A 144,179-nucleotide genomic window follows, 5' to 3' on the forward strand; every position below is an offset into this window, starting at 1 on the left:
CATAAATGTAACATACAAAATATGTGTTATCCATCTGTTTATGTTATTGGTAAGGCTTCTGGTCAACAATAAACTACTAGCATAGTTAAGTTTTCGAGGAGTCAAAAGTTATATGTGGATTTTTGACTGTGCATGGATGGGGTCAGTGCACCCTAACCCCCACTTTGTTCAAAGGGCAACTGTTGTTACTCTGAGCTAACTCTTGCAAGATCCTAATAGGTTTGGATTGATAGACATCCAAGAAGTTATTGATTATAAGGACTGATATCCTTCTAAAATTCATGTTTGTCCAGTAAGATTATCCCATATGTTTTCCTTCCTTTTCCAGTGGATTTCTAAATGTCAGGAATTCCTATCTTCATGAGCTGAGACATAATGAGTCTCCAAAGGTTCTAGTTTATGAGGCTCTCTTTCTCATACATTGTTTCAGGAAACCTTGGGGAAACCCAGGGAGACAGTCAAACCCTAAATATCATTCCTTTTCTATCAGGCAGGGACACTGAGACCAAAACACCCATTCGTCCCTGAAGGTATCAGAACGAGTAAATGAGAGAACTAGAACTTAGAACCTAGAACTCTAACATTCTCAGTATTGCTCCACCACGCTACCTTCTCCACATTACACAGTGCTGATTAAATATCACACACTTCCATAAAGTGGACTGATGAGCAGCAGTGGTCATTTGAAGCTGAGATCTCAGCTGAAGAGGGTAGGGCTGGGACAACTCTTGCCTTAGCTTGAGCTTGGCCCTAAGGATTTAAATCATGGCTGAACATCTGACTGGGGTACAAGGGGAAGGATGCCGAGGATGGAAGAAGCTAGGCCCAGCCGGACTCTGGGCAGTGTTAGTGGCACTCAGGGTTACAAAGCATTTTCAAAGTAACTCTGAAATATTTTTTAAAGTGATAAAATCTCCTCTCTCCTTCCATTTATATCTCATTGTCTAGAACCCAGTGATATGGTCACCTCTGGCTTGAAGGCAGGCTGAGAAATGTAGTATTTTAGTTAGCTATAATGTCTCTCAGCTGAAAAAAGTTGGAATATTTTTACAAGGGAAGGTAGGGATAGGTAATATTTGAAGGCAATTAAGAGTTTCTACTACAGCTTGCTTCTTGAACATATTCCCCTCATCTTATTCCCTATGCAACCTCCTCTCCTTCCCCACCCTCTTTCGCACACTGCATTTAGAAAAAGACCCTACTGCTAGAAAGCCAGAGGCCTTACAGAGCAGAAAAGATGAGTATGGTTGAATCTGAGTCAAACTAGGGATTTTGGTGCTATGATTATTTTACCTTATTATCAATGTCATTTATGTCACCAACAATAAAACTTACTGGGTACTTAGAATGTATAGCTATGGGAAAATACCAGACGTGTTAGGAAATATAATATAGGGTTCCACTTTCTAACCTTGACTTTCTCATTTAGGGGAGACACTGTTTCCGTAGCTAAATTTTTCATAGAAAGATGCTGCATCAAGAACTGTAAAGAACCTGAGATTTTCCCCTACTTGTAAGCTAACAAGCCATACTCCTATGGTGTCATGGGTGCTGCCATAAGGCTCCAGGGTCAGAGATAAAGGACTTTATTATAGCAATAATCAGAGCATCAATCTTTACTCATGCAAGTTCCCCAGGCCCCAGAGAGGAACACTGAGCTTAAGGAAGCAGAGTCTTTTATAATGGGCAGTAAGCATGCCTGCTCTTTTCTCCAGAAGGAAGCACTGCCTCTATATTCCAAAGCTATTTGCTATATAATAACATCCTATAAATACAGTCCATCCAGAACAAAGGTGGTGAGTGTCTGTGCTTGCAAGATGTTCAGAAACATGACAGACCAAGGGTAATTTTCTCTCACCAGATAATAAGGCAGAGCATGCCAAGTGCCAGCCAGATACCAGAAACACTAAATATTATTGGTGTGCCCCTTACAGGTGAGAAGCGAGCACTAGGGACTGTGAAATCTGGGAAAGCAGCTGGACTTTGAAAGGGAGGGAGAACCTGGACCAAGAGAGGAGAGAGAACTTCTACGTATGCATTCAGGTGTGGAGACAGGAATGTGACGACATGTTTACAAACCCACAAGAGACCAGCTTGCTTGAAAAGACCATGGTTCATTTAGGAAACCTGTGGGAGGTTGGAACTGATCTCTGGAGGGCCTGGAATGCCCAAGAAACTTTTCTACAGTAATGAGGAGGGACAGTAACAGTGCTAACTGGCCACATGGCATAGGATGGACCAGAGTGGAGGCGATTAGAAACAAGAAAAAGAGACTACCAGGAGCTTAGTGCAGCGGCCTAGGAATGAAATACTGAATACTTGAATGTTTGCCACCTGGCAGGAGGACACACCTGTATTATTCAATTTTGTTTCCTTTACTGTAGAGCATCAAGGCAAATTTTCTAGGTCACTTTGCATTGTAAGGATTGATTTATAGCATCATTCATAACTCGATTACTTTAAGTGGCATTTTCATAGACTTTCTCTTTCAAGAGGGTGTCATCCGAGTGTGCTTGGTGCTGGATTCTCCTGTGTATTTTGGGATCAGGCCATTCCCTGGGGTCAGGGGTCAGGTCCAAAGGAGTTCGGGGGATCCTTCCTGGCCAGCATCAGGGAGGGCTTGGTGTGCGGACAGACTGATAGAAGTGACATCTGTCGTACAGGGGTGACCAGTTACAATATCAGCTCTGTCCTCCCAAATTGGAGGGCACTAACAATGTGTTGAAGAGCAGGGTCCCCTTGATAAAATAAGTGCTTAACCTCCAAATCTTTAACCCTTGGGTTGGAAATTGAAATTCTGTGTCGTGTACTGGTTTCTTATTATTCTTAGTAATAGTCTTGGCTCCTTGAACTTGTTGCAAGCAACAGGAGCAAGTCTCACACCTGCCTCTCCACAGATGAATGAAATGCCACCTTAAATGTTCCCTGGGCTCACATCATCTTCTGGGGGCCTCCCACAATCCTGGGTCCTCAGCCGTTCCGTAGTGAGGCCAGTAGAACATCAGTGAAGGCTTTGGCAGACCACCCTGTAAGCCATCTCCTAAATATTTTTAACAGAGCCCATGGCTGACAGGAGTCAAATTTTATATATTAAGAGCATATTAAAAACACAGCATTTCCAATAATTTATTATGCACATGCTCATAAACACATTACACTTGTCACAGAACATATACTTGTTGTAGACCTTCCAGAGGGAAATAAATAACACTTACCTAATGAGAAGGCAGATGTCAAGTGCACCAAGGTTCCAACATCGAAGCAATATCATGATTGGCAATCTTTTGATAAGAAATCCCCTGACCATTGGCCACCTGGGGTGTGTGGGCCCCCAGTTGGGAACCACTGAACTTGGCAAAGGAGCAATGATCCCTATGGCCTTACTCAGGCCCATCATTAAACTGTTCCCTGAAAGTGAGCCTGGAAGTTTTCACAGCCGGTGACCAATGTAAGCCTTCAGAGTGAACTGGAGTGCATGATGTGGGCTCATGTCAAGAAAAGTAATCTGTCATAAGTGAAAAAAACCATCAAAGTGCCAAATTATTCACAGAAAATTACCAAACCCAACGCATTGTGTCTGACTGTGGATACCACACTTGGGGAGGAATATAAGCCCAAAAATGTGATAAGTCACAGAAGATACATTCAGCCAGGTTGGTGAGGGGACACAAAACCATGCCACATTAGGAATGATCAAAGAAACAGGATCTATGTGGATAGGAGAAGACTCGAGAGTACATACTAACTCAAATACTCAAATACTCCTCAAATACTTTGAAGGGTTGTCAAGAAGAAGGTTCTCCCAGGGGCACGGGAGGTAGACACCTGTGATTAAGGGGGAACACCATGAAAACGGATTTAAGTTTTAAAAAATGGGAGATAAGAGGGATGTACTTTCTGATAGAGCTCTTCAAAAATGGAGAGGATAGTTCGGGAGATGCTGAGTCCTCTGTCATTTGAGACATTCAAGCTTTGTGCAATCATATTGGATGAACATTGCTGAGAGACTCAAGTCTCTGATTGTTGAACAAAGTGACTTTAAGTTATTTTCACCCCCAGGATTCTATAATTCTATGGATAGGGAACTTGATCTGAAGTAGAGTATTCTTATGAAAACTTCACAACTTTGACTCACAATATGCACTGAATTTAAATCTATATGGTAAAGAAATTCACATGAATGAATAGGAAACATCCAAAAGTATATATTTACGTTCAGTTGTCGATAATTATGTGAACTGATTTGGTCTTGATGAATCTGAAGGTCTGATTTGGTCCCCCAAAAATTATACCACATTGTGTTTTCTCCTGGGAAGCTACCTTTTCCAGTGGCAGAGTTTCATTTGGTTGTTTGCCATCACCTAGAACACACACTTGTGTACACATAACATACAAATATTGCTCTAACATTTTGTGTTGCTTCATTATATTAAAAAACAAACGTTTGTGTTATATAATGTCCACCCATTCGTAAATTCTTACTGAAAACCACAGAGATCACAAGTGGAAGCACTGTATTTCCAGCATTGGCAACTCAACGGGTATGTATGTTGAATAGCTACCAATATGTACAAAGTTAGGTAGGAATTAGAGAAACTAATTATAAAGGTTAAGGGAAAAGTCACAAGAGTAGAAAACGTTGCACTGCTCCAAAGACAAGTGAAAGATTTTTGTTTAGGGTCCTGGAAGATCAGTTCCCTTCTTCGGGCTTCATCAGTGTGGAGGCAAGGGGCAGAGCAGGTGTCAGAGTCCCTGTCTCCCAGGGGCTCTCAGCCTCAAGGTTCTTAGCCTGGACCTTGGTCTTGCTGCTTTCTGGTCAACAGTTAACCCTGTGTCTCAGAGGAGCTGTAAAGGGGGCTCAGGGAGGCTTTTCTCCATGTCTACAACAGAGGCCAGGGAGGCAGAGAGGAGAACTAGGAACTGATGCATTCATTTCCTTCTCACCAAAACTAGTATTAAATGTGCTGAAGGTCAGGATATCCTGAGCTCTGCCATTACCTCTGTTTCTTAGAAAAGCCTCCTGCCGAGGAAGGGGTACAGGGCAGAGGGCGCTCACCACTAAGCCCAGGCCATGACCAGTAGACCAACAGAGGAATAAAGACGAGAACTCTTGTAGAAAAATGCAGCAAATTCTGAAGACACAAAGACACACAAATGCTGTTTTTTTTTTAGGATGCTGATAATGACACTTTAAAACATTTTCTTATGTTTCAGAAGACTCAGGGGAGTGAGCAAATTCCTTATGTTTCGTTGTTGTTATGAAGATATATATATATATATATATATATATATTACTTTTGAGTTGAGTTTTTCTCTGGTTTTCACAGAGAAACAAAACATTGGGTAACGTTAAAAGCATCATGATCCTTGGGGCCTGGCCTGCAGACAGTCTCCCCACCCACCTCCCAGTCAAGATGTCTGTCCTCCCAGTGGGGGCCAGCAAGCCTTGCACTCCAGACCCTGAATCGCCTTGACACCCGTTACTCGATATTCTTTCATTACTCCACTTTTAACGCGGGTTTTATCTATGAGACCTTGCTCTTTGCAGTGTTACAGGCATAAATGCGTGCTCAAAAAGTAACATCATCTTGTAGTAGCTAAGGCATGTGTGAAAGTTCTCCCTCCAATACCTGGAGTGTTTGATTCACAGGTTTTGTTCATCCTGTACTTGCATCCCATTGTCCATCCACAGAGGAATGGATGAGCAAAATATATGCACATACACTGGGATATTATTCAGTCTTAAAAAGGAACGGAATTCAGAAACGTGCTGCAGCATGGGTGAACCTTGAAAACAATCTGAATGAAATACGCCAGAGACAAAAGACAAATACTGTACAATTCCATTTATATGACGTACTTAAATAGTGAAATGCATAGAGACAAAAAGCCCAGTAGTGGTTACCAGGGGCTGGAGGGAGAAGAGAATGGGCAATTCTTGTTTAATGGGTACAGAGCTTCAGTTTGGGAAGGAGAAAATGTTCAGGAGAGGGACGGTGATGATGGCTGGACAACAATCTGGATGTTCTTAACGTCACTGAACTTCACACTCACAAACATGGAAATGGTAAATGTTATATCTTACCATCGTTTATATGTGTGTGGGGTGTGTGTGTGTGTGTGTGTGTGTGTGTGTGTGTGTGTGTATACACAATGCACACGATGTCCTGACCTTACCTTTTTATGCGTGGGGCAAATGGTCTGTTTCCCATGTGTGAAAGGAGTGTCATTTTTTTCCCGGAGCCTGCTTTTGAACAGGGAGAAAGTTAGCAATCAGGGAAACTTGTCACTAGCCAGGCCCGTTTTCCCTCGAGTTAAACAACATTTAAGGATGAAATGGCCAATCTGAAGTTAAAAAAGAGGGGGTGGGGGTGGGGGAGACAGGCTAAAAAAGAAGAGGAAGGAAAAGAAGGAGGTCAAAAATCTTGTGAAAATTCGGAGTGTGCTTATACTTGCCGTCGAATGGAACAAGTTCCTTTTCTATTTGGTACATGAACTTGTCCTAAGCAATGTACTCGAAGGGGAAATTCCCAAGCAGCAGTGCTGGGTTTGGAGTCATTTGTCAAGTTAACCATGATATATTTTCTTGACTTGAATGGCGTCAACTGGGATATGTTCCATTCCACCCTCTTGTAGGAATCCAAGTGAACAATTCCCAACCAACAATGGTTCAGTCTACAGAGAGTGAAAACCTCCAGGTCCTTTCATCAGTGTTGACCACATTTTTCCATGACCTCCCAGGTGGGGAGACACAGTCAAATAGGAAAATGAGCACTAGAACCTTATACAGAGTTTTGGAACCAACACAGTGTTGGTTGGTGTTAGAAGAGACCAGGACTCCAGTCCGAAGGCAGTGCTGGGTTTGGTACAAGACAGTCACTTAGGAAGAATGGAAAAACCAGTAATTCAGGCCTGATAAATATTTGACACAAACTTAAAGAGCCCAAATGCTTAATTCAGTCTCTTTGTCAAGTCCTTGAAACAAGTGGATGGTCTAATGATGAAGTTTTAGCATTCAGCCTTGTAATATTTGACAAAACAATGGAGTTAATACCCCAAACTGCAAAAAATGTAGTTGATTATTCAGCTAAAAATCAAGTTGAAGACTCCAATAGATTTAAAATGTAAAACTTTATACTTCTGAGATGTTACATTCATTTACTTCATTTGAAGAAAAATATGCCAATATTCCATTTGACTCAGAAAACTTGATATAGCCACCTTGCCCATGAATAGCCACAGGAAAAAAAATAAACTTGGCTGTAAATTAGTTTCCCTAGTTTCTGAATGTTCAGCTATGAGTTCTTCTCCCCCTTGTCTAAATTCAGACCTAACATTACTACAACAGGGGACGTGGTATCTATACATGAAAAGTAGGAAGCTGGGAATTCTCCAGATCATTTGGATTAACAAAATGTTTCTCTTGGAATATACAATGAATTAAAGCAAGATTTTTAAAGAAAATGTATTTTTCTTAATTATAATTTATCATGTTAATTTCCTCTATTTTCTCTTGTTGGAATGTTAGTTAATACCGGCAAAAGGTATTTTCCTGTGGTACTAAATTTTTTTTCAAAAATCTAGGTCTTGGGATGCCTGGGTGGCTCAGTCGATTAAGCGTCGGCCTTCGGGTCGAGTCATGATCCCGGGGTCCTGGGATCGAACCACACATCGTCCTCCCTGCTCAGCTGGAAGCCTGCTTCTCTCTCTGCCTGACACTCCCCCTGCTTATGCTCTCTCTCTCTCTCTGACAAATAAATAAAATCTTAAAAAAAAAAAAGCCTAGGTTTTTTTGGCATTGGTCTAGAATCTAGACATCTTCTATATTATGTAAATAGAGTCACCAGAATTTAACCTAAGTGACTACTCAATGCACTAGATTCAAAGTGAATGAACCCACCCAAGAGACAAGCAAGAAAATGCACAGAGTAGTCGATTCTTGACATGCTGTTGCCATTTGGGTTCATGTGAATGTGGGGAGAGTGGGAAAGACCTCATTTGTTGACAAAAATTGCTGGTCACCCAAGGCCAGATTTTTTGCCTTGGATTGTTTTGGGAGAATTTTGCCAACAATTTAGGAAAGATGATAAGCTGGACATTTGTCTGTGACTCATATAGCCTCCCGGCTGGGGCTGACTATCAAGATTAAAACACTCATGTTAAAATGGTCCTCTGAGGTTCAGTATCTCAAGGCTAACTTAATGTGCTCCCAATTCCATTTCACCGGAATCCTAAAAGCTACATGTGTTCTTATATTCCACGGATGTTGAGTCGCACTGCTGGGTCACCCAAACCAGCAAGCTTTGGGAGTTGGCAGAGGAAAACATTTTGAAAGAGTCTTAACAGAACATGCTTTTTAATTATAAGAGGGTGGGAAGTGAGATTTTTCCCTAAGTAATTGAACCCAAATGGAAACAAGGCTTTGCAAAAATGGAATTATTGAAAAATATCAGTTATAATGATGTCTAGGGTGTTAAGTCAAACATTGGCTTCCTACATATTTTAGTCCACATAGGTCCACAAAATCCACCCATTTATCCATCCACTGATGAAAACTTTTACTGGATGTTTACTGTGTGCCAAGGCCATGGCTGAGTATTAGACAACACGTGATGTGTACGAGAAATGAACAAAAAGCACCTCCTGGCTCTGCAAGGAGCGCCATTCTCAGAAATGGCTCCAACCAGACAGGGACGACTGTCTTATGCCATCTAGTCTCTCTACCACAGACATTTTCTCCCAATCCAGAAGGAGGAGATGGTGATTCAGACGGTCTTTTGAAGCATGTGGTTAATCTCCCGTTTTGCAATTGACAGGCATCAGGATGAAACCTTGACGATGGAGAGGCAAGCACATTAATGACACAAAGAATGGCTTGTAAGGGAACTCACCCACGTTTTGGAAACGCAGTGAGAAAATGAAACATTTTGCCTCTACAGACACAGTGCACAATGACATCACAAAGAACCTATTCCAACAAAGACCATCCGTTCAGGGACTGAGCCTGATCCAATTTTGTATTCTCAGCACTGTGTTTTGCTCAGAGGAGGTGCTCAAAAAGTCCTGTTTTATCTGAAGTGAAGGTAGTAGAAGCCTTCTGCCTGACAGCATGCATAGTTAGAGGCTAGCAAGTGCCCCCCGTGCAGTGATCCATGTAACTTAATTTTGCCACCGTGTATAAACAAAGACTGCCCTGAGGTATTTTCATTTCATTTATTTTGGAAGTCACTCAAGGCAGAGTTCAGAATTAAGAAATTGGATATTATCTTGGATACTGTTGATGGGCCATGAAAAATAAATTAGGTCCTTTAAATAGTAAGTATAACAAAACTCAGGAATTAGCCAGAGGAAAAAAAAATGGCAAAGCAAATTTTTAAATAAAATTTTCTGTAATCAGTTGAATCTTTTTAGAATTCAGACAATATAATAGACTCAGAGCTTTGTCGTAAAAATAAAATTGCCGAAATAACGATATGAAATAATGTAGAACACTTCATTTTTATGAATTTGTTTTTCAAAAGAAAATAGAGACTCTGCCAATTTAGTGCTCAGTAACCTTCCAACTGTGTAAAGCATTAAAATAATATATGCTATTTAAAAATTATTAGGGATCCATTAAATTGGCAAGATCTCAGATTTCACGTGTATTGAGGGTTTTTGCTTTGGTGGGAAGCAAATGCTATAAACTCCCTATTGGAATGAGATGTGTTTGGATGTGAGTAGCAGTTTTCTTCTCACTGGAGGGGAAAATGCTGTATAAGTAAGAGGAATAGTCCATTTTCATCTGTTGAATTCTTCTCCCAACATCAGACAGCAATGAAACAAACTGCAGGAAGCAAGAAGAAACCATCTGCCCATCATGGGTTCTCTCTTTCAGAGGATTTGGATACACCAAGGGGAAGAACTGTTCTGCAGCTCCTTCCAAGTTGATGGCTGCATCTGGGGAACCTTGTTACTGCTGGCTTTATTTAGTAAGTGCGCGAGGCCACTGATTCTGTCAGAGGCATATCGTGTCACTTACTGCTGTTCTGTTGCTACCCAGGTTCTGTGCATGAGCACAAATCTCTCCGGTCAAGGAATGATAGCCTTTCTGGGGTCTTACCCTCTGTTGGGGGGCCGAGCATCTGACCCAGCTCAGGTGGGGAACTCAGAGTCAGAAACAAGGGGTATAGTTCATCTGAGTGATCTGCCCCTCCCTGTCTCTTTTACCCCTCTTCTCTCTCTCTTTTTTCCCTTTATCGTTGGTAAGCACCCCAATATATGTCTACCGGGTGGTATAAGCTATTATAGAAACAGAAGGTAATAAGACTTTTCATTATGGTACGGAAACCTATATTGGGCCTCTCTTATAAGCATTCCACCATGCAGGTCATAAAGGACAGGCAAGATGAACAAGGCATAATCCCTCCCTCTTGGAGTTTACCATCTAAATGACTGGAGATCAGTTCACAGGTGACTTGGTGTTTCTGTCATATTGATTTGTCCAATAGTCTCTGGTTACTGAGACGTGGTCACAAAGACAAGAGGAGAGAAAATCGCCTTTCCACCAAAGCAAATTAAATAACGAAGACCCTTTGGAATCATTACCATTTTCTGGTTTAAATGAACTTCATATGAACATTTGCCTACATAGAGGAGCTTTTGTTTTATACGATAGTAAAGAAATCATATGACTTTTTTCTTTATTTCTTTTTATTTTTTCTTCTCTATTCCTTTTAATAAAGTTCAGTGAAATTATATGGGTATTCAGTGCCTTGATTTATTATTTTTTAGCATTGTGAGAACTTTCAGAAACACAGTCATTCTAACTAAAAGCAGTGAAATATAAGTTTTTTAAAATAATCTTAAAAGTTAGATATGTTCAGGGGCACCTAGCTGGCTCAGTCGTTAAGCGTCTGCCTTCGGCTCGGGTCATGATCCCAGGGTCCTGGGATCAAATCCCACATCGGGCTCCCTGCTCCACGGGAAGCCTGCTTCTCCCTCTCCCACTCCCCCTGCTTGTGTTCCCTCTCTCGCTGTGTCTCTCTCTCTGTCAAAAAAATAAATACAATCTTTAAAATAAATAAATAAATAATAAAAGTTAGTTATGTTCATAGTTTAGTACCCAAAGGCAAATAAAATGAACAAATCTTATGAAATATTAGTGGGCTCTAAGAAATAAGACATTTAAAAAAAAACCCTCTGTGAGCAATAGCCTTTACATACATTTTCCCCAAAAATCAAAGGGTAAGAATTGAGAAGAAATAAGGAAAACCTTATCATTTTTAACCTTTGAGGGTTAAGTATTTATGAAGAAATAAAAGCCGAAGATGTTATATATTTTTTGAACATTAAAAGAAGCATAGCAACTGGGTTATGTGATGAAACAATATTGGCTATGCACGAAGAGTTTTTAAAGTCCATGATTCCTGGATACTGAGCTTAGAAATGCAGTATAGACGGAGTTAGAAAAAAGAAATCGCTTGATAGGTTTATGAGAATAAATGTCAATCTATTTGAAGGCAAAGAATTGAAGTCACCCTGTATAATGGCAAACACAAAGTAGGTTCCTAATAAATACTAAGTGCATTTGGGAGAAAACAACACATTTTTGGCTTGGAGGATTAACAAAGTCTTCTAGACTCTTCGTGGCTTCTTCATCGTGGTTAAGCCTCCACAGGGCTTCACACCTGAACTGCACTCTGGTTAAGAATCTCCCCCATCTCTCAGGCAGCTCAGTATAGAAATTGGAATAGTCCCCTTCTTAAGCTTCCACCAACACTTTGCCCAACACAAACACACACACACACACACACACACACACACACACACATTTTTATACTCAAATGCATATTTAATTAAATTTAAAAAAATTAAAATTTTAAAATAACCATTTCAGAGTAAAAACCAAACCAACCAACCAGGCAAACCAGTGAATTGGCTTATCAAAATGTGAAATGGTCACTCTGGTAGCCTTTTGCAGCCCCAAACTGTGAGAGAGTGCTAACTCCTGAAGAAGGGAGGGGAGGTGGGCAATGAGTTCTGAGAGTAAGAATCACACTGACCGCTTACCACCTCTGCTTCTTCCTTTTCTTACCCTGTCGCTTCCTTAATCGTGGCACAAAGTTTTCAGCTGTCATTTGGTTATTTATCATGGAAGCCATTATTGCTCATGGGAGAATCTTTCTTTTAAAAAGGAAAACAAAGAAAAATAAAATTCAATGTCTGACACACGGCTATGGGGTACTAATAATATGCAAGATGCATTCACATATATTTTACCTTTATCGCATACAATGTCCTTCAGCAGTCACATCTCCGGTACATTAACTTTAAAAGTATTATTTTTATGGGAACCTTTGTGATACTTCATGGCTGAACTTGACAAAATCAGATTTTTTTTGGCTCTTTTATTTTATAAAAATAGATATCTTATATACATATAAAGAGATTTATTATAAAGCACTGGCTCACATGATGATGGAGGCTGAGAATTCACAAGATCTGCAGTCAGTGAGCTGAGAACTGGGACAACTGATGATGTAGTTCCAGTTGGAATCAGAAGAGCTGAGAACCAGGAAAGCCGATAGTATATAGTTCTAGACTGAAAACTGCAGGTTTGAGACCCAAGAATAGCCCATGTTTCCATCTGAGTCCAAAGGTTGGAGAAAATTGGTGTCCCATCTCAAAGGTGGTCAGGCAAGGAAGACTTCCCTCTCACTCGTGGGATCAGCCTTTTTGTTCTATTTTTCATCAACTGATTAGATGAGGCCACACACATGAGGGGGGCAATGTGCTTTACTCAGTCTACTGAATCAAAATGTGACTCACCTACAAACACCCTCATAGACACACCCAGAATAACGTTTGACCAAGTGTCTGGGCTCCTTGTGGCCCAGTCAGGTTGACACAGAAAATTAACCACCACATCAGGTGAGATTCAATTATCTGATTAAATGATGCTGATAGATTCACATGTATAGAATTATGCTTTTATCGTAAGTTCAAGTATTTGACTATAGAACATTTGGAGACTTGAGGGTGCCTGGGTGGCTCAGTCAGTTAAGCATCTGCCTTCGGCTCAGGTCATGATCCCCAGGGTCCTGGGATCCAGTCCTGGGTAGGGCGCTCTGCTCAGTGGGGAGTCTGCTTCTCCCTCTGCCTCTCCCCCTGTTTGTGCTCTCTCTCTCTCACTCACTCGCTCGCTCTCTCTCTCAAATAATAAAAATAAAGTCTTTTTTTAAAAAAAAGAACATTTGGAGACTTGAGTAGTTTTTTTTTAAAGATTTTTTTTTTACTATTTTTTTATTATTATGTTATGTTAATCACCATACATTACATCATTTGTTTTTGATGTAGTGTTCCATGATTCATTGTTTGCGCATAACACCAAATGCTCCATGCAGAATGTGCCCTCCTTAATACACATTACCAGGCTAACCCATCCCCCACCCCCCTCCCCTCTAGAACCCTCAGTTTGTTTGTCAGAGTCCATAGTCTCTCATGGTTCGTCTCCCCCTCCGATTTCCCCCCTTCATTCTTCCCCTCCTGCTAGCTTCTCCTTTTTTTTTTTTAACATATAATGTATTATTTGTTTCAGAGGTACAGGTCTGTGATTCAACAGTCTTACACAATTCACAGCGCTCACCATAGCACATACCCTCCCCAATGTTTATCACCCAGCCACCCCATCCCTCCCACCCCCCATCACTCCAGCAACCCTCAGTTTGTTTCCTGAGATTAAGAATTCCTCCTATCAGTGAGGTCATATGACACGTCTTTCTCTGATTGACTTATTTCGCTCAGCATAATACCCTTCTGTTCCATCCATGTCATTGCAAATGGCAAGATTTCATTCCTTTGATGGCTGCATAATATTCCATTGTGTATATATACCACCTCTTCTTTATCCATTCATCTGTCGATGGACATCTTGGCTCTTTCCACAGTTTGGCTATTGTGGACATTGCTGCTATAAACATTGGGGTGCATGTACCCCTTCGGATCCCTACATTTGTACCTTTGGGGTAAACAGACCTATAACCACTAAGGAAATTGAAGCTTAATTATAAGAACATATTATGAGCAACTATATGCCAGCAAATTAGATAATGTGGAAGAAATGAATGCATTCCTAGAGATGTATCAACTACCAAAACTGAACCAGGAAGAAATAGAAAACCTGAACAGACCTAAAAAAAGATTTTATTTATTTATTTGACAGAGAGAGAAAGAGAGTGAGAGCACAAGCAGAAGGGAGCATCAGGCAAGTAGACTCCCCACTGAGCACCGAGCCCGATGCGGGGCTCAATCCCAGGACCTCGGGATCATGACCTGAGCTGAGGACAGATGCTTAACTGACTGAGCCACCCAGGCGCCCCTTGAGTAGCCATTTTTATGAGAAATTAGCCTTTGCAGGATTATCTGCAAAGCTATTGTTGGAAAAAAAATCTTCTAAAACTATTACACACTATTTAATTAGTTCATTTATTCATCTGTCAATCATGCATGTGTTTGACAAACTTCCTTTGAGTATCTACTATGTGCCCATATGGTGCCTGGCAAGGCATTCAGATGCCAAAGGAGAGAAACCTGCTTCCTGTCAGCCAGGAACTAAATAAATTAGGAAACAAAGTAGGCTATTTATTTGTTTTCCAAATGGAGATATAACTGACCTATAGCATTAGGTTTCAGGTATACAACATAATGATTCGATATACATATGTATGAAATGAAGTATTAACGGTGGGATGATCACACATCCTACTGCCCAGAGCAGTCCCCCTTTACATCTGCTGTTGTGAAATACTAGTTAAAAGAGCTCCGTGTTATTTGCGAAAGTACCCTAATTTGGGCGATAAATTATGGGGCCACCCAGCTGTAGGAGATGTGATAGGAGTTTCTATGAAATAGGTGATGTCCATGAGGGAGGCTGAGCTACCACTGGAGTGAGGGGAAGGAGAGCTCTCAACAGATCCTGAGATTGGGGTGCCTAGGTGGCTCAGTCATTAAGCATCTGCCTTCTGCTGGGGTCATGGTCCTGGGGTCCTGGGATAGAATCCCATATTGGGCTCCCTGCTCAAGGGAACCTGCTTCTCCCTCTCCCACTCCCCCAGCTTGTGTTCCTGCTCTCGCTGTCTCTCTCTGTCAAATAAATAAATAAAATCTTAAAAAAGAAAAAAAAAAAAAACGGATCCTGAGATTGACCCTGACAAATGAGGACAGGTGTTTACTGGACAGAGGGAGGAAGAGAAAGCAGGCTCTGGGCAGAAGGAACAAAAGGCATGGATCAGTAGCAGGTGCAGGACCACCATAAATATTTTGACAGATCTGGGGCGGTAGGAGCCGGGGGTTGGGAGGAGGTGGTAAGGCTGCAGGAGTTCCCAGTAGCCCAACCCTGAAGGCCCCTCCGGGTTAGGCTGAGGAATCTGATGAACACATCCTCTTGCTGAGGACACTGGCAGGGTCAGGGCAGATAATGGTGTAGGTTACATTTTTGCTTTTGAAAAATAAACCTGTCTGTTAAAAGTTGACTTTCTGGGGGAAAAAAAGTTGACTGAGTATTTACCATGTTGAACCAACTTTTGAAAACTGAGGTACTCGAATTGATGGCATCATTGTCTTCACCATCACAATTTTAGGGCTTTTTTTAAATCGGAGGATTATCAAGTTCTAGGCATTAGGCTAAACAGGTGACATACACTGCCTCCATTAATCCCCACATCCTTACCTTTTGAGGTAAATGTCAGATCCCTTTCCCCCTACCTGTGCGAGGGTCGGGAAGAAATGCTCACCCTTTCAGAAGATAGAAGCAATCATTTCAGGTTAGCGCGTTTGATAATGTTTCCAGAAATGTTTTCACTTTCTCAGCGCTCATTCAGAAGCAAGAGCAGGATCCAGAGGAAGGAGAGCGAGACTTCTCTTAGTTTCACGTCGGGCCCTTCTCAGACAGCTGCCCCCTGTGTGTCGTCACCAAGGTTATGATATTCCGAGTGTGCTCCATGAATTCACGCGCTTCCTCAGGGACTATTTGCTCTTAAATTTTGGATGAAACCATGAGTAGGAAATGTCATTTAATCATTCAAGATCCTAGAGGAAAGAGAAGACGGGAAGGAAACTTTCCTGCTTCTGGTGCAGTGACTATTTGTTACCCTTTTTCTGAGAAAGCTCTAAGTCACACCTGTATAAAGAGCTCGACCTCCAGACCACACCTGTACTTCGGGCAGTTATTTACTCAGCCGCTCACCGCAGCAGGGTCTCCTCACCCTGGAAGCTGCAAGAGGTATGGACATAAGAGAGTAACAGGCATCAGACTGCAATTCTCATTGCTCTTGCTGAAGAGACCTCGGAGGGAAGAGCCAAAGGAGGCGGGGCCCCAAGCTTGCACCTTGGACCTACCATTCATTTCAGTTAACTTACCTACGTTCAGTGCTGCCATCTTCAACTTCAAATTCTGACAGATTGGACAGCCGACTTTTTCCCTCTGGGCCAGGTAAAATAAAGAATCAATAGACAAGGCATCACTCAAATATGCGAACTGAAGTCGCTGATGATGGAAATTCTCACACAAGTGAACATTTAGTGGGGAGTGCTATCAGGAAGGCCCCAAGTGACCCCAAGTGGATAACCTTTAGAGAGCTGGAAGAAACGTGAGGATGGCTTTTTTCTACCAGGCTGGAGATTCAGTGTACAAGAAATGCACCTTGGGGCACCTGGGTGGCTCAGTCGTTAAGCATCTGCCTTCGGCTCAGGTCATGATCCCAGGGTCCTGGGATCGAGCCCCACATCAGGCTCTCTGCTCAGAGGGAAGACTGCTTTTCACACTCCTATTCCCCCTGCTTGTGTTCCCTCTCTCTCTGTGTCTCTCTCTGTCAAATAAATAAATAAAATCTTAAAAAAAAAAAGAAATGTAACTTCATGGAGCGACTACAATTCTATTTCAAACCATCGTTCGGTCAGTTCAGGAACTATCTTTGTCCCTAGTGTCACCTATGAATTCTGGGGTGGTTTACACAGAGCCAAGGCATTCGGGAAGCTCATCTAGTTACTGAGTCATATGGTAATTCTGTTTAATTTTTGAGGAACGGCAATGTTGTTTCCACAGCGGCTGCATCATTTTACCTTCCTACCAGCATACACAGGGGCTTCCTTTTCTCAGTATTCTTGCCCACCAGTGAGTTTTATAACAAGGGTGCTCTTGGCACTTGGGGTCAGTCCTTCCTCCTTATGCAGGATTGTCCCACTTTTTACAGAATGGTTAGTATCCCTGGCCCCATCCACTGTTTGCACATAATGGGATAATGTTTCCCAGTTGTTGTGACAAACACCTACCCCATCCCTCACTACACTTTCAAACGTCCCCTAAGGGACCTAAAGGGTGGGAGGAAGCTGTCCCCTTGAAACCCCTGGCCTATGCCTTGAATATTTTTTCTTTTTTTTTTAATTTAAATTGAATTAGCCAACTTATAGTACATCATTAGTTTCAGATGTAGTGTTCAATAAATTGCGTATAACACCCAGTGCTCATCACATCACATGCTTTGAATGTTTTCTGACGCCTAAGGCCTTGTCTTTGGAAACTCAAAGTCCTGGAAGAGGCCCTTTTTTTCTTTGTCTTGCTGTCACATCACTTCCTTGATTCAATAAGCAAAGAAAGGCCTAGTTTAATTAAATGGAGGGGATGGGGGTGGGGGAGGCGTGAGAGAGAGAGAGACAGAAAGATTAATATTTCAGAATATGAACTCACCACAGAAGGATTTCTCATCTTGTTCACTTTCTTCTCTTGAGTAACTCTGAGTTACTCTGTCATTTTTCTTTTCAGACAAATTTAGATTTTCTAAAAAGGCCTAGACTAGCATAAAACATGTCCTTCAGAAAAGCATAAGAACTATATTAACAAAATGAATGCAGTGATGAATATCACTCCTGTCCCTAAAGGAAAAACACCCCTGCGTGTGTCTCTCCCTGACTCTCAACATTCCTCTACTCTGCCGCCTCACTGCTGACCCCTGCTGGGTGGGCTTTCCACACATCAAGCAATGCTGTGAGTCCAGCTGGGCGTCTTGCAAGTGAGCTCAATTCCGACACTCTCTACCCAGAGGCAGAATCAGATTCCACAGGTTAAGGGCTCAGTCCCACAACACTACCCCCCACCAGCCATTTCAAATGCCATCACAAGTCCAGGTTGTCGCCTGGGTTCCTGACCAACCGGCTATAAATTTGTGGTGCCCATGACCACCCCCAGCTTTGGTTTGATTAATTTGCTAGAGTGGCTCACAGAACTCAGAGAAAGTTTATTTACTAGACTACCAGATCATATATAACTCAGGGACTGCCGGATGGAAGACATGTACAAGGCAAGGTGGGGGGAAAGTTTGCGCAGCTTCTTTGCCCTCTCAGAGCCAACCATTCTCCCCACACCTCCAGGTATCCAACTCAAAAGCTCTCCAAACCCCTTCCTTTTGGTTTTTATGGAAGCTCCGCTACATAGGCATAACTGATTCAATCACTGACTGGCCACTGGTGATTGATTCAACTTCCAGCCCCTCTCCCTTCCCTGGAGGTTGAGGGCTGGGACTGAAAGTTTCCCTGGCAACCAGCCACCATCATGAGGCAGATAGAGATGAAGGGATTGAATTGTGACCAGGGACAACCTGGTTGATGGGCAACTCAGTGTCCCTGAATGGATGGATAACATGGAGAACTAGATGAGCCTCTCAAATGCCTTGGCTCTGTGTAAACCACCCTAGAATTCATAGGTGACTCTAGGGACAAAGACAGTTCCTGAGTTGACCAAACAATGGCTTGAAATAGGTTTGTAGTCGCTTCATGAAGTTACATTTCATATGCACTGAATCTCCAGCCTGGTAGAAAAAGATATCCTCACGTTTCTTCCAGCTCACTAAAGGTTATCCACTTGGGGTCACTTGGGGCCTTCCTGATAGCACTCCCCACTAAATGTTCACTTGTGTGAGAATTTCCATCATCAGCGACTTCAGTTCGCATATTTGAGTGATGCCTTGTCTATTGATTCTTTATTTTACCTGGCCCAGAGGGAAAAAGTCGGCTGTCCAATCTGTCAGAATTTGAAGTTGAAGATGGCAGCACTGAACGTAGGTAAGTTAACTGAAATGAATGGTAGGTCCAAGGTGCAAGCTTGGGGCCCCGCCTCCTTTGGCTCTTCCCTCCGAGGTCTCTTCAGCAAGAGCAATGAGAATTGCAGTCTGATGCCTGTTACTCTCTTATGTCCATACCTCTTGCAGCTTCCAGGGTGAGGAGACCCTGCTGCGGTGAGCGGCTGAGTAAATAACTGCCCGAAGTACAGGTGTGGTCTGGAGGTCGAGCTCTTTATACAGGTGTGACTTAGAGCTTTCTCAGAAAAAGGGTAACAAATAGTCACTGCACCAGAAACAGGAAGTTTCCTTCCCATCTGCTCTTCCCTCTTAGGTAAATGCTCTTATCCTGTCATTCAAAATATGTTTCACCAAGATCTTGGGGTGCGGGTTCATCAATGGAGCTCACACCTACAGACAGCTGGGACCCTCTCCCCTTCCACGCCAGCACAGCCCAGAAGCGGCCTTCCATGGGAGGTGCCTATAGTCTATTCTTCCTCTAGGGAGGAAGGGAGATGAGTTGAATGAATATGATGGAGCTTCTGGCCTGAGATATCCAGCACGTGATCTTGTTTGCATTTTTCTGTAAAGGAATGATGCTAAACCCTAGTGACTGGGTTTGACTCCCCCAAACACCTGGATTTTAGTATCTAAAAATTTAAGCTAATTAGAAAAATAGAGTTCCTACTTACTATAGCTTTCATCTGCTGATATCCTTTTAATATGATTATTCCCAGCGTTAATTTCAAGTTCTAAATATAGTCTCACATAATAGGTGGCTCACATAGCATCTCATCTCTCCTTTTTACTAATTCTACTGCAGATAAGTGTTCCCTGGGCTACTCAGGCAAATTTTGTAATCCTGGGCATGTGGTCCTTAAGTAACTAACCTCTTGTTGGAAAAAATACTACTCCTGGTCTTCATCACATTTCTATACTCTACTGAGCCCAGGTTTGGGCAATTTCCAGTTTTCTTGTGTCTAGAGACTTCAGCTGCCTGTAAGACTTCTGAATTTTCTTGTTTTTCTCCCATGTCTGCTGTGGAGCTTCGCACAGTTTTAACTCTCCCTCTGGCTCGCTCTTGCTCTCTCTTTCCCCTCTCACCCTGGGAATTGAAGGTATTTGCTCTGCAGTCTCAGTTACATTGGCTTTTAGTGAGACCACAGTGCAAAATAATAAATGAGATTTTAAACAGTGTTTGAAGTGGGTGCGAGCCATGTTGTACGTTTTAAGACTGATATTCTTGCAGAAGCCATTGTGGAAGATGACAAAAGGCAAATGAATCACAGATGAGGGTGAAATGAAACCAATGAAATAAGGAAAATGAACAGACACAGATTTTAGAAATGCTTTTTTATTCCTAATTAGGCTTGATACCACCATGTTTGGTTACTGGAATGTTTGCACTCCCGTCTTCTGACCTTCTTAAAACAGGAAACAAAGAAGTTACTCTAAGGGACCCACATTTCAGTTTCAATGTGTGGCACAGTTAGTTCACGATAAGAGTCTAGTAGCCATCATACCTTTAGTCAACGCTCAGCTTCTTGGTGCGGTGGGTGCTGCTGGGATCATATCTCATTACTCATGGCAATATGCCACTCACTTCCGTAACACTACATAGTTCCGTTTCTAACCTGGCATGTAATAATCATAAAAGAAAATGAGTGAATAAGAGAACTACAACACATAGCTCTGGTAACCCATTAATACCCAATTTACTAGGCCAGATATACATGACTATTGTAAACCAAAATGGTACCCAAAATGACAAAGATATGAATAGAGAATTTTGTAATTTTAGGTTGAAAATACCCAGCTAGATGAAAGCTCTGAAAAACTGAGTATAATTGTTTATAAAAACCAAAAGCACAATTAGTTATGGTTTTAAAAAAAAAACCCAAAAAACCTAACTTTAGGGAACTGAATTTTTCATGGAGCCAAACTACTACCCCTCTGATAGACTTGCTAACTGACAAAGAGAAAATGCTTCTTACTAGTAAGTGAAAAGAACTGTGTTTGCCATCACATTAACTCAGTGACCAAAGTCGATGTCACCAACAGTGGGACAACCAGACAACGTGCTGCTGAGGTCATGCACTCCGAAGTAGATATTCTCACTTATCAAATATTCTTCAAAATGTATAACCTGAATTGCATCAAGATAGATCTTGGGATCTAAGGGATAGGCAGAAGATGAAAGAGCAAAAGAATCAAAAGTCCAGAACTGGGGCATTCTATAAGACAATTGGCCTCGCCTTTTCCAAAAATCAACCTAGCATGTGAAAAGGGTATATGTGTGCTAGTCTAGATTTAAAAAGACCAAAGACATAACTGTCGTATGTGCTACTCAACTGGATTCTAGAATCGACTGGATTCTAAATTGGAAAAAAAAAATCCATAAAACCAAGGTTACCGTTTAAATATGGACTGGGTATTACATGATCCTAGGGAATTAATATTAATTTATTAAGTGGGATGTATTAGAATTTGGTTATGTAAAAGGATGTGCTCATTTTCTGCAGATGTATGTGTTAGTGCTTGGGGTGTTTAAAATAGTCCAACAAGAGAACATATGAAGCAAAGATGGCAAAATGACTATAACTATTGATTAAAGGTATTAGGTCATGGGTATTCATTGTACTATTTTTTTCTATTTCTCTGCATATTTAAACATTTTTTAAATATTTTATTTATTTATTTGACACAGAGAGAGAGACAGCGAGAGAAGGAACCCAAGCAGAGGGAGTGGGAGAGGGAGAAGCAGGCTTCCTGCTGAGCAGGGAGCCCGATGTGGGGCTCAATGGATGAAGCCCCACATCAGGTTCCCTGCTCAGTGAGGAGTCTGCTTCTCCCTCTGCCTCTCCCCCTGCTTGTACTCTCTCTCTGTCAAATAAATAAATAAAATCTTTTAAAAAATGTGGGACAGTGTTTAGATACTTCTTTCCTTTTCCATACTTTTTTCCTTTTTTTTTTTCATTCTCCATATTTTTTAAAGATGAAAGCCATTTCATTTGAAAATTCTGATAATATTCTGGTCTGTTATTTCCAGTGTTTGAATTTATTTAGGACAGCTAGCATTTGCTCCTAAGTGATCTTATTTTTTAATTCCTTCTTCTCAAACTTCATCCCGCCCTTTCTCATCTTAAAGAGTAAAATGGGAGTCTGCAGGTGTGGCCACCTTGTATTTTCACCATTGACATAACCTTGACCTAACACTATCACAGCCCTGCATGGATTCTACACTTTCTTGCTTTTGTTTCAAACAGCCCTCTTCATCATCTAGAATGTTAGCCTCTTTCTGGATTTAATCTTTCTGACTCTTTTCTCACATATTCCTGACAGAGTTTTTGTATCCATGCTTGTTTTTCTAGATCATCTTTCACATTTTACATATACCATTTAAAAATATATCTGCTCTCAGCAGACAGCTTCCTGCATGAAGACACTAAATCTTCTTGGCTACCTCCTTCCTTTTTCTTTTCTTCTTCTTTTTTCCCCCCTGTCTAAGACCATTTACAATAGTAGCATCCAAATTTTATTTTGAGGACTCTCCCCTGCTTTTTGGAATCTCAGATGGGGGAGGGGGGTCAAAGTCAGGCTTTTATAATTTCCTGAGGTATTTTAAAACTCCAACTAACCAAGTGTGTGTCTGGCAGTGACCACATCCCTCTGGAATTTTCTGATGGCCAGGTGGCCCTCTTCCAGGATTCTTGTCACTTCTGATTTTCCATGCAGGGCCTCCGAGTTGGCCAGAATTAGAAGCAGGGTGTTAATCCTCTTCATCACTTCCTCTCCCTTCTGAAAGATGAAATTATCATGTGGGTTAGTGATTCTCAACCTGGCTGCACATTCAAATCACTTGGAGGCACTTAAAAAAGAAGTCTACCCTGAGAGATTCTGCTTTAATTAGAAGGGTGGAGCCTGCCTATCAATATAGATATAGATATTTTTTTAATTCTGGGATTAGTCTAATGTGTAGCCAGGACTGAGAACACTAAGTGAGGCAAATCGTGGATTTATCAGATGTTCTGAGTTTAGAAATTGAGACATCTGGCAAATGCCTGGATAGTGGAAGCCCCCATCATTAAGATTCTGGATGCTTCTCTTCTCTAGTCCATTAAGTTTTAACACAGGCAATCTAGTTCTAGCGTGTCTAAACAGAATAATGACAACCAGAACCATGATATTACTTTCTGATTGTTGATATTAATCTCAACACAGCTCTAACATCTTTACACAAGATGAAGCTCGACCGCAAAAGTTCAGAAAGTTTGAAAAGTTCAGAAGACAGTTTGGGACATTAGCTTTTCTGAAATTCCAGATGAAGACAAACTACGTTGCCCTGGATGGTTTCCCGTATTAATTAAGGGAGTCATTTGACAAAGGAAGCATATTTAAAATGACAAAATGAAACACAATTTTTTTCTCCTTCTTTGGTCAGTCTTCAAGATGTCAATTCTCGGTTAGTCAAAAGGCAATTAAGATGTCAAATACATTACATTTTTGAAAAATCCCCCCTTACCACACATGACACACAGCACGCATTTGGGCTCTTTTACATCTTCAATTCTAATTGTTAATTATGATCACCGAGTACGCAAGTGCAATTTTCCATGAGGCGGACTGTTCTTTCACCATATGAAATTAGCCTTGTTTCTGGTTAGTGACGGAGCTGATTTTAAGTGTCATTCTCAGAGGTAGGCTAAATGTCAGACAAACTGGGACATTTAAGAGTGAGCAACAAATCAGCCCTGAAGCTGCATGACTTGAATGAGCATCCCCTCAAAGGCCCAGCTGAGGGCAGAGCTGCATCTTGGCAACCACGGCCGACGCGGGGAGTGGACAAGCCTGATTGTGCAACTTGGTAGGCTGTGCCGAGCACTCTGGGCATGCGCGGGAATTCGGCCTCCTAGGAATTAGAGGTGACCGTGGGAGAACATGAGGATGCGATTTTCCTGAATGCTTGCTCAAGAAATAAAAGCCATAAAGGGTCCTAAAACTCTAGCTCTAATCTGTTCTGAGTTAGCTGTGTAGAAACGGCTATCTGGGGACAGTGGAAGTCCAGAGGTATGTTCTATAGCAATCTAAAAACAGATAGACAACAGAAAGGATAAGCCACATTCTCATGTTGAAACACTGCAACTGCTTTCAATTAAGCAGGCCCTTTTGGAATCACATGCATTTTGTCAATAATTCAGTTTTGCAAATGTTTGGCAATATGGTTTCCTCTGACAAACTCTCAATAACGTATTTTTCCACTTTCTAAAGAAAGCACATGTAGAAAAGGGTGTCAAGTAACGTTAAAGAGTGTGTTCTGAAACCGTGGACACTAAGAAAACTAGTGCTGGTTCTCTCTCCAACTCTAACTCATGCCATCCTGAGCCAGGATTATAGGAGTCTAAAAACAATGCAGGAGAAGATGGTGGAATGAAACAGAACGCCTGCCAAAAGGAGACAGAGCTAACAGCCGAGTGAACACAACCAACACAGGTTTTCCTAAAATTGGTGGGTTTAACTCTGACTGAGAATTACTTTCATGTCTCTTTCCATTTTACTGAGATGGACAACACCTATACACACACCTATCACCCACACTCCAATATCGACGTGGAAAACAACGTATACTGCACAGATTGCAGATTCATGCACGAGTGTTTACAGAAGTTTAAAAAATAATCCAGTTACATTTCTGCTCCTACCAAAATTATGCAATCTTTCTACACAACTCTGTTGATTTTCCTGGAGGAAAGAGAAGATTCCCACTGCTTCAAATTAAGGTCCACATATTAGCAGAGGAATTATTGGTTATGACTGATGGAAAAAGGACTGGGTATTCTTTCAATTAGAAATAAGTACATTCATTTTATAAAGGTTTGCCACAGGAAAGCAGGCACATCAGACCTCAGGTGTACATTGCAATCACTCTTCTACTCTTTCCTTAGAAATGCAGTAAAAACCACACCTAGTACTTTGGGAATGTTTTGATTTTGCAAGCAACACAATCTCCCGATTTCATCCTAAACCAATTGACTGCTTTGATAGAGTTCAACCAGGACGGCACAAAGGACCAGGATCAAAAGAGGACAGTCTACCTCTTCATTTGAACTGAGTTGGTGTGAATTAATTTAAAACATCAAATTTCATTTCTATAAACAGGCTTGAAAAACAATATTGTTTGGTTAAGAAAGAGGTTAATGAGGAAAATGTAATCCCCACTCGAATGCCATTGGAATGCAAAGCCACATTTATTTGCATGTGTGGTATCTGTAAAAGGCCCAAGGAATTTTGTTTTTGGTGTTTTGAATTGTTTATAATGTATTCTCTATTTATTCCATCTACTAACAATTCCCAGAAATGATGGAAATCAAAAGACGGAAAAATATAAATGCATTTGGCTTCTAAGAAAATTACCAGTTGCAACATCAGCTCTAGCCACAGTTCATAAAGCAGGTGATTATGGGGACCATAAAGAACAATGTTATTAAATCAGTAAAAAAAAAAAACAAAAAAAAACCCTCAAATCTTGCCAGTTCTGTGATAGCGCCTTAAAGTCTGACACTCCAAAAGAGTCCATGCCAAAATTTGCAACAAAATTTCACTAATAAGGATGCTAATTTGCAAGCATATAGTTTGGATTTCCAGGCTGCAAGACACAAAACACACTGGATAATTTCTTTGACCTTGTAATGTTTTATTACAGCATTTACCAAAGTGTCAAATAAAACAAATCTATTATTTTAAAATCAACACTGGAAAGGTCACTGACTTTTCAATAGACCAGTTTTTCATCACACTTTCAGATGATGTTCTTGCACATTTCAGGGTCAGGATCTGCTTCATTAAGAACACTGGGTTTCAAAACAAGCCCTTTTCCCTCAGGCCCAGCAGCCGGAGCAGAGCACTGTGCTGGGAGCCACAGGCCGTCAATTAACAATGAGCCAGGCCCTTGGAGCAAGGGATGTCTTGGCAGAAAGTCGGTCATATTAACCTTTAAGCCTCCATTCTCGTTTACCTCGGAGTTGCTTTCCTATCACAGCTATGTGCTACTAAATTACCTCTATTTAATGTAACCATTAGGATTACCATTATCTACACTTATTTCAATGCCTTGATCTGTCACTTGAATGCCCCCCCACTTTCAAATATGCAAGAATACAAATGAGACAAAAATTAACATTTTTTAAATTTTATTATGTTATGTCACCATACATCGTTAGTTTTTGATGTGGTGATCCACGATCCATTGTTTTCATATAACATACTGCATGGAGCACTGGGTGTTATACGAAAAATTAACATTTCTATGGCCTCTCCTACGAAAAATTAACATTTCTATGGCCTCTCCTGATAGTTCTATTTCTGGCAAATTCTTTTAGATAAATGGAGTGATAAAATTCTACAGTAACAAAATCCCTTCAGAAACCTCCAGTTCCCTTGCCTCAAGTTTTCCGGGGGTTGGATCTCCTTCGGAGTAACCCCTCCAGCCCCTGTGAGGGAGGAGGGGCGACTTGATTAGTGCCTTGGGAAGAAAGACCTGAGCATGCCCAGTCCAGCCCTTTGGGACCAAACTCTGGCCAGGACAAGAGGTGTGATATATTAGGCTTCTAGAATGCCAGTTACCTCACAGAAGTAAGCTAACTAGTCCAAAATTAATATATAAACATAAGTGTTAGCAACATGTCCAGTCTGGATTCCGACAGCCCTGCTCCACCTTCTTCACTCTGCCGCCTGGGCCTCTGTCTGGAGCCACCTGTACACATCTGCATCATTGCTGACATGTGGTTAGAGGGACTAAGGACAAAGGACAGTCATTTCCACTCAGACATCATTGGCCAGGGCCAGTCTCACGTGACCACAGCTGCAAGCCACAGAGTAGGGCTGTGTGTGCCTCCTGCAGGGGGCGGTACCATGCGTTTGTGAACAATGACAGTTACCAGAGCGATCAGTTCCTTCTGGACAAAAATTAGTTAAGTAACATATATTCGGTCTCGTCTCTGCTCAAGAACTGATGAGTCAACGAATCAGCTCCTGAATAATATCTGCAGGGGCAGGGCCCTAAGGTGGAGTTTAGGCAACAAGGTGGGCAGAGGGGACGGCCCTACTCTGTGCTGCAGCAGAAATTTGCAACGTCGACTCAGCTCGCAGATCACACTGAGTGAAGCTGACTTGCCCAAGTAACTCATCATGCATTCTCAGGCTGGAAACTGAAAACTCATTATCTTCCCTTAAATCGGTTATAACCTCATCATGGAGTGAGTGTCCAGATCTTAGAGCACAGCACAGACAGTAACAATCAAGTATCGAAATAGGCAGAGCAGACAGTCATTGAGCCTTAGTAAAATAATGTTTGCCTGAACGCTTCAAAAATTGCTGTTTTCCCTGCTTTGCTGTGAAAATCAGAAGGGGGTACCAGCCGAAGTGAGGCTTTGTTGCGAGAGAGGCAGAACAAGATGACAGCGATTCAGCACGCTCATCTCTTCACCCTCCTGATTTCTGGATAGCAGGCAGGCTCGCTGGGATCAGGCTCAGCACTCCCCAATTGCTCCCCGCTGACGACAGTCATCTTACCACCTGCAGGGTCTCTACTACCCTCTCTGCTCACACTAATCCTGACCTCAAGTACGAAGCACCCGAACAGCCTCGTTCCCTGGATCAGTCAGGGTTTAATACAGCAAAGAGAAGACAATCTAGATCTTTCGAGCTCAGAGGGATTTAATACAAGTTCTCAAGTGGAAGGGTTGGAGGAGTAGAGTCAGGAGAAGTTGTCAGAGCCCCCATAACCAGAAGGCTGGTGACTAGACAGTGGACCATGGAATGCAGGCACTGCCCATACTCATGCCTTCCAGAGCCTTCTTGCGCACCCACAAGCTAAAGGAAGAGAGCGTGCTCCTCTTTTTTGCCTTTCAATCCTATGTGACTACATTTTAGTATCAGAACCTAAACTGCACCTTGAATTCTAGCTGCAAAGGTGACTAGGAATTGGTTTTTACACTCCTAGGCCCTGTAATATACAGTGGTGGAGAAACTTAGGAGTGGAGAGCACATAGATAGTAACTAGCAGTTCTATGGGGACTCTATAGTGAATCACTTTTCTTCGTGGTCTGTCCAAGAATAAAGTGCCCCGAACCCATACTCTCCTGTGTCCCCCTCAAGATGGAGTCTCCAAACTAACCACTAAGAGCTGATGTTGTTGCTGGAGTCACCCTCCTCCAGTTAGGATCCCCTGGCAGCCTTGAGTGTTGGCGGATTGGCTTGGGGCAGGCTGGGGAGGGCTCATGGAATTAAGATGGCATTACGGAGTGTTTTCATCTTGCCCTGCAAGCCACCTTCCTACTCCACACCCTTCTCAGAATTTCATGGAGCAGTGGTTCTCAAGGTCTGGTCCTGGGCCGGCAGCAGCAGCATCACTTGGGAACTTGTTAGAAAGGCAAATTCTTGGGGCACCTGGGTGGCTCAGTTGTTAAGCGTCTGCCTTCGGCTCAGGTCACGGTCCCAGGGTCCTGGGATCGAGCCCCGCTTTGGGCTCCCTGCTAGGTGGGAAGCCTGCTTCTCCCTCTCCCACTCCCCCTGCTTGAGTTCCCTCTCTCGCTGTCTCTCTTGCTGTCAAATAAATAAATAAAATATTAAAAAAAAAATAAAGGCAAATTCTCAAGGCCCACCCCAGACCTGGTAAATCAAAACTAGATGCAGCATACAGCAATCAGTGGTGTTAACAAGCCTCCCAGGTCACTCTGATGCATGCTAAAGTTTGAGAACAACTGCTCAGGGAATCAGACATTTCTGGAAAAACAGAAAAGGGCAAATAATGCCCACTTGATTACTGGAGGCAAAAATGGCATACATCTCAGCACAGAGCTCTAGTCAAGCTAAATGGAGCGTGTAGTAGGTCCATCACTTCTGAAGTCCAAAGCAACATCTCCCTAATCCCTGGCTGACCACACAATGCAGGAACCCAAAGCCGTGACCAGCATGTTTCCAGGTGAAGAGAGAAGAGGAAGGCCACACCCAAGCTAGGTCTTGGCTCAGCCAACTAGCTCTGTTATTTGGAGTCGGAAAGGCACGTCAACCCTTAGATGTCATCCCTTAGGGCAGGCTGTACCTAGCAGGTCCACTTACCAGGAACTAGGAGAAAGAGCCAAAGGGAGCCACTGCCTTTAAACACAACATGACCTGGCTTCTAATAAATATGGTTCAATCGGCACCCTAAAACAGTGAGTGTAGTATCTGGTCTCTTCAATACTGAGACTGGGAAGAAGTGGAGGGACAAAAGCATTCCTTACCCCTCAACATCAATCATTGAGCTCCTAACTTGCTTCTCATGGTTCATGGCTATTCTACCTGCTCCTGTTAAGATAATGGGTCCCCTTACCAAAGTATGTGACTCCAGCCATCCCTCCTCCCACCTTTTGGGAGATGGACCACCCTCCCACACCCAGTTTGAATAAGCAGCCTAATGCTTTGGTCTTTGCTCCACGGTTCCTATGGTAATCTTCCTTTCTGAGGCCTGGACTTCAGGTCTTTCCTTCTTGCTGATCTTCTCCCTGGGGCCCTAGGCCTGACACAATCTCTAATCTAGTGTAACCTTCATAATCAGGAAAAGAACCCACCATGTTGAGATTTTAAAACTGAATACCCTGGGGTTGGGGGAGGGCTGGCTCAGTCAAGTAGAGCATGTGACTCTTGATCTCTGGGTTGTGAGTTCCAGCCCCACATTGGGCTTAGAGATTATTTAAAAAATAAAATAAAATAAATTTTTAATTAAAAACCACGCTTTCAAACTCCTTTTTAAAGGTAAACCATGATGAGAAAGACATTTTACCCTGTGATCCAGGACATAGGTACACAAAAATGGGGAAAAAATGATTTGTGAAAGAATACTTATTCTTGTCTATTTCATTAAAAAAAGTACTGCTCAAATCCCACAGTGTCGATTTCATGAGTTACTAATGGTTGGCAACCTGCAGTATGAAAAACACTGATTCGGAGCACACGCTGTAATAAACACACCACCAGCACCATATAAAAAGCAGCATTAATAGCACACTGTCATCATTATTAATGCTGCTGAGTGCTCTATGTGTTTGTATGTATGTTACTGTCATTTCAATTAAAATCTTAAAATTGCTATAGGCCATAATACCAACTCTACTCTTAGTGTTCCAGTGAATTAAAAAAAACAAAACAAAAAAAAACTTACTTTTATTGAATTCATCTTAACTTCAAATTTGGTGATGATTTGCAACAGCAGCTCATGCGTACAGCTAAATTTTCATTACCAGATTAGTAGTTATTTTGTAAGTTTCAACATTTTTTATTCAGTGGCGTTTGGTTTAGATCAAGTAAATCGGTATACTCACATAATAGACTTTCTCCCTTCTTCCTGTTAAATAACAGTAGTTCATAGACTGGAAACATTTCAAGGATAAAAAAATGGCGTTTGAAAATTGAAACGTGTGCCTTCCATAATAGATTCAGACCCTCTACTGTCATATGAGGGAAACTCAAAGCCCTCCATTCACAACTGGGAGGATTTCTACCCTTTTTTTTTTTTTTTTTTTTAATAAACATGCACCTACTCTGTTACTTAGTAGTCGGTGGGCCACCACACACGACACCCAGAGACATGATCCTGCACCCACGGCTATGCGCACCCCGAGGCGCGAGCGCCCTCCCGGCCCCACGAGTCATCTGCTGTATAGACAGATACAGGATGCTGGCAGATTGGAACCGGCCTTAACCTCTCCTAGCTCTCCTTCCGCAAATCAAAAACCCACCGTAAACACCGCGAAGAGCCAGAAAACCTCATGGCTTTAATTATTTCCGTTCCCCAAGCTCCACGTGGCACACAGGACACCTCGTTTCCCTTTGGGCTTGCCGTCATGCTGCGAGGGGCGCGAAGAGAAAAGTACATGTCCCTTTGCGCAGAGCGAAAGAGCCAGCCTGAGGCTGTGCTCTTCCTCCATCTCTCCTCCTCACCCGGCGCGGGCAGGAGGATCCGCCGGCTCTCGCAGGGGTTGAGAGTTGGCGCCACCTGGCTTTTTAAGGAAGAACGGGATCGGGAGGTGGATGAGGTCGAAGAAGAGCCCGCGCGCTCCTGTGCACCGCGCGCCAGGGCGGCGTTTAGAAAGCCCTGGTGCGCCCCCCACTTCAAAGCCCCCAGGGCAGCCGGGCAGCCGGGCAGCTGGCAACTGTGCGCTACGGAAGGAGAGGCAATTACCCTGCCGGGTATTGAAAAGAACCGGGAACTGATGTGAGAATAGCGGATTCCACATTTAAGGCAGGTCCAAAGTGCAGAAACAACTGTGGCAACGCAAAGCATTATACATAAGCACGGGTCAGTTTACACCTTGGTCAGCTCCGGCTCGTTTGTAGCAATCACTTATTCTGTACAAACTTCCCACTCCGACCCGTGGAAAAAGAAAGAAGACAGGAGAAAGGGCATCCGAGGGTTCTGATCTCCACTCGGTTGCAACATTGGAAAGAAGGCATGTTGTTAAACGAATCTTCGGTGTCTCCGTTTGTTCACGTGCAAGATGAGCAAAACAATGCCATCCATCACTGGTCCAAGTGACCCATGTAAAAACAAAATGAAAACCTGCCGGGAATATGCTTCAATATTACTGTTTGAGTAGGAAGGTACAATAACAGTCATAGTAAAAATAGTAATGGGCTGTAATTACCCGTTCAGTGCTCTATAAATTTGCACTATTTGTATATGTGTCTTTGGATATAACGATTCCACAGAATGGTTGCTAATTGGAGGACACTGCTACAAACTGCTTTATCTAGAACCTGGACTAGTTACCAAAGGTATTTATCCACCTATTCAGCAAGCCTTTTGAAGGGTGGAATCTAGAGAAAGGTGTGTTTGGAAACTGCTTTTCCATGTAACCATGAAGGTGCACAAACACAGACATATGGATGCATACAATAGGTGTGCTTCAAGTGCACATGTGCAAATGTATACATGCATGAGAAATGTGGGTCTGTACTTATTATAACAATGACTGAGGTACAGCACTACACAGTTTACAGAAGACTTGCATTCACTTTTCATTTAATCCTCAGCATATCAGGGGGTATTGTTAGTCCCCATCTTACAGATGAGAAGACTGAGGCTCAGAAAAATAACTTCCCCCAAATTTTGATGATATGAACCAGTCATATGGAACCAGTCATTAATTCTAATTTTGGGTCATTCTCATATTCAGCAAACATGTGTATAAACCCTTACTGTGGGCCAGGCATGAAAGCCTTGTGGCCACAAAGATTAAAGATTTATTCCACTGCCCTCAAGGAACTCACACCTAGTGGAGAAGAAAAAGCAATTACAATCCTATAAAACTGTAAAACTCAGGAGAAAAACTCTGTAATCAGCCTGGGGCTTGGTGAAGGCTTCCAAGAAGAGCACACAGGCTGAATCTTGAAGGACAAGCAGCAGGGTCTGATGAAGGAGGGAGCTGGGTACCAGGCAGAAAAACAACATGTGCAAAGACATAAAGGCAAAAACAAATAAACAAACAAACAAAAAACCCAAACAAACAAACAAAATCTCAATGCAGTCAATAGCAGGCATGAAGGGAAAGTGGTGAGAAAGGAGACTATAAAGAGCATTATACACTCAGCATTTGGGTTTTCCTAGTGTCTATGGGGAATGCATAAAAGATTTAAAGTAGGGGAAAAAAAGATTTAAAGTAGGGCAATGACATGATCAAATTGCATTACATAAAGATCACTCCAGCTGCTGTGAGGACAGACTGGAGGGTATAATGTAGGAGAAATGATGGAATGATACAGGCAAAACTATTTGTCATTACTAAGGCAGGAGGTTGTGGGTGGAGGATTTGAGCTATTTAGGAGGAACTGGTGACAGTTGCCAGGTAGCTGGCCTGAGCTCCTGATTGGTGCTGGTGTGGTTCACAGAGACTAGTAGAACAGGCTCTGAGTGTGCAACAGGGACAAGAAATCCAATCTGCTTTGAGCATAGTGGGTCTTACAAATCTAAGTCCGTCTACATGTAAATGACCTCCAGTAGGCGGTTGGATATTCAGGTCTAGTATTCTGAGGAAAGGTCTGAATTGTAGACAAATACGTCATTAACACCAAATGAAATCATAGAATGGTTAATAATAATTGCTAACATGCATTGAGTACTTGCTATATATCTGGCACTTTGGAAAGCACTTTTAGTAGATTTTCTCTCTTAATCCCCATAATGACCTCAGGAAGTCAGTATTATGATTATTGCTCAGGGAGAGGCTTTCATATAAGAAAAGGTCCAAAACAGGATCCTGAGGATCATGTTTAAGAGGAATGGCAGGAGACCTCTTTCTACAATATTGCGTAGCTATAGCCACAAAGAACAATTTCCATTATCAGACAGATTTATTTATTTTAAAAATATTTATTTGTCAGAGAGACAGAGGGGGGCACAAGCAGGGGGAGCGGCAGGCAGAGGGAGAAGCAGGCTCCCTGCTGAGCAAGGAGCCCGATGCGGGACTCCATCCCAGGACCCGGGAACCACGACCCCAGTCAAAGGCAGACACTTCACCAATGAGCCACCCAGGTATCGCTATCAGCCAGATTTAAACACAAGAGGCGACATGTTGACCTCCAGTTGGCTGAATTTTCAGCTCCATCCTTTTTCTGCATGCCTAGGACAACATCCTAGAGCGGCTTTCTGGACCGGGCAGCCCAATCCCATGCACCTAAGTCCCTGCTGAGGGAGATTCCCTCAAACCTGGTACTATGTGGGGTTTTTTTTAGCCCCCAGGTCATCAAGGTTCCCAGCAGGAAGGTGAGAGGAAAAGACGGTTTCAGTGCAGAGAAACTTCCTATTGCACTCCATACCTGGGGAAAACACATCACAACTGCTCCTTGAAACACTCTGGATTCCAACCAGGCAGCATCAGGCTAGTGAAGGTCAACTAGGCCAGGCATGCAGGAGGGAGAACGTGCCCTAGACTTGATTCTCAATGTGGTAGAGAGTTCCCCAAGTAATTTTATCATATCAAGAAGGTGCTCCCCCAAAGCAAGCAAGAACAGCTTTATTGTCTTATTCTTAATGGTGGATAATGTTAGCTCCTCCCTCAACTCACCCCCAACATTGGTAATTCGGGAGTTTGTTGTGTGAGGGGAAAGGATGAGTTGAATAAAATTTTGAGCATGGCCTTATTCTATTATTTTGCCTCATTACTAAATTTGACTAGGGCTTATGTTAGATTCGAGACTCTAAAAACAAGTTAAGACTAGCTGCTATACTCATTAGAGGAACCCTAACCTTTGTCCCAATGGGTCTTCAGGGCTCAAAGTCTCATGCAACACAGCTGATAAGCTTAAAGAACCACTTCCCAAGTAAAATGGTACTGACTTCCAGTTCTGCTTTAAATTCACCCTCCTGAACCCAAGACTATTATATTCTGGCTAAGTTAGTCCTGGTTTGAATGAGAAAGTGGGGCGGTGAATGTGGATGAATGGGTAGTAGAAGGAAGCATCCTAAAGAATTGATCCATGCTGGAGGAGGTGGGGGGAGGGGGGGCAGCAGAGCTGGCTAGCTTAGTCAGGAGAGTAAGCAACTCTAGATCTCAGGGTTGTGAGTTCGAGCCCCACGCTGGGTGTAGAGATTGCTTAAAAATGAAAAAAAAAATCTTAAAAAAGTTTTTTTAAAAACCTAATTGATCCATACTCATCTGAACCTGTCGCAGAGACTGGTGGACCCCCATATTTGCAGTAACTCTCTTCAGGGAGTAGGAACTCTCTTCCTGAGCAGGAAGCTAACTAGGGTTCTCCAGCTGTGCAATGTGGGCATAGGGAAATCAGCTCTCTGGGCTCCAGGATGAAGGGGTAGAAGCATCTCTAAAGCACTTTGCAAGTTTAATATTCACTCAGTACTAATACAAGAATAAGAAGGGTTCTAGGGTCGACTCTTTTCCATCTGGTATGGGTAAGGGGTTCACTGTACATTGATACAACAGAGAATATAAGAACAGAAATTGGATTTATGAACAGATCACCTAGATTAAAAATTAATATATATGTGTATATATTACTGACACATACACACGTGTGTGTGTGTATATATATATGTATATATATATGTACATATATATATATATAAAAGAGAGAGAAATAGATCCAGCAAAATTGACTGTTCAAGATATGCAGCAGGTCGATGGCAAAGCCAGGTCTAAAGTCCAGATTTTTGAACTACTTGTCAGATAATTTGCCCACTGGTCTCTGTGTATAAGTCGCATAAGGCATGAGAACACTGGAAGATGTGATAAGATTCATGTTTAATCAGCTCCATGTGTGATGTATTTCCTTCCCCCACCATCAATATTGCATTAGAAAAAGCTGCAAGTTCTGGCGACAGCATGCTGCTTCTTTTAAATGGGAGCCCCAAGAATTTACCCCTGCTTTTAATACTAACCCTCCATGTAAATTTGCAGAAGGAGAGTATCATTTTTCAGAGGTGATGATAGGAATCCATTTAATGGGAGAAGCTAAAAGAGAGGAAATTATCCAACTTGTCCTTCCCTTGAGGGTAATGTGAGGTAGTGAGCCTTGAGGGCACTAGGCATGGGAAAGAGGGCTCTTCCCCAGCTCCACCCCAGCTGTGAGCCCTGAACAAGTAACTACCTTTCTGGGTCTCAGTTCAACTTCAGAGAAATTCAGAAGTTGAACTATATCACATTAATGACCCCTGACATTCTGAGATTTCTTCTTGAGAAATTCCTGAAGCAAACTGCCCGAGCTTTTAGCCAGCTAGCTGTTCCCTGCCTCTCTCTGCTAAAAAATTTTAAAAAACTGGGATAGTGGTCTACATAGTAATAGTAGTAATAATAATAGCAGTTAAGAAGATGAACTTTGCAACTAACTCTTGTTTAGACTTTAGTAAAAAGGTAGTGTGCAGGCTATTGCTTTCACTTAGTACGTTCAACATTCATTCAATAAATATTTAAGTGCCCCCTATTGGAGCACTGTACTAAGAGCCTGGGGATTCAGCCAGTGTAACTTGACCACATTAAGGAAGCACTAACAAGGAAACGTGCTTTTTCAGATATAATGCCAAAAGCGACCTACAGCCTCTGAATCTGATAATGCTTCACTCTGCCCCCGCCGGCTCTGGGTCTTGGGCGAGCCAGGGCCTCCCCAGCCAGGCTTCTGCAGCCAGCCGGCCCATTTTCAAGGTTCCCGTCTTGGGCTACATTCAGTTCCTGAAAGGCCTCACTGATCGCCTCAGCACAGCCGCCAACTGCTTCCAGTGAACGCTCCACGTCCTAGGTAACCCGAGCTCGCGGCTCCCTCCCATTTGGGGAGAAAAAAAAAAAAAAAAAAAGATGGGGGTGGTGGGATCGAAAAAGGAAAGGAGAAAAATACTGAGAAACATGTTTTGGCAGGCAAGGCCTTCGGAGACTACCATATGTGCTCCATATTGAGCAGCCCCTGGTCTTTGATGTTTTTTCTGAAAGTAAAGACATTACTCTTTCTCAAACTGTGCCTAAGTACTACAAACATTAAAAAACAATGAGGCCAGAACGAGCGGACCGGGCTCTAAGTGTTTAATTCGCCCTTCACCCAAGTGCTCGCCACCGGTTCGCTCGCGGCGTGCACCCTGGCAGCTGGTACGGCTGCCACCCCGTCCCGGCCCCATCCCCCCCGTTCAGGCCCGCGTTTGTCTGGATCCTAGCACACCTTCGCGCCAAGTTCGGAAGTAAGTACTTTCCCAAACGCCCGGCGCAAATTCCCCAGATGTTTCCTGCGTCACGGAAACGAACCCAGGTTGGATCTGAAGCATTCTTACGACGGCGGGTCACGGGGCCCGCCCGGGGCCCGCGAGCCCGGCTCCCTCACGAGCTGCGGGGTGCGCCCGGGGGCCTCCCGCACTCCCCCGCGCTCGCGCCCACTGCTGCTCGCCGGGGAGAGGCCAACAAAGCGGGAAATTGGAGGGGTGAACATTTTATTACTCGCAGAACTGTGAATCACAACTGAAGAGCCCTAGTAAATTTACACTCTGATCTTTCGGGAGTTTATTAGTCACTCACGCGCCCATTGTAAATTCCTCCTTCTCTGTGACTCCTTCTACCCACGGCCAGACGCCACGACGACCTTAAACGAGGGACCTAAACCCACTCGGGGTCCCTGCGGGGATTGGGGAAGCCCCGGCGTGCCGCCAGCGAGAGCCCCCGAGGCAGGAAACTCCCCAGCGCAGGGCAGGAGGGTGGCGCGAACCCGGAACCCGCTCTCGCGCGACGCGAGGCTTCGCCAACTGGGGTACCTCAAAGGTGGGCGGGACGAGGAGGGTTCACACGCGGGAAGAGCCGCGTCCGAGTTCCCGCTGCTTCCGGGTCTCAGCAAGCGCTTCCGGGGTGCGTGCCACGCGGCTGCTCTCTGGGCTTACGGATAATTACCAAAGGCCAAGGGGCCGCTTAACGCCGAAGGAGAACAGCAACGACTGTGGCCGATGATAACGCCGGGGTGGGTGACACCAGGGCCCCCCCTAAATAGTCGTAGTCAGGCCCCAGTGCTCGAGCACGTCCACATCTGCTCTCCGCCAACCAGAGAAGGGGATTTCCTGTAGGGGCTCGGAATGTCCCAGGATTGCGTGAAGCGGGGGGGACCAGAGCGCCCGCCTCAGCATCGCGGTCCCACCCGTGGTCGCAGGGACTCGGACACGGCCCGGGGCGCCTCTACGCAGAGAAATTCGCTGGGTGCACGAGGAATGGCCCTTCTGTGCTCTGGCTTCCAGGAGGGTCTCTGCTCCTGGTCATCTGGATTGAGTATGACGTAGTCGGGTGGGCTCAGCTGACCTCGACCCTCGAGAATGAGGAAAGGAGCACTGCCAGGAAGAGGTCACAGTGATGCCGTGTCTGCAAATGGGACAGCTGGAGGGGACTCCCTCGATGCCAAAATGAGGGTTAACCAGGAGGAATCGCTTGTGTTGGGGCGCTGGGTTGAGATGTGAGAGCAGATCCTCTAGGTAATCTTGTATGTGAGCTTGAAATTAATTGAAAAGGCACCAGATACACACGTGCGTGCGCTTTAACTTACACTTGCTCTCAAATAATTGCCCCCTTTCATTCGAAGCATTCGTTTTGTCAACCAGGATCAATTGTCTGAGCTCCTACTGTGTGTTCAGTATCTTTACCAGACCGTTTGGGAGATACAAGGCCACAGAAGACTAGGTTCTTGCTCTCATGAACCTGGCTCAGGACTGGGAATTGGTGAAAGAAAGGGCGTCGCCCATTAAAATTACTTATTGTGCTGCACTTTTTTTTTTTCTGGAATGATTCAAAGGCACCCGGAGGAGAATATAATAATGTATGCTTGGACTTCAGGCTCAGTTTCCTTTTTCTGACCTTTCTTAATCTGGCTTTCCCTCCTCAAGAGATTTGGAATTCTCCTTAAGGAGGGTGTGTGGAGAAACTGCCAGCCCAGGTAAGTATGGGAGCCACATGGTCTCCTGAATGGAAAAAAGGAAATCATCTCCAAATGTAACCAGGCAGGTGGGGGTAGATCGAATCTGAAAGGGAATGGGAAATCTGAACAACCCCCAAGGCAGCAGACTCTGTACCCAATGGTGAGGTGTGAGAAACAGTCAACATTTGGAGCCGTGGAGTCAGAAGAGTTTTGGCAGCTGTTAGATAACTTCCTGATCTACAATAAAGTTCATGTGACCGAGAGGATGTTTTCTGCAATTCCGTTGCCTGGCTACCTTCCTCTTTCTCCAAGTCTGCAAGTTTAAGAGATTTTTCTGGGTCCCAGTTGAATGGTGGTGCTGGCTGAATGTGTGCCCTGGAAGGGGTCCTGGCAGATGGCAACTGCTCAGGTTGGGCAGGTGCAGTCTAAGTCTCACTGATTTGTTGCCTCCCCAGCTCTCACCTGCAAGGTGACATAGAGGCCCCCGTTTTGGAATGGGGAACCCAGGTGCTCCCACCCCCCCCACTGTTCCAGCCACCATCTGTTTGTTGGACCCTACCCAGATGGTGCAAACTAAACAATTTTTTTTTTCTGTGTAAAGTCCCAAGCGCCTTACTCGGCCCCAAGGTCCACAGGCCAGAACAGCCAAGTTTCTGCAAGGCCATCTTCCATAATTAGTGCCTGACCACTATGGAAATACACACAAGACATTTACTTTCTTTAGTGCAAAAAAAAAAAAAATGTAAAGGGAGCTCAGGAGCTCTTCAAGACTCCCTGGGAAGCATTGTTCATTGAGAGGAGCCCAGACACACCAACCTTGAACCTTCCTCTGCCTGGGCAAAGGCTGGGAGAAGGGATGGTATAGCCCAGGCCTGAGAGGCTTTCCACAGCCCAAATTCCTGGGTTCATCCTAGCAAAGGATCCTGCATGGCCAGTGCAGGCGTCGCTGCCCCTCGGTCTCTGTGGCCAGCTAGTCCTCACATACTTCCCACTCCTGGAACACTTAGTCAAGCACATGCGGACTAGCCCCCCAGGCAGGTGGGTAGCTGTGCTCCCCTGGCATCACAGGTCTGAATTTTTGCACAGGTTCTGGCCTGCTTTGAGGGACCATCCTTTGGGTCTGTCAAATATGGGCTTCCTGGAAGTGTAGCTGAAGGTTATTAGAACTAACTAAGGAGCAATAGCAAGACTATAAAAGTCAAACCTTGCCACCAGAGTTGGAGAATGTAAATAGGGGCAAGACTGAGAATGCGCTGGTGAGATTCAGAGGGAAGGATTTGAAATTTGAAGAGTCGCCTAGTAGCTGGTGGGGGAGGAGGAGGGAGTTGATCAACCTAGCAAGCCATACCTCCTGTGGGAAAGAGCTCTAAGTTTTGTCACATTTCTGGAGTTTCTATAGAGAAAATGCGTCCCCCCCCCCCCCCCAGGACAAATAAACAAATGCACAACGATGAGGATGATCAGGGCTAAGAATGGCACTTTCAAACCCCTTATTGGGCAAATGTCCTGGTTTTCAAAGGCAGAAACAAACCGTGAGGCTAAGATGCTAGCTTGAGATCACAAAACCAGTAAGTCCAGAAGCCAGGACCCAACCCAGGTGTACCTGGCCAAGAAATGCACAAAGCACTTGCCTCTGACAAGGGAGGTCAAGTGGGATCTTAGAGACCTAATTCTCCAGGAGTCCAGGATCTGTCCAAACTCCTGATGGATGTTAGGGGGTGGGGTTGGTCATCCTTAGCAAAGGAGAAACTTACCTTAAACCTACTGCTGGGGAGGAAGTAGGGGCGGTCTTAAGTAGGCCAGGAGTGCCTCCCCTTTTCTGCCAACCATAAGCACTAATAGTCTAGTTGTTTCCTATAACTGCCTTCCAGCCCCATACAACTACAAACCCTGGAGCTCAGAGCCCACCTGCATGTACTTCTTCACCTGGCACAGAGTGGATACTGAAGAAGCAGCTATGGACTTGGTCAGTGGTGCAATCCCCTGGCTCCTGGCTGTCATGCTGAATCCAAGCTGTCCTAGTTTCCTCATTTGGATCCATTTCTTTTTGGTCTTGGCTTAAAAAATCAGTCTGGTCATTAATAACTGTAATAAGAGCACTCTGGCTCAAGTCACCTGGGGTGGCCTGGAGCCCAGAGGCTCCCCTGGGGTGCTGGGTGGTGGGCGCTGGTGCCCCTCTGTATGGATGGGGGAGGGCCTCGACCTGACATACCTACACCTCCCAGGGCTTTTCTCATCTCACTCCCTGCCGCCACCTCCAGCTGTCCCTACCCACCGCCAGTGGGTAGAGCCCTGCCGGCCACCAAACCCACTTGAATGTGCCTTTCCCAGGCAAAACCCCCCAGATTCTGAAGAAGGGACTTGGGTTCGAGAAACCAGTGGAGAAACTCGGTGGAGACAAACACGCTTTAGCTTCGGTTGTTGGAAATTCAGGCAGAATTCCAAACACCCTTCCAATTTTGTGTACAAGTATTTTCCTTTTTCTTTCCCTCTCTTCCTACAGTTTCCTGTTCTTTTAATATCTCTCTTCAATTTATTAATTTTTTTTTTTTTTTTTTTTTTTTTTTTTTTTTTTTTTTTTTTTTAGAGTTTCCAGACTGCCAGTGTCTCTGAGAGGAGAGGAGATTTTATACCTGAGTCATGGCATTCTGGTCAGAGGAGGGAAAACCAAGTTCAGTTCAAATTGGCAACCTAATCCTAGTCTCATGGTCAGGCTCTTCCAGTTGGTGTTCCTAAAGTCCAGTGTGGTGCCACTAGCCATGAGCCGCAGCAGAAACTATGGCAGATGATGCTAGAGGAGAAATACATGAATGCAGTACAACTTTCTTGACTTGAGTTCTACTTGTCTGCCATCTGCCTTGTTTGTCACCAATGAGCTAGATAATCAATAGTTGTAAAATAAAACCAGGCCGAGGAGGCAGAGAGACTTAACTAGTTAGCACTTAGGAAATCACCACAGTCTCTCCCTCTCCCACCACAATGACTATAAAGTGAATTAATATACCCTGATTGTTTGTTTGTTTGTTTTTTTAATCCTATTCAATGACCACTCATTTAGCTGCCTCCAGGTTTGGAAGAGTGCTCCAGGGGCAATTAAGGTCCAGAGGTCTTAGATTAACTGAAATTCAGGAAATGTACCTGATACCCCAAAAATTACCTTCCATGCCCAAAGTGAACAGATAGCTCAACAGGAATGAATATAGCTTTAGGGACTCTTTAAAACAATTTGTCCTGAATACCCACCTGGAATCTGTGTCCCATGCAGCAACTGACCAAAAGAGAAAAACATGGTCATGTGGCTCCCTCATTCTCCTTGGTCAGGCCCAACATCAGGAGAGTAAAGAAGAAGGAAAATGGGGAAGTAAGTAGACATGGAGAGGATCTAGGCTAGGACTGTGTCTGTGTAGGAGAGGAAACAGAAAAAGTTTCCCTAAGCAACTCCCAAACCACAGGCCTGTGCACTCTCCTTCCTTGCTTTCTGCCTTTGCCTGTTCTGTCTCACCCCTCCTACCTTCTGCAAAAGCCTCAAATCCAAAATCTAAGGCATTTTCTCAAGAGTGTGAGCAAGCAGTCACCAGAAGCCTCTCTGTAGATGAAAAGTCCATGATACCAAGAAGCAAATGCTGAACCAGTGCTGAGAGGTGGGTTCAACAATAAGAATGTTTGGGTGGTGGAGCCCCTAGGGTTTCACTGCCAAAAGTTGAACCGTGGGTTTCCAGAGCCCACACTCAGTCCTCCCCCAGCTTAGGGGTAGGCAGTCTCTTTTGCTCCCTGGACAAACTCTGGTCCTGACAAGTGGAGAAAGGTCTGAGGTGTCACTTAGAAGTTAGGAACCAAGGTAATTCCTTTCTTGGTCTCCCTGGGCTTCAAAGCCCAGACTGAAGGGGAGTGCTTTGGGCTCAGTTTAGATGTTATTGGCAAGAACAGAAACTCAGGTCCAGTGAATCTGAGTTTAAGTCTTCTCAACCCTGGTGTGATGGGGCAAGAAAAGTGACTGCGAGGGACATATGTGTGACACTCTGGACTCCTCTGGTTGAGTAAGAGATTCCTGCTAACTTGGACTTTATCATGAACATTTTGGAGGAATAGGTATAAAGGTGCTACAGCTTAAAATGGTGTTCAAAGCTTTAATTCTTTAGAACTGGATTTTCCATCACTTAAATCACTCCCTGGGAATGTATATTAAAGGCTCATGGAAGACAGCTCATCTCCCTCTTCAAGGTCAACAAGAGACCTAGCCCAGGCTGCAGGACCTCTCATCGTGTCATCAACTCTCAGGACATTGCTAGAAGCAAGAGTCTGGTAGTAAGGAAGCCTGGAGTTTGTTTGGACACACACATCTATGGCTCTGGCCAGGTCCCCCCCCCCCCCCCCCGCACCTGTTTCCTTGGAGGCACACACGGTTTGGAAATACTCCTCTTACGGTTTGTGAAGATTAAACATTATACAGCCTATAAAATGCTTGACACTTAATAGGCTCTCATTTTAAAAGTAGTGCTTTCTCCCATGTTGTGGAGGAAGTAGGGGCAGGCAGATTTTATTACTTCTCTTTATTTAAAAAAACATTTTTTTTTAAATTAAGTAAGTTCTATACCCAAGGTGGGGCTTGAACTCACTACCCCAAGATCGGGAGTCACATACTGTATGGACTGAGCCAGCCAGTCGCCCCTACCCCTCTTTTCTTGATGGAACAACTGAGGAGAGAGGTCCTGGAAGAGTAGCAGAGGACCAGCCTTAACTTCCCTGACTTCTCAGATTAAGCCCCATGGCCATGGGCCTCAGTCCTGCTGTGTGGTGGACTCTCAGTCCCTCCCCACCCTCCCACAGTGTCTTCCAGGAGCCCAGGCCCAAGCCTAGGTGAGCGCCAGGACGGCGGTGCCTAGTGCACCAAATGGAGCCCAGTCTGCTCTAACTGGACTCTGAAAATCTCTTGTGGTTGTAGGTCCCAGCGCAAGAGACTAAGTTCATTTGACAACCAAAGGGCAAGCAACTCTTGGTGCAAAGAGTGGTGGCTTTCCCAGGCCAGCCTTGCTACTTTGTCCTCTCCTCCTGAGCGTTCATTACACCGACTGGGAACAGGAGTCTAATTTAATTTCCCCCACCCCCACCCCAAGCCCAGATTTATGGAGCAACCCCGGATTCTCAGAGCTGCTGCAAGGCTGCCGGAGGGGGTGGGGGGGCACTATGGTTTGGGGTCTCAGAATCCCTTAATGCCCAAATGCTACCCATTGGGCCTGGAGCTCCAGAACCGAGGGCCAGGAGGTGGTGCTTATTATGCAGGACAGGCCTTACTCCTTGCTTAAGGTCAAAGGACAGGCCTTGTTCTTTAAAAAAATCGCCAATCTAGCTTCACACAATTACCAAAAGCCAGAACAGACCCCAAATCTCCAGCCACCCCCAAAACCGCCCCCACCACACCTGAGGGCCTCTAACCAGTGGCCACCCCCAGCACCACCTTACTAGGGTTTAGAAGTAGATCCCAGAGAGATGAGAAGAAGCCAACTACCCCACAGGATGAGAGTAATATTCATTCACATCACCGGGAGAAGGTGGATGATCTGGAGCAGTGGCGGGAGAGCTGGCTTGCTGCATGGAAGTATTTAGCAGGTTCAGTGCTATTACCTCCTAACAGGGTGTGAAAAGTAATATGAATGTGAAATAGTGTGGGAAAATGGAGAGGTTCCAAAGCAGGCAGCGAGGCCCCTTCGCTGTCTGGCCTGAAGACTCCCGAGTCCCTGCTGCGTCATGCGCGGCGCCAGGAGGCGCTGCTACTGGGCTGGGACCACTGAGGGAACTTGTGGGGCAGGAATTAAGGACCGAACGAGGGGGGCGGGGCGCATAGAGACTACTACGGAAGGGGTGGGGGTGTTGGGGACCAAGCTGGCAGCATAGAGGAGAAACCCCAGTAAGTAAAGCCTTGAGGGCTCTCCGTTCCTCGCCGCCGAGGTCGACACTAGGCAGCTTCTTGGAACTTCACCACCTCTCTCCTAAATGTACGGAGAAAGACTGACTTTTTACTGGTTACTAATTTTATGAAACAATCTATCAATCGGCTGAGTAAAGCTGACAAGAGGTATGTGAGGGCTTTCTGCAGGAGGTGGGAACGGAGGTGAAATGGCAAGGTCCTAGTTGATGGAAATTTCTCCAATCGATTCAGAACGCACAAACCCGACAAGCATTGCCACACTGGTCTTGAAGACAAGGACTCCTCCTCGTGGTCCGAAAATAATCCCCCTACCCTGGCACACGGAGGGGTTCAGACTTTTCTACCTCCCAGGCCTCAACCCTCCCTAATTGCAGGACGCCCAAACCACAGACCGGCAAAAGGGGGAGACAGACCACAGGCCCCGTCCCCGCGCTAGGTTGGTGCCCAAGCGACTTGTCCTGGGGCGATGGCAGCGCGCTCCAGGAAGGCACTAGAGAAGACAAGGCCTGGGACCAGGGTGTCCCCTGTACAGCATCGAACTACCTCTCAACCCCCACTCCAACCCCACTCCCACCCCCCACCCCCGAGCCGGGCTCTGGACCGTCGCCAGGTGTCTGTCCTCCAGACGCGAATCCTCTCTGTTACCACCAAGCAATGACTCTGCACGCGGGGCCCGGCTGGCTAGAGTAGCATTCGCGGCCCAGGAGGCCGAGGTGTGAATGCCTCCCTTTGGGATAGGTGCCACTGCACTTGTTGGGCGCACTGTCAGTTTGGAAACGCGTGTGGCTGCAGTCTCACATTTTCTGCGTTCAGGGCCTTGGTGCGGGAGAGATAGCCGGCCACCCTCTTGAGAACTTTTCCCCAGACCAGACCGTTTCGGAGCACTTGGGTGACAGTGTAGTTGGCTGCAGATGGTACCAGATTTGGAACAGACCCCTGGGATAGTCTAATTCACCAGTACTAAGGCGTGTTCAAGAACTGGTGGCCGCGGTCACCCTGGTTTTCTCATGCAAATCAATAGACGTTCTAATAAATCGAAGTTCCAGGGCCTGATTTTGAGAGGGGTGCTAATGAAAGAGGAGTGTAGGTAGGGGGGTGTGTGTGTGTGTGTGTGTGTGAGCGCGCAGGGACAGACAGAAGCAAACGCTCACGCGGCGGGAGGGTGGGGAAAGCGGGGGCCTTGTCCGCCCGCTAAAGCCTTCGCAAGTCTCCAACTCAGGCTTCTATCTTCAAGGCCTGAAGCTCACGACTCGGGCCCCGCATCCCTCCTCCCGGGAGCAGAAAGGAAAGAATGCACGGCTCGAGGTGGAGTCGTCGCCTGCGGCTCCAGCACTTCGGCCCCCGGCCTCCTCCGAGGGCTCAGGCAGTGGGACCTGAGCTCGCAGCTCCTCCCCCGGGCTCCGCGCGCCCCAGCCCTGCACTTCGGGCCTGGCGGCGGCCGGCTAAATCGCCTTTCTTTCCTCCCTTCCCCCGTGAGCTCACTTCCTCCCCGCGCCGCTCCCTTGCGTCAGCAGGAACGGGCTCCTGGGCCGGCCGCAGCCGCAGGGCGCACGGGACTCGGGCCGCGGCGCCTTCTCCGCGCCCCTGGACTTTTCTTGGGGCGACGTCCGTGGGCTGAGAGAAATCCTACTAGCAGGAAAGGAGAGGTCGAAACCTCTGCGAAGACAGGAAATGGCTTCATTCGTGGCCAAACTTAAGAGCGCGGGCAGGAGCGCAGAGAGGGCCAGGCCCAGCCGGGGAGATCCATTGTGATACCCCCCCTTGACTCGGGCCCAGCAGCCTGTGTCTCGCTGCTTTCTTTTTTTTCCTCCCCCGCCCCTTGTCCCCTTGTTTCTCCTTTAGTTTTCACATGTGTTAAAAAATTCATATGCAGGCACGTTTAAAAAGCAATTTCGCATTTTAAAGTCGGCAGCAGCAGAGGGAGAATTACAAATAGGATTGGATTTAATTAGCTGGTAATTCTCCTCTCATGCCCCCATAATTAAACAGAGATTCTAGAGCTGCTTCAGGGCTCACAAGTGATTATTACAAGCATATTTTACATTTACATTAAAGTCCTGTCCCCGGGGTGTAATCCAAGATCTGGCTCCATTTATTCGGATTTCGAACCTGAGCGCTGAAGCCAGAACATTGCTCCCCAGCTATATTGTGGGACGGCTTGTGGGGGCTGTTGTTTAGTTTCCTTGGCTGATTTTTTAATTTTGTTCAGTTCTCTTTCCGGGACGTAAGGAAAGATAGCCGAAGGCTGGGAAAGCCTCCAACCTCAGGTCCCACTGAGAACTCACGCCAAAAGAATTAAACAAAACAAAACAAAACAAAAAAACCCACCCCTTTTAAAAGCGTGAAATTGTGCAAAACTCAGAGCCACCTTGGTGGTTCCCCACCACACACAGAGGGGGCACATCCAGCCCAAGTACGATCTTCAGCCCCGACAGCGGACCGGATCCGGTCACCCTACAGGTGGACTCTGTTTCCCTATAGAGATCCGGAAGCCCCGTTTCATGACTATTCAACCTTTCTACTCCCGCGATCTCTTCACCCCCATTTCATCTTTTTCTGTCGCGGTGATTGTACCAACCTTCCTCCCTCAACGATTCCCTGTGAATTGTCGCTAGTTCCCTAGCTGAGCCACAGCCTCTGTCCAGGGACGCAGCCCACTCCGAACTCCAGAAAGGCACTGAACAAGGCCTGGAACAGCGTTCTCCCCTGTACAGCGTAGAACTACACCCCCCCTCCCAACCCCAACCCAACCCTTGCGCGCTCACCTTGGGACTCCGCGCCCCGCCGCCACCGCCTGACAGTTTCCAGGCTCCAAGCGAAGCGCGTGTCCGTGTTGTCACCAGATCCACGAAGGCTTTTGATAAGAGCTGCTTCCCGTTTGAAAACACCATTCCCTTTCCCCAAGAGAGAAGAATCTATTTTTCTGGACTGGTTTAAATACACACATACGAAAAGTATATGTGTTGTGAAAACATCAGCCTTCAATAATTGTCTTGGAGTCGAGTAAAGACTTTCAGGAAATGATGGAGATAGGCCTGCTCAAGTAACCCATCCCCCAGATTGTCATTTCTCCGGCTACCTCTTCTCTTGCCTGGCCCTCTACATCATTTTTCTTTCCTTAAAAACTGTTCTTACGGCGACCTCCTTCTTATTTATGTTTTTATCTTAAACAAGAGATCCCTGGAAATAACTACCTAACCAGAGGAAAAGAACTCACCACTCCCAGTGTCACTAATTAGTGGCACATGCTGGCTAGGTACCAGGAGCATCTTTGAGCCTAAGTCTTCTCATCTGGAAAAAAAGTGGTTAGAACAGGTAAACTCTAAAGGCTTATTTCCAGTCTTAAATTCAATACTTTTAAGAAAAAAAAACTTTTCTTCTTACTTCTGAATGATGTGTGTGTGTGTGTGTGTGTGTGTGTGTGTGTGTGTTTCCAGTAAATGTTCTGTCCAAGATGCAGATGAAGAGGACATTTTAGACTTCTAACAGTGCCCTCTTTGGCTGGTTCCTCCCAACCCAGCCTTTCTCTCTGGGCATGGAAAGAGAACACCAGGTATAGGTCTCCAGAACCCAGCCACCATCCAAGTCCACTTATGGTCACATGATTCATTAGGAACCTTAATCCTCATCTGACCTGGCCAATTCAAGCACCGCCAGGGAAACCCCATAAAACCAGCCAAGAGGCTGGCCAACATATGCACACACTAATTAGAGTTATTGTGGGCCTTTGGCTTCCAGTCTAATGAAAAGCTCCAGGGCTTCAGGGGGCAGAGGGTTTGGGGTCCTTTTCACCAACCAATGCCCTTTGGTCCTACAAGCGCATCAATTGAACACAGTGGGTGATCTGAAAGCTAACCCCTTGCAAGCTAACCACAGCCACTAAGATTGAAAGCTGGCAGTGGGTCCCTAAGAGGGACAGGCAAGAATCTGTTCAAAGGAGATAAAAGGAATTAGCAGTGAGCTTTTCTTGTTATCACTGCACCTAGTTTTATTATGAGAGAGAGGAAGGAGAAGCCCAAAGTGAAAGAAGAGAAATTTTTAGCATTTATACACTTAGCAACCCTCTCCCTGAACACACACACACACACACACACACACACACACACACACACACACAGTAATGACTACAATGTATTAAAAAAAAAAAGCTGAAGATACTTCCAACCCCATTTACAAGGATAAGGCGTGGTGAGGAGAAGCATGTGGACTTGAGCCAATTTAGCAACCACAATTCTGGCCAGGTACCAGGAAGTCACAGAACACCCTAGATAGAACTGGCTCCATCCCGGGCAAGGGGCCCTGTGCCTGGTACTTTTCCTACAAGAGGTGTTCTCTTCTCCATCCACATCTGACTCCTCCATAGCGGATGGTCAAGGTCAGTCACTGCCAGCCAGCAAGACCTTTGAGCCTCTCTGAGAACCATACTGATATAACTGAAGGTGCCCCCTGCTCTGTATAGGGAGCAATCAACTATGGCTTTATCTTCATCTCTCACTGAATTATGAAGGACAAAATATCTAAGGTTCTCTCAAGTCTACATATGCTTACTTATTACACTGCCAAACTTATCTACTGTTTTATAATACATATGCATGTCCCAATCCCTTTCCCCATTATTTATAACCCATTCAAGATATCTGCAGGCTAGAACATGGCAAAACCTCCCTTATAGTAGGAGGAAATTTGTTACTTATTTGATGCTAACAGTGTAGTCCTTTCTAAGTTGTGTTCCAATGTGTTTGCCTCAAAAAATGAGGAGCCACATCCCCACAACTCTAGAATGGTATAACCTCACTCTTTCTGCTTGCTATTCTCCCTTCCCTTCTTCCCTGTTTCTTTATTCTTTGGACTCAGCCACAGAGAAAAAACAACCCAGTTTGGAGCTTTAGAAATGATTTGTTCTGCATGTGCCCCATCTTCTTTTTCCCAGGTACTTTTAATTACAATCAGGAGGCATCTTACACCCTGGCCAGATTGTATTTGGTGAGATCCTCTTCTAAAATTCTTCAAAGCTTCCAGGGATCTCTCCCCCCACCGCCAAGCCCTCCAGATCCGCAAAATGGATACAAATGGAATAACTTGCATCATTCTAGATCCATAGAGATTATATTCCTATTTACTTTTCTATGCATTAGGAAGCTCAAGAAGGATGTTCAAGAAATGAACAATGGGAGAAGCACCTGGACAGATACTGAAAGAGACTATTCACATGTACATTTTGTAGATTTTTGAACCATGAGAATTACTGCCTATTTAATCAGATCAGGATATATATGAGAGATGCTAGATGCTAACTATATTTAGAGATAACATCACACATTAGGGAGGAGGATCTAAAGGAGATCTAGAAAAAAAACCAATAAACTTTCTGTTTTGCTTAATTGGTCATAAGCTAGAACTATGACTAGAAAATAATATTTTATGCAGATTTATGCAGAAGTATAAACCTTTAGGTGAGACAAAATGCACACTACTCCTCTCTTCAAATATTTCTATCCTATTCCCAGATGTGAATATATGTCAGTTTAAAGCTATTTGCTACTCTAGTTAAGTCAGGTTTTACTGGGAACACAGACTTGCAGGACTGGCTGAGCCCTCAGTCCTAAGCACAAAGGTTAAGCGAGAACACAACTGTAAAAGGACTGATGTTTCCTAATAGACACTTGAAAATGGACAATTTTCCTCCCTTGTATGAGGAGGACAAGATCCTTCCCTAGAAATGGCTGCCCCTTGGTGGCTCCCCCTCCAAGCATATCCTTTCACTCCTCTGAGGGTGGGCTAACCACTTTGCCCTAGGATGTCTGCCCTTTCCCTAAGCTTTAACCAGGTGCAAAAGTTTTTATTAGGCAAATTCTACTCAGGAAACAATGTTTTAAGTCTAAATCAAAAAAAAGGAGGGTATAAATTCCTTTAGTGATGTTAACACACCCCTCCCCCCGCTAAGGTCATTAGATGGCCCTTGAATGCTAAAAAGACTTGGAAGTTCAAACTGCTGTGCCCTTTAAAAAATAAGCAAACAACTCCACCCTACTAGGGGATGCAGCTCATCAGCTAACACTAGTGTTTACATCTCCTGCAGTTTTTCCTGTTGCATAGTTCCTGCTAGTAAACAACCTAAACCGATCTCATGGCAAAGGTCAAATTGCAAGATTACAGGGACTTTTAAAAAACTCTTATTTGGGGGCACCTGGGTGGTTCAGTTGCTTGAGTGTCTGCCTTCGGCTCAGGTCATGATCCCAGAGTCCTGGGATCAAGCCCCGCATCGGGCTCCCTGCTCGGTGGGAAGGCTGCTTCACCCTCTCTCTCCCCACCCACCTCCGGCCTGGTTGTGCTCTCTCTTACTTTCAATCTCCCTCTCAAATAAATAAAATATTTAAAAAAACCCTCCTATTTAAAGGTATGCTCTAGGGGCACCTGGGTGTCTCAGTCGTTAAGTGTCTGCCTTCCGCTCAGGTCATGATCCTGGGGTCCTGGAATAGAGCCCCGTGTCAGGCTCCCTGCTCCGCAGGAAGCCTGCTTCTCCCTCTCCCACTCCCCTGCTTGCATTCCCTCTCTTGCTGTCTCTCTGTCAAATAAATAAATAAATAAAATCTTTAAAGAAAAATAAAGGTATGGTATATAGAAAACCACATGGGGAATAATCTCAGTTCTACCCACTTGTGTTAATAAATCTTCCCCAAACACAAAATCAGATCACCTTTTCCCACGAAAACAGGTGGTTAACTATGTGATTTCCAAAGACGTACTCGTATATTGGAAATTAGGAGAGATTTCAGAAGATGGATCAGGATAGAGAACTGATCAATGCTTGTGAAAATCCCAAAAGGTGGCATTTGGGGAAAAGGGGTGGCAGGAAGGAAAAGAAAGGGAGTTGAAAAGAGCCCTTGGTTTCCCCAGCTGTTTGCAGAAGTTGAAACATATGGTGCCAGGGTTTTCCAAAGATGACAAGGGATAGAAAATAAAATTATTTTTTTCTCTAAGGCATGCCTTTCCCCCCAAATATACATCTTCAGGCTGGAGGCATTTTTTTCCTTCCAGAGGGAATGAGCAGAGGTCACTTAGAACCAATTCTCATCATTTAGTGAAAATAACAGAGTGATTATGGAAGCAACAGAAGAAGTCAAGGTGTTCCTGCTAAAAAACTTCAAGATCAGGCCTGGCCGGGAGTGGGGATATCCAAACCGGTTCTTCATATTTCACGTTTTATAGACAGAATTTTCCCTAAAGGATATACTTTCATTAGGTCATAAATGCACCAACAGAGGAGAAAAAAAGAGGGGCGTGTGTGTGTGTGGGTGTGTGGGTGTGGGTGTGTGTGCGCGCGCGCGCACCTGGCACGGGGGCGCGGGCGTGCGAGTCCGGTCACGATGAGAGCTAGGGGCGGAGGTGTGTGACACCCCGAGGACAGAGTTCAGGGACGGTGACTTGAGACCAGACTCGGAGAGGCTTCCTAGGGCTTGTGCTTAGCCTTTTTAGTTCTTACATTTCCTTTGGGTTCCACCGAAGCGTCTAATTGCCCCAAGTCCAAGTACTTACTTGCCTAAAGGCCACAAGAAGAGGGATGGGGGAGAGAAACGTGTTTTTTCAAAAGTTTGTTAAAGATTTAACTCGGGGAAAACTTTTAGTTGGGGCCTCAGTACCTGAGCCTAGACGGCAGGGAAAGGGGTTGTCTGAAGACTTTCGCTTCCCGCTGGACCCGATTCCTGGACTGGAGAAGTTTACCTCTCTCAACACCCAAGGGATGCGACTTAGTGCTCTCAAAGGCGAATGCTAACCACGTCTGGGCTCCCTGTTGCCGAGAGAGAAGGCTGCAGACAGAGAATCGCCCTGTCTCAGCTAGATAAGCCACGCTGGCTTCTTTCAGAGCATTTCTTAAAAGTGAGTCGGAGTTATGCAACCAGCATAATTAGCCTCTATCGAGTCCCGAAGAATATTTAAATCCACAGCACTGTTTTCACACCTAGAAGTCAGTGGCAGTTTTGAAATTATTGTAAAACACCGCCCGGATGATATATTGTCTGTCGAGGCCAGATTAGCAAGACACGCGCGCATACTCTACGTTTACATCACACCCTGAAAATGCGGAGATGTTTGGATAGGGATTTACACGTGACAGAGAAAAACTGGAACGATTCATTATCTCTCTTTTTTGATTACCTGTTTCTAAAGAAAGCACTGGCATCAAGGACGAGTTAGGTAATGTGAACCAAAAGGCACGCAGGTCTCCCAATCCCAATTCGTAGTTCAAGGAAAACTGCCTTTAACTGACACTGTGTATATTCCTCTGCTCCTCGCGAGCTGCCCCCAAGAGTATTTATTCCTAGGTAGGGCTGGAAACAAAACAACTAACCCGGTCTGCGGCGTAAGAGCGCGCTCCAAGATGGACTGCCGGAGAAAGGCATTTTGACCCCGATGGAAATTAGTCATATTGACAGACGCCCGGGGAAGGTAAATTACCCAGCGCGCTGACGTTACGCAGAAGCGCGCCCTGTTGCGACTCCGCCGCGGCGCCCAGGGGCCAGAGGCTCCCAGTTGGTTTCCCCAGATTCCGACAAAGCCCCGCTTTGCTTCTCTGGGCCTGGGATTTCAGCGTGAAGGCACGGAGAGAGCGGTGAAAAGGTGCTAGGGAGGAACAGGGCAAGAGAAAAACCAAAAAAAGTAGTGGGAAAGAGAAGTGCTGCGCCAAAGCGCAGGGGAGCTGTGGAACCCAGAAGAAAACGAGTAAAATCCGCAGGGGAAGGAGTGAAGGAGGAGGCGGGGGGGGGAGCGGGGGGTGGAGGGGGGGGGAAGAGGACCGCGCAGCTAAGGGCTCCCAGGTCCGCCACTTGGGAGGTCCCGGCCCCAATGCTGGCCGGGCCAAACGTCCCCCCGGGAGGCTCGCCGCTCGGGCGGGGTCACAATTACACCTCGGCTCCAGGCGAGGACTTAAAAACCAAGTGGCGGGGGCTGCAGTCTGGAAGCAAGGCCCTGCGGTCATCAGAGGGGGGCCGGGCCAGTGCGCAGGAACTTTTTACAAGGCGTATGAATACAAGGGGGAAAAAAAATCAAAATAAACCACTTTCATCCAGCGTGGGCCGTGAAAATAGAAGCTGCCTTATAAAGGGGGCGATCGGGAGTTTTGAAATTTAGTGTGTGTTTTGCTTTTATATAAAGGGTTTTGTGGTTTTACCTGATAACCTAGGGGGAACTGTGGGGGAAATAACTGCTAAATTTTTTTTTTCGGAAGAGGGCTGTAATAGAAATTCACAGGTTTCTCCCAAATCAGCTTGTGTCCCAGGACTGCAAACAACTGCATACATCCATACAGATCATTACAAACTTGGGACAAAAATAGTTGCGTGACCGGATTATTGTTGACGTAAAGTGGGATCCAGTGGTCCCACTTTCTTTTTAAAAAAGTGAGTCTTGAAAACTGAGTCTGCAGAGGAGGCGGAATGGAAAGCGTCAAATAGTGTAACATCTCATTTTACCAGAGACTGGACTGGAAGGCTTCTCAAGAGTAACCAGCTCAGGGCGCAAAGACTAGGCGAAATTCGCCCGGCCGCTGCAGTGAGGGCGTCCAGCCAAGCCCGGGCTCTGTCCCTTGGCTCAAAGAAAGGGACCCGACAGCCGGCCCCCTCCAGGGCAGGGCAGGGCTGGGTCGGGGGGAGGCGGCTACCTCCTCCTGGACTTGGGCCTCACGTCTGCGGTATTTTTAGCTTTTCTCTCTGTTCCCTAGAGGCTCTTTTGTAAGCCAAATGGAGGCTCTCCAAACTGCCCTCACTGGGAGCGGGTGTGGGAGTAGGTGGAGGCGACTGCACGGGGATTTTGAAAGAAAAAAATTACTTACGTTTAAATTAAACCAAAACTCTCTAGGTTTTTGTCCTCACTGCCTTTTCTCTCTTTCGCTCCCCCCGCACCCCCGCCCCGGCCCAAGTCTGTGGGAACACAAGTTCCATAATTAAGTGGACCATGGGGGTAAGGATGGGTGGGATCTAGATGTTCGAGCAGAATCATAGTGTCGTGCGCCTTCCTTTCTGCCTTTCAATCCCGCTCTCCCGGCCACTACGGCTCCCCCGGAGCCGGCCTAGGAACCTTCCGGAAAGGGAAGGGAGGAGGGGAGGAATCTCCGTTGCCTTCGAGGAAGCAGGGACACGCGGCATTTATTTTTTAAATAAAGGTTTAAAGTAAGTGCAAATGTTTTTGCAACGGAGTTTCGCACCCATTGTGTGCCCAGGGATGCGAAACTCAGGTCCCAGACTCACAAATGGACGGATGTTTATTGCATAGAAAGCCGGGTCTCGCTGCGCCCCCTCTCACCTTGGAGATGCCCTAGCCTCGCTTCCCGGCCGAGGCCGCAACCGGGACTTTCCCTATCCCGCTTCTCCCCATCCAGGACCAGGCTGGACCCCTGCTGGCTCCCGTGGCTCGCCTTCAACCCACTTCCCGATCCCCGCAGACAGCCCCCGCCCACGCCCACCCCACCCCCTTCTCAGGCTCGGCGCTGCCCCTCGAAATTGCCCAGGCAGGCGTGATGGCGCTCCGCTCTGGAAAACTAGGGAGGCAAGCGGGAGCCAAGCGCCGGTGCTCTCTGCTTCCGCCTTAGGTTCAATTAACCGCCCCCCCCCCACACACACAACCCCGCCCCACCGGGAGTGTTGGGCCTTGTGGTCCACCCCCACTGTCTGGGGTGCTCCACGATGCCCCCACGTCCCGGACGCCGTGCCTCTACCCACCGGATTGCCTTCGGGGCCCCTCGGTGCTGTGTCGACGCCGCGGCGCTGTGGGTCGCGCGAGCAGGAACCGCCAGGCAGCGGGGTAGCCCAGCGTGTCGAAGATGCTCAGAGGAGGAAGTGCAGAGAAAAAAGAAGGGGAAGGAAAGGGGGGTGGGGGACCTGACATACACACAAGCACGCAAAACCAACTTTGGTGATGGACTTTTTCAGTTTCACACGGAGCGACCTGTAGTATCTGGAGAAGGTTTTTGAAGACGTTTAGGAGGGAGGGTGAGTTTTCTGCTGAGAAACTCAATCTGCCATACAGTAGCGGCCCCATCTGGGATCTGTCACTGCTGACAGCACCACAGGGCACAGACGTGATCTTCTGCACAGCCTGCACTCCCCGAAATACCCTCCTTAATCAAAGGATGTCTGCGCGCCGAAGCTCAGCTGACCGCGCCGGGAGCGGAACGGCCAGCGAATTCCACCCACCCCCCCGCGCGCCCCCTCCCCACGGACACAGCCGTGGCCCCTCTCCTCTAACCAGCACATTAATTAAAAGCGGAAAAGAGACAGAGGCTGATGTCATTGCTCTCAGAAGATCATAAACGTAAAAGAGTCATCCTGTGAGAATCCCTGAAAATGACTTTAATGAATAATTTCAGAGACAGTTATGGCTTTGGGTAATTACTGAGCGAGAATATGAAAACCAGATTTGCAAAGCGACGCGATGGTCAGGCGGCCTGGCGGCCACTTTCTCCCATTAAAACCGCACCGGCTTTTCTTCACCGCCAAATTCTAGTTACAGACTTCGGATGCATTTTCTTCCTTAAAAAATAAAAGCAACAAACACACATTTTTCTTTTCCTGCGTTTCTGCCTTATCCTAAAGACAAAACTGTCAGCTCAAAGAAACAACAGCCCATTTTAAATAGAAGTCAATCATGCACTGGCTTCAGTGGCCATTGGCTTCCATCTTTTCAGGAAGGAGGTATTAACGGCTGCTTTGATTTAGAATGATGTCTCTTTTGGCCTTTTCTTGAGGCAATGTACTTAATAAAGGTTGAAAACTCTTTCTGCCCCCTAAGTAAGAAACTTTTTAAATCCTTTCAGCTGGTGAAGCAGCAAACAAGTGAACAGCGAATGACCCCACTTCTTACAGAAAAATCTGCAGGTCTCCCTGACTCTAGTTCTTGTTCCCCATGATAATTTGGTTCTACAATAAGGAAAGATATTTTGAAATACTCCATCTGGTCACAGGGAAGCATCAGGTGGGGTCTGGCTGTTCGTAATTAGTTGTTCATTAAATATACTATTTGAGAAAACTGGCTTATTGGGGAAGAGATTGCTGAGTACCCAATCTTTTATATGAACTGCTTAGCTGCTTGCAAGCCTGTCTCCTTTGCTTGGAAATACAAACTGGGATTCTCTGGGAGTGTGGCCCAGGTGGATTCATTACATCTGATTCGAGTAAAAATTCATTTATGTTATATGCACAAAAGTATTGATAAAAGGTAATGTTTGCCTACATTGTTTTGAGCAATGCAGGTTTTTGTTGTTGTTACTTTTGAGTCTGTATCATTCGGAAAATTTCCTAGTTGCCTGAGTAGACTCCATCATTAAGGAAGATCATGGAGAAGCCACTTACCAGCACTGTGGGAAACTACATTGTGCAGCTATTACCTGCCCCCCCCAAAGTACAGTTAGGCCCCTCCTACTCCAGTCATCAGATTCAGCTGTCTAAAGCCTTCTCTAGGGGCGCCTGGGTGGCTCAGTCGTTAAGCGTCTGCCTTCGGCTCAGGTCATGATCTCAGGGTCCTGGGATCGAGTCCCACATCGGGCTCCCTGCTCGGCAGGAAGCCTGCTTCTCCCTCTCCCACTCCCCCTGCTTGTGTTCCTGCTCTCGCTATCTCTCTCTCTCTCTGTCAAATAAATAAATAAAATCTTAAAAAAAAAAATAAAGCCTTCTCTATTCCTAGCCCCCAAGCCCTCTCCACCACCCCAGCTCAATCCTTCCTTACCCTTCTGCTGGGGTAAGGGTGGGTAAAAGAGGGAGTCCAGCTCTCTCAAATGTAACATTTTCACTGACTTAGGAGGAAATGGTCCTCATCCGTTCTAGATTACGTGAAGACACTGTGGAATTTGGAGTTTCGAGTTGCCTCAAAGAATCAAAGAGGGGTGAACATTTGGAAAATTTTCTCCACTGGATTTCCTGTTTATTTTTGATATCCTGGGCCCCCCAAATAGACCTTCTTGTCACTACATTCAAATCATGGGCCATGAATTCTTTGCCCTCTACCTAAGTTCACTGTAAACACTGGCTTGGGCTTTGCAACCTGTGTGGAAGTAAATAGCTTTTTCCGGGTTTGTTTTGAGTCCTTGCATTGCCCAATTAAATTGAGGTGTAGGACTGATTCATGGGATGGCCAGTTCTCTCCCTGTGGAGACTTTAAATAATGCAGGTCTTGCCCTACCTCTCCCCCATCCTTGATGAAGCCACCCTCACCCCTAGGGTCCAGTGTTTCACAGTGGTGGTTGACAGAGTGCCAAGAATGTGGAATCAGCTGCAGTGGGTGTGTGTGGCCTCAGGCAGTGGTTCCTAAATCCTGGGGTGGGGGAGGGGAGAGCTTTTGGAAATTGAAGATTTCTTTTCTCCTACCTGACCTGCTGAATCAGGATTTCTCCTAAAGGTGGGGTGAAATGAGGTCTGAATTTATAATTTTATCAAGTTCTTCAGAGATTTTGGATAACCAGTGTGGTAAGCTCCAACCTAAAGTGTTCTGGAGTTGGATTCATCCCAGAGATCAGGACAGTGCCCCAGGACGCCAAAGTTGGAGGTCTGGAGTGTTCTCCTCCGGTCCAGGAATTATACAAATATACCTAGCCTCTGTTCTGCGCATTGAGATATAGTAGGGGACAAGTGGATGCCAGTCATTCTTGTTTCAACCAAGGAGCACTCCCGCTGGGGAAAGGGGGAGAGTAGGCAGAAGAAGGTCTAGCGCCTACGTTCCTTAGATCCATTGGGCTTTAATAACAGGTGCAAAGACAGAGGCTCGGAGAGAGGCCTGTTCTGTAATAAGCGTCTGCCCGGCCACCTCATTAGGCAGAAACTCCCACTGTTGAGGCCCGAGGGCTGTGGGGGCCGAGCGGGGGCCAGTGCGGGAAGAGCAGCACTAAGAGCCGCCTCCCTTGCCTCTCGCCTGCACGGGCACCGCGGCAAGGGCCGCAGCTGTTGGTGTAGGAGAGCAGCACCCTGGTGCTGGGCTAGAGGAGTTCCCGCAGGTCAGTCAGGGCCGGCTGTGGGAGGCTTTTCCAGGCTGAACGCACCAGGCGCAGCGAATTGGAAAATTTAAAGTGAGGAGGGGGCCAATAGAAACTTTAACCGGCCCCGCCTTACCTCAAACAAGAAAAACAAAAACGTCTTCTGGGCTAAAAATACATATTTAGAAAGTCCCTGTGCGCAAGCAGGCGGCGCGTTCCAGCTGCCGGCCTGGCCCGGGGAGGACTTGGCCGCGCGGCCGCCGATTACACCCAGCTCGGCTGGGATGGCTCCGAGCCGTCTGCCCTGACGTCAGCGAGGCTCCGGGCCCCGCCGCGGCGAGATAGGCAGCGCGGCCGGGCGCGGGCGCGGCGCTAATCACTCCCAGATGTCCCTAATAGCGGAGATAAAGACGGACGGAGCGGCCGGGAATAAATTTGTAATCAGGGCTCTACCATCTGATCATCAAAGCGGCCCAAATGCCAGGAGAATTTGAAGGGAATGTGTGTGTAGGGGGGTCACGTTTAGGGGAGAGGCGGGGGACACGATCCTCGAAGGAAACTGACTTGGGCAGGGTGGAGCGAGAACAGGGAGAGAAGTGTAACTTCTGTGCGCGTGTAAGTCAGATACGCAGAGCACTTTAACTTCCACCAGCCTGACTGGTCGAAGCCGCTGAGCTGTTAGAGGCCAGTTAGAGCCCGGCAGACAGTTGCGGTGCGGAGAGCACTCGCCGGGCAGAAGCTGGGTAGCAAAGCTGCGTGCCCAGAGCTGCCCGGCCCCCGGAAACGTGCGACTGTTTCCTCTCCTGGAGTTACCCCCTCCTCTCCCCCCCCTTTCTAAACAGTTAAAAAATACTTCGTTCTCCCACATCCCCATCCCCTCCCCGCCACCCCGTAGACGTGAACCCTACAGCAAGGCTGAGCTTCCTCAGGAACGGGGGTCCTGGGGCCCCGAGCAGGGGTCCTGGGCCCCAGTCTGAGGGCGGCTCCAAGGTCTTTCTCTTCGAGGGATCCGCGGGCTGCGACAGGCCAGGAGTCCAGTGCGTCGCGGAGACTTGTTAGTGCCACCTCCTCAAGCAGGGGTCTGGACCGTAGGAGTAGGGCTGGGTGGAGGGAAGGAGTTCCCTCAGGTCAACAGATCCAGGAAAGACATGCAGAGCCCAGGGTTCAGGTTGGGCCCTTTACGACGCGTACGCCACAAGCCTCCTTTGCAGATCATCTCGGCTTGGCACCTACCACCAGTTCCTTTTCCAAGTCCAGGCGCGTGGGTGGGACTCGCGCGCAGAGAGAACGCAAGGCGGCTGTGGAAGAGAAAATTGGGAGCCGCACACGCAGCGTTAGACACAGCATTTCTTTAAAGCTACAGGAATAGCCGAGAGGTTTCCCGCGCTTTTCAGACTCGCAGTGCAAATGCAGTTCCGGCTATTGTGGCATCCTCGGACCAGTTTATTGTCCCCTGCACGCACACCTCAAGCGCTTGCAACTGGCCGGGTTCTCTCTGCAAGCTAAAGTCTCGGAAGTAGCTCACAAACCTGTCTCCTTCCGCTCCCTGTGGCTTTGATTTTGAGCTCACTCTCACCCTAGGCACGCCTTCCAGTGAAATTGGCGTGCACACAACTCACCCTCCTGCTTCCTTAACAATCCGTGGGATACCAGCTCTGTGATCCTCACAGAGTAGAGGCATAGGCAAGGGGGAAGGGATCGAGCCACCCTCCACCCGCGACTCAGGCACACTTGCTACCCTTCCTGGCGCCACCGCTGCCCCCACCTCATCGCGGGGACGACCAGGCCACCTGGTCCTGAGAAGGGCAGCCTAGGCCGGGAGGCCCACCCTTCCTAGGTGCCCGGACCTAGTGGCTCGCCCACTCGGATGCTGGAGCTTCCCACCAAGCCTCCAGAGGGTGGGGCGGGATTTAGAAGGCAGGAAGAACCCCAAGTGATCTTGCTGTCTTCTTCTCATAGTTTCGACCTGAAAAAAACTCTTAAAGCTGCCGTTATGTCCCAGCTGGGGGCCGAAAATCCTGGAAAATTGTGACTGGGAGCAAGGAGTATGCTCAGGTCCTGCTCTGTTGAGCTTTCTAGGTTACTTCCCAAGAAGCTGAGAATGGGTCTGTAGGAACGAACACACACACACACACACACACACACACACACACACACACACACACACACACACACACACACACACACACACACACACACACACACACACACACACACACACACACACACACACACACACACACACACACACACACACACACACACACACACACACGCCGGCCGAGCCCTCTCCCCGCCGGTGCTCCAGGGTTATCAGGCGCTCGGCCTGCGCGGCGGTCTGGGGCCGGGCCCTGACAGCCAGATCTACCATCAATTTACCTTCCGCCGCCCCAGCTTCCCATTTAGCTTTTAACGTCAAATCCTGCATTTTTGTCGGCTCCGGCCTGTCTAGAGAGCTTGTGATTTCGCTGCAGGAGTGATTGCTTTTAACAAAATGGCAGCAACCACATTATCCGAGCAATTAAAACAGAGGCCTTTTAGCCGTCCCGCAAGGCAAGAGGTTGGAAACTTTCTTTCTTTTTTTTTTTAAGCACAGAAGAAAGGGAGTTAAAAGAGAAATAAATGTGTAGAAGAGAAAAGCATGGAAGCTCAGAAGAAATGCCGGCCCAGCACACCACTCACTTCCCGGGACTTGACAAGGTGGGGCAGGGATGTTGGGTGGCTGGGAAGGTTGGGATGTCCCCGGTGACTGCAGAGACAGATAATCTCGGGGAGTCTTGCCACTTAGGGTGTGCATCCAGTTAGGGGCCCGGCCCCTTGGGGTGTCGGGTCTGCTGGATGTCTGGCCAGTTGGGATTTCACACAGGTTGGAATGTCGAGATGGTTGAGGTGTCGGGGCTGGTGCTGCTGGGCCAGAGGAAGCGGCTCGGCAGGCAGGAGAGAAGGCGGGCAGCGCCTGGCCCGGGCCAGACAAAGAGGACGAATTTCTGCAGCGCGGGTTTTAAAGCATGTGTAGCAGCAAGTTGCCCCATAGTGATGCTGCTGCCAGGCTCTTCTGGATCTCCTCTGCTGGTGTTTAACAAACCAGAGAAAAGGTTAGACCAGCCAAAGTGCACTAAGGCCCAGATGGTAAAGAAGACCAGCTACCCAAGGCCCACATGCATGATGAAGATAACTCCTCTTCAGTTCCTGGTTTAAAAACCTCACCACCTCCACCACCACTCTCTCCACTATTTCAATAAACTCTTTTCTTCTACCCCTGGGATATGAAGTCTTTCTCCCGATCAGATTAAAGTCAAGACGCAAAAGGCCGTTGGAGGCAGGAAAGGGAGAGAGCCACTCGGTCAAACCGACAGGAATCCCGAGAGTAATAGAAAATCAGGGCGCGCCTCCCTACGCCCCCCCAGTGCTATAAACAAAGGCAAGTGTCTGTAAACACAGCCCGCGCCCACCACGTCGGCCCAGCGCCGCCTGACCCGAGGGGAGAAAGTTCAGATCGCTTTGGCCGAGTTGTTCTAACCCCTCGCCCTCGCGTTGTCAGCTGCCCGCAGAAGAAACCCGCAGAGCCACTCGCTCGTCTCTCCCCCAGCGCTTGCGAATTTGCCCGTTGCAGGCGGCAGGCTCAGAGTGGGCACCCGTGAGCCGTGGGAACCCCTGGGATATCAGGGGAGGGTCTGTGCCTGGAGCCGAGGTGCGAACATCACCCTGAGGATGGGTTCCAAGATGGAAACCCTCTGGCAAGCCTCCCTAACACCAGATTTATATACGTGGCGTTTCATGAAACAAACCGCTTTTTAATACGTTTCACCTTTCTTCCCCCACCCCCCACTCCCACTCTCCCCCCCCTCCCCGGCCTGCCGAGTCCTTTATGGCACTTCAGTTTCTCTGGTTCCTAGAGCCAGAATCCCTGCTCTAGCCAAGACTACGGGCAAAGGAGGCCTTAGGGACTTCCTTTCGGGATGTGCTGGGACTCCAGAAGACCAAACCTCAGACGGGGTGACGTCCCCGGCGGCTGGTAGCCAGGGGAGGGAGCCGCTTGTTCGGCTGGCCTGGGGCCGGGAAGACTTCAGACACCGCACAGTTAATATTGAGTTCCCTGTAGCTCCTTGTAAATCTAGCCCCCCCCACCCCCCTTTAAACCTTCGGTCGTGTTCGCGATTTCTTACTTGACGTAAAATTCCTTGTTACCTAATCATGGACTTTTTTCCCCCAAAAGCTCTCCCCCCGCCCCAAGGCCCACTTAGATGAGACTCACCCTGATGGAGACTACAAGCAAAAAACTCCTCTTTTCCTCTTTTTTCTTTTCTCGGATGAAAACCCTACATTTTGAATTAAAAACTATGGACTATTTCCTGCCGCTGCAGTAACTCCTGGGATCCTCCTCCAATCTCCTCCACCTAAAACACGCTCCCCAAACAAAAACCAGTCCCCCACAGAATGGCATCTGGTTGATTTCGGGAAAACAGGAACACCTTTCCACCTTTCCAGCAAACTGCCAAGGCCTTTCTCTGGCCCCAGCTCCTACTAATACTGACCACTCGGCCTACTCCGGGGGTGGGATAGGGAGGGCAGCGGGAAGGAGACAGGTCTCTGATAGAGCCCAGGTCCTTTAGCAGGATTTTCACCAAGGACACCTCCCTGCGAGGGCTGGAGCTCACGGTGAGGATTGATCGGAACTACTGATTCTTTCAAATAAAGTTAGAGGCAATCATGATAATTTAGTTTACTTCTGAATATTTTAAATATTATGAAAACAAGTATAACAGTTTTGTTTTCAAAACTCTTTTGAGGTATCAACCATTAAAAGATTGGGGGGGTTGTAAAAAAAACACACAGTGGTTTATTGAATACTTACAACGTTTACACCTTCAATATTAATTAAATTCCACTTAGTTTTAGAGGACGGAAGTGCACAAAACAAGTAGCTGTTGGAAACATCTTCGAATAGGGAATGACCACAGATGATAAGACAGCACTAGATACCGACCCCAACGGAAATGTTAGCGGCCCCGTTTTCTGCTTTGAAATAAAACTTTATAATCCCCAGGAATATTTATATCCAAAGGCCAGGTATTAAAGATACACTTTACATACACACAATTGTCTGCTGTCTTTATCTGGAAGGGGTTGGGTAAGTGGGGAGGGGGCCACGCTGGTGCCTACACAGCCATGAGGGAACATTCACACACAGAGAATCTACGAGACGCCGGGATCCCTTACCACGCAGGAGTGTCCTCTTCATATTAAAATATGGAATGCTTTTCTTCAAATATCCACTTTTTTTTTTGGAGGGGGGAGGTGGGGAGCGGATGCCTCAAAGGGGGGGCAAAGAGAGGGGAGGCAAATTGCACATAAATAAACCGGATGATTCCAACTGCAAGAAGTCCTCAGAGCAGAGCGTGGAGAGCTTGCCCGGAGTCCTGGGTCGGCTTCCGGCTCCTGGGCCCTGGCTCACTCGCGCTCTCCTCCTCCTCCTCCTCCTCACTGCTTGAGCTCCAGGGCCCAGACGTGCTGCGGCCAGCCCGTCCGGCCTTTGGTTTTCTTGTCGTTGCTGCTCACTGTGCTTTTCAAGATTTCGTTCTGGGCAGAGGACAGGTGAAGGGGAGAAAAGTGGAAAGAGAAATTCAGAAAGGAGACCTGGTTCCACGCTACCCCCGCACTTTTCACGGGGGGAGGGCAAGAGACAGTGAGAGAACGAGCAAGGGATGAGAGGGTTTCAAGTCTTCGCCTCTGTAGAAAAGCTAAAAAGATTGGCGCAGCCCTAGCTACTGCCCAGGCCTCCATGCCCCTGCAACGCTCCACTACCGGATAGGCAAATTTATAAACAACCAGCCGTTTCCAAGTCCTTTACGGAGGAGCCGGGGGCCTTTTCTCTGACTCCTGATGTAGGGGCGCCAGCGGGGGTCGGCGCTAAATCTGGTTTCCCTGTTTTCAGGTTTGCACTCTAGGGAAGATGGGGATAAGTTCCCTGTGCCCTGGCTTGGGCTGGTGGGCAAGGGGCTCTCGGGACCCCAACACGGCAGTGCCTCTCCTCCGAGGCCTCTGAAATCCCTAGTTATTCGGGAGGTCACTCGATTATGCACAGACTAAAGCACCACAGGCCCCAAAGAAGAAAAATGAGACAAATGGGATTATTTTCCAGGCCCTTCATGGCAACAGTCCTGCTCCGACCACCACCAACCTATTGGCACTTGGTAGGAACTTAAGAAAACTAATTTTCAGTTATAGTTCCATGTTACTGTTAACAACAATAACAATGACCATATTAGTATTTACTGTTTGTCTTAAAATGCTCACGCAAATAAAACAAGAAATACCCATGAAGTACACTAATCTGGGAAGTTTAACCTCATAGCCAAAGAGAAACTGGAGGTGCATTTTGAAGTTAAAAGTACTTATTTTATGTTTACCTTTGTGTCTTCTGAGAATTGTAATAATAACCACAAAACTCTCTTAAAATCAGTGGTGGCCTGGTTCTCCAGAGGGGGATAGGGATCAATAGTTAAATAATTGCTATCTAGCGCTTCTGGGCGATTTATTTTAGAAATACCTGAAAGCAAGATAGGACTGGAGGCCAAATGAAGGCTCTAAGAGACAGAATGATTGCGACAGTGCAAATGGAAGATCAATGGAGACCCTGAGTCCGAAAAGAACGCCCGAAGTGCCGGTGGGAACAGCCATAACCCGGAGGGAAGATCACCAGCGGGAAGCATCTCTCTTAACCTCCTCCTCCTCCTTCTGCTGCTGACACCTCCCCCCCAATCTCCTCAGCTTCTTGGGGAAACCATTCTCTCCATAACCTGGTTTAAACAACCATGGCTTCGGATGCAGCCAAAAAACTAGGGATGTCATTGCTCAGCCCAGTTGGAGAGAGTCCGGTAGCACCGGTCCCCCGAACCCCACACCCGCTCTGCCCCCTGCCCTCTGGTACTGACCAGCTCCTTCTTCCTCTTCTCTTCTTTCACATCTGTCTTCTTGATCTCCGCCTTGAAGGCCTCCGCCTCGCCATTCTGGTCGTCCTTGGCCAGCAGGTCCATGAGGTAGGCGATGTAGCTGGTGGCCAGGCGCAGCGTCTTGATCTTGGAGAGTTTGGTGTCCGCGGGCACGTTGGGGATACACTCGCGCAGTTCGGCGAAGGCGCTGTTGATGCTCTGAGTCCTACGCCGCTCCTTGCGGTTAGCGGTGCCCCGGCGCTTCACCGGGCGCGGCCCCCCTAGGCCCGGGGGCCCGGCGCCCGGCGGCACCCCCCCGTAATGGGAGTGGTCCAGGCCGGCGGCGCCGCTGGCGTACTCGGGGCTATAGGACAGGGCCATGCTATAGTCGGGGGGCGACATCTCGGGGTGGCCGATGAGCCAGCCATGGAAATAGGGGTTCTCCTCGTGGCTGCAGCGGCTGGCGGCAGCAGCAGCGGCGGCGGCGGCGGCGGCGGCGAACGGATAGCCCTCATGGTGCACCACCGGGTGGTGGGGGAAGCCCCCCACCAGACTCATATCGCCCTCCGCGCCCCTCCACGCGCCCCAGCGTGCGCGTAGCCCCGCCGCGCCCTCGGCCGGGGCTCCTGCTTCGGCGCTGGGCGGCCTCCCCCACCCCCCACCCCCCAGCCCTCGGGCGCCCGGGCCGGCCCGGCAGCCGCAGAGGGGGCTGCTGCAGCCCGGGCCCCGGTCCCCCGCCTGGCCCGCCCGGCCCGCCTCAGCAGCCCTGCGGCCGCCGGCTCCCCATAAGGCGCGGCGAGCTGGTCCCGGCACCGTGCGCCCCTGGCCGCCGCCGCCGCCGCCGCCGGCGGCTCCCGCCTTGCTCCCCGGCCCGCGCGCCGGCTCCTGCTTCCCGGGCAGCTGCGGGCAGGCAGAATCCTCTCGTGCTCATGCAAAGGTGCCGGGGCTCCCGCGGGGCTGCTTTGCGGAGGCGCCGGGCTCCACCGCGGCCGCGATCCTGACACCGAAGCTAACTCGGAGTCCCAGGACGAGTCCGAGCCACGGTTGGAAGAGCCGGCTCGGCTCTGCAGGGAGGCGGCGGGGTCGACTGCTCACTGTGAAGCTACCTCCATGCGACCCTCCCCTTCCCGCCCCTTCCCCTCCCCCACCAGCCCGATCTGGGTTCTTGGGCGCTTATTGTTTTAATGAAATTTTTGGTTGTTGTTGTTTTGGTTCTTGACTGTGATTTTAGCAGCGAATAACGTGTCCTCACTCCTCTCGGGCTCCCTCGGAGGGTTTTCAGAGAGGTCTCAGTGCATCCATTTTCTCAGATCCTCTCCTTTCAGGGGAAGGATCTGGGGCCCTGCAGGCGCCTCGGAGCGCGAAGGCGGCGGCTCGGGTTCTCGGAGCGGTCTACGCGGTGGTCGAGGGAGCTCCCGGGTGGTGGCGGCGGCGGCGGCGGCGGCGGCGGCGGTAGTTCTCCTGGGCTGGACGCCGTGAGGGGAGGAAGCGGATTTTCCCAGCAAGATCTCCATGTACAGCTACATCTTTAGGGCTGCTCGGGTTAATATATGTCGTCAGAGGCTCCTCACGCCAATCCCGGGGCGGCAGGGGCGGTGCCTCTCGCTCTCCGCAATAAAACTTTTTGATGTTCTCGTCGCTAATTGTCGAAGTCCTCTTCCAGGATTGGCTGCCCCTTCATAACCATGAGATAATTAAAACGGGGGGGGGCAGGGTTAAAAAAAACTTTTTTTTATCAGCCAGAGGTTGATGCAAGTGTTTAGCAGATGCTTTACTATTAAATTATTCCCCCCCCCCAGTCTCAAATCTTGAAGAATCTCAAACCAGGTATAGTATCACTCTGTTTTCTTTTCTGGTTAAAAAAAAAAAAAAGGTGGAGGGGACGCAGATATCTCTTTTCGAAGTGTTTTTGTAGGTAACCGAGGCAAGAAAATAAGCAGGCAGCCTCGTGCCATTTTTGTGCGGGTGAGGGAGTGGGGGGCGAGAGCCAAGGCAGCGGGCGGCGGCCCCCAACCCCCCCCTCCCCCGGCAAAGGGGCGGCTGGGAGCCGGTCTTGTCTCCTCGCCGAGGCGGCCAGCGGGCGCGGCGGGGGTAAGGCGGCCACTTTGACCCGGGCACAAGCTGGATATGCCCCTCTCGATGTCTCTTTACTTACCCGGCACGTTACCCTGGCGGGGGCTGTCTCAAGTGGCTCCTGTTATCGTGGCTGCTTTTGAAGATCGTGGTTGAGACCCCCGGACGAACGGTCAAGCCGATTGTAAATACTTTTATTTCCATATTCTTCAGGGACACCAGCCCCGGAGACGACCTTGGGCGATTTCAAAGCGCAGGCACCTCGATTCCTCGAATTTGTGGTGTGGCCGGTATCGGTGTTCCCCTGGTTTAACTAGCCTGTTTGGTAAGTAACTGAATATTTTTTACAGCGTGTTCAGAGCTTATTTTCCAGTTTTTATGAACAAACATATAAATATATCTCTGCATTCCTGCCTCTCCCATAAAAGCGGGCATCTGTGGAAAGCAGGTTTAGTTATCGGAGGGGAACCATTAAACAGCAGTTTAAGAGGCAGACCGGGAGGACGGCTCGTGGATGTTTAGACTGCTGGCCTTAGTGATCTTGAACGCATTATAACGGAAAATGGATCTCTCTTTGTAAGTCACCGGGCCTGCGGCCACAGCGTCCGCGTGGCGTGAGCATTTTGAGAAAGCGGGAAGAGAGGCTGGGGCAGGGGATGGACAGTGGCGGGGAGCTGGAATCTCCCGGGGGCTTGGTTGGGAGTCGCGAAGGGAGACTGAGGTGTAGATGAGGATTCGGTCTGATGGAGTTTGGTGTGGAAAAGGGTGTCAGCCAGGACCCCAGGGGCTGTAAATTAGAGGAAGCCCAGGGCGGAGTGTACAGGAGACAGCGCGGGACGGTGGCGGCCTGGGACTCGTCTCTGGGCCTGGCTAGGGTCACCCAGAGGAGACCCTTGCCTCCACCTTGGGTATTGTCCTTTGGAAGCAGGCAGAGTCAGGCCCCAGGCCTCAAAGGGAGCCCCACCCCAAGGACTTGGTGAGGACAGTCTTTTTTTTTCTCAACCCAATGGGCGCTTTCTGCGGGCTATGTGGTTGGGGTCGGAAGGCAAGGTCAGTGCAAACGGAGGGAGGGGTGGTGGGGGCTCTCAGGGCCTCTGCTGCAGGGGATTCAGGGCCGGCTCCACTGGCCACTACAGCCCTGGGCAGTAGCACTGAGAAATATTTTTTAGGTTTGCGGTGGCTGGGCAATAGGAGAGGGGAAAGAACTCAGAGAGGGGCATAGGCTCACAGATCCAATGAGGGAGTACATTCAGGGCCCATTCTGTCCCCTGGGCAAGGGGTCATTTTCCTTGGATGTCCCCAGCATAGCATCTTAAGGCAGAGAACAGGGTGTGAGGAGAAGCTGAAATCGGATTTGTTGGTAAAGTGCCACTTGGGCATGGAACAAAATAGCGACCTAGAGCTTTCAACCCCCAACTTGGATGGATCTGCGATTTTAGCAGGAGTGGGACGTTTTAAAGCCCTCGCTCTTCAAGGAAAGAATATAGGTAGTGTGGTGGGGCTCTGTTTACATTTTCACCAGGGAGGCAAACCTTGAATGTGTAAATACTGGTAGTTCAATCCTCTGACATTTGATACTTAAAAAAAAAAGTTTGTTTATAAGAACACATCTAGGCCTTGGAAGCAGGTAGACAAAGTTAAAATGGTTGCACCCCGGCTGGGAACAGATAACAATCCAGGGGAAGTAGTTGGTAGGCTGCTTTCAGACCCAGAGGGAGTTTTGAGAATTGAAAGGAAGAAGAGGCCAGGCAGAAGGCTGAGTTGGGGATTGGGATGCTGTGTCCACCAGAGGCGAGTGGCCTCAGTGTCAAAGCCATCAGTATTTGCCACTTTCAGCCTCTCTCATGCTCTTTTAATTGAAACCAAAAATGGGCAAATCTCTTCATGGTTCCAGATATCATGGCAAGTGATAAAAGAGATGGAGAACACGGGACAGAAAAAAAACTCATAAAAGATGCTAATCTGAACATCAGTCCTCACTGACAGTGTCATTATCAGTTAATTAAGGCTCTGCAAGGTCTAGGGCTTCATGTAGCTCAGAAAGCCAAGCCCCGAGACTACAGCCTTAGAAAGGTAGCTTAGAGGCAGGGGACAAATGGATGAACTCTAGTGTCCTTAGCTGTAGTTCTTGACTTGCAGAGACCAGACTGGCTGAGTGCCACTCTGAATGCACAACTAAAGGAGTCCCCTTTTTTCTGTCAGTGTCCCCTTCTGTACATTTTGCTGCAGGTCCAGTGAGATGCTGGGCTAGTCTCTGTTTTGGAAGGCTGTGAGGCAGATGCCATCTCCGGTTTGCCCCCAGTTTAGACGGCTTGTACCTTCTGGGGGGGTGGGGTGGGGTGGATAGTGATGGAAGGGAAATGCGGGCATGAATTTACCAGCTTTGATGTAGCCCAGGGACTGTGCTAGCATGGACTCCGGTGCGCTGCCCCCTTAAGGGCACGTGTTCTGAGTACTTCAAGGGCCCAAACATCTGAGATGCTGCAGGCTGTAGGCCACCCTGGGTACCCGAAGGAGGAATCCTGGTGAGGGTATACTAACTTGCTTCTCCTTTTCCGAAGCCATGGGCAACCAATCTTACCCAGGTGGGCAGCCCCGCACTGGAGAAATGCTGTGGTTCTATGTCCGGTCTTCACTGTAGTTGATGGTAATATACCCACTGTACAGCACATGACCTCTGCCTCCAACTAAACAGACCGAACTGGGTTCAACAATTTATTTTGCACCCATGTCTCTTGGCTCTTTCCCTTCACTCCCATTCCTTACCCTGGAAAACACTCAAAAGAGCATGGGAGAGGCTAAGCACTCCCTTACAAACATTTTGGTCTTGTGAGATATTCCTTTTAAAATCAATCTGGTTTAAACTAAATATTTTTTTTAAAAACTTCAGTCTGTTTTTAGGGAAAATACAGATCTTTTTGAGGTATTTATTATTACAAAGGCAAGGGCAGTTTGTATCTCGTGTTTTGCTCATGAGAACTCAAAATAAACTGGACCTGAAAAGAACCAGGCCGGAGGGCCATAAACACACATTTTATGTTTACGGGAATTATGGCTCAATTCCCTTCATCGTTTTTCAAGTCTCGTTTTACCTTATTTTCCTAAGCAACATAGTAGAAGTGACTGAGCATTCCCTTACATATCTATAATGTTCTTACATAAGGTGAACCCCAGAATGTTTGCTAAGAACTCCTGAAAGAACATCAAACCCAGAAAGTGGCAGAAAAAGCAATGTGTTCCTGAAGATGTAACCGCAGCCCCACCTGTTCCAAGGATGGTGCTTCTTAGGACGCCTTGATGGCTTTGCATTTTGTCTGGTCTGTGGTGGGATTGCATCATTTTATATGCTAGCCACTTGGTCCCAGAACCTTTAGGACATAAGAACAAGGCACATTGAGTGGTGGCGAGTATCTCCTTTCAACTCGGGTTCTGTAATCCCTCCCTTTCTGGTTTGCCTTTTGGGAAACAGTTGTCTACAGACAAGACAAGTGACAGTGTTTCCAGAAATGTGATGGTGCTCAAAGTACACACACTTCTACAAAGCAGACTCCAGTTTGATTGAACTCTTATGTCTGTTTCAAAAATGAAGGACAGGAAAAGTTGTCTTTGGCTCTTCCGAGGTTTTATTTGTTCTGAGCATTTTCCGTTTGCATTTTGGGGTAGGGGTGGGGTATTTGGTGAGTGATCCCTCTTCCCTCCTCTTTCCCATCCAGAGCAGATCTGTGGAGATGGGGGCGGGGAGGGGCTGATTGCTTGTGACTCCGTCAGTCCAGTTTTTTTTTTTTTTTTCAGTCCAGTTTTGATTAGGAAACATTTAAGTCTGGGGAGAAAATTGGGACTTGCTTGATGTCTCCCTCCCCACCCCATTTAGCCTTTCTCTCCTTGCCCTTACTTCTTTCCCTCTCTCCCTCCCTCCCTCCCTTCTAATTTGCCTTTGAGCAATGCTTGGATTTCTGAGGTTTCTGATGTCACTGAACCTGAAACTGGTGAAGAATCAGATACTGGTTTATCTTTTAGTCCTTTAAGAAAAATATATTTTTAAAAAATTGAGATATAATTGACATCACATTGTGCAAGTTTAAGATGTACACTGTGTAAGAAAAATCTTAATATCCAGTACTACAAGCAGTGGGAATTTGCATTTTCTTCAAATAATCAATAAGTGGATCTTCATATTAGCTGGAAGATGTGCCGCTGCTCTGGAGGGTTTTCATTGATAAGGGAGGACTAGATACTTTGCCAGGTATCCAAGCCAGTCTGTAAAGCTAAAACACTTATTCAGACTAAAGGGAACAAAAGATAATGTAGTGAAAGGGCCACCCTAGAGGCAGCAGGATATGTACATGGGAGGTGGTTGTTATACTGGTCCTTAGAAGTAAGGTAGATCTGATCATTGCTACTTTCTAATAAAATATAGATAGAGCTTAGAGCAAAAGTGGCATGAAAAAATACATCCACAGGATTTCTTTAACTACTTTGTTTCAAGCAAATTACATACACACTGGCAACATTTTCTTCCAAGCCAGAAAGAAAGCATTTAGAATTCAGGTGAGGAAATAATTGTAATTTTGCATACAGGGTCCATGGAAAAATAAGTAGTAGTTAACTTTGACTAGTCTGTAATACAGTCTGGGGTCCAGAATAAAATACAAAAGCAAATGGCAACTTAAAATGTGAAACTTTGGACAAGCTATTCAAGTGACTGAAGGTTTTGTTTGTGACTTGAGGCCCGGGTGAATTCCCAGTTCTAACTGCCGGGTTGCTCACATTCCTAGGAAGTCCTGTTCTGAAGCCTCCTTTGCAAATTCGTGTAGATTTTCTTTTTCTTTTTTAAGCCCTGGCAGTTTCTTCCAAACCTTTTCTACTTTATTCTAGGGCCTTTGCTTCTAGACAAGGGACTTGAGACAGGATGGTTAGGTTTCAGGTTAACAAAAAGAAACCCTTTTATTGTCAATATTAATGGCAAACCTCGATTTTTACAAGGCTTAGGTTTAGCAGCCTGAGCAGATCAAAAGCAGCTTGGTTTGATTTCTCAATATTCTCTGGAGCTTAGACAATTAACTGCAATTTTGCTTCTAACGAAACAACACAAAAATGTTAGTTACAGAAATGTTAAAGTTAGTCTTTCAGTAAGAGTTTTACCTGTGTACAGCATGTCAGAATCTAATAAATTTGTCCACTGAACCCGAGTTGAGTTTTGGAGGAAACCTCCTTAAGAAAATGCATGAGCAGAATGGCTTCATTTGCAATGCCAGGAGCCTGTTTCAGTGTGTGCATTCCACCCTTGCCTTTCTGGCTGGGTAAGGATCCGGCAGACTGAGGTCCCCCCTGGTAATTTGGGTACACCGAGTCTCCAGTTAATGATAGATAATCAGCCTTTGGGTCATTCGGTCATTCTCTTATTACAAACCCGTCCTGCTCTCTCTGATCTCCTTTCAAACTAAATTTCACACAAACAAATAAAGCAAGACAGGGACAAGTTCTTTAAAAAAAAAGAGGGAGAAATATTAGAAACTCCTGATACAGAACTCTAAACAAGGAAAGGCAAGCTAAAAGAGGATAGGAAAGAACATCTTATCAAAATGAACATGTTGTGTACAAAACATTAGAAGAAAAGGCTCTGGTTTCTGTTAAAGTGACAGAAAATTAAAATAAAAATAATTGCAGGCAGAGAAGTTATAATATAAACAGAGAAGGCAGGATGCTTGCTGGAAATGCGCAGCACTAGGAGGCTAATTTGTTGTTACAGATTATATATCTGCACCATGATAGGAGAGGCGCTACTTTGTTCTATTTTCCAGGAAAGAATGGCTTTCTTTTTAGTACTTGTATGAGTGCCCACTTAAGTTAATACAGGCCAAAACCTCTAGGAACAAAAAATGGAATCGCATTCTGCTTGAGAAGCATCCAACTTCAAAAGAAGGAATTGGTTGCATACAAAAAAAAAAAAAAAAAAAAAAAGGCAGAATTCCATTCAGAACACATTTAGAGGGTTCACTAAATCGGTATGACTGATGCTTTTTTGCTTTGCTGACAGAAGGTGCAGATCATTCTCGGGGAAGTACAACTGAAACCAGTCCTCCCCTGCCCTCTGGGGGTCTTCGTTTTCCCAGCCTACATCTGCTCCTGACTCCAGAAAGACAGACTTCAGATTGGCCAAGGTACATCTCTGACCAGATCCCTCTAAGAAAAACTCAGGAATTATTCAGAACTCTGTTAAGAGCATCCCCAGTGCCATTTTCCTGCACTGTCTTTGACAATCTCTTTTGGCCCAAGTCCAGGGCTCCGGAGGGGTCAAGGTCTAGCTGCTGGTGTCATCCCAAGCCCTGGGTTTCCAATCCAAAGATTGGAACTTTGGCTCAGGGCTTGATCAACTCACAGTTCTCCAAGTTAGAGGGGCAGCCGGGAGATGGCAGCAGGTGGTGAAAGTGTGACTCCCAGATTGTCCCCAACCGTCTGTCTGGCATGCCTTGATTTGCCAGCATAGCTGGCAAACAATCCATCTCTCTCTTTTTAAAGAATCCACACTTCTTTGTTTCTTCTAGGCCCAGTTTAAATGCCGCCTCCTCCAGGAAGCCTTTCCAGGTATTGCTTTCCTTCTCTCTGCTTCCCCAAATCAAGTCCCCTTTTTGGCACACCCCCTCATATTCTCTCCGATAGACCGCTCTCTCTGATAGACCATTGGGAACATACCTTTAACCTCTGGTGACTCTGGGTTCCTTGAGCCCCCAATCAACATACCCAGTGGGGGATTAAACAGTTTGTGTAAAAGGGTGGCTTAGAGAAAACGGGTGAATTCCGCATACCCCAATTGCAACTGGATTGGTTTTATTTTGAAAGCGACTAGAGCTTGTAGAGGAGGTGGACGGCTCATTAGGGAACCGACCTTCATCTCCAAGCCCTCGGGAGAACCAGGAAACGCCTCCTCGGGATGGATCCCGCTGGCAATGGGTCTCTGTCAACCGGCCTTGGCTCAGAGAGTGGAAAACTCAGCCCGGGCCTGGCCTCCCCAGGTGGCCTCTCTCGACAACCTGAGCTCCGGAGTCAGAGCTGGGCAGGCGGGACTCTCGGGCACCCAAATACTGGCTGCCTGATCTCGGACAAGATCATCCATCTCCCTAAGCCTTAGTTTCTTCATCTGAACAATGGGTTAATGACACCGACCTCGAGGTGTGTAGGGGAGATTAAATGAGATCAAGATGCACGCGAGAGCAAGACGCCTGACACGCAGCCTGCGCTCAATAAATATGTATTTTCTCTTCCTGCCTCTTCGGTTTCTTCCCCTCCCTTACAGCCTCCTGAAGACCCAGCCCGACGGCGATGGGCCGGGTGGCGGCGGAGGGCACCACTTGCCTCAGTGCCCTGAGCCAAGCGCAACCGCGGCTCCGCGGGGATCGCAAGGACCTCAGGCCTCGCAGGACCTTGGGCGTGGGAGAGTGAGATGTGGGCCTGCGGCGGCTGCCCACGAACGTTGGGAGGCAAGGGGCGCGGCCAGAGCCGGGGCCTCCGGCCACTACGTTGGCTGCTGGGCCGCCCCCTCCACCCTCGTTAAGTTATTCTTTTGATCCCCATTCCCCCCTCTCGGTGCCCGCCACCAAGGAGGCCGGTTTCCCGCAGCTCAGGCTCGGGGAAGTCACCGCTCCGGGGCGGGATGGGCCCCCAGCATCCCCGGCTGGTCTCCGACGGCTTTTCGCCCGAGGCGGGCAGGAAGGGGTTAACCGCGCCCTTTCCCGCCCCCCACACTCCTCCGCCCCCAATCCCGAGTCCTCGGCAGCGGGCGAAGGCCGCCGCTTCCCTCCAGAGGTCTCATTAGGGAAACCCTCACCGCTATTTTCAACATTTCCTCAATCAAGTGCCTTTAAATAGAGCAGCACAAACAAATTGGCGGCAAAAGCGTAGATCTTGTCACGATTGAGACCAATCCAATATTTCAGCCTTGTTTGCTTTGCAATTACGGGTTGGCTTGCGGCTGCGGTGCCACCGGGGCAAATCTGCAGCCGCCCGCTTTCTCCTCTGCACCCTCGGCGGGTGGAGGAAGCGACCCGCAGAGCCACTGGAGGGAGGAAGAGGGGTGGCGCTGGAGGAGGTGACGCGAGGGAGAGGCGGGCGGCGGAGCCCTTCCTAAACCCGCGTGCAAAGGGCGCGAGCAATGGTAAAAGGAGAGGGATTTCTCAGGTTCCCGGCCGAGCCACTGAGATATGTCCAGTAATAATAAAATGTGCAGTGCACATGCCGACAACGATGTTGTGTCCTTATCCAGCTCCTTTTCTCCTCCCTTCCCTTTCCCCCCACTTCTATCTCCATTACATTTTTCTTCGGTATTTGTTAGCGGGTACTGGTTTCCCCTTCTTTCTCGCTGTTAAACTGCTGGCATGATTTGTTGTTTTCCATAGGTGCTGCTTCTTGTTTGACTTTTTGTACAAAGTCGCTTTAAATCAGCCGCAGGAAGACTAAAGCTCCAAGCCCTTTGGACGGGCTCCTGCAGGCGTGTGCAGGGCCCCCTGCCCTCCCTGCCTTCTTGCGGGATGACTCTTCTGTGTACGTCGGCCGCTGAGTGCGTTCGGTCACCGCGAAGGCCAGCCTAGTTTGTATCAGCGGAATAGTAGTTAACTCAGATCAGGTCCTAAGCCTTGTATTTCACAGACAATTAAATCTCGGCTGCTGTTTAACAAAATTGTAATATTTACTCTGCTCTGTACTGCGGAGCACTTTTAAAGTCAAAAACAAATACATTTCAAAAAGAAAATATGATAATAAATCTCTTTTTATGGATTTTCTCTGCATAAGTGGAAACAACGTGATTTAAATCCCCACGCCCTGCCCCCCCCCCCCCCCCAGGCACAGCTGAGGTTATACAGATACTGTCTTTTAACACACATTCTTCACCTTCTGGGGGAAGGCACCTGCATTTGTTACATTCAGTTTAGTTTCTAAGATTGCACACAACCCGCATTGGCAAAAGCAGCAAGGATTTTGGAATAATTAAATCTGGGATGTGAATGCTATTTTCACGATGATGCAAGAAAGGTGGACATGACTTGGGTCATTATTTTATGATTTCATATTACCTTATAAATGACTACCCATTTTCCTCTTGTGTTGACTTCTGAAGGAGGTGGGAAAGTTGAGGCAGAGAAATATTTATGAGACTCTGGGGATACATATTAAAATATACTTCTTCATTATTTAAAAATGCATAAGGTGTGGATGGACTTACATTTGTTTGCTGGTGGTCATAAAATAAATTCATAGGTGTTCTAGTCAATTAGCAATCTCTTTTAAGCTTTACATTATTTTTTGGTTTATAATCCCACCTGGATTGTAGCTTCATTCTTCTGGATTGCACTTCTATTGTAAAATTTTGGTTTTCAATTTTATTTAAAGCACACCTCAGGAATAATGGTTTCATAAAATTGTGCAGTGTCAAAGCCACAGAATAATATTTCAAGTTCATATGTCATGCACACTCATGTATATCTCTCAAGAAATAGGAAGCAGTAGCAAGAAAGGGTACCATTTCATGAGAATTCTCTCTTCACCAAAAAAATTGGCCTGGCATATTATTCAATGCACAAATTATAATATTACTTTCATGTGTGTTAATCTGTTTAGTATTAAAACTGCTAGTGTCTTAATCATTAACATGTTTTACCACACTGTTTTCAAATGGGTGATCTCAGATAATTATGAAGATTTTGATGTTAATCCCATGTTAAGTGAACAACTATGAAAATAACCTTAAAGCATTATTATTCTTCTATAAACGCCAACAAACACAATTGTAGAGGGAACATGATTACTTTTTATCTGGCATTATCCTATAAGGATATGGCTACATTCATTTCTCTTAAAATCAGAGCAGTTTTCAATTACTTTTTAACAGAATTTTTTTTCAACACAGCATTTTGCAGTATTTAAAAACCACAACAACTTTGTACTCACAGATGCATATTTTTTCAACATTGTTATTCATGAGCTTCTTTGCAAACTCACTAAAATAGAATATACAAAATATCAAAATATAGGGAACAATTATTAGGTTCTACATATTTATTTAGGTAAGCCAATGTTATTAAAATTAAAAACATGTGCCTGGCATAGAAATGTTTCTTTAAGGAATTCTTTTTTGGATGCACAGTTATTATTTTTTAAACCAACTCAGATTTTCAAGTACTGATTTTTCACTCTAAACAGGCATTGCATTGTTTTAAACAGTAGCTCCTGGAACAATACCACTCTTAGTATTTTAGCCTTCCAAACAACAGTTGGAATTGGATAAATGCTTTCAGCTGGGAGCACTTTCTTAATACCTTTGTAGGTAATAGGATTCCCTATTTGTACGGGGTGACAAATAGACAGTGCAGTGGACAGACTGCTTACCCTTTACAGAATCTACCAGAAAATGGAGTTTTTCCATGAGATTGTGGTCCATCTAAAAGAAATTCTGTTCAAATGTGAAATCAGGGAAAATGAGCAAACGCTTTTTCTAACTACGGTTATGAAGTGATGACTGGAAGAGGGGGATGAAAAATATAAGACAGAAGGAGTGCAGAAACATAAAATCTGAAAAAGACAATTTCCTTAGGCAGGATCTGGCTCTTTGTCTATAAACAGGAAAGTGATGAATTGGATCCATATAATCAGAGATTGTTTTTGTTTTCTTTAATTCAGTGATTTTTAAACATAGATTTTTCACTGGATGAAGAAGCCCAGATAAAAAATATATGTAAATTCTTGTATATGCGAAAATGCTAGCTTCCATGATTTTTAAATATTGGTTTAAAATATAAGAACCTTTAATCCATTATACATTGTTCTTTCTACATGAATATATGTCAAAAAAGAACCTTGTGATAAATGAATACATGGCAAAAAGCAACGAATTTTTTCAAACTGGTGAAATATATCCATGAGATAATTTGCATAATCTCCAACTTGCTGAGAAAAAATTTAAAAAACAACTTTTTTTCGGGATAAACCAGGGAACTTTGTTATTATTCTGGGATAAATAAAGCAAGAAACTGCCTTCTTACATTCCTAGTAATTCTTTTGGTTTTTCCCAACATTGTTAAGCTCCATGCATCTTTTGTTTTCGAGTAAAGATGATGTCAGCAATAAAATTACAGAATCTAATCAAGTGACTATTTTTGCTTTATTGCAAATATAGATTATATATGGGCTGTTGAAGTGCTTACCTGTTTGAATGATGAATTTTTCTTTTTTCAGATAGACTGATATTTAATGAAGTGTTTATGAAGATAAATCTGATGGCTCATCAAAGGTAAAACGGCCATGGTAACCAAGCAGTATGTGAGGTGAGGTGTGGGCTGCATTTTGTAAGTTATAGTGCTTTTCAGTCATGACCTAGATATTTGCAATGAGGATATCTGGGAAGAGAACCTCAAGGGTCCTTAACATACACAAGCAAGAGCACACAATCCTGTAGAGGAGCTTGCCCTCAGAAGGATATTGCCATTCCTACCCCACAACGCCAGCCCCCACCCCTGCCATATTTCTACTTGCTATATTTTACTAAAAGTCACAGAGGGGTACCTGGGTGGCTCAGTCGGTTAAGCATCTGCCTTTGGCTCAGGTCATGATCCCAGGGTCCTGAGATCCAGCCCCTCCTCAAGCTCCCTGCTCAGAGGGGAGTCTCTTTCCCCCTCTCCCTTTCTCCCTCTCCACTGCTCATGCTCTCTGGCTTGCTCATGCTCTCTCTCTCAAATAAATAAATAAAATCTTAAAAAAATAAGTCACGGAATTAAGAGCACCTGCAACCCAATGGGCTTTTCTCTCCTTAAATACTTTACTATCAAATGGTATTAATATAGCTACGTTAATGATTGAAAGGTTCACTCAACTCTTCCTGTGTTTTGTTCTCATTGTTAGCTATCTGAGTATGAGGAAACAACTGGATCATGCACTGAATTTTTCTCATTGCCTTGAATGCTAGTTTTAGCTTACAGTCTCAGATACATTTGAGTAAATCGTAAGCCATGTACATTTTATTGTGTTATTGTTTATGCCCTGCTTCATGTCAGAAAGATCCTAAAGCTGTTTTTTTCCATAATTGGTAAGATACATTTTTAAAAACCTATCAAAATAATCCCTGTAAATCTAATTGTAATTGATTTTGATGCTTATTGCTAGATCAGTGATGTCTTCTGACAAATATTTGATCCCAAGATGAAGCAAAGTCACATTTGAAATGAGACAAATTTTTAAAAATTAATTTTGAGAATGTTATATTATTAAGAAATCATGGTCATAATACATGGAAATAAAGCTATGAATACTATGCGTGTAAAGTAGCATAACCTTGTGACTGAGAGCAAGTCTCTGGACTGAGAGGCACAGTTCTGAATCCTAACTACAACACATAGCAGCATGTGATCTTGGGAAAATGGCTCTTCTCTGCTTCAGTGACCACAGCCACAGAAGGTGGATAATAAGTGTAGACTCTTACAGTGTTGTGATGAGCATTTTTTGAGATGATTCCCATAAGGCTCTTGGTTGAGGGCCTGGCATAGAGTAAATGCTTACTAAACAGTAGCTCTTCTCTTCGGCACAGTTCCACAGCATTAAAAAGTGGCATGCCACAGTTACCTTCCTGAGAACCACTAAGTGTGGAGATGTTGACAGCACACAGATTTCATGGAGATTCGTGTGAGAAGCCTACACTGGCTTCCAGACCTCAGTGTTGACAGGGTAAAGGCAATGGCTTCTGTCTGTCTTTAGAGGCTCCAGAAAGGAATGGGGAGATGGACCTAGTGATAGCAACCTGCCAGATTGGCAGCGGAAATCTAGTTTCATGCCATCTAGCCCATGTGTAGTGTGGTCTGTTGGTGCCTGACACAATGGTCTAAACGGAGGGAAACTATGCGTTAAAGAAATGAAATATGCTAGGGCAATGGTCCCTCCCATTGTTTTAATTGTGCACTCTAACAGTAAGACATTTTAGGTATAGATCTATTTGCAAATTATAAATCTGTACTACTTTACCGATATATACATTATAAGCCCATGTAAAAAATGAACTAAAAGAGGGCAAGCTTTAAGAAGACTTAAACAATAGGTGTAAATATTTTCAGGTGAGATAAATTCAGTTATCAGCAGTGGATGCAAATCCACCTTTTAAATGGTCTTGGTCATTTAAAAATGCTTTTTCGGGACACCTTGGGTGGCTCAGTTGTTAAGCATCTGGCTTCGGCTCAGGTCATGATCCCAGGGTCCTGGTTATCAAGCCCCGCATCGGCTCCCTGCTCGGCGGGAAGCCTGCTTCTCCCTTTCCCACTCCTCCTGCTTGTGTTCCCTCTCTTGCTGTGTCTCTCTGTTAAATCAATAAATAAAATCTTAAAAATAAATAAATAAAAATGCTTTTTCATCAGCTTACTGTCTGATCTGTCTTCTCAACGTTTCTGCCTTGTTGTGTGGCTGACTAAAGCTCTTCAGTAGGAGGGAGAGTGTCAGTTCTGCCATTTTCTTGATGGTTTATGCCTGTATTTGAATGATCTTTAATCTAAGGTTTGTTGTAGGGCTTTTTATAAAGCCCCCTGTCCATTTGGTGAAGGTTAGTTAGCTAAAACTGGATTACATCATCTGTTTCTACCTACCTGAGCCAGATAAACCATCACACATCTCAGTCCATGTGAGTTCAAGCGGGGGCCACTGTCAACCCCTCTGCAGCTGAGATCTTCTCCTTCCCTAAGGATACCATGTGTGTTGACTAGGACCAAGCCAGGGTGTTGGTGAACTCATTTCTGATTATTTACATAAAAACAAATATAAAGAGAATTTCTGGGGCACCTGGGTGGCTCAGTTGGTTAAGCGTCTGCCTGGGCTGGGGTCTTGGTCTTGGGATCCTGGGATCGAACCCCTGCTCAGCGGGGAGCCTGCTTCTCCCTCTCCCTCTGCCCCTCCCCCCTGCTCATGCTCTCTCTTTCTCTAGCTCTATCTCAAATAAATAAATACTTAAAAAAAAGAGAATTTCTAATGTGGTCTTCTTGCACCCCATTCTTTGGGGTACCACTGTCTCTGACTCGGACATAATTATGGTTCCTGGCATTTCTCTTCCTTAAGGTTCTACAGCAGAATGAATGAGACCCTTAGGTGCACTAGACTTTGTTTTTTATAATTTGCCTTACTCTGTTTGTGTAGCTCTTCACTGTTTGCGAATCACTTGCACATATTTCTTCACTTGAATTTAACATCTCTTTAGGGGTGGTAAAGCAGGTGTGCTTCTGTCCATTCTAAAGATGGAAGAAATGAACCATCGGTGGCATTGACTGGAGAGGTGAAATAATTGCCCAAGTTCACACAGTTGGTAGGAGGCAGAGCTGAGTTTGAACTTGTTTTCTGACAGCAATATCACACTGTTTCTTGTACATCATTTTTTAAAAAAAAGATTTTATTCATTTATTTGAGAAAGAGAGTGAGAGAGAGCATGAGCAGGGGGAGGAACAAAGGGAGAAGGAGAAGCAGACTCCCTGCTCAACAGGGAGCCTGACGCGGGACTCGATCCTAGGACACTGAGATGGTGACCTGAGCTAAAGGCAGACACTTAACGGACTAAGCCACCCAGGTGCCCATTGTTCCATCATCTTAACTGACTTTAGACTGTATTCATATTTGTCTGAACTGAGGGGAGAGGGAGCTCTACAACTCAACAGAAGCAATGGTTCTGGGTGGTGCTGGGAAAGGATTAAGAGGAAGCATGCCTATTGGGACACACAAGGATCAAATGGAATAATGTGGAGGAAAGGAATTAGCATTTATTGAACACTTATTTTACCCTGTGCTCTTTACACACACTATTCCTTTAATATACTTCTTAAAAGGGGTAGGTTTTTACATATAAGGAAATCGAAGTTCAGAGGTGTTAAAGTATTTTGTCTCAAGTGCACAGCTTTTAAGTTGTGGGGTTGAAACCAAAGAGAGCTGACATTAAACATATATACATTTTCAGTATCCAGGTAATGTTAAAAGAACAAAATATGTTAAATTTGAAGTCTTGTGAGCACTTTTTCTCCCAAATTGGATCTGTGGCTGTGGGTAAAAATCAACCACAACAACGCCAAATGCTAGCAAGGATGCAGAGAAACTGGATCATTAAGACACTGCTGGAGGAAAAAAAAAAAAGACACTGCTGGTGGGAATGTAAAATGGTACAGCCTGTCTGGGAGACAGTTCGGCAGTTTCTTACAAGGTAAACGTGTAATTACCATGTGATTCAGCAATTGCACCCCTGAGCATTTATCTCAGATAAATGATGACCTAGGTTTGCATGGAAACCTGTACATGAATGCTTATAGCAGCTTATTCATGTTAGCCGTAAACCGAAAACAACTCACAGATCCTTCAGTGGATAGACAAACTGTTAAACATTCTGTTGACAAGTAAGCATGTATTGCTGATCATAGTATATCCATACCATGGAATATATTCAGCAATAAAAGAAGGAATAAATTATCAATAAGCTCAAGAATCTGAATGAATCTCCAGAGAGTTACACCAGGGGAAAAATACTAACCAGGACAAGTTATAGACTGTATGTTTCCATTTATGTAACATTCTTGAAAGGACAAAATTATAGAAGTGGAGAAGAGATTAGTAGTTACTAGAAGTTAAGGAGCAGTGGAAGGGAAGTGAGTGCAGCCATAGAGGGACAGCAAAAGGGATCCTTGTGGTTATGGAAATGTTCTGTATCTTAACTGTATTAATGTCCATATCCTGGTTGGGATGTTTTGCTATAATTTTGCAGGATGTTACTACAGGAAGAAACTGGGTAAAGGGTGCAAGGGATCTCTATAATTTGTTACAACTGCATGAGAATCTATAATTACCTCAAAATAAGAAGCTTAATAAAAAAGTCGATTGACCTTTAGTGACTTCAAAAACTGACCTGAAAATAGAGGAATGTTGGGAATGAGAGTAGAAGTTGTCAACTTTATAAGAATTATTTTCAGTGCACCATGGAAACTGGGTCTGAATTTTTTCCTTCTGATTTTTAATATGGATTATAATGCATTCTTACTGCTATTCTGGGGAAGAAAAAAAAATGCCACCTCTTCATCATAGGACTTTTATTTTGCAAACTATAGTGATTTTTTAGTTCATTAAGTGACTGATTCACACATTAGAAGATGAAACTAGACTGGTGCCTGGCTGGCTCAGTTGGAAGAGTATGTGACACTTGACCTTGGGGTTGTGAGTTCGAGCCACATGTTGGGTGTAGAGATTACTAAAATAAATAAACAAAAAAAAAGAAGATGAAACTAGATTGCATTGGATCTGATTGTCATATCTATCTTTTTTTAAGATTTTATTTTTAAGTAATCTGTATATCCGACATGAGGCTCAAAATCACAACCCGGAGATCAAGAGTTGCATGCTCTACCAACTGAGTCAACCAGGTACCCCTATCACATTTATTCTTAAAGTCAGAGAAGAGGTTTTTTCTTTCTTTAAGATTTATTTATTTAGGGTGCTGGGTGGCTCAGTCGGTTGAGTATCTACCTTTGGCTCAGGTCATGATCCTGGAGTCCTAGGATGGAGCCCCCCTTTGGGCTCTCTGCTCCGTGGGGAGGCTGCTTCTTCCTCTGCCCCTTACCCTGATCCTGTTCTCTCTCTCTCTCTTTCACTCTCTGTCAAATAAATAAATAAAATTATTTGAGAGAGAGGGCACGTGCACAAGTGCGCGCCCATGTGGGGGGCAGGCAGAGGGAGAGACTCTTCAAGAGACTCCCCGCTGAGCGCAGAGTCCTTCGTGGGGCTCCATCTCAGGATCCAAGAGATCATGACCTGAGCCGCAACCAAGAGTAGGTTGCTCAACCGACTGAGCCACTCAGGCTCCCAGAGAGAAGAGTTTTCATTATCCTTCCTTTCTCTTTGTCCTTTAAACTTGTTTTTCTTCTTTTCTCCGTTATCCTACTCGGACTCATATTTTGCTATACTGTACGATTTAATCTAAAAACCAATAAGTGTACCTATTGTAGATGGAATTAGGAATATCATTCTTAAAATGCAGAATATAACAATATATTGATTATACACACCATACTGTATGCGTGCAGTATGCTTGGATGTTCTTATTTTTGGAGAGGTCTAGTGGAGATTCTAAGTGTAATTAAAAAAATCTAGTGATGGTTTGCTGAGAAGATAAAGTGGCAGCAGGATTCCCGAGGGTTGGTCTTGCACTTCCTGGCCACCGGCACCGTGCCGGGGCCCCTGCAAGCACCTGACAATGCCAGAGAGTGATTGAGTCATTGCCGAGGACTGCCGTCATGACAAATAGAGGTTAAATTGTGAGAATTTCAGGACATATTTTGGGGAAGGCTTAAATAAATCAGTGGACTTGCTGACAGCAAATAGTATCTTTGAGTGGCTGATTTGAAACACAGCATCAGAGAATTGAGATGAATCCCAGGTGGTCTTTGGGAGCTGGAAAAAGTCCCAATGAGTTGGCTGACTTCCGCCTCGGCTTCATTTCAGCATCATTAAACAGTCTCTAAGTGATGGCTTCTCAATTATCACCTTAAGAAAAGATTATGCTAAATACAATGGTGGAATTAAGGTACATTAATCCAGCAAACATTATTTATAGTTCATTTAAATTAGTTCCCTCATTGCAGGGTTAGAAGGCCCTTGAACTGCTTCTTTATAATATTTTCAATTCTATCACGGTGTTCCTACAACATACCTTTTTCAAGGAATTTAAAGTGCATTAAATGCTTTCCTAACTGTCAGACAGAAGAAGAATTTTTCATTCTAACAGCTCATGTAAGCTCTTACTCACTTATAATAGCGAATGATAAACTCTATTCAAGGATGCCATAGCTGGATGTTAAAATGAAGTCTTCCAACTCAGCTAGCTCCCAGTTGGAATGAGAGATGTCAAAAAGGGTGATTGCTACCACATAACCTGAAAAAAAAAAAAAAAGAATTGTGCCCCACCCCCCGGGCATTTCCAGTTGCTTTCTGGGAGGAAGTACCATGGGGGACAAAAACAATGAGACAGGTGAACGCCAGGCAACAGAAAGTCCTCACTGCATGTCTATATGAGGGAATTTAGCATGGCTGGCCCACCTCGATTTAGTGTTTTGTCAGACCAAATAGACAAAGAAAATATAAACAACAGAAACGATGAAAATCCCGAAACCCACAATAACACAACAATAACTTTGATATGAACCTAAACAAAAATTGGGCTTTTATGAGGTTGACTCGAGGTCAGGAAAAGAATGGTAAACTTTTGAGAGGAAGAAAGAAATCATCAAAGCTGGGGGAAGCTTGGAGTGGGGTTTAATAGCAGCTATCATATTGCTCCCAAGCCTTGGCCATTTCTGATGCAGCTGTTTTGTTTTAAGATGGTCCCATTCCTGTTCCACTAACAGAGTCTTCCACAGTGACCCTAGTGCACACACCCAGGCACTCGGGCCATTCTAGATAACCGTAAACCCCTCAGAGAATTACTGCAGGGGCTGTGTAAATGGAAATGATGAAATCCAATATAGCATTTAGCTGAATCATTGTCAGAGGTTAAACCCAGTGAACAGTTAGCAATATTGGGAGTCTCCTTATACCTGTCAAAATTGCACTGATGGAATTTTGTGCAAATTATGCACATGAGGGGAAGTGATTTTTTTTATGTTTAATATCAGTAGACTTTGGGTAGTAACTTGGATACAACTTTTTTTTTTAATTATTAAGGACATGAGTGGTGATAGACTTCTCCCTGGAGAATATTTTTAAACATTGCAAGACGTTAGGGCTTTAGGAGAAGTCATTTTATTGAGTGGTGAACTTTGTCTTCTCATTTGCAAAAGGAGGATGATTTATTACATGGGTGAACATTCTCATGGGGCAATGAGCACCTCTAGGATAGTGTACAGTTCAGGAAGTTGGTCAAGGCCTTGTTCCACTCAACATCAAGAATTAGAGCTTGGGGGTGCCTGCGGCTGGCTCAGTCGGTAGAACATGCAACTCTTGATGTCAGGGTTGTGAGTTTGAGCCCCATGTTGGCTGTAGAGATTACTTAAAAAAATAGAAATAGAAGTTGGAATAGTACTAGTAATAGTGATAATAATAATAATAATGGCACTTACTGTATGTCAGTCCCTTTTCTAAGTACATTTCCCATATTATCTCATTTATTTTTCACAGTTACTAAGGTACAGTTATCCCTATTTGACAGATGAAAAACTGAGGCACACAGAAGTTACCAGGGTCATATAACTACTGAGTAACAGGAAGGAATGAAACCCCTGCGGACTGGCTCTTGATTGTATTCTTCTATCCACTCTCATTCATTCGTTTGCCACGTAATAATTGAGCATCTCTTATACTACAGGCATTGGGCTTTATGCAGCCAATCCTTTAGCGAATCCAGATGGATGCTTATCTTCTTTGAGCTTACAGTCTATTGGACATGAAGCTAGTGACTTACTGTGTAAAGTACTTGATGTTATGAGAAAGTATTAGTCAATATTTGTACTGCACATTGATTTTGATATAAGCTCCTTAATAAAAATAGGTAGCCCAACTCCTCCCCTGACAACCTTGGTTGTCTTCTTCCTTCTCCTCCCCATCTGAGTGGATAGGAGGGTCAGCCCACTTAAATGTGAACCCTCAAAAGCAGGCACCTTCGCTTGCAGGCATACTCTGGTGTGTGTCTCAGGTCACAGGCTAGGTGGGCGGGTTCCCCACTAGGATACAGCTGTGCCAGTAATAGTGGCAGTAGTGGTGGGATTTGGGGGCGGGGTGATCTTAGAATGTATTGCTGTTAAGTAGGCTCCACGCCCAGCATGGAGCCCAACGTGGGGCTTGAACTCATGACCCTGAGATCAAGACCTGAGCTGAAATCAAGAGTCAGACACTTAACTGACTGAACCACCCAGGCACCTTGAATGCATTGGTGTTAACCCATTTTTGGTTTGTTTTGATGGATAGCCATACAACTCTGGAATATGATTCTGGGTTCACCAATTTTGGGATGGCCTCCAGAGGGGATTTAGGAGAAAACTCTGAGGGTTCTCTTTCATACAAAGGAAGGTCCAAGCTAGTTCTTCTAAAGATATAGTCACATCTATTATCTTTGAGTTCTGACTGACTAATTTTAACTGCATCTTTTGGAAACCTTAAAACTATTTCTTCCTGGGATTCAAACTCAGAATTATGTGGAATAAATTACATGAAGTGGATCTGAGCCTCATTTTTTAGACTTTTATCTTGAATTCCATCTGGGGTCTCTTCTAGGGTGCACCCTTTTGTGACTCTTGGGTCACAAAGTTCACATGATTGGGAGTCATTAATTCATTCTTCCATAAGTGTTGATTGAATGCCTACTGTATGCAAGACCTAAAATAAATCCAACATGAGATCCTAGAGTTCATTGATTTTCTTAAAAATTCTAAAGACAAAAATGCTAACTTTAGACCTACATGAGGATTTAGGATTAAAAGGAAATAAGTAAGTCATATATTGTTCAGGAAACAATGATTTATTTTGTTCAGGAAGGGAATATTCAATTCTAAAACATACTGATATGTATAAACACATTTGGTAATAAAACAATGTAGTTTTTACGAGAACATATCTAATCATGAACACTGAGATCCAGCCTCTTCCAAATGTGTAAAATAAGTTAGAGTTTTATTCATACTAATGATAATGGGAGTGACATATGTGCATACAGTGAGTTCATGGTTGAAGGCCCTGCTGATTAGGATCTGTGTTCTGTGGTTTTTGTCACTTGTGTGTGTTTAAACCCTGTAGAATAGAATCTATCCCCATGTATTTGGTTTATGAAGAAAACCGGAAACATGATATTGAATTAATGATCCAGTTTCTCAAAAGGGGAGACTATTGGCCTAACACCTTCCTAAATTGTAGCTGTCAACGTGTTTAGTTTGGTTCTAATGGGAGCTGGGCTGGAGAAAGGAAAAGTTTTATAGGAAAGGTTATGTGATATTAATAAGAACCACATTCTGTTTGATGTTCTCTCAAATTGTATGTCTTTATCTTATTAAAAATTGAACCATCCAAAAATGATAAATCTTCCTTTTCTGTGGCCCACAAGCGATCAACATTTTGGATGATCAAAAAATTTTTGTCCTAAAGATACCCCCCTTCTAGCTCAGCTTTATTTTCTGGGGCTGATTTATAGCTAAGAGCACCACCTCATATTTTTTCAAGCATCAGAGTCATAATGTATTTTACAAATACTCAAAAGTGCTTAAAAATCCGTGAACCTCTGTATTCCTATTTTTTTTTTAATTCTTTTATATGTATTCAAATTGGCTAAACAGATGGCTTCCTATTTTTGGAAAAAAAAACTGCTAAGAATATTCACCTTAAGATGGAGAACTCATAGGTTAAATTTCATTCTGGAGTGCACTTTTACAACCAAGTAATTAACCTTTGGAAATGAGAGTATTTGAGAAAAACAAGGGAAATCTTAACAAGATGATCTCCCAAACACTGGTTTGGTAGACATCTCAGAAGCAGAGATGCTCCGGAAGGTTAATAATGAAAGATGTGAAAATGTTTTACAAACATAGCTATTTCAATTTTCCAAACTTTCTTGTTGTCTCTCTTTATTACAATAGCCTTAAGAAATAACTACTTCAAGGAGTGTGTTTCATCATAACTATAAGAATTGGCACAAAAATTCTTGGTGGGAGGATGGAGGTCTTGCCATTAGTCACTTTTAGTCAGTCCTGTTTGTTGGGTGCTTACCACACCCTGAGGTCTCGTCCATGCTTGTGGAGGGATACAGCAAATTATAACATGTAGAATCTGCCCTTTGAGCTCACAGTTTAGCTAGGCTGAAAAGGGCTGGATTCATGAAAAGTGAAAAGGAGAACTAGAATAAGATAGGAGATGGGGTGTTGAAGGAGTCTGTGACTGTTATCTGAGACTCTGTGTTAGTAACACGAAGTTAAACCCACAAAAGGTCATTAGGGGTGGAGTGAACAGGTACGAATTCCTCTCCTTGCAGCTTTCACTAAACCTTGAGAGAGAGAGACCAATTTTGGAAGGGCAGAATTTGGGTACGTGAAGGCAGAAGAATACCCTAGATGGGAGAGGAGTTTCTTTTTGGAGACAGACAGGGTTCAAATCTGGGTTCAAATCTTAGTTACATTGTTTTGTAGATGTGTAATCTTGGGAAGTTACTCAGCTTTTTAAAGCATTTTGTTGAAAAATGGATATATTTTTAGGATTAAATGAGATAAAATATATAAAATGATACATAATAAGCTCTCAATAAATGTTAATGCCCTTAGAGAGAACATCCTCAACAAGAAGAAGAAGGAGAGGGCCAGCTATGTTCGTGGAGCAATACGAACACTAGTGTGAGTCTTGGAGGAAAGGATTAAGTAAGAGAAGTGAAGTGAGATAATGTGGAAAGACAAATCAGGATCAGATTTAGTCATTCACTTGTTTCCTCATTCAATAATTTATTGAACTCATTTTATATGGGAAGTCCTCTGCTAGGCATGGGGATGCAAAGACAAAAAAAACTTAGCCTTGAATTTCTGCTGGATGTCAGGGTAAAGAATTGGCGCTTTATGCTGTGGGGAATTATATCTTTCAAAAGGGAGGGAGCTGAACAATGGCATTTTTGGATGGCATTCTTGGCATATACTTCTTGTGACCCAAGATATGACTTCGGTTGTTGTCTCTTAGGGGTTGGGGGTTAATGCTGTGCCTGTGGTCTTGTTGACCAGGATCCTGATGGAAGAGTCCATTCAAATGATTGAGGAGGAAGAATCCTTTTTTAAATTTATTATTATTTTTTATTAACATATAATGTATTATTTGTTTCAAGGGTACAGGTCTGTGATTCATCAGTCTTGCACAATTCACAGAACTCACCATAGCACATACCCTCCCCAGTATCCATCACCCAGCCACCCCATCCGTCCCACCCCACTCCACTCCCAGCAACCCCCAGTGTGTTTCTTAAGATTAAGAGTCTCTTATGGTTTGTCTCCCTCTCTGTTTTTGTCTTGTTTCATTTTTCCCTCCCTTCCTCTATGATCCTCCATCTTGTTTCTCAAATTCCACATATCAGTGAGATCATATGATAATTGTCTTTCTCTGATTGACTTATTTTGCTTAGCATAATACCCTCCACTTCCATCCACGTTGCTACAAAGGGCAAGATTTCATTTTTGATGGCTGCATGATATTCCATTGTGTGTGTGTGTGTGTGTGTGTGTGTGTGTGTGTGTGTGTGTATACACATACCACATCTTCTTTATCCATTCATCTGTTGATGGACATCTAGGCTCTTTCCATAGTTTGGCTACTGTGGACATTGCTGCTATAAACACTGGGGTGCACGTGCCCCTTAGGATCACTACATTTGTATCTTTGGGGTAATTCCCCAATAGTGCAATTGCTGGGTCATAGGGTAGCTCTATTTTCAACTCTGAGGAACCTCCATACTGTTTTCCAGAGTGGCTGCACCAGGTTGCATTCCCACCCCCAGTATAGGAGGGTTCCCCTTTCTCCGCATCCCTGCCAACATCTGTCATTTCCTGACTTGTTAATTTTAGGCATTCTGACTGGTGTGAGGTGGTATCTCATTGAGGTTTTGATTTGTATTTCCCTGATGCTGAGCAATGTTGAGCACTTTTTCATGTGTCTGTTGGCCATTTGGATGTTTTCTTTGCAGAAATGTCTGTTCATGTGAGGAGGAAGAACTTCTGAGTGGAACTTGATTTCATCCCTTGACGTAAAACCTTGGCAATGAAACTGTCCCTGTTGTACTTGTGGTTAAATTTCTCACTAATCTGGGATTTTCCACACTCACTGAGTATTGCATTGGGTCTACAGTCATGGTGACCCTTAGAACTTGGCACCAGAGTAACAGTCTATTCAGGGCTAAGGAGAAACTGGATAATCTAGACTTAGTGACTTTCTCCATGATTGTATGTCCTATGAGTGGAAGTCCCCTCCCAGTTAGTAGATCTCTGTAACCAGAAGTCCTGTGACACACAAAACTTGTGGACACTCAACCACAAGTTGTAGATTGGCTGAGTACAGATGTTTTCTTCCCAAAGCTTTGGTTGGATACATAGCTTCTGTGTCTTCTAATCACAGATTATTGGCTCATATTCTCACCTCTACCCCTGCCAACTATTCTTATCTCTTTTTCCCTTTTTGGCCCAAGGCTCAGTGGAACACAAATCAGATGAGATGTGGAATCTCTTGCTTTCTGGGATCTCCTAGCACATTCTGGGTAACTACTATTTCAATGGCCAATTTCTTTATTCAGGGTTGGTACCATATTGAACTGTGGTACAGAACTGATATAAAATTCCTTTTAAGGTGATTATATTTTGGTTCTCAGCTTGGAAAATGCCACTGGGGCATGGGATCCAAGATATATAACTTATAAGAGGACATAATACCCCCTTTAATACCTAAGCACCAGCTTTATGTCCATTATTGTATGTTATTTTATACCTGGCTTTGACACTCCCACACAGACATCTATCTACACAGTGTTCAAACTTCACTTTGTGTGTGTGTGTGTGTGGCTGTTTAGCTCAGGTGGTTAGGGCATTGAGCTAATGAGAACAAGGTCACAGGTTCAATCTTTGTGTGGGCCAGCAAGGTTTGCTTTGTTCAGTGACCACAGGCCTGGTCCAGCCAGCTGTCTAGCATATGTCTGCCCCAGGTCATAAGAGGACATGGCAGGAGTGTGTGGATGGACAAGAGCAAATCCATCACCACCACTAGAGAAAGCCAAACCAAGCACGTGTCCTACTAATGGGGGTCAATAATGTCTCATTTAAACGAGGTTGACATTTTAATACCTCTTGCCAAGAGGGCCTTTTGAACACCAAATTTAAGCATTGTTGCTTTTTTGGTGTGAATTCATTTTTAATAAATGGAAGGCTGTTACATCAGATGATTACAGATTTCCAAATATAGATTAATGACTCGAATATCTAAATAGCTGGTTTAGTATTAAAAATAATTCAGTTTGGCTATTCAGTTACCTTCCTTTTTCCTTAAAACCTGTTTAAGCTAGTGAAATAAATAATTAGTTTTTTAGCGAGTGGTTGATAATCATTATCTTGTTTAAGAATGAAAACATTTATATTTGACTTTCTGATAATCAGACCATTAAAATGTTAGCAAGAAGCCACTACAATTCTGTATTATTCAACATTTTGGCCATTACCCAGACCACACATCCCATCTTTCATTTCTAGGCAAACATGTTCTCCAAATTACTTCATTATTTAGCATCATGTTTTGGATCAAAATCTACTCCATTCCAAAGTGCTCTATCTCAGCTGTTTCCCCCAGCCAGGTCTTTATGAGCACTGAAAAGCCATTTGATATGGAAGAGGGGAGGGCAGAGTACAGATGGAAATTTGGCAAAAGAAGGATGGAGAATAATATATTGATGATTTTCTGAAAATCCATTTATTATTGGACAAACACTAGAAGAATGATAATAGAAATATACATTTACAATTTTTTGGAACATGTAATACAATTAACAAGGTTAAAAATAAAAAATATAAAATGGGATGCTGTGAGAAGTTTTGCTACCTCCTCTGTCCCTCATGTACCCAATTCTATCTCCTTTAGATAGCCATTTTTACTAGTTTCTAGTGTACTTTTCTGGAGGTTTTTTTATGCAACTATATCTTAAACTCTCCCTTCTTTTGATGCAAAGGTTAACACAGTATAAACATTGTTCTTAATCTTGCTTTTTTCACTTAGTATATCATGGAGACCATTCTATAGATGAAGAATAGCCTCATTTTCTTCACTATATAATAGTGAACAATAGTATATAAATACTATTCTACTGAATGGATGTATTATAACTTATTTGTCTAGTTACCTGTTGATGGACTTCGATGTAGTTTCCGATATTTTCTATTACGGATACCAATGGAATAAGTTATTTGGGAATGCATTACATAGAAAGCATTTTTATTCTTTTTTTAACATTTGCATATTATCCATTGAATGGATATATCATAATTTATTTATCTAGTCCCCTATTGGTGGACATTGAGTTTCCAATCTTTTATTTTTTATAGACAGTATTGTAATGAATAACTTTACATGTGTATTATCTAATATATGTGCAAGTACCTCTGTAGAATTAATCTGTAGAAGTTGGATTTTAAAGTAAAAATGGAAATTTTAGTGAAGTCAAAGTTGTAAAAAACTTATCATATTATACATTTCACTATTTTCATTTTCCAAGTTACCTATATGCCTAAGTCATTTTTTCCTGGTTGTAGAATATAAGTTATTTTGCTTTTACACTTGACATTATAATATAGACATTTAAAGAATATGGATTCTAGAGCTGTAGCAAGAGTTAAAGAATTGAGGGAACTCCAGCAGAGAAGAAACTTTAGTGGATTGGGGGTTATGGTTGTCTTTTAGGCAGTATCAGAGCCATACAACAAATTTAAATTTAGAAAAGTCTCTGTATGATGGACTCTGAAAAACAAACTGAGGGTTCTAGAGGGGAGGGGGGTGGGGGGATGGGTTAGCCTGGTGATGGGTATTAAAGAGGGCACATTCTGCATGGGGCACTGGGTGTTATGCACAAACAATGAATCATGGAACAGTACATCAAAAAATAATGATGTAATGTATGGTGATTAACATAACAATAAAAAAATTTAAAGAAAAAAAAGAAAAGTCTCTGTAGCCTACTTAAGATTATGTACATAAGAAGTATGAGCCCATGATAATTGCATGAGTGAAATGTTTGGTTGTGAAAAATACTTTTCATTTATGGATAATTTTTAGATACTCTTAGCTTTGGGGATGGTGGGGAAAAACCCTTCTGTCACTGAGTTAGAAATCTTGTGAGAAAACATGTTAGTGTTAATAATGATTAATATTGTCATATACCATTTCAAGAATGTACTATATCCAGGTAATTCTATTTGATATCCAAATAAGTATGAAATGAAGAATTCTTTTTTTTAAAGATTTATTTATTTGAGGGAGAGAGAGAGAGGGGGTGAGAGACAGCTCAAATTGGGTGAAGGGCAGAAGGAGAAGCAGACTCCCCGCTGAGCAAGGAGCCTGATGTGGGAATAGATGCCAGAACTCTGGGATCGTGACCTGAGCTGAAGGCAGACGCTTAACTGACTGAGCCATGCAGGCGCCCCTCAAATGAAGAATTCTAACATTTATTTTAAATGACAAAATAAGAAGAAAAGAAGGTAAAATTCAGGGAATGTGGCCAAAGAACATTTTCCTGAGTACTTCTCAAACTGCTCTGTACATGAACAATGTATCACTGTAGTTAACATTGTTGTTGGGCATTTCTTGTTATGTGTGACCTTTAAAGAGAGGGAATTTAAGAAAGTCATTGTGTTAAGGTAGGGCAGTGTATTTTTGGGCGATAGCAATAGGGTTCGCTATAGGGTTTTCATTTATTCAGAAATCCATTTATTCAATACATTTATTCATCTATACCCTCTCATATTCCATACTTATTTGTGTATAATCATCGTACTAAAACTCTGGAAAATACCTTACAGTCTTGTAAGAGAATTAAGAAATGGACAGGGTAGATTGAAAGCATTTAAGTACTTTAAGAATTACATAAAATGCTATGGCAGTTCCAAAGAGGAAGACATTACTTTCTTTCTTTCTTTCTTTTTTTAAAGATTTATTTATTTATTTTGAGAGAGAGAGAGAAAGAGAGAGACAGAGAGAGTGGGGGGGAGGGGCAGAGGGGAAGGGGCAGAGGGAGTCTTTCAAGCTGCACCCCCCCCACCCCGAGGGAGAAACCTGTCCCAGTCTCAGCAGATTCACCATGAAACTAGCATATTTGGTAGAGTTGAGGCAAGGAGCACAGTCCCAGGCTGCCTAAGCACTTTCCCGATGCAGCTTCTTTGAACTATCCAATCCTGGCCCCTCTTGCTACAAGCTGTTATGGCTGCATCTGAAATAGTTCTTTTGAGCTTTGCCAAAAATAACTCTGAAAAGGGCCTTGATGAATTTGGACCTAGGAAGGGGCTTGGGAAGAAAGAGAAAACATTCTCAGTGGAAGAAACACGACAAGCAAAGGTATGCACACAGGAAATTGCCAAGTGTGAGGGGTGGGGAAACGGTTCAGCCTAGCTGAACTAGGGAATTTAAATGGGAATGGTGGATCTTAGGCTCCGGTTTTTCAGCTTACTGCTCTAAGGGTGACATTTGTTGCTATGTTTTTTTCAAGAGAAAGAAACATTAGTGATTGTCATTTAAAAAAGGTACACGTTGCATCTGTAATGTATGAATTGCTTTTCAGGATTAAAGCCGGCAATGAGATGAGAGTAATATACTTAAAGTTAATTGGATTCGTTGGTAACCACTGGAAGGACAACTCTGATATTATCACTCTAGATCTGATTTGTTCAATTAAACTTTTGGCAATGATGGAAATGTTCCATATCGATGCCAATACAATAGTCACTAGTCACATATGGCTATTGAACACTTGAATGGGGCTAATGCAGATGAGCAACTGAATTATTTGTGTTTGATTTTAGTTCATTTAAATTTAAATGGTCACATTTGAAACTAGTGGCAGTTGTACTGGACAGTGGAGCACTAAATAGTTCTTGGGTATTCTGAACACGTAGAATCACAGCATTTTTTTTTAAAGATTTATTTATTTATTTGTTTGAGAGAGAGAGAGAGGGAGTGAGCATGTGGCAGGGGAGGGGTCGAGGGAGAGGGAGAGAGAGAATCCCAACCGGACCCCCCACTGAGAGGGAAGCCTGATGCGGGGCTTGATTCCACAAAATGGGGATCATGACCTGAGTGGAAATCAAGAGTTGGGTCTCAACCGACTGTGCCACCCAGTCGCCTCAGAATCATAGCATTTAAGAGCTGGCATAAACCTTATCATTTATCTAGTCTGGCACTTTCATTTTATAGATGAGGAAACTAAAGCCCAGAAAGTGAAACATCTTGTCCAAGGGCACATGGGTAGTGATGAGCAGTTGGAACCTGACCTGATTCCTTGTCTCCCAGTTTATTGGACTTCTGACCCCACCATTCTGCCTTCCCATTTATGACAGTAGGACTGCAACTGCACATAGCTAAAGATGGTTGATTGGTAAACGAGAAAGTGAAGTCAAGCGTAGTCCTTCAAATCAAGCAACCAAAAAATATGTGCTGAATATGGTGTCAGGCACTGAGGTCAGGAAGGAGATTGTTGGGGTAGGGAGCTAAAAAATGGCATAAGGAACCTACAATTAATTTGAGAAAACAGGAAGTGTGTGTGTGTGTGTGTGTGTGTGTGTGTGTGTGTGTGTGTGTATCTGTCATTGTACAAGGTAGCCTACATGAGCTAGGTGAGCAAAACCCCAGACAGGACTATGAACATTTAGGGAGTCCACCTTGGGTGGGTAGAGTTTCAGGGACAAGACTTGCTCTATATTAAAGTCTCTAACACAGGGGGTAAAAGATGACATTGATGTCTTTCAAACGGAACAGTGGTTGACATGAAACAAATTTCTGATTCATAGTTGTTTTTGTCTTCTTGTATTCTGTATTAATTATACATGTTCATTTGTGACCACAACCAGAATGAATAGCTTAAGATTGTTCCTGGAGGTTTAAAATGTAAAAGGAAAGTGGTTTGTTTCAAGATTATTTTCCTATAGAATGATACTTATATATAAGTGTTTAGTGTTAAGGCTGTGTTGTTAGATCACAGAAAGGCAAATAATCATAAAAGACTGTATACTGAATCGGGAGAAAAGTTTTGGCCGTTATTATCTTGTAGGCATAACTGGGAGATCAAATCCTCACTTGGCTTAATGTAGTACTGCACGACAACATTTCTAAATTTTTTTTCCTTTGGTAGGCAAAACAAATGAGACCCGAGTGCTCATAGAACATTCCAAAGAGTCAACAAAGAGAAATGGAAAGTATTAGAAACATTATTGTGTTTGGAAGGCAGGCATAAACGTACGTAAAATGGAGAATGAAAAATCATCTATTATCTGAAGTTGAAGTCCACATTATGGATGTTTCTTAACATTTTCTGTTTGTCTGATTTTATGAAGGTTACATGTGCTTCTTGTATTTAGCTAGGAAAATAAAGAGAAGACGAAAATGCAAATAAAAATCACCTTTAATTTCACTCAGAGATGGTTATTGTTATTCCCTGTTTTCCTACTTTGCAAACATCTAGTTCTAAATGTTGAGATAGTTACTATTGTAGAAAGCTGTGGATCCTAACTTTTCACTTCCCCTTAATTGAGTTTTGGTTGGAGAATTTTTTTGAGTGAAGAGCTTTTACTAGGGAAGCCTCTGCAGCATTTCTGCCCTGCAGGTCTTTAAGGATGTTAATAAATTATGTCTTGTAATCAGTTGTTAATGACTTCCAAAAGTTTTCTTTGTTGGCATGCTTTGGTAAGTGGGTTAAATAATCTGGCTTGGTATCTCACTCATTGACCAGTGGTTGATATGAACCATCCATCAATCTGCACAAAGTGTTTCTTGAATCACCAGAGGCTGACAATTTAGAAAACATTAAATGTCTTCAATTGGCAGGGCCCTGAAATGTCCGCACCGCCCCCCCCCCCCCCGCCCCCGCTGGTCTCCTTGGCTTATAGAGATCTGATCTGGTCTGTGGGGTTTCTGGAGTGGACTTCAAGAGCCATCTCTTTCCAATGAAACAAATTTATGTAATTATGTTGTATTTATTACATGGACATTTTCCATTTCCATGTAAGTGGCTGAAAATAATTTCACCTGCTGTTTTGTTCAGTCCCCAGAAAGGATCCTTGATTTGGCAATTTGGCAATTTTTTAGTGCTTTTTTTTTTTTCCTTGCTGCAAATGATCTATTAGAAATATTGCTAAAAATGTTTTATCCAACTTGGGTAATCTAAAATGATACTCAGTACTTACTAATCTTGAACTTTATAAATTAGTTTCTCATCCTCAGAGGAATTTTTTTAAGATGCTGTTTCCTGCGCAATTATTGCCTCCTTTGATCTCACACTACATTTGGTCTTTCAGATAAGAGAGACCAATAATTCCTCAGCTATAACTTCAGCAACACAGATAACTATCATGCACTGTGTGACATGCAATTCATTATTCGGTTGTGGATAACCACCATGGTTCTATATTAAATGTTTTACAGCTCATCTCCTCATGGCTCCCTGAGTTAATATAACACTTATGACTATTTTAAGGTCCAGGAGCAATAAAACAACTCTTTATAAAATGGCATATAATATTTAAATTAAAACATTTTAAGACCTCTTAGAGGAAGAAAATAGCATTGTGAAGTAAATCTCCATATGTAGCTTAGTTATTTTATTTTATTTTATCCAATAAAGGGGCCTCCTTTCTTTGATGTGTCTAGTAATTCTCATTACTGCCTTCTGGATAAGCTAGATAAGTGTGTCGAAGCAAGTTTCAGCCTTCAGAAATCTTATGATCAGCCTTTACTGATGTTCCATCAGCCTTCTTTATCCATTTAATAATGTATTGTTGAGTTATTTGGCCCGCATAAAGACCTCTTTGGAATGTAACAGAAAACAAAAGATTGGTTCAAGATCTGATCACATATTTACGGACAATCTTCCTACAGTTTTCCGTTCGCCAAATCACGAATTGGCAGTCTGGAGATGGCTGGAAGGGCAGTTTCCTAATTTTGAGTCTTTGGCAAGCTGGAGTTCCACCTGCTAAAATCAAACAGTGTAGAGATTGTTATCCAGTGGGGACATTTGCAACATTCTCTTTGGGGCTCCATAAAGCAGACTGCATTACTGTGCTGGAAAAATGTAACTTGCTGTTCATTTGAGTATTAATCTATCAAAATATTTCCTGGACTTCTTTTACAGACTAACAAAAGAGCTATTATACATTTACCATCAGAAAGTTCTTAGTTCATATTGATATTTTTAATTCCTTAATTGAATGGTTTTACTTCCTAGCTTAATGTAGACATTATTTTCAGATTATTAGTGAACTAAGAAAAAGTTAATTTGTAAGTTGAATTGGATTTTTGTTGCAAACTGAAAAGCCTTTTTGTAGCCCAAGAGCATTTTTTTCCTGGACTCTGATTCTCCCCACCACCACTTTGCCAGAACTCCTCTGCTCTCAAACGAGGGTCTCCCATTTCTTCATTTCTACTCCTCTTCAGGAAAGTGGCTACCTGTCAAATAGGATGTGCTCACTCCTTAAGATGCATTGCTTTCTAAACATTCTAGGAGGGGTGGAGATGTTCAGAAGTGATGAGAACTGAAGTTTCTTACTAAAGTAAAGTTTTCTGGCATATCAGGATAGAAGTCTGGTCACTGGACCACATAAATTTAAACCCACTCAAAAAGACTTTTATATTATTTTTTTCTGAAAAAAATCATGTGAGATGACAATATACAGTAAATCATCTTATAATTTAGTATACAATTCCAGAACAAGAGCTTAATTTTATTCCCCCAGTGATTCTGGGGCTGTATTTTTTTCTTCTTTTTGTGTAAAATTTTAACAGAGGAGATTCAAAGTTTGTTTAAATTTAAAAACAAATTTTTCAAGAAAGGTGGACTTAAAAAAACTAGTCGGGACTAATTCCTACTTTAAGAACACAAAATAGGAATTGTTTTGAATTTTGCTGTTCTTCCTTCCTCTTACTCAAATCTAATTTGTCAGTGTGTGTTTGTGTGTGGGGGGTCTATGGGTATGCATGAACTATTAAAAACAAGAAACTTTAATGGAAGGAATGAAATAGTGAATAAGACATGTCTACACAAACAAAATTAAGGGTCATTAATAATTATTAGGTGAATTTGGACTATATAGAACAACATGATGGTTGATTGATCTTGGTACCAAATTCCAATTCCTTCAATAATAATTTTTAAATTATGAAGATAAATCTTTACTTTATCTATATGAATCCCACTTAAAGTATCTAGACACTGGGCACTACCAATATGAACAAACTGAGCTGACCTAGGAAGGTTTTGTCAGAATAAAATTCTCTACTTGGTAATGACCTTTTCACAAACCCTTTCTTTGCTCCTGCCCCCGTGGACTCTTGGCCTTGATGAGCTCTCAGCTGAAATGGAAATGGCAAGAATTTTAGAATCAAAAGACCCCAGTTCAGAGTCTTATAGCTTTGGGACTTTGCTGAAGTCATGCAGTTTCCCTGAGACACATTGTTTCTTACATAAAAAGAGTTAGGGGCGCCTGTGTGGCTCCATTGGTTGAACATCTGACTTTGGCTCAGGTCATGATCTCTGGGTCCAGGAATCGAACTCCGCATCCAGCCCTGTGTTGGGCTCCACACTTGGTAGGGAGTCTGCTTGTCCCTCTCTTTCTGCCGCTCTCCCCTGCTCGTGCTCTCTTTCTTTCTCTCTCAAATAAATAAATATAATCTATTACAGAAAGGAGTTGGGGCACCAGGGTGGCTTACTTGGTTAAACATCTGCCTTCAGCTCAGGTCATGATCCCAGGGTCCTGGGATCAAGCACCGGGTTGGGCTCCCTGCTCAGCGGGGAGTCTGCTTGTCTCTCCTCCCCCCGCTCATGCTCTCTCTCTCTCTCTCAAATAAATACAATTAAAAAAAAATAAAAATAAAAATGGAGTTAATAACATCACCTACCTCACAGGTAGGTAAAAAAATGGTGAGTAAAAAAATTGAATATATGAAAATGCCTAATAATTCCTGACACATGGTAAGTACTGTACATTTCATGTTCACAGAATATAAAGGATTAGTTATTACTGATTAAATACTGAGCTATTTTTTGCAACATGGCATCAATCTTGTGTCTTGAGGTTATCTCATTAGTCGTCAATGTAGCCCCAAAACAGGTATCTAGGTTATTGTTTATGTGTGTCATCTGATTGTACTTGAATGAAAAAAGGAATAGATGGTACACCACTTTTCAAACTTAGTGGAGAGGAGCTTGGCTGCCCTCAGCACTTTCTTTCTGGAGATCTTGATATATGTCTAATTCCTTGCCTTGCAGTGGCTATTTGAATATTTTTTTGTGGACCCTCGGGGGCCTCATGCAGCCTTCCCACACCACCACACATCCATAATCCTCAGCACAACCAGAAATTCATTTCTCTTCCAAAATTACAGTAAATCTTAAAGGCCTGGGAGATGGAAAGAGCTGGAGTAGAGAAATGGCTGCTTCCTTTTGTTTGCCTGGCCAGCCAGTGTTTGCCATTCCCCTCTGAGAGCTTTAAGAGGCCCCCAATAGGGTCCTCATGACCTCTGACATCCCCTTGGTCCTCTTTATGGTAGGAAAGGCTCTACCTTCTTTTTGAAAACCACTCCTGTGGTACCTCCAAAGCTCTAAAGAGGAAATGGCTATATCAAGGGCAGACACTGTTCTCGTTTGGAGGTTGTTTGATATCTCGAATGGCATGCCCATCAGGCGTCCTAGGGGAGACTGAGAATCCCACGCTCCAGCCACTTGAGCTATATAACCCCATGTCTGTGGTGGGCAATTCTTTAAGGGATAAAGCTCTGCGACCTTGAGATCTTTTGCCTTTTCCATCTTTGCTGGCCACTCCATTTATGTAATTGTTAAGGGGGGGCCTGGAATCAAGTAACCTTTGCCATGTTGTATGACCTCTAGTTTTACTTTCATTATTTAAGCAGGCATAATAGTAATAACTACCTCACAGAGCTCTGTGAACATTCAGGGAGATGAGAGGCTGTGGCGCTGGGCACATGGTAGGTGCTCAAATGCCTGTACTTTACTACTACTACTAACAAAGGTAAGTTCTAACAAAGATGATGAGGGCTTCAGAATCGTGTGCCTTCTCGTGGTTGAGCAAAGACAAATGATGTGATGGAGACAAAGGATGAACTTCCTCATCCTGGTTCTGCTAGTCTCTGCCTTTGGCATGGTGGGCCCTACACTTGTTCCAGGGGTTGAAACCACTAGAGGTTCAGACATTTGCAGGGAGCCCCAGCTGGGGGGAGGTGGTCGAGAGTGGCAGGATTTTCTTCATTGGTTTCTCAATGAGCCATAACTCTTTCAGATTCACTGCTCACATATGGCCTCCAAGCAGATCTGGCAGTTTCCATCCATGATGCTGGCTGGGAGAGGGAGGGTCTGGAAAACTCATAAAAGCAGACTGAGTGGTAAAGGAAAATCAATCTTCTCCTGCTTTGGACCAAGTTGATGAGAATCATTCTCCTTGATTCTCCATAAATTGGAACAAGGCTTAGGACACTAATCCTACTGTAATACTGTTTGAAGACGAACACTGACATTTGTGACATTTAAATAACCGTTCAGGTCTGCTATTAAACTGGGGCCTCCGACTGTTTAACCTTTGCCCTTGTGTACTATTACCTTCGTCTAGTGCATGCAAATGCATTTATTAATGCATTTCAGCTTTCTGATGACACATGCTTATTTAGTGCTGCTGGATACATTGCATAATGTGAACTACACTGCACCAAATACCAAATTTATCTTAAAACTTTTAAATATGATATATTCCAAAGCTCTCTCTCAGATTGCTTTTATACAGTTAAAGCTAAATTAAAAGTTGAGGCAATTATCCAGAAATTTTCCTGTGGGTGGAGGAAAGTGGATTTCTTGAACTGAAATTATCTAGGGAAATCTGAAGTCATTCATTCATTCAACAAAGTGCCTTAAGTATATTTTATGCGTCACATACAGTGTTAGATCCAGAATAAGAAAGATGTGCCTCCTGCCGTTAAAGAACTGTATCTATGTGAGTTTATGGACCTGCTCACATAATTCTACACCTTAATTTATATGTCTCTTACCTTAGTCTTTGCTTAATTGCACAGACGAAATCTTTACTGGTTTCAAAAGAGTAGTTTCTCGGGTGCCTGGGTGGCTCAGTTGGTTAAGCGTTGGACTCCTGATTTCAGCTCAGGTCATGATCTCAAGGTGGTGAGGTCGAGCCCTGTGTCAGGCTCTGTGCTCAGTGCAGAGTTTGCTTGAGATTCTCTCTCTCCATTTCCCTCTGCCCCTCCTCCTCCTACTCTCTCAAATAAGTAAATCTAAAAAAAAAAAAAAGCAGTTTCTCATTTAGTTTGAGTGAATTAGAGACTGGAGGGTATAGATATTTCCCACTCAGATATGATATTTTTATAAAGATAGTGTTGATATTAAAGTCGGGAATAACCTTTTCAGCTCTTGGCTGTTTTCCTAAACAAGAGAGAACATTTCCTGTTGTATTCTTTATCACCACATACCATTTTCTGAGTATCAGCAGATTGGCTCCGTATCTGACAGAAACGTGAATTGGGTTACTTTACTATTAAGGTCATTTTGATGTCTGAGATTCTAGTTTGGCTTAATATTAACTTAGTCCCAACCAGATTGGCACCTGACAGACCCGTGCTGGATGATGGGTTCTGCCAGTTTCGAGATGGTGTGAAATTCGGCAAGACGCTTAACTTCACAAGCCTCAGTTTCCTCATCCATAAAATGGGCTAATAATACTCACCTTGCTGAGTTGTTGGGAAGATCTGAGAAAATAATTCTGGGAAGATAGCCAACATTGAGCGTGGCACCCCGCAGCCCTTGTTCTGGTCTCTGTGCTTTAGAGCGCCCCCTACCTCATCCCAGCCCTTCTCCAGCCCTGCCACTTGTCACAGCACAAGCCTTTCCTTTCTAGGTCAGTGGTTCTAAACTGGGAGCGATTTTGTCCCTAAGGAGATATTTGGCCATGTCAGGGGATTGTTTTGGTTGTTAGAACTTGGGGGCAGGGGTTGCCTTGCATTTAGTAGGTAGAGGCCAGAGATGCTGCTAAACATCCTATAATGCCCAGGCAAACCTCCTCCTTACCTTCCACAACAAAGACTTATCCAGGGCTAAGTGTCGATAGTCCCAAGCTTGAGAAATTTTGCTCTAGATTCCTAGGACCCTGAAATTCTCTCCCTAAACAGTCCATTTCCAGGTCTGTGCTTCTCATCAGCTGGGTAAAAGGGGTGGCTATTTGCAAGGGATGTGGGCTAAATGTGGATGTGCGGGATGGGGCATCCACACCGGCTTGTCCACGCTACCATGTTTCAGTGTGGAAGTCCGAGGAGTCTGAGCATTCTAAACTGGAACCTGACCTTCTAAGTTGTTATGAAGTTATTATTTGTCAAGGTCAGAGAATAAAATATATTGTATTTAACAGTTTGTGAGCTTGATCTACAACTTTAAATATTTACACATATAATCCATGGGCCTTTGTTTGCGCTCTTGCTCTGGGCCCCACAAATGTTGGGATGGGCATGCCCGTGAGACTTCCAAAATGGCAGTATCCCTTCTCGGTGGCTGGGCTCATCCGGGATCCATCCTTCAGGCTCAGTTTTAAGGATTCACTTTCATGAAGGCAGATGCTGCCTGGATGGCTCTCCTGCCACATGCATCATGTGCTGAGGCTCAGCACATTTCTTCCAATTGCGGGTTTGTTCCAGAGTTTGTGATCCTTTTTTGTAGCTGAGATATTTATGGTGACCATCCTCCCAGTGACCTCTATTCCTGAGAACTTCACTTCAGCGTAGGCACGGGCCTCTGGCAGATGTGTTAGGATCATCTGATCCAAGCAAAGGCCTTCCGGATTCTTTCCAGGGAATCAGTTTCTGCAAATGGCTGTAAACATGAGAGCCGCAGCTGGACAGCCGTCTCCCACCACGAAGAGAGGCAGTAGGTAGAGAAAGGAAGAGATTGAGAGACACAGAGGTCTCCCTGGGTCCTGGATGCTTTTCCAGCCTTGGAAAGATGTCTGGGTTCCATCGGATACCTCAGTTTCTTTCAAGAAATTATCTAGTTTGCTTAAACTGGATTGAGTTGGTTTCTGTTATGTGTAACCATGAAGGCCTCGACTAAGACCCCATCTTTCAAGTTCATCTTTTGGTAACGTGCCCCAAATTTCAGCGCCTTGCTTGCACAAATCTGGCCTTGTTCTTGCCAGTCTACTGACTGGCAACATGGAGGGTGGAGCCCACTGCTGAATGTCAAATTTTGCCTGTCCCTTATCATTTACAGATGGGAATTGACTCCCAGGAGCTGTCCAACATCAGTGGATACGTTCGGTTCTGGAGTCTCTCTCCTACCTGCAACAGACAAGTCTATTAGGCCAGGTCCTTCGGTGTGATGCCCCCTATCCTCTAGAAATTTGCAGCATAAAGCCATATCCATATGCTTCCAAAAATCCAGGTCAAACTCCCTGAGCAAATGGATAATGCCTTTGCAAAGTTTATGAACAATAGGTAAGGAAACAAGTTTCCCCCTGGACACGTGCAGTTTATTGGATGTAATCTTGGATCCATACCATTGTGGAAGAGCTGGTAGGAGAACATGCAAGTGTATTAAGATGCCAGTACAGGGGCCTAGCTCAGAGGACAGGGGTAGAGTTGTGGTTGGAGTATGCGTACTTGTGACTGAGTGTGTCAAACACTCTGAGGTCTTTATGTATGTTTTTTCACTTCATCTTCATTATAACTACATGTCATAGGTATTTAATTACCTCCATTTATACAGATAAGAAAACTGAAGTTCCTGAAGTTCCTGTTAATGATGAAGGTGAAGTTTGAATTCAGGTCTTTCTGATTCCACAGGTACGAGTGTAGTAGTAAGGAACCCAAGTCGGGAGGTACAGAAACCAATGGTTTTCTTGTAGAAGAGAAATGTTGGGAATGACTATTTTTTAAACTGTTTGTGTTATACAAAAAATAGATTCTAAGAAATCACGTAGGAATTCTGTTATGTTACCTAACAATTTGGGACACTTCTTATTTCTTTCTGTTTACCTGATGATTTAGGTCAGCTTCCATGAGAAGCTGTTGGTTCATCAGTTCAGCCAAGTATTGGTTAAGGGCCAAAATGTCAGAATGGCTTTTAGATGTAGTGTCGTTAAGACAATTAAGTGACAGGATTGCTCACTCTTCCTTCTGCTCTTTTTTTTTTTTTTAAGGTTTTATTTATTTATTTGAGAAGGGGAGAGAGAGAGAGAGCTACTGAGAGCATAAGAGCAGGGGGAGAGAGAAGCAGACTCCTCACTGAGCAGGGAGCCCAGGACACTGGAATCACGATCTGAGCCAAAGGCAGACACTTAACCAGCTGAGCCGTCCAGGTGCCCCTTTCCCTTCTCTTCTTGCTGATCTTCTTTTAGTTTCCTCCCTGGAGTTTGCCGTCTTTTTCTTCTTATTTTTATCCATGCCACTCAATCAATTTCTGCCAGATTATTTGGATGGATTTGTCTGAAGTTTTCTTTTGTATAGACTCAGGATGGTTGTCTGGCTTATCTGATCATCTATGCTAATATTCTTAAGATGACTAACAACAACAACAACAACAACAAATTTCACAAATCAATTCCTTGACCTCCTAAACATTCTATTTATATGTTTCCAGGCTTAGCCTGGCCATAATTTTAAATTCAAGAACTAGCCCCAATTATAGACCTGCATATAAAAAAGATGTTTAGAATAAGTTTATCTTGATCCAGAGAATTTGATGCCAACAGTTTTCTGACTTAATTTTATTTATTCGTAAAATTCCCAGTCAACTGGACATATCCAGGATTTGTTCAAACAGGAAAGTCTTACTATAATTGTTGAGTAGTTAGATTTTTTTTTTCAAAATTATTTCACCATGTATTTTAATCAATAACCAGCAAAATCTAAAGCCCTGCAAATTCTACCGGTTATGGGAAAAAAGTAAAGGACTAATTAAAGACCCATGTCCACAGTGGAAAAAAAATGATGAATCTTTTCATCACTCAGCAGTCTGGGATGCTCCAAATACATTGTTTTTTTTCCCCTCTTGGAGTTATTTATTGGCCAGAGGGGAGGGTGGACAGAACTTCTTTGAAGTTAAACATCTTTCTTGGATGAGCAGATATGTTGCATCAAATCAAAGTAATAAAAAGACAAAATGCTTTATTAAATCTTCTTTATCACTATATTGTGCTCCAATAGGATGATCTAATTAAAGGCACAGTTAAAGCCTCTTTTCATCTGAAGAGGAGTTCAGAAGCTTTCATTATTAAAAGGTTTGCACAGAAACAAATACATTGTTGTATTGCTTCCAAGTTTCTCAGTGGTGCCTCCTTCCTGTTTTGCTCTAATTGTTATGGATGTCTTGGCTGCCACTTCATGGTTTGATGCTAATTAGTCCTTTTCATCTTCAAAGTACCTGTATGACATTAACATGACTAACATTCATAATACCACTCTGAGGTAGGCACTGCACTGGAAGTGCTATGTTCTTTTTGGAGATATAGAAACAAAAGAAAATAATTTAAAGTGGTATTTATTTGGATGCTGATGATGAGCACTTTGCTTTCTGGTTCTGAGCTCCCAAATGCCTAAGCTGGCTCTTTCCTTACCTTTGTGCCTGTCCCTGCACAGCTCTGTCAGATGCTGCCAATTCATTCTGCATAACGTGAGATTTTTTTCAAGTAATCTATCTAACCACCATCATCACCATGAGAAAAATGTATACAAATCAGGGAGAACGCAATTAGTGATTGCCCCTCAGCTGGATTCTCTCTAGGTCTGCTTGATTTAACAAGCATTCACAAGATACAGGTTCATGTTTTAATTTAATCCCTCTATAGTGTATAATATCATTCTTGCATAAAACTTCATTCAGGTTGGACTAAATGGAATCCAAAACCAGCAGCTGATATAGGTCTTAATTGGCCAGTCAAATTGTTTCATAATTTTCATTTTTGAATTTGCAAATTTTGGGGGTGAAGTTCGCGCTTCCTAGATCATCATAGAGCCCACTGCCCTCTATTGATTTCCCCAGGGTTGAATCTGTGTGATTTATATTACTTGCCTAACTGGTGAAGGTCTTTGAGTTTACTGACTAAACAGGGAAGGGGAGGATTGTCTTATTTCCCCCACATCAAGGCAAATTTTGTAGGCTGGCAAAATTGGTAAATTGCTGAATTTCTTGGATATCACATCACCCCTGCCCAAAGATGATCTCTCTCTTTTCCCTGTCGAATTCTTATTTGTTTATTTCATTTAGCCTTCTCAGGGGAAAATAATCTAATAAAGGAATCCACACTGAATTGTAAATGACTGGCACCAGCTTGATGTTTTACCCCTCTAGAGCTACTAAGAGTTTAAAAGAGGATGGTAACCACCTCCGTCTCTGGTATTTGCCAAGCCAACAGATTTTTTTTTTTTTAATAACGGCATGATTGGAATCTCTCAAGTCACATTATATACTTATGATTATTGACTTTTACACTGTGAGTATATTAAGCAAGTTCTACCCAAAAGCCTGTGGGTTGTTTTTTTATATTCAGATTTCTATGTCAGAATCTAAAACATTGGAAGAAATCAACAAGGAAATGTTGAAAAGTAAATCTAAAACATTACTTATTTATTTAGGCTTCTCTCTGTAGTAAAGCGAGAACAGGAAGAGAATGTTCTGGAGTAGAAGTTGCAGTGGAAGCCAGGCAGACTCTCTTACATTTTTATTTCCACTCTGAATTTGATGCTGACTTGCCTGGCCCTGAAAGTTTCAGACACAGATAGTAGAGATTTCTAGCCATGATGAATGATCTTGGACAGAGGAGCCGGGCGGGTAACAGCCACTATTAGTGAGAAATAGGAAACATTCCAGTTGGGACCTATCCCAGAATGGACCTGCAGGCCTGGGAGGTGAAACCTTGAGCACAGCCTGACTGTGTCACTCTCCTGTGCCTTCTATAGCTTCACTTTCCACTCTAACTTGACCTTAGTTGAATTAACTCAACCTATGTCCTAGAAGGACCAGGCCGTGCAAAAGCAAGTCACTTTCTGAGACGTGTGCATATCAGTTCATTCCTTTGGTCTTCCTTTTTTAATTTTTACAGGTTCTCAGCTTTTGCTTAACAATAATTTGTGATCAAGGTTAAATTAAAGTTTATTTGATTTTTGGTGACATTTCCGCCACCAATTTGAATGTAGGTCTCTTTTGGGAGAAATATTTACAAAGAAATAAAATCAAATTGCATGGTGTAAACGCCACACCATTCAACTATGTAAATAGCAGCTGAGATGTTTAATTGAAAATAAAACACTGATAAAATGTAAACATCATTCTTATTTCAGTTGCTTCAATGGCACAAATGAATTCACTAAGTGACGGTGAAAGTTAGAATTTGTAACAGGGTCCAACAACTCCAGTGTGTCTGGAAATCTTTGTAGCAACTGCTGTATTTTTCAGTGATGCTCAGTCCACCTCTCAAAACACATTCATTTGTTGTCATAAATATTGGCTGTCTGAGACCTACTGCCTTGACATTTTAATGTGCAATTCAATGTACCATTGTGGGTTTGATTTTTTTCCTCTCATTTAGCTCTTCTGTGGCCGTAAACTAGCTCTCTCTCCAGACTGCCTCATTGTCTCAAGCCACTAGAAGTATACCGGACACTCCAAAGCATCAGATGATTAGTGTTTTGAATTTGCTTGTTTATTTATGTAGCTGTAACTCTGTACTGTATGGAACACCCCAAGCAAAACCCTCACAGGTCATATCCTGACAAGCATATTATTGGAGGAAACATACATGCTTGGTTATGGGATAAGGAATGTACCTTGGAGAGAGTTGTCTGAGTATCACTACTTTTTGGAGATGGTCCTTTATTCCAGATTTATGGAATTTAATATATGAAGATGAAATTGTAACACCTTTTGATCCAAAATTTGATGGAGGATCATTTCAATGATCCCAACCAATTGCATATTTCATCTTTAAATTAGATTAGTGGGACTACACTAAAATAAAAACTTTTGCACAGTGGAGTAAACCATCAACAAAACAAAAAGGCAACCTACTGAATGAGAGAAAATATTTGCAAATAATATATCCAATAAAGGGTTAATGTTCAAAATATATAAAAAATATAACTCAACACCAATAAGACAAATAATCTGATTAAAATGGACAGAGAACCTGAATAGATGACTTTTTTTAAAAGAAGACATACAAATGGCCAACAGACATGTAATAAGATGCTCAACATCACTAATTATCAGGGAAATGAAAACTCAAAACCACAATGAGCTTTCACTTCATGCCTGTTAGAATGGCTATTATCAGAAAAGACAAGAAATATGAAGAATTGGCAAGGATGTAGAACAAAGAGAACCCTTGTGCACTGTTGATGGGAATGTATATTGGTGCAACCAGTATGGAAAACAGTATGGAGGGTCCTCAAAAAAAAATAAAAAACAAAAATACCGTATGATCCAGTAATTCCACTAAAAAAACAAATTAATTCAAAAAGAGATGTGCAACCATATGTTTATTGCAGTATTATTTACAATAGCCAAGATATGGAAGCAACCCAAGTGTCCATTGGTAGGTGAATGGGTAAAGAAGATGTGATATATATATATATATATATATATATATATATATATATATATATAATGAAATATTACTCAGCCATGAAAAAGAATGAAATCTTGCCAATTATAGCAACATGGATGGACCTAGAGGGTATTATGCTAAGTGAAATAAATCAGACAGAGAAAGAGAAATACATATGATTTCACTTATATGTGGAATCTGAAAAGCAAATGAACAAAGGAACAAAAAATAGAAAGAGGCTTGTAAATACAGAGAACAAAATGGTGGTGGTGAGAGGGGAGGGGTTTGAGGGTTGGACAAAGTAGGTGAAGGGGATTAAGAAGTAGAAACTTCTAGTTATAAAATAAACAACTCACAGGGATGAAAAATACAGTCTAGGGAATACAGTAAATAATACTGTAATAATATTGTATCATGGTAGATGGTGACTACATTTGTTGTGGTGAGCATTGTGTAATGTACAAAATTGTTGAATCACTAATATAACTGAAACCAATATAACATTGTATGTCAACTATACTTCAATAATAAAAAAAAATAAATTACGTTAATGGAAGAACTTCCATTACCTTTCTCAAATAATTGTATCCAGAGAGAAATTATAACTTAACTATTAGGAACATAGAATCTAGAACCAAACCTACTGGATTAGTTGTGAGACCTTGTGCAAGTTACTTAACTGTTCTATCCCTCAGTTTTCTTATCTGTAAAATGGGTCTAAAAATAACACCTGGTTCATCAGGCTGTTGTAAGGATTAAATGAAGTAACATATGTAACGTAATTAGAACAGGGCCTGGAACAGTCAGTGCTATATGAATGTGGTTATTATTCATTTAATTAGTAAACATTTATTAAGAGTTTTTATTATTTAGCATCTATTAATACACATCAACTTTCTATATTATTATTATCTTTTATGGAAAACAATTTTTCTATTTTACTGATTTATTTTATTTTATTATTTTTCCCAGCTTTACTGAGGTGTGATTGACAAATACAAATTCTATATATTTAGGCTGTACACTGTGATTTTTTTAAAAAGGTGTACAATGTGATGATTTAATATGCATATATATTGTGAAATGATTACCATAGTTGAGTTAATTAACATATTCATTATCTCACACATTTACTATTTTTTTGTGTGTACAGTGGGAAAATTTAGGATCTACTCTTTTAGCAGATTTCAAGTCTACAATACAGTATCGTTAACTATAATCACCATGCTGTGCATTAGAGCCCCAGAAATTATCCATTTTACAACTGAAAATTTGTATCCTTTACCAACATCTCCCCATTTCCCCTGCCTCCCAGGGATATAATTCTTTAAGGAAGTAAATCTGATTACAAATCCTCACTACTTTATGCCCCACAGTGAAGGTCAGGCTTTGAAGAGTTAAAACCTAATGAAAATGTGTTCGTATCCAGTAAAATTCTTGGTAAGAACACTTTTTTCATTTAAAGGGCAGCATCCAGACTTTAGTAAGCAAATACGCAATAAAATATTCTTTTGACCTTTTAAAAAGTTGATCTTTATTTTATTCAAATGGTAAAAATATTCCAAAGAATGAAGTTCCACAGTCGGATGGCATTTTGCCATTATTTAGTGAAATGTTTATGTGCAAATAATTCTTTTACATTTCATATTTTGTACAAAGAAAATTAAAGCATAAGCTGACAGAATCACCTAAAGTAAAAAATTAGAGATCTGACATAGGCTCACCAAACATGGGAATCCGATTTAAAAATTTTTTAGTGGAGAAATGGCTGAATTTTGTTTGCTAGCATGCGGGTCAAAGATCTTAGGATAGATTGTTTGGCTCTCTGTTATAGCCACATCTCTCTCTCCCTGACCGGTGTCAGGCAAAACCCAGGGATCATTTTATAGCCTCACTCACTGCAGCAAAGACCTTGGTGAGGTACATCTATGTTGTTTCCCATCTGAGGCATCTAATTTCTAAAGCTCAAAGTGGACTTTGTCAGAAATAGAAAATTATTTCCTGAATGCAAAGGCTTTTAAAAAAACAAATCAAACTAGGGCATTTATAATAAACCTCTGTCGTGTGTGTGTGTGTGTGTGTGTGTGTGTGTGTCTGTGTGTCTGTGTGTGTCCAACTTCCTTTTTATTAGTCTCTAGTTGTTTTTTGGTGAAGCCTAACAGTATGGAGTCCTTGGGAGCCACACAACAGGGGAAAGTGGCCAGACCCTCCCTCTTCTTCCTCTCCGGAGGTAGACATGCGACTTAGATTTGGGCAATTGGACATTGTCTTCTGGGTCTTTGAATCTTGAGCAGGTGAGTAGGCAGGCAAGGACAGTGGAAGGCACATTCTGGGAGGGGCAACGGGATTGGAGCAGCCTGCTCTGCCTCCCTGTTCCTCGGGTTCTGGCTCCCCAGCTCTGTCGGACCACTGGGTTTCTTTTTTTTTTTTTTAAAGATTTTATTTATTTGTCAGAGAGAGAGAGAGGCAGAGAGTGCCCATAAGCAGGGGGAGTGGCAGGCAGAGGCAGAGGGAGAAGCAGGCTTCCCGCTGAGCAGGGAGCCCAACGCGGGACTTGATTCCAGGACCCTGGGATCATGACCTGAGCCAAAGGCAGACGCTTAACTGACTGAGCCACTCAGGTGTCCCCAGACCCTTGGGTTTCTGACCCTTTTCCCAGCCTGGTCCTCCAGCCTCCTCTCAACTTTGCAAACCTCCATATACTTCCATTCAATCTCCTCCACAGTTTTTTTTTCCTTATGATAATCAGAGGAGGTTTCTATTTCATGCAAACAAGAACTTTCATTGATGCAACAATCTTTTCAAAGCCTAGGTGGAAATAAATGCCAATCTTTTATACTGAATTATCGGTCTAACCAACGGTAACCAGCCTGAAGGCGACTTACTTTCAAAGAATGTTTTGTGGAATCTATTAGCTATTGTAAAACTGTATCAATGATATGCTTCTATATGACTGCACAAATACTATTTTGCCCAAATGTATTTTGGTTTGGCAGTCGTCCCTAATCAGCCAGCGATGGCTGATCTTATTTCAGCTGCTATTTTGGAACTGGAATTTTGAAGTTATTAGCATATGAGCTATGCTACTGTCTTGGGGAGATGCATTAAGGTTAATCAACAGATGTGTAATTGGTTTCAATACTGTGCTTTCCAAAAGTGAAATGTCTGCAGCGGTGTTATTAGCTGAGATACTGTAGATAGTTTTACATGTCAGGAACAATTAACACGTGTCCTGTGGGTCTGATTACTAGCGTTAAGGAAGTTCTGCTCTGAATAAACCCCAAAGCAAAGCCTCCAGGAAAGTTAAAGGTCCCTGTTCCACCATTAAAATGGGAAGTAGTGTGCCTTTTTTGATTGACTATAAACTTTGACTCATGGGACTTTGTTCTTAAAGGTAAAACAAACATGAGTAGGAGGCAAGTTGTTTTCCTTAAAAATTCTTAAAACTTTAGTTGAAGCCCTTTTTCAGAAAATTTCTCAAAATAAAACTAAATCAATATTACCTTATGATTATCACAGGGGGGAAAAAAAAACAAGCTAAAGAGCCAAAGTGGACATTTTCCTTAAAATACTGCACAAAAGAAATTTTATATGTTTAGGCCATTGCCCAGAAGAGTGATAAATTTGATATTTGATATGTGAAACCGTTGTAGGAATAGCACGAGGAGTTATATTTATAAAAGATTTTAAGAGTAATTAAATGATAGAAAGTGAATTTATGAGACATCCTGATTATTACATATGGTACATCTTTGAAATATAAAAGTAATTAGGTGAGATTCACAAGCAAACAGTAAATTAAAGGTATTACTAGTAATGTCCAATAATATGCATATTCTCAATTACATGTGAGTAGAGAGATGGCCGAGTCAAGACATAAATCATGCCTTCTGCTCCCAGCTTCTTCACTAACCAAGTGACTAACATGAGGCCAAGTTGGCTCAAATGTAAAGTGAAGAACGTGGACAGTAGGAGTTCAAGCTACCTATCAGCTCTGAGATTTCATGATACTAAAATTATGTTTAATTCCTTTTTTTTTTTTTAGTCATTAGATTATGTTTCTCTTCTCTCTGGATGAAGGAGTAAAGAAGTAGAAAGAAATGTGATGTCAAAGTAGGCCGTATAATCCCAAATGCCTGGCCCTGGAATGAATTTGGCAATGAAGAAACCCCTAGTTCATATGCTCCCAGTCCAAGAAAGAGAGTTGGGGCAGGTGTTCTACTAGTGACCATCAGCCAAGACAAAGAATTAAGTCTTCCTGCCCCAGGGAAATCCGGGTGTCAAGTGCTGGACTGAAGAAGTGGTTTCTGCTTCTGTCACAAACAATCCCATGGCTTTGGACAAATGCTGCAGCCTTTGCCCATGCCTTATCTTCAAAAGAGGAGCTAGGAATAGATGGTCAACATTTTTTCCAGCTCTCCTAGTCTTCGATTCAAAGAAAGCCATGTTTTGGGTATCAAGTAATGATCTGCTTTTTCTACTAATTTGAGGTTCGAAATGTTCTTTATTTTGCCTAAAATACTATCACTCCGAGCTGCAAGGTAGAGATAGCTCCAAAACTGAGACTAATTTCTTTCCATTTTAAATTAGAGCAGGAGCATTTGGGGCTTTTCCTTGAATGAAGGAAATAAAAGAACAAGGCACATGGTCAGGAAAACTGTAAAGCTGTGGGAAGATAGAGAGATTAGACATTTTTCTATCAAAGGCAAGAAAGCTGTAAGAGGAAAGTGGGGGGGGGGGAAGAGTAAGAGCGAGAGAGCAAGCACAGGGGATGAAGTGGGGGAGGAAGGAGGAAATAGAAGGAGCGCAGGCCCTCCCAGGGCCAGCCGGGCTTTGAAGTAAGGCCAGAACTGCAGCAAAGGATTGTGGGATAGGAGGTCAAGAGAAAAAGTAGATGGGGACCCTTTGTTCAGAGGTTAATAGTTATGTGTCAGAAGTGCTTTATCAGAGTAAAAGGCCCTGCGCATTTTTAGATACTTTTTTTTAGAGGAGAAACCCAATTCCGTGGAAGTTTCCCAAGGTCCTTAAGAAAGAAGTGTTCCATTGGTTTCTAACCTAAAAAAAAAGATGTTCTGCAATCAGAGGCTCTGTTTTAATTAGAAATAGCCGATTGTGGAAAAGGCCTGGTGTTTCATATTTAAAATTATCCCCAAACAAAATGATTTTGTTTTTATCTGGGGGCCCATGAGCAGCTGAGAGGGAGCCAGAGAGCCTTTTAATTGCTGCACCGGCATCTGCACGGTTTCTGCAAGTTCAGTGCCATGTAGCACTGTAGATTATGAATGAGCGAGAGACCCCCAGCTCTTGGGCATCCTGATTCCGAGGCGATTCCAGCCAAAGGTCCAAACGGAGGTAAATTCAAGTTTGCTTTGGCAGGACCTACCTTCTTATTCAGATAGCAGAGCTCAAGATTGTGGAAAATCAGCAAAGGCTACCAGGGGAGCATTAAGAAAGTTTGTTGAAAGTGTCGGAGACAGTAGCACAGTGGCATTTCCTCGAGTGAGTTATCTGAAGTGCTTTAAATCAGTAGTTCCAGGGAGTTACATAGATATATATTTGCTAAACAAGAAGGCCACACAGTCTCCTTCAGGTCTGGCAGGTTTCTTTGTGTGCAAGTGACGTGGTCAAGCTTTTATTTGCATAGCTCTCCTCAAACGTGCGGTCACGCAGCCCTCTCGGATGATTAAGAGCGCTCACAGGAAACCTCCACCTCTGACTGTTTAACTTACCAGGACTTTTAAAAGCAAGGCTGATAAAGTTCATAAATTTATCACGTCTCTAGCAGTTGATGACACTCACCAAGTCCGTATCTGATACTCTTCAGTTCTGTGCATTTGTGAAGCCGGGTCACTGATGACAAAACTAATGCAGAGCGATCAAGTCATAACTAACCTTTAAGTGTTTCCTTGAAGGTTAAGACCAGAGGATCTGAATAAAAAGTAGCAGGATCCTTGCTCTGATCTTTTTCTGACATTTCCCAAATCCGCAAGGCAGAGGGCATGGTGCAGGTTGGAGCATAAACTGTTCCATACTCTGAACCCTCACTGAGGAGGACAGCAGACTTGGTTTTTGCAGCAGGGAAAGGAATAAACACACACACACACACACACACACACACACATTATATGACTAATATTTGATTTGACTCTAGATTTATTTTTAATAACCTTGTTAAACACACTTATCTGCAAAGAAGACTTAAGTGCACAGATGTAATTGATTAGAATATAATCACAGAATGCTGAGGTGCAAATTTCTTCTGTTTGATGTTGGGTTTTTGTTGTTGTTCTCTCATTTTCTAGGCCCTTGCAGTACAGTTGTTATAAAACAACTGATTTAATACATCTCAGCATTATAAAAATGTTTAATCTATGGAAAAGGATAGCATTTCCTCCTCTTTTAATTATTGGTCGAAATTTCAAATAGAATGCAATGTTTTATATATATATGATGACCGGTGAACTGCGTATTTCTTATAGGATGGATGGTTAGTTGTCCTTGTATAACCAACATCATTCTCTGAAAAAGCAGGTCAAGTAATGCTAGACTCAGTAATAGCTGTGGGTACCTTGAGCACGTCTCAAATCAATAATGACAGAGGTAGCCTGATAGCAATTTATGAACCACAGTCCTCTTGGGAAACATATTTCAAACCATAACTTCATCTAAACTGTTTATCGGCTAAGCTTGCTCAAATGGATGAAGTGTCAAAAAGTTTCTTTGACATTAGGCTTGTTATTGTCCTTTGATTTATGTACCCAAGCAAAATGTAGTAAATAAAAAGATTGTTTGGTGGTTTGGTATTTGAAGGAAATGATTAGAAACATTCGCCAATGCTATTCATTTTATATGTTTTTTTCTTTCCAAATAAAAAAAAAAGTATTTCCGTCCGGTGAGTGACTTCACAGTAATGGAACCTTGAATGATCATTAAAGTAAGCAGAAAAGCCAGTGGAGTTGCCATGAAATATTCAGAAAACTCTTAACTAAATGTGTGATGTTCATATAAAGCATCTGTCCCTCTCCTTGAATTGTGCATGTCCAACCGTTCACAAAATGTCCAGTTTGAGGTACACTTGTGGTAAATCTGACTTATTAAAAACTTGGTCATCATATCTTAGTTAGTTTTTGTGGAAACTTCCACATGGAAAATTCAGAGGACTATTCTTTTGAAAAGTATCCTTCAAGAAAATTCTTGGGTATACACAAAGCATTTTTATTTGCTTAGGAATGGAAATACTGACTTCTTAGGATTTTTTGATGATGGAATATTATAGACGTATAAAAAGCATCAAAAGGCAAACTATAAGACAAATTCTTTGAACAGTATTTCATTTAAATGTTTTAGTCCAGGGTTTTGCATTTTATTTCAGTTTGAGGCTTTCCATTCTTATAATTCCTTAAGCAGATTTTCATATTAGGCAACTCTATGGGTGGAATGTATAAAAAAAAACCAAAACATAAAAGTTGGCCAGGGATTCCAAAGGACTGCATTATGGGTTTTTTTTTAAAGATCTTATTTATTTATTTGACAGAGAGAGACAGCAAGAGAGGGAACACAAGCAGGGGTAGTGGGAGAGGGAGAAGCAGGCTTCCCGCGGAGCGGGGAGCCAGATGCGGGGCTCGATCCCAGGACCCCGGGATCATGACCTGAGCCGAAGGCAGACACTTAACAACTGAGCCACCCAGGAGCCCCAGCATTATGGGTTTTAAAAAGATGAACTTTTGGGGCGCCTAGGTGGCTCAGTCGTTGAGCATCTGCCTTCGGCTCAGGTCATGATCCCGGGGTCCTGGGATCGAGCCCCGCATCTGGCTCCCCGCTCCGCGGGAAGCCTGCTTCTCCCTCTCCCACTCCCCCTGCTTGTGTTCCCTCTCTTGCTGTCTCTCTCTGTCAAATAAATAAATAAGATCTTTAAAAAAAAGCCCATAATGCAGTCCTTTGGAATCCCTGGCCAACTTTTATGTTTTGGTTTTTTTTTATACATTCCACCCATAGAGTTGCCTAATATGAAAATCTGCTTAAGGAATTATAAGAATGGAAAGCCTCAAACTGAAATAAAATGCAAAACCCTGGACTAAAACATTTAAATGAAATACTGTTTCATTTAATATTCATGAAATATTCATGAAATACCACCTAGGCGCCCCAAAGTTCATCTTTTTAAAACCCATAATGCTGGGGCTCCTGGGTGGCTCAGTTGTTAAGTGTCTGCCTTCGGCTCAGGTCATGATCCCGGGGTCCTGGGATCGAGCCCCGCATCTGGCTCCCCGCTTCGCGGGAAGCCTGCTTCTCCTTCTCCCACTCCCCCTGCTTGTGTTCCCTCTCTCGCTGTCTCTCTCTCTGTCAAATAAATAAAAATTAAAAAAAAGGATGAACTTTTAAACAGTTTTTACATTGATATGAATGGAATTCACTCACACCTTAAAGGGAAACAAGAAACCTATGGGAGATGGATGCATTTTAAAATGCAAAGATTGCTTAAATGAGGACTATTTCTGTTTCTAATGTCTCTTTCTTTGAGCGGTTAACACTAAGTTGATGGGCACCGTAAAATAAAGTCACAGACACAGGACAATTGAGGACACAGATATCTATACCAGCATGGTTAACTTGTTAGCGAATCTGTTTCCTTGAAAACAGGATACAGTGAATCTGGGTATATTTAATGGAAAGTGGCCACATTTACTGGAGAATTAGGAGAAAACACTTCCCAATGGAGTCAGAAGTTCTGATCTGCTATCCTTCAAAGAAAGACTGTTTCCTAGGCTGGCCAATATTCCTATGGAGCAACCTATGCCTATTGATAAGTTATCGGATTCCTCTCCGGAATCAGCTGGTCAGGAAGGATACAGAAGGGAGGGAGAGGAAGGGAGAAGGGATTGTGATAGGGGCTTTGTCTGATCGCCAATGTAGGAAGGGGGTGGAGGACTGAGCAAGGAAGAATAAGAGAGGAGAGAGATAGGAAAGAGACCAGGAAAAGAAGGGAAAGAAATCGAACAGAAACAAAAGTAAACAAAGCAGGAAGATGATAGCTAGATAGGAAAAAAACAAAACAAAACAAAACAAAACAAAACAAACATTTTGCAAATGGAATCTCCTTTCTGACCTCCAGGCTCTTTAGAACAGGGATTCCTAACCTGGATCTCACAGACTTCCCCAGGCCTGCGAACCCACTGTGAAATTTTATGCGTGTTTTGTGAGGATGGGTATGTGCGTTTTTTTTTCTGGAGAAAGTGTTCTTTTCTCTTATCTGCTTCTGCAAGGGATCCCTAGATTTAATAAAACCCAAGAGCTGCTACTTTAGTGGGATCTTGTGCACCCTGTAAAGATATTTGTCTTTTAAGGAGTCTGAATGCTTGGGATGGACTGTAGATTGTCAAAGAATGTTATTTTCTAGTATTAAAAGTTGCGTAGTCTAAGGTTATTCACTTTTTCAAGACCGTTAGCAGGCTAGCTATTCAGTCAAATACCATTGATTGACTATTTGCATGAAGTTGTCCATGTTCTTCAAATTGTGTGTCCTGGGAGAGTGGACAAACAGTGCTGCCCAGAGCAAAGGGTATTAATTTGGAGGCAAATATTTCTGGGACACAGATAGTGTATTGAATGCTAGCTAACAGTATGAAACTGGACGGGTAACGTCTGCTCCTTAATTACCTTCCTCTATAAATGAAGATGATGATGATGATGATGATGATGATGATGATGACTTTAATAGGGCTGTTATAGAGGGGAACAGAAATGTAATACTGGCTGACATTTATTGGGTGCTTACTACTTCCATGCGCTGTGACAAACATCTCTATGCTTTATACAACTTAATCTTTCTGACAATTTTTATGAGATTGCTGTTATGTTTTCATTTTATAGATGGGGAAATTGAGGCAGGTAAGTCAAAAATTTGCCCAAGATCATGAAAGTAATAAACGGTGGAGCCAAATTTTAACAACACAGGAGCCAGTAGGTGTTGGTGAGGATGCAGAGAAAGGGGAACCCTCTTGCACTGTTGGTGGGAATGCACACTGGTGCAGCCACTCTGGAAAACAGTATGGGGGTTCCTCAAAAAGCTAAAAATAGAACTACCCTGTGATCCAGCCATTGTACTACTAGGTATTTACCGAAAGGAGACAAAAATACACATTTGAAGGAGTACATGCACCCTGATGTTTATAGCAGCATTATCAACAATAGCCAAACTATGGAGAGAACCCAAATGCCCACTGACTGATGAATGAATAAAGAAGAGGTGGTATACACACACACACACACACCACTAAGCCATCAGAAAGAATACTACTCAGCCATCAGAAAGAATGAAATCTTGCCATTTGCAATGAAGTGGATGGAACTAGAGTGTATTATGCTGAGTGAAATAAGTCAACCAGAGAAAGACAAATACCATATGATTTTACTCATGTGGAATTTAAGAAACAAAATGGATGAACATATGGGAGAGGGAAAAAGAGAGAGAAAGGGAAACAAATCAGGAAAACGATAGAGAACAAACTGAGGGTTGATGGAGGGAGGTGGGTGAGGGATGGGCTCGATGGGGGATGGGTATTGAGGAGGGCACTTGTGATGATGAGCACTGGGTATTATATGTAAATGATGAAACACTGAACTCTACTCTTGAAACCAATATTGAACTGTCTCAACTAACTAGAACTTAAATTTAAAAAAAAATTAAAAAAATAAATGGTGGAGCCAGTAGGTGAACGCAGTATGGGCCATGCAAGTCTGTAGCCCATGCTCTTGGGCCATTAGATCAAAGCAGTGCGCCTGTGGGGCGTTGCTGAGCCCCTGCTGCTGCGGCTGATGGGAGAGGAGCCTGTTCCTTCTGTGGAGTGGTTCCCATGGCACTGCTTGCACGGAAGCTGCTCCTACATCAGAAATACATATTGTTACCTTATTTCCTTCCATGTGGAACATTATCTTCTTCTGTTATGACTTCTTCTCTTCTCCCCTTCCAGATGACTTCCTGGGTTCTTGTGGTTCTATAATCTAGGGGAGAAAGGATGACAACAATTTGATGTGAATTTCAGAAGAAAACTAATTTTCCATCACCTATCCAAAGTTGTTTCCCAGAAGCTCTGGGAGAAGTTGCATCTCCCCAGATACCTGGTTTTCTATCGGAATGAAATCGAATGCTTCTAAAGTATCATCTCAGCATGGTAGACTCCACCTACCATATGCACCATAAAAACGAAAAAACAAAAACGAAAAAACCCTTGGAGATGTAACACCTTTCTTTTTTTTAGCTAGCCAACTTCTTGTAAACAATTACATGATGTTAAGTTGGCATTATATTATTTGGTATTTTACATTTAAAGAAAGTTCAGTATTTTTCCTCTTTCGGAATGTTTTCCATTTTCCCTGCAGAATCTGGGTATTCATTGATGTGTTTTGTGTATTTAAATCCTAGGAAAGCATACATGTAAAATGTAGGTTTCTTTTTCTTATAATCAAATTTCCTTTCTTTTTTGGTCTTTCTTAGTGCTATTCATCAACAAAATGGTCAACATTGGTCTTAAAAGAATCTTATTAACCAGATTTTTGGAAGATTTGGGAAGATATGTCCTGTTGACAGAGAGCCTTTTTTTTCCCCCTCTTCTAGGAGGAAGGACACATATGGAAGGCCTTAGCTTATCTTTAGTGCCTCATACACCGTTCTGGACTCCACCGAAAGGCCACTGAATGGCATTAGGCCCTAGAGATAGCATGTCAATCAGCAAGAGGGGTGAGCTAGAGCATCCTTTAATTTTTTCTTTTGGGTCACATGTGAAAAACAATTTACCAGCATTGATGAGTGTTATTAACAATGAGATAGGATATAGTCTCCCCCACCCCCATGGGTGTGCTTAAAAATAGAATAGCTATCTTTTCTCTTGAATGATTTAAATGCAGCTCTGGGGAGGTGGCTTGGCAGATATCTTAAAAGAATTTTCTCTTTCTATGCTCTAGTGTAAGGTTTAAGTCCTGAACTCCCTATATTTCCCGACTTTAATCAAAGATCTGAGTACTTTTATTTTTTCCTAAAGCTCAGACTGATTTTTTAAAAAATCAAATAAATCTTTATTTTACACTGAACGGTTAAGTAGATGCATTCTTTGGCTTTCTACCCTGACAGCCTATGGTAGCTGATAGGCATCCCGGGGATTTTTATTTTTATTTTTTTAAGTATTTTATTTATTTATTTGAGAGAGAGAGAGCACAAGCTGTGGGGGGGACAGCCAGCAGAGGGAGGAGGCAGGCTCCCTGCTGAGCAAGGAGCCCGATGTGGGGCCCGATCCCAGGACCTTAGGATCATGACTTGAGCTGAAGGCAGACGCAGAACTGACTGAGCCACCCAGATGCCCCATCCCTGGGATTTTTAAAATAAAGCACCCTTTGCATATTTCTTATTCTAAATGAAAATTTATTCATTTCCAAACATCACCTTTTAAAATCCAAGGAAATAATGGTGCCTCACTACCTTGCAAAGCTTTTTGGCCTTCATGTCAAAAATAAGCAATTTTGGGGCGCCTGGTGGCTCAGTCATTCAGTGTCTGCCTTCGGCTCAGGTCATGAGCCCAGGGTCCTGGGATCGAGCCCTGCATCGGGCTCCCTGCTCGGCGGGAGGCCTGCATCTCCCTCTCCTGCTCCCCCTGCTTGTGTTCCCTCTCTTGCTGTGTCTCTCTCTGTCAAATAAATAGATAAAATCTTAAAAAAAAATAAGCAGTTTTTAGGAAGGGAGTTTACAAATGAGCTCTTGATTCGTCAGGAGCAGTTTTTCATTGTAAGTACACCAGGTCTTCCCAGTTTGAGACCGGGCACGAATAATTCTTCTTCAGGCTCTGGCAAGGCCCGGAGTGAGGTTGCCTGACCTGTTATTCCTTTGACATCATCTCTCCCTCACCTCCCTCCTTCCCAGAAGCAGTGGGCAGCAATGGGCTACAAAACTGGTTTTCAGTGGTGCCTGGTGGAACCTTAATTCCTTCCTGTCAGCACATCCCTAGGCCTTTCTCCTGGTTAGGATAAGGACCGGATAAGCAGTTGAACTTCTGAGTTGTTTTCCAAATGAAATTCAACCTCTAGACCTTTTGGGGCTTACCCAGTCTTCCTCACTAGCCTAAGATGAGTTTGGAATGAATTTTTACTTAATGGATTCTATTTGTGGGTGGGAGAGGTAATGATTTCTTTGCTCAGAGTCATGAGCCTAACTTCAAATCAGGGAAAAGAGCCAAGCAGGCGTGTGAGAGTAGATGTGAACCCGAGGAAGGTGTGCCTGAGGAGGTGCTGGGAAGATTCTGATCGGCTGTTGAAGGGAGACACTGAATGTCACGTGACAGAGGTCACCTCTTAATGTCAGGGTTATGTTTGAGTGGTGATTTAAAAAATGATGTAGCCGACGAAGAAATATGAAAAGCACAGCTTTGCAATATCATGAAATGGACATGCAACACTCAGGATAAATGACTGAGTATTGATTAGCCAGGTGAGAGGCTATAAGACATTAAAAATGAAATTTGTTGTAGTAGTACCCTGAGGAAGTGGGACTGTGCCTCCTGCTGGTTTGCTGCAAGGAATTTTCTTTTGGGAAAATCCTATTGAATTCCATGACTTGTGAATCTGGTTCTAGGGACTAAAAGTCTTATAAGAAAAGAGAACTATTTTATTTTTTATTTTTTTAAAGATTTTATTTATTTATGTGTGTGAGAGAGAGAGAGAGAAGCAGGGGGATGGGCAGAGGGAGAGGGAGAAGGAGACTCCTTGCTGAGCAGGGAGCTTGATGAGGGGTTCAATCCTGGAACCCTGAGATCATGACCTGAGCCAAAGACAGACGCTTAACCAACTGAGCCACCCAGGTGCCCCAGAAAAGAGAACTATTTTACCAAGATACCAAGATATATTTAAAAATTCATTTTTAGCACAGCTACCTTTTGTTAAAAGAAATCATTACGGTTCTATTTGTCCAAGTTACTGTTTTCAAACTGGGGCTAAAATGAGGGTGAAGCCGGTGTGGCACCTGTCGTGGCCCTATTTTACACCACACGCTTTGTTTAAATGCTTAGGCCTCAGATATGTGTGCAGACGGGCTGTGCGTCCACATATTGATCTTAGCAATGTTCTAAATAATGGAGAGAATACATTAAAATTTGGCAATAATACTCCTTTGAACTAAATCAGTTCTTCTTTGAAGACGAAACTTGTTTCTCACGACAGAAAAATGTTATCACTAAGAACTCCTTCAACAACAAACAATTATACAGGAACATACCTTCTACAATCGGTGAAATTATCAAGAGGTATAAGATTTCGTCTTATCCTCCTAAAGGTTATGGTCTAGTCAGGCACACAAGACAGACAGATGGAATATGATGACTTGTTATATGTGGTAGCATAAGCTCAGTGCCAAGTGTACCATACTGATAAGCAGCACTCCAGGAAGACCAAGGGCTCTTTAGATTAAACAGGTGGATAAACATGGGACTTGAACCAAGGCTTAAACTGATGGGGGACCTGTTTGCAGAGGAGGGAAGTAGTTGATTCAGGTAGTTGGGGTAGACTTTTTTTTTCTTTTTTTTGCAATTATTAACTTCTCTTCTTTCCTGTAATAGGATTATACACTCTTGTTTATTGCCGTGTGATTTGTAATGTCCACTCAAAGGGGAAGTATATGTTCTTGGTCTATTAATATTGGGCTTGCCAATGTGACTTGCTTTGACCATGAAATATGAGTAAATCCGGACATATGCCACATCAGAGCAGAAGCTTTAAATGTGACTGCCTGTTTTGTTTCTGTTTTCTGCCATGACCACAGTCTGTCCCAGAGAGTGGCTTCTTCTTGGGTGTGGGTTCCAGAATGAAGCGACACATAGAGCAGAGCTGGAACCTAGAGCAGAGCTGGAACCTGGAGCAGAACTGAAGCCCAGGGAAAGCCCACCTGTAATATGAATGAGAAATAAATATTTGTTGTTGTAATCGAGATTGGGGGGGTTGTTTGTTACTACAGTGCAGCTGACCAATACAGGGAGGGATCACAACTCGAGCAAATGAATGGAGACAGAAAGCTACATGGATGTGGGGCAGTAAAAGAAAATCTACTTTGGTCTAGTCAAGGGATTTGTGTAGGAGAGAAATTAAAAAAAAAAAAAAAAGAGGTTGGGCCATGTTAAGGAAGCCTTGAATAACAGATTAAGAGGTCAACAAGAACAAGGTCAGTGTTCTGACCTTGTTCTAAAGGCAGTGAGAAAGCACTAAAGATTTTGAGTGCAGGCACGAAGGAACAAAGGGAGAGTTTGGGGAATATTTGTCCAACAGCAGTGTTAAGATAAAGTGGAAAGTGGGAAAGAAACATATACTTAGGGCGCCTGGGTGGCTCAGTCATTAGGTGTCTGCCTTCGGCTCAGGTCATGATCCCAGGGTCCTGGGATCGAGCCCCACATCGGGCTCCCTGCTCAGCAGGGTGTCTGCTTCTCCCTCTCCCACTCCCCCTGCTTGTGTTCCTTCTCTCGCTGTCTCTCTGTCAAATAAATAAATAAAAAAAATCTTAAAAAAAAAAAAAGAAACAAGTTCTTAAGCACGTGCTTTAAAAATGTTTCTGAATAGGGGTGGCTGGCTGGCTCAGTCAGTAGAACATGTGACTCTTGGTCTCAGGGTCGCTGGTTCAAGTACCACATTGGGTGTAGAGCCTACTTAAAAAAACATTTCTGAAGAAAAATGATTATTTTGTTAGAAGAGGGTGGAGTTCATATTTCTACATATAAAAGTGCAAGGAGGGGAGCCTGGGTGGCTCAGTCGGTTAGGCATCTGCCTTCAGCTCAGGTCGTGATTCCAGGGTCCTGGGATAGAACCCTGAGTTGGGCTCCCTGCTCCATGTGGAGTCTGCTTCTCCCTCTCTCTCTCTGTCTTTCCTCCAGCTTGTGCTCTCTTTCTCTCTCCCTTGGTCTTGCTCTCTCTTTCATATAAATAAATAAAATCTTAAAAAAAAAAAAGCACAAGGAAAACAAATCAAATGGGCAAAGCAACTTTAAGGTAGAAAAGAATTGATACGCCCAAGATAGCCCAAATGTTTTCTTAGGCCAGGAAAGCAGGACAATCTGCTCTGATTTGCTGACATCTTTGTCACGCTGTTGCTTCATGTAACTACATTAACTGCGTGCGGCCGGAGCCTTCTTCATAATTCAAGTTTGTCCCTTCTCTTTGTCCAAAAATACCAACTGGCCTGCAATCGTTTTCTTTGTCTGCAGATCTGTTATTAATGTTCTGCTCACTCTGGTATATATATCCTGTGAAATCATGAAGTGGAAGAGAAGTATTTAAGGCATAGAAAACCTGTAGGCTTGCTGGTCTGTAATTGGTACACGCAGAAACTATAAAACTTCAGCACGAGTGATCTTTACCACACATATGAACTAGGATGAAAGTTGACATGAAGGGTGGCTATCTGGTATTCCACAATAACATGAAGTTTACCTGCTTTTTATTTTGCACAACACTTCACCTGCTGTGGGTCCACTCAGGAGTATCTTTCATATCTAAGCAGGACACTTTTTTACATGGATTGGATGAACTATCTTGCATTTTCCCAGGTGATGTGTCATTTGATGAATTGGTTTATTGAGAGCATAATAACAGACTCATGGCACACAACAACACAGAATGAAGAAGGTCATCTAAACCTTGCAATCCTCACCTGTGCCCAGATGTGAGTTTCTCCCATTTTGAATTCCTCAATAGAGTTTTCTCTCTGGGTTGCCCTGAGACATTTTTACTCACCCTGATCACACTGTTTGCCTCAAATCTCATAAAGTCTGGCGTGTTACTGCTGTTCTGCAAGTCTCCTGCTTCGCGAATGACAAGGTTTAATGAATTGGGAATATCCACGCACATTGCATTCACCTAAAAATGGAAAAATCCTTTTAAACAGCTATAGCCACAGAAATTCAATTTCGTTTATTTAGGAGGAAGTGAGAAACCTGAATTGTAAGAGTGGAGTCTTACAGTCTCTCAGACTGATAAAAACATGGTTTGGGGGATGGTTGGAACGGCAAGGAATTGCTTCAGCCGAAATTATTTTCGTGAGCACATTTCTAAACTTACGATCATGTTTTGATAAGAAAAATCCCCTTTCTCCACAAGTGCTCAGGTCCCACTCACTGGCCCCCCACCCTCAATTCTGGAATCTATGTCAGGCTGTTATGTGGCTCAGTTCTTGGTGATATGTTTTCAATTTGAGTCAACTTGATGAGAGAAAAATTACTAAAAAGTGGGAATGAGCTGTGAGGTGAATAGGGTTTTCCTATCAAAGTGGAGGTATTTTTAAAAGCATTTATTATTTCAAACTAAAACATTTATAGAAAGCCATGAGTGTGAAGTGTATGGTTACCAGTTGCGGCTTGCCGCACTGAAAACTTCAAGTTCATAGGAAATATTTACCGAGGCTCTGGCTAGCAAGTAGTTTGTTCATGGGAATAATTTGGTCCAGAAGGCATGTCAGTTTAAAACAATAGTTTACTAACATAGTAGTAACAGGCAGTTAGGATTCATAAATGTTGCCATGATTGAGATGTAATTTGGGGGTCTTAGATGGAAGCAATTCTGTTTTTAACAGAACAGAACTTAAAGGCTGTATGGCTAGGTCTTACACATGACATGAATGTCAGAAGTGAGAAAATAAGCCCTCCATTTTCAGTATTTTATGGGCTCTGATGTAATATGGTTATTTTCTTCTGTGTTGAAAATGATGAATATCGTTTTTGGCACATTTGTTCCATAGTAAAGAAGTATTTAGCTTACAAGTGAAAAAGTCTGGCTTTGACTGTGGATTAAAGAGATGTTGTAGAGCTAAGTTTACTTTCGCAGGAAAGGTCAGTTTTGCGTGGCATTCTCTGGAAATTTGGTTTTGGAACGTATAAAATTCTCTTGTCATGCGAATTCTGGAGATCTGAGGGAAATACGTTTAATCAGATTTGGTGAGAACATTCCTTTTTGTGTGAGTTCTTAATAAGCTCACAGCATTTTTTCTTACTCAATTTTATGTCACGGGGTTCATTCTACAACAGCGCATATTGTGTATTGTCGAATAAAGAGCAGGTTGCAGGGGAACCCGTGTGGTGCAGCTGGTTAAGCGTCTGAATCTTGGTTTCAGCTCAGGTTGTGATCTCAGGGTCATGAGATCGAGCCCTGGGTTTGGCTCCTTGCTCGGTGCAGAGCCTGCTTGGATTTCTCTCCCTCTCCCTCTGCCCCTCCTGCTCGTGCTCTCTCCATCTCTCTCTCTAAAATAAATAAATAAATCTTAAAAAAAAAGAGCAGGATGCAAACAGTATTGATGGCATATTACCTTATATACACGTAAAATTGTGTGTGTATGTGTGCATGTGTATAAAAAGAAAGGTATCTGGAAGGTTGTTAATATTCTAACTCTGGGTGGTGGGTTTTAGGTGATTATTATTTTTTTGTATAGTTTTTTAAGAGTGCTTGGTTTTCTTTTGTTATTATGAAATATGCCATAAATTTGAAAGAGGACATATGTACAGTTTAAAGAAGAATAATATAATGAATACCTACAGTCCAGCTAAAAAATAGGACGTAACTTTATCTTGGCCTTCCTTCTGCCCCTGCCTCTTTCATGGAGGCAATGACTTGCCTGAATTTTGCATTTGAACTAATCATTTCTTTGCTTTTCTGTATGGGTTCGCCACCTGTAAATGTATCCATAAGCCATATATATAGTTTATTTTCATTGCTTTGAACTTTAAATACATGGAGCCACACTGGATATATTCCTCTGTAACTTCTTCTTTTTCTTTTTTAGACTTATTATGTTTTTGAGATTTATCCGTGTTGATGTGTGCCATTCATTTTTTTTCTTTGAGAGGGGATAATATCAACACAAAAAATCAATTCAGTTAGAGTCATTTTGAAAAGAAAAATCTCGTATTGATCTTTTAGAAATCTATGTGGCTGAAGGAGTGCTGAATTATCATGCTCCTGTGAACTGAAAATTGTTTTTTTTACCGTTCTTCTATGTCTATCTGTAGATGGTGTGATTTCAGGGATCCCCGGCTGTACATCACAACAGAGAAATACCTCCCAAATTGTGTCATTTACCATCTGACATGAATGAGTATAGCCAGTAATCGCCTTTAGGACCTGGGAAGTAATGAGCAGGTGTTGAGGGGCAGAGGAAAGGAACAGTTCTAGACCTTGAGATGTTTGGATGATGGGCTTCAGTGGGACATTTAAATGAGGCCCCCTGGCATCGCACCGGCAACTGAGAACACAGTGAGGGACAATACTAGGTGTGTGAGCTACAGAGAAGGGAGGTGGAAAGGCAAACTTTTACCTCGTTATAACGTTGCCCATGTGTAGTGACAAGCACTTTTTGAGTATCTAGTGTGTAAGGCTCCGTGCCAGGCATTTTCAATTCAAAATATAGGTAAGACCCAGTCTGTGCTTTTTTTTTTTTTCCATTTTTTTAATTTAAATTCAATTAGCCAACATAGAGTAGTGTTTCAGACGTAGTGTTCAATAATGTAGCATTCAATAATTCACCAGTTGCATACAACACCCAGTGCTCATCACATCACATGCCCTCCTTAATGCCCCTCACCCAGTTACCCCAATCCCCACCCACTTCCCTCCAGCAACTGCTCAGTTTGTTTCCTAGAGTTAAGAGTTTCTCATGGTTTTTCTTCCTCTCTGATGACCCCAATTCAGTTGTCCCTCCCTTCCTCTATGATCCCCTGCACTTTCTTATATTCCACATATGAGTGAAACCATATGATAATTGTCTTTCTCCTGACTGACTGATTTTCTCAGCATAATACCCTCTGGTTCCATCCACGTGGATGTAAATTGTAGGTATGCATCCTTTCTGATGGCTGAGTATTTAAAGAATTGTCTTTAAAACAGCAACAATCTTTGTGCCATGTCCCAGAGAGCACAAAAGAATTGACTGACTGCCTCGGGGGCATCAATGAGGAGGCCATGCTGTGCTGAGACTCAAAGGAAGACAAGTCTGGTGGGCAAGGAAGGAGAGTCATTCCTAACTGAGGAAGGGCATTTACAGAGGATAGGGATATGGGGACGCCGACTCCAGGAAACTGCTAGTACATATGGCTGGAGTATAGGGTCCATCCTCCACCACTAATGTGATGGTTCTAGAATCTGGCCGTGTCACCCACCTGACTGAAACCACTCTCTGCTTCTCTAACACTAAGCCTTGCACGGCACATGATATTTGCCCCTGGGCTCAGTCCTCCTCTCCCACCTTTTCCGTTTCTGCATCACAGGTTCCTCATCTACAAAAACAGAGAAGTACATCAGGTTACCTAAACTCAGCTCTGCTTCTTTCCACAGAAAGCCTGACAGCAACCACCACTTGCTAACTGGAGAATGAGTATTTCGTCTAAGAAAGAGAAGATTTCTCTTCATTGCTGCAGTTGAATAATAGAATTCCAGAAACACCCAGGTTCCAGTGAATGTAGATGATCTGCCCATGAAAGTCCAAGTCCAGGGGGATTGAGAACACCAAGTAATCGCTTACCAAATATTTGAGTACCTACTCTGAGCGAGACACTATATGGCCATTTTTCCATGTGCTCTACTGAAGAATCACAGAAAGGAGAAATTCCCATCCCTCTCCCACCGCCAGCTTCCCAAATCAACCTTCCTATAATTTGTCTCTGCTGCATAGGAAATCCATACAAAGCTCATCAGCCCTGTAACTAACCAGAGCAGGTGGTGACGAAGTAAAGTAATCATGAGCACAGGTGGGTTGAACTATAGATGTTGGAGTCTTCACTTTCCTCCAGAAACCAATAGTTTCTTTTTCCTCTCCAGTTTTTCCTTTTATGGCCAGGTTTATTGTTATCAACCTAGAATTTCTGATACTCCAGAGAAAACCCTATGAGATGTTGCATGTGACTCTCAGACCCCGTTCTCTTGAACACCCCCAAAGCCTCTCTTGGATCCCTCACAAAGGGAAGGCTACTGAATTGCAGCAAGCTTTGTGTTTTAAGCTATCTATCTTCCTGTTTGTTTCCAGGTCTCCTCTAGGACGGATACATTCAGGGGAATAAATAGGAACGTCTCTATTGTTACCATCTTGGTCCGAGCCATCGTACATCTCACCTAGTTACTGTAGTATTTTTCTAACTGGTTTGCCCACTTCTATCCTTGACTCTCCTTCAGTCCACTCTCCACACAGCAGGTGGAATGATCTATTAAAACGTCATTATATATGTGACATCCCAGCTTCCTTTCTGTTTCTCCAACACAGCTGTTTCTCCAGGCACCCTCTCACCTCAGGGCATTTGCACTTGCCATCCTTGCCCTCTGCCTGGTCCACTCTTCCCCCGTAGCTGGCTCACTCCCTCACTGCCACCAGGTCCATACTCGAATATTACATTCTTGATGAGGGTTTCCCTGGCTGGCTGCTTTATATGAAATTATAATTCCCAGGCCCTCTGTTTCCTACTTTCCTTCCTCTCTTTATTTTTCTTTATAATACTGCTTGTCATCTAATACATTATGTATTTTACATTTTTCCTTTGCCTATTCTGTGTCTCTCTCCACTAGAATATAAGCTCTGCAAACTTTTTGTCTGTTTTCACATTACTGTATTCCTTGTCACATAGTATGTTGTGTGTGTGTGTGTGTGTGTGTGTGTGTGTAATAAATGAATGAGTGTGTAAAAATAAAGGATTACGGCTACTTCTATTACTTTTCTTAGACTACTTTAGCTCCTCTCTAGAATTTAGTTAGAACCACACTGGGTTTCACTTGAGAGAAAACAGTTACACATGGTCTTTTCTTTTTATGTCCCACAACATTCACTATTTGAATTTTGTCTTTTCCCAGCTGAAGAGTGTAATATATTGAGGGCAAGGTTAGTCATTTCTGACTGTTCTCACATTTTCGAAAAGAGTCATTTGTGTTAGAAAGTGAAAAATTTTTAAGTTTTCAAGAAATATTTTTTCTTTTTTTTTTTTTAAGAATTGATTAATTTGAGAGAGAGAGCTTCAGCCCAAGAGGGGGGAGGGGCAGAGGGAGAGGGAGAAGCAGGCTTCCCCCTGAGCAGGGAGCCCGACATGGGGTTCAATTCCAGGACCCCGAGATCATGACCTGAGCCGAAGGCAGACGTTTAACCTATTGAGCCACCCAGGTGCCTCAAGAAATATTCTCTTTGAGGAAATGGCTCAGAAATAGCATTTGTTTGTTTGTTTGTTTGTTTAAAATAGCTTTTAAGTATAGCTTTGTGTGATCTACACATTCAATGAAAAGACACCTTTCTTTGAGCAGCAAGACTTATTGTTAGGTTAAGGCAACTTTTGCAGTTGAGGTGGGCGATCACATTTCTATCCCAATTCTTCATCTTGAACTTCAGATATTTGAGAGAACATTTGGGTCGGGTGGTCAACAAGTGCATAGATTCCCTTTTTCTTCTTTAACTTAAGTCAGGGGGTAAGAAGAGAGTTTTCTTTGCAGAAAGAAGATGAAGGGGGGTGTCAACAGATCTGTCCTGCCACTTGTTTTTTTACAAAGTTGTACTGGGACACAGCCACACCCACTTTCCTACGTGTTGTCTCTGGGTATCCTCTCTGCTGTCTGGCCCTGGACAGAACAGCCACAGATCCTTTGTGGATCCCTGATGTTAGAGCATAACCTATTCAAGCTGCGGAGGCCAGCCAAAAGGCAGGGAGCCATACAGAGGAGGATAAGACAAAAGTGTTAGACAAGCCACAGAATGCTACTTCGTTCTTAATTAATAGGTAATCACACATTTTCTCAGTTTGTGCAATTGCTCAGTCCTGTTACATTATTTATAAATATAAATTTTCTGAGTAAAACCACATTATCCTCATTGATATATTGAAATCCAGAACTGCTTTCTATTTTTATTTTTTTAAAGATTTTATTTATTTGTCAGAGAGAGAGAGAGTGAGAGAGCGAGAGCGCACAAACAGGGAAGGGGAAGGCAGAGCAGGCAGACAAAGCAGGCTCCCCGCTGAGCATGGAGCCCAGTGCAGGACTCGATCCCAGGACTCTGGGATCATGACCTGAGCCAAAGGTGGACGTTTAGCCGACTGAGCCACCCAGGCGTCCCCAGAACAGCTTTTTAAAATTTTGGATTGTTTTTCAAGTAATAGGACTCTAAGGGCGCCTGAGTGACTCAATGGGTTAGGCATCTGCCTTCACTTCAGCTCAGGTCATGATCTCAGGGTCCTGGGATCAAGCCCCGGCGTCCAGGCCCGTGTCCAGCTCTCTGCTCAGTAGGGAGTCTGCTTCTCCCTCTACCTCTGTGCTCCCGTGCCCTCTCTCTCTCTCTCAGATAAATAAAATCTTTAAGAAAAAGTAATAGTGACTCTTGCCCCTAATTTGCAATTCTTTTACAGCTTTTTTTTTAGATCAAATGTTATTCTGTAAGCAACATAGCTTTTTATAACACAAATTGCACTCTATCTGTTTTATATGTGTTTCTCAACATATGATTGAAATTTGTTGTATGTAAGTTAACCCTATTGCAGTGATTAGTCTTAATGAAATTATCTCTTTAAACATTAACTACTTCACAATGGAATATTAGGTAGCATTAATGCTGTAGTTGATTTGGTCACTCAGGTTATATAAAAAAAAGACTTAGTTTTTGGATTTTCTTGATCTGCATTTAATATTGTATTTTATTTCTGATACATCAAGATAGATTGTATTGAAATGCCACTGAGACGTGTGATAAATCTCAAAATTAAGAACTGCGTTTAACATTCGAGAAGCTTTCAGAATGTGTATTTGCATTTGGGAATCTTCAGGAAGGCTCTACTTGGAAGATCTAATCATCTGTTTAAATGAATGAGGTTGGTATAATAGAGACTAGGTGTCAAATCAAGCCTTCCAATATTTGTTGGGAAATAAGACATGTGACATTTTTAGCACTAAATACAACTCTAGTGGTCTGAAAACGCTAGGTGTCTCTGCAAACATATTATAATCAGATTAACTTAGGCACTGTGGCAAAGAGTAGACTTCTGTCTTAAATATACAGCAATTAAATCAGAAATAGTTCATCTGGCATTGCATAGTTGCCATAAATTCTATCTTTCAGTCCAAAAGCAATAATAAAAACAAATCTATTTATGGAGATTTCTGTGTGCCAGGCACTGTTCTATTGCCTCCCAGGAATTATATCACTTGTTTTTCACAGCAACCTTCTTCTGTCTGCTTTGCTGATGAAGAAACTGAGGTTTAAGTAACTTCTCAAGAACACAGAGAGGATGTGAGGATGCTTGACCGACCCAGGTAATCTGTCCAATCCTGAAGTCTGGCTCTTAACGTCTGCAATGTAGCACTGCTCTAGGGAGATGTAATCTAGATTATAGATTATGGAGAAAGACTTAAATAGATCCTCTTTTCTTATGTTTTATGTCCTGTGACTTGGTTAAAAATACTGTTCTTTCCGGGGCGCCTGGTGGCTCAGTCAGCTAGGCGTCTTGACTTCGGCTCAGGTCCTGATCTCAGGGTCCTGGGACTGAGCCCCTCCGGTCAAGCCCCGCCTGGAGCCCCGAACTCAGTGCGGAGCCTGCTTGTCCCTCTCCCTCTGCCCACTCCCCTCTCTCTCAAATAAATAAAATCTTAAAAAAAACACTGTTCTTTCCTATCCTCTGTTATTTCCTGCACCCTTCAACCCTGTGTCCCTTACATTTACATACTTTATCGCCTTTTAGAGGAGAGTCTTATAAGTGAAATTAAAAATCATGTCCTCAAAACATTATGGTTGTCTTTGCCTTATTTATCCTTTCCCTGGTTTCTTAAATATGATGCTGTAAATCCTACCTATCATCCTTGCCTCAAAAGGTGCTTTCGCATTAAAAAAAGAAAAACAGAGCCGTTCCAGGGTTGTTCCAGACAGCTGTATTATGTTGAGATGACTTAGGTCTGGAAGGTGTTCATTCTCCTGGACATTTCTGGAAACAAATATTTTAGCTTGATTTATGGTGCTGAAATAATTATTGTTATTTTACGGATTCCACATACTTGCATTGGAAGAACATTTGGAAAGCATCTTCCAATTGTCTAGGCACCATTCCCTGCCCCGAATTATTTCAATTTAATTAAACCATGTGGTATTTTGTGTCCATAAATAATGCTTGTAAACAGACTTGAAGGTGAAAAGTACAATTTAGCAGGACATGTTACTGATATGAGGCCATCAGCCCGGATATGTCAAGTAATCTACAAGCACATTCTTTGTACACTTTTATGTAGAGCCAATTATTATGGTATCTAGACACCATCTGGATCACACCCTCTCTCTTCATGATCATGTGAAATTTTAGGACTTTTGGGGAGGAACATATGTTGTCTCATGCTGACTTTTTTTTTAAGATTTTTTTTTATTTATTTATTCATGAGAGAGAGAGAGAGAGAGAGCGAGAGAGGCAGAGGGAGAAGCAGGCTCCCAAGGAGCAGGGAGCCTGATGCGGGACTCGATCCCAGGACCCCGGGATCATGACCTGAGCCAAAGGCAGACGCTTAACCATCTGAGCCACCCAGGCGCCCGTGCTGACTTTTTTTTTTTTAAGATTTATTTATTTATCTGAGAGAGGGAGCTCACGCACACAGAGGGAGAGGGAGAGGGAAAGGGAGGGGGAGGGGGAAAGGGAGAGGGAGAGGGAGTGGGAGAGGGAGAAGCAGGCTCCCAACGAGCGGGGAGCCTGATGCGGGGCTTGATTCCAGCGCCCTGGCATCGTGACCTGAGCCAAGGAGATGCTTAGCTAACAGAGCCACTCAGGTGCCCCTCATGCTGACTTCTTTCTCCCTCTCCCAGCTTCTAGATTTTGTCTGCTGAATGAGCAGACAATTATTATGTAGCATCTAGAAGTTGAAGAGTGTAGTCTCATTGCCTGTTCAATGTACATCCGACTAAAATTTCCACTTCTGCCTTTGGAAGGATAAGGTGGAAAGGAGGAGAAGTTTTGGGCAAGCAGTTAATAGATTCAGCAAATCTTGCTTAATTACTTCAATAATCAATGAATTATTATTGACTAATAGTCTACCTTGTTCCAGAGAAGACTTGAGGATATACATGCATATATAAAATAAGATTAAACATATGCATGAATAGAAAGTCAAGACCAGAGGAAATATAATGTGAAGGTCAGAGCTTGGGAGAATTAGAATAGAACCATTCACACCCATGTGAGTAAAGCCAAGTTCAATTTGGCTCTGAACTTCCTGTGACTATATGGAAAGGGAAACATAATTGATAAAGTCTAAATTTAAATCACTGAAAAGAAACTATGCCAATATTGCAGTGCTTTTTTCTCCATTATTTTGAACATCAAAGTCACGTGAGACAGAACTTTGATCAGTCCCGTCTTGCTGTGTTGGTCATTGTTAGGGAAGTGGATTGATTCTTTCCTGCTACAGATCATAACTAAATGTATTATTGCATTACCTCAAATGTCACCTAGAAGAAACAAATTTCTCTCACAATGCTTTTTTTATTTATTATTATTATTTTTTACAATGTAGTGAATTTAAAGCCGGGGCTATAATTAACTCACTTGGCAGAATCTGGCTTATTCATTCTTAGTTCCAGTTGCCGTGTAGAACTACCTAGAAATATTCATATCTTTCTCTGTGTTTCCCCCTGTGTATTCTTGTTTCTGGGCCTCTATTCAGTCTGGGGTCTCTGCCTCAAATATGCCTGTTAGAAATTGCAAAGGGTATGATATTTTACCCTGCTTGCAAGCTAGCAAGTTAACTGCCATAGTTTCACGACTCAGCAAATAGCAGTAGCCAGGGCATGAGCTTGGTGGGTTGCATTACAGGACAGGAACCCTGACCTTAAGGAACCTGAATATTTTAATCTTTATGGGCAATAAGAATGCCTGCTCCTTTGCCCTGGAGGAAGACATTCTCTCTATCTTCCAAGGTGGTTAGCTAGAGACTCTTAATCTCAGGAAACAAACTGAGGCTTGCTGGAGTGGTGGAAGGTGGGAGGGATGGGGTGGCTGGGTGATGGACATTGGGGAGGGTATGTACTATGGTGAGCACTGTGAATTGTGTAAGACTGATGAATCACAGACCTGTACCCCTGTAACAAATAATACATTATATGTTAATAAAAAATTAAAAAAAAATACAAACATCCTTGAAAAGATAGTTTGGAACAATGACAGTGCATCTACTTGCAAGAAATGCAGAAATGTGATGGACCCGTGAAGAATGGTTTCTCAACACTACTTCACTCTTTTATATCTTCTTAAATACCATCCATCCCGGAAAAATCATTTTAAGGGCTATGTTATTTCAGCCTTCTTGGTTCCTACATCTTAGTGAAATGTTACCTCTCAGAACTCTCTGGGAACTTCCATTATAATTATGATACCTACCAGGATTTTAAAATTAATTTTCTAACATGTACTTCCTTGTTTCTAGTGGTTTCATGTAAATCAACAGTTTTTTTCTTTCCTTAGGGAGGTTCTAAGGCCCTTGAGGGCAGGAACTACTTTTTGAAGCTTATTTGGTACCCACTATAGTACTCAATATTAGAGATGGTATTAGAGAATGTGTAGGAGGAATATGAGAAAAGGCCACAGTTAGAAAGGTCCATAGTAATAAGATGATAAATAATTGTCCATAATCTGCCATCTGTCATGCTTTAGTGACCAAAGAAACAGAATTCCTAACTAAGAATCTGAAAGTTTTTATGATTTCATAGCCATAGCATGTCAGGATTCTACAGCCAACTCTTGGCTTGATTTTACTGGAGTATTAATCTTGGTGTGTTACTGAATTGTGTTGATTTATCTCTAATTCAACATAAGGAATGGCAGGGACACTCAAGAGACAAGTCTGGCTCTGTTTTTATCCAAAAGCTTCTTGGGTAAACAGGGCCATACAGTGTGCAGAAGACAGGTGGTGGGAGGTAGAAGGGAAAATTCTGACATGGCATAATCCATGTAGATACTAATTAATAAGGAGTAAGTCCATATTTATGGAAAACTAACTAGATATCTGCACTGAGCTTGGCAGCCTCGCTTCTGGCACAGAAATAGAGAATGAGACAGCATGTATATTTGAAATAATTTGTCAACCTAAGTAAATATTTTTCTTTTTTTTTCCTGCATAACTCTCTCTTTCAAAAAAAAAAAGCCAAAAAAACACCCAACAAAATATGTTTTAAAATGGAAATAAAAGGCTCCTTGACAGAGCATGATTTTGTAGATGTGTGAGAAGCCTTATAGTCCAGTGCAAAGCATAGACTTTGAGCCTGGGTTAAAATAAGGACCGTACTACTTATTCACCAAGTGAGTCGGGTTATATTACAAGTGTTTGCTGAGTTATCTTATCACTGGCACATACATTTGGACCCTGGAATGATCCTTTTCATGATTACTAAATAATTGACACATAACAATGATTCAAGGCTGGAAAAGTGGGGAGATGATTAAAGAAGAATTAAGAATTAATTAATTAATTAATTAAGAATTAAGGCCAGGGTTAGGCAGGCGGGGTGGTGGGGATGAATGAGTACAACACAGCGTATCTTTAGGGCAATGAAATATTCTGCTTGGTAAATTTTGGTGGATACATGAAATTACACATTTATTCAAACCCATGTATACCGCCAAGAGTAAATCCTAATGTAAACTATGGACTCTACGGGTGTGAATCCTAATGTAAACTCTGGGTGATTATGATGTGTCAATGTGGGCTCATCAGTTGTAGCAAATGAAGCACTGTGGGGGGGATGTTGATAATGGGGCCCTGCATGTATGTGTGTGGGGGAGGGTAGATGGGAGATCTCTGTACCTTCTGTTGGGTTTGGCCAGAACCTAAAACTGCTCTAAAAATAGTCTATTGAAAAAAAGATCTCTTAGAGTCATCCCTAAGCAGCAAATAACCAAAGGGACCTGGGAAGGTTTTAACTATGAGTGAGGGTACCCACCAGGTCTCAGGACAGGAGGGAACAAAGATGACTGCTCTTTGGTGGGCTGTCCTGATTAGTGATGGGTTAAATTGAGAATTTCAATCTCCAGAGCCATTGAAAAAATTTTTAAATTTTGGAACCTTATCAATCTTTGTAAATTTCCCATGCTAAAATAGACAACTTACAAAATTACTTGTGATGTACTTTAGAGGCTTTGTCTGAGTTTCATCTTGGCTTTCCACATTTTTTGCTTGCTCTTTAGACATTCTCATTATAAGGTATAAAATAGAAATTATAATGTAGGGAGCAATAGTTTCTTTGTCAAATTGAAATAAGGTAATTGGTAGCTTTCCAAGATAGTCTGAAGGGGGTAAGTTACATTTATGTGATCTAAATCCATTGGTTAAATGCACCGGGATTAACATCTGTTAAAAGAATTGTGCTTGGCATGCAGGTGTTTCAATATTTGCATTTCGTATGTGTTTCAGAAACAGCCTCTGAGAAAAACATTTATGTAACAATCTGGTGGTTTTATTGTTTAAATCTGTCAGGACAGTCATTTTGTTACTCGGACTTTGTGACCCTCTTGCAAGCTGTAAACTATTTAACGAAGTGAATATATTGAGAAAGATGACAGAGTTTCAGACTTTTGGGGGAAAGAGTATTATATGAGAAGAATCGGCTTCCCCCCTGGAGACTGTGCCTAATATGTGAACAGCAAAAACAATTACATTGGTGATTTCAGGAAGTCCAATAAATTCCATTGCACAGTCCTACTTTTGAAATATTACATCACTCCGCAAAAGCTTAGGCTCATATATTAGCTGAAATGAACTAATCATGAATTAATTACCATGGGTTCAGTTTTGTGAATGGAGTGCCGAGGTAAAGCTCTGGTTTCCCTGCGGCCAGTGCCTCGGGGTTTAATGATGCCCACACTTCAGTCTCCCTGTGCCCGGGTGTGTGTGGGGGGGCACTCGGCAGCTACTCATTTCAGCAGTCCTGCCGATCACCTCTCATTGCGGTGATGGACTTAATCATTCTGTAATCCACATGGTTAAAATAAGTTGTGCTCTGGTCGTTTGTTTTGTAGGCGAAGTGGGGGAAATAAATGCAGCGTTTCTCTAGAGATTTGTGGGTTAAACTCAGAGAAATAGAAATAGAGGAATCAATTGGTTTCACACACTGCCAGATTATACCTCAAGCACATTAAAACTGGGTAAAAGTTGAATTGCAAGTGATTTCAGCTTTATAAACTCCACACATGGCTATGATAGCACACGATGGCTCACTTCGGCTTAACTACTTTTTAAGCGCTTTCAATGTCTTTAGGGTACATGAGTATCCAGTGGGACACAGTGTTTTGTGTATAAATAGCCACTAGTTTTTTTTTATTTTTTTATTTTTATTTGCCACTAGTTTTGAATGTTAATATCTGCCCCCTGGCTTGTTCTTACACAATTTCTTTGCTTTTTACCTTCTAGATCCTAGTTCAGGGTTGTTTCAGGCCAGTTTGGAAATTCACCAAGGAAGTTTCAATTGGTGTAGATTTCAGATACATTATTGCTTCAGGTAATTGTCTCCAAGAGCCACTGGATAAGGGTGTATGTATCTTTAGAATTTTGTTTCATAGCTTCTGGAAGAGTCAGCACTTCGCCAGGGCTAGAACAGCCATCTACTGTATTATCTTCACTTAATAACAATACTTCTCCCACTTGCTGTGGCCAGTCCCATAAATTCTACCTTATTCATATCTCTCCTTTGATAGTTTCCGGATTTGGGATTGTACGGACCAGCAAAATCTCCAGAAAGTTCTGGGGGGAACCTGTGTTGATGGTCAAGGTTTGATTTTGTCAATTATGGACAAGAAACAAATACTTTTATCATTTAATAAATGAGAGTACATTTTAACACCAAAAGTTAAGAAAGGTCTACTGTATGAATGAAGAAGAGTGCTTTAAATTTCGTCAATTTAATTTATGCAGAAGTCAATTCATTATCTTATTTTTTTCATTTGGGTGACAACTTTGTCATGGACTGACATCCAGCAGAAGAATGTAGAGAATTATTGAAAAATTTTCCCAAATTGCTTTGGGTTGCCTGTGGCTCAGTTGGAAGAGCATGCAACTCTTGATTTGGGGGTCATGAGTTTGAGCCTCTGTTGGGTGTAGAGATTACTTAAATAAATGAGTAAATAAAAACTTTTTAAAAAGTTAAAAAAATAAAATAAAAATGGCTTTGGCTTAGAATCAGGAGACCTGGGTTAGGGGTGAGACACAATTCCGTTTTAGCTATTGGATTCTCTCTGAGTTTCTCCAGTGGGACAAGGGGATGATAACCCTAGTCTGGCTTTTCTCACAGGTTATTATGAAATTCATGTGGAATAATGTGTGCAAAAGTGTGTTTGAGCCATAAAGCACAATGAAAATAAGGTGGTTTTAATGTAAATTTATGCAAGATTATGATGAGGTTCTAGAATCCTTCAATTGGGCTTAGCCTCAGGAATCATCTGAACAATCACTTCACAGCCTTTCCATTTTCAGTGGCAACACAAGCCATTTCTGGTCTCTCACATGGGTAAAGTATATAATTTTTTAATTGAACTGGTTTAGATACTGTCCTGTAGTGTCTGCTTACTGGTACATGTTTCTTGAAGAAAGAAATGCTGTTCTTTCTCCTCTGTGATGGCACTTGAGAAAAGTAAAGGGATTTAATTCCTGAGATTTTATTATTTTTTCCCAGGCCAAATATCTCTAATTTCTTTCATCATTTCTTGTATGGAAAGATCCCAAGTCTCGTTGTCATCCCGTCTTGCTTCTCCCGTCTCTCAGTGGAACTAAAGATGGACCATTGTATTGCATGTGCACTGTAGTGAGCAGAGAGAGAGGTAAGGTATCAAACTCCCTATTTAACACATTGCACGGCTAGCAATGAAGCTGAAGGTTGTGAGCAAGATTGCCCCTGGGTCATCGTCCTCGAACTTCTCTGGATGTTGTCTTCTCTGCTTCCCTTAGACTCTGCATGTTCCTCCCTTCACTGTTAGTACGTTCTATTTAATTATATGTTGTTTGTTTGTTTATCTTGAGAATGGCATTTATTATTTTATTTACTTTATTTAAAATCAATTGATTGACATATAGTGTATTATCCGTTTCAGAGGTAGAATTTAATGATTCATCCAGTTGCATATAACACCCAGTGCTCATGACATCACGTGCCCTCCTTAATGCCCATTACCCAGTTACCCCATCTCCCCACCTTCTCTTCAGCAACCCTGTTTGTTTCTTATAGTTGAGTCTCTTAAAGTTTGTCTCCCTCTCTGATTTCGTCTTATTTTATTCTTCCGTCTCTTCCCCATGTTCATCTGTTATGTTTCTTAAATTCCACATATGAGTGAAATCATGTATTTGTTTTTCTCTGACTTACTTTGCTTAGCATAATACCCTTTAGTTCCATCCAGGTTGTTGTAAATGGTAAGATGAATGGATAAAGAAGATGTGGTATATATATAAAATGGAATATTATTTAGCCATTAATTACATGTTAACATGCCTCTATCCTCTAGTATCCTTTAGTATCTCCTTCAGAACAGGGTCGTTATCTTTTTCATTTTTGTGCTCTCATTACACAGTAGATTCTTATTTTTTTTAAAGATTTTATTTATTTATTTGACAGAGAGAGAGAGACAGTGAGAGAGGGAACACAAGCAGGGGGAGTGGGAGAGGGAGAAGCAGACTTCCTGCCAAGCAGGGAGCCTGATGCGGGGCTCGATCCCAGGACCCTGGGATCATGACCTGAGCTGAAGGAGGTCACTTAACAACTGAGCCACCCATGCACCCTACACGGTAGATACTTAATAAATGTTTTACTCCACTGAATGTGGGTCTTTTTCTTGGCAGCCACATGATTCTGTTTATAAATATTAAGCTGACAGCCCAAATCTTCACATCTTTTTTTATTGGGGTCACTGATAAGTCATATATTTCCTATTTTTTTAGTTGTTTACTTTCTCTGGTGTCAAGAGGAAAACCTTCTAAAAAGTTAATTTTATCTTGTTAATTTAGCCTGGTACTCAGTGGGTCTAGTAATTGAGTGCAAGTCTGATTTTTAATTTCTCAAATGATTTTAAATCCAGGTAGTACATGTATAAGGAATTCAGTTTAAAGGGCACGAAATGTGTGTGCTGTATAAAGGAAGTCTCTTTTCTGTTTGTCACAGAGCGAGCCAGTCATTTCTCTTCTCTGGAAGAAATTGTTACCTGTTTTCTTGTGCATTCCTTAGAAATAGTTTGCACACACACACACACACACACACAAATACACACACAAATACACATTTAAAAATATATTTACATTATTCTACATGGTGCTTTTATTTTTTTTGTCCAGTTTTATTGAGAAGTTATTCACAAATTAAATTGTATATATTTAAGGTGTATAATGTGATGATTTGATATACATATACATTGTGAAATAATTACCAACATCAAGATAATTAACATATACACTGTCTCCCATAATTAACTC

The 144,179-nt window shown here is 43.3% G+C and overlaps 2 protein-coding genes and 1 long non-coding RNA gene across 6 annotated transcripts; 1 reads left to right on the forward strand and 2 right to left on the reverse strand.

Moving 5' to 3' along the window:
* Positions 1–20,446: 20,446 nt before the first annotated feature.
* Positions 20,447–55,353, reverse strand: LOC113924983. 4 transcript variants are annotated; one of them, XR_003520877.1, is made up of 3 exons: positions 55,152–55,353; positions 22,730–22,889; positions 20,447–20,725 (listed from the first exon to the last, which is right to left on the reverse strand). It is a non-coding gene; the product is annotated as an uncharacterized LOC113924983 (long non-coding RNA). The 4 variants fall into 4 exon arrangements; XR_003520878.1 differs by lacking the exon at positions 55,152–55,353 and adding an exon at positions 37,369–37,490; XR_003520875.1 differs by lacking the exon at positions 55,152–55,353 and adding an exon at positions 37,136–37,358.
* A 7,754-nt stretch (positions 55,354–63,107) lies between these two features.
* HAND2 (heart and neural crest derivatives expressed 2) lies at positions 63,108–65,960 on the reverse strand. The gene is made up of 2 exons (XM_027599504.1): positions 65,329–65,960; positions 63,108–63,973 (listed from the first exon to the last, which is right to left on the reverse strand). Exons 1-2 carry the CDS (start codon positions 65,881–65,883, stop codon positions 63,875–63,877), a joined length of 654 nt encoding a protein of 217 aa, XP_027455305.1. The 5' UTR covers positions 65,884–65,960; the 3' UTR covers positions 63,108–63,874.
* An 877-nt stretch (positions 65,961–66,837) lies between these two features.
* Positions 66,838–74,660, forward strand: LOC113925434. Its single transcript, XM_027600077.1, has 6 exons — positions 66,838–66,880; positions 67,241–67,416; positions 67,612–67,723; positions 73,436–73,559; positions 73,944–73,983; positions 74,239–74,660. Exons 1-6 carry the CDS (start codon positions 66,838–66,840, stop codon positions 74,431–74,433), a joined length of 690 nt encoding a protein of 229 aa, XP_027455878.1. The 3' UTR covers positions 74,434–74,660.
* The last annotated feature ends 69,519 nt before the right edge of the window (positions 74,661–144,179 follow it).

The sequence above is a fragment of the Zalophus californianus genome, chromosome 2, assembly GCF_009762305.2.
Source record: "Zalophus californianus isolate mZalCal1 chromosome 2, mZalCal1.pri.v2, whole genome shotgun sequence".
NCBI classification, from domain to species: domain Eukaryota; kingdom Metazoa; phylum Chordata; class Mammalia; order Carnivora; family Otariidae; genus Zalophus; species Zalophus californianus.

Bases quoted from the DNA above. Each gene is read 5' to 3' on its own strand.
- HAND2 (XM_027599504.1), bottom strand. From the start codon at position 65,883: ATGAGTCTGGTGGGGGGCTTCCCCCACCACCCGGTGGTGCACCATGAG. The intron at 63,974-65,328 runs GTCAGTACCAGA...TCCTCTGCCCAG, and splicing joins AGAAGAGGAAGAAGGAGCTG to AACGAAATCTTGAAAAGCAC.
- LOC113925434 (XM_027600077.1), top strand. From the start codon at position 66,838: ATGTACAGCTACATCTTTAGGGCTGCTCGGGTTAATATATGTC. The intron at 73,560-73,943 runs GTACATCTCTGA...TGTTTCTTCTAG, and splicing joins CAGACTTCAGATTGGCCAAG to GCCCAGTTTAAATGCCGCCT. The intron at 73,984-74,238 runs GTATTGCTTTCC...TTATTTTGAAAG, and splicing joins CCTCCAGGAAGCCTTTCCAG to CGACTAGAGCTTGTAGAGGA.